Source organism: Mobula birostris, chromosome 10 (genome assembly GCF_030028105.1).
Source record: "Mobula birostris isolate sMobBir1 chromosome 10, sMobBir1.hap1, whole genome shotgun sequence".
Lineage (NCBI taxonomy): Eukaryota > Metazoa > Chordata > Chondrichthyes > Myliobatiformes > Myliobatidae > Mobula > Mobula birostris.
The window spans coordinates 130,965,752-131,109,930 of record NC_092379.1 but is presented as its reverse complement, the minus strand read 5'-3'; the positions used below and the strand labels follow the sequence as shown (position 1 = coordinate 131,109,930).

The following is a 144,179-nucleotide window of genomic DNA, read 5'->3' as shown; positions in this document are numbered from 1 at the left end:
AGTTGTGAAACCCCAAGAGCAGGTCCCATTCCCGCAAAGAACCAAAGTCAGCATGTAACTCCAGGTCAGGGTTTTCAAAAGTACCCTGAAAGAGAAGAACAGAGATATTAAAGATGGAAATCTGCCTGTTTTGTCCATTCTCCTAATCTGTCCAAGTCCTTCTGCAGAATCCCTGCTTCCTCAACACTGCCTAACCCTCCACCATCTCTGTATTGTCTTCAAACGGGGCCACAAAACCATCAATCCCATCATCCAGATCATTGACATACAACAAGAAAAGTAGCAGACCCAACACCAAACCCTGCAGAACACAAGTCAGCAGCAGCCAACCAGAAAACACTCCCTTTATTCCCAGCTTTTCCCTCCTTCTGGTCAGCCAATCTTCTCAAGTCAAGTCAAGTCAAGTCACTTTTTATTGTCACTTCGACCATAACTGCTGGTACAGTACACAGTAAAAACGAGACAATGTTTTTCAAGACCATGGTGCTACATGAAACAATACAAAAACTACACTGAACTACGTAAAAACAACACAAAAACTGCACTAGACTATAGACCTACCCAGGACTGCATAAAGTGCACAAAACAGTGCAGGCTTTACAATAAATAATAAACAAGACAATAGGCGCAGTAGAGGGCAGTAGGCTGGTGTCAGTCCAGGCCCTGGGTATTGAGGAGTCTGATGGCTTGGGGGAAGAAACTGTTACATAGTCTGGTCATGAGAGCCCGAATGCCTCAGTGCCTTTTGCCAGTTGGCAGGAGGGAGAAGAGTTTGTATGAGTGGTGCATGGGGTCCTTCATAATGCTGTTTGCTTTGCGGATGCAGCATGTGGTGTAAATGTCTGTAATGGCGGGGAGACCTCAATGATCTTCTCAGCTGACCTCACTATCCGCTGCAGGGCCTTGCGATCCGAGATGGTGCAATTCCCGAACCAGGCGGTGATGCAGCTGCTCAGGATGCTCTCGATACATCCTCTGTAGAATGTGGTGAGGATGGGGGGTGGGAGATGGACTTTTCTCAGCCTTCGCAGAAAGTACAGATACTGCTGGGCTTTCTTTGCTATGGATCTGGTGTTGAGGCACCAGCTGAGATTCTCTGCCAGGTGAACACCAAGAAATTTGGTGCTCTTAACGATCTCTACGGAAGAGTCATCGACGTTCAGCGGAGAGTGGTCACTCCGTGTCCTCCTGAAGTCAACAACCATCTCTTTTGTTTTGTTCACATTCAGAGACAGGTTGTTGGCTCCGCACCAGTCCGTTAGCTGCAGCACCTCCTCTCTGTATGCTGACTCATCGTTCTTGCTGATGAGGCCCACCACGGCTGTGTCATCGGCGAACTTGGTGATGTGGTTCGAGCTGTGTGTTGCAGCACAGTCATGGGTCAGCAGAGTGAACAGCAGTGGACTGAGCACACAGCCCTGGGGGGCCCCGTGCTCAGTGTGGTGGTGTTGGAGATGCTGCTTCCAATCCGGACTGACTGTAGTCTCCCAGTCAGGAAGTCTAGGATCCAGTTGCAGAGGGAGGTGTTCAGGCCCAGTAGGCTCAGCTTTCCAATCAGGTGCTGAGGAATGATTGTGTTGAATGCTGAACTGAAGTCTATGAACAGCATTCGGACGTACGTGTCTTTTTTGTCCAGGTGGGTTAGGGCCAGGTGGAGGGTGATGGCAATGGCGTCCCCTGTTGAATGGTTGGGACGGTACGCGAACTGTAGGGGGTCCAGTGAGGGGGGCAGCAGGGTCTTGATGTGCCTCATGACGAGCCTCTCGAAACACCTTATGATGATGGATGTGAGTGCAACAGGACGGTAGTCGTTGAGGCAGGACACTGAAGACTTCTGCAGCACAGGGACGATGGTGGTGGCCTTGAAGCACGTAGAAACGACGGCGCTGCTCAGGGAGATGTTGAAGATGTCAGTGAGAATCTCTGCTAGCTGGTCTGCACATCCTCTGAGCACTCTGCCAGGAATATCGTTTGGTCCAGCAGCCTTCCGTGGGTTGACCCTGCACAGGGTTCTCCTCACATCGGCCATGGTAAGGCACAGCACCTGGTCATTTGGAGGAGGGGTGGTCTTCCTCGCCGCCACGTCATTTTCCGCCTCTATTTATCTTCCGTCTATGCTGGTGTTCTGTAATACAATGGAATCTTGTTACCTGCATGCACCCTGTGGATTATACACCCAGAACTACCTTTTAACCACCTTTTAACTCTACTCCTTATGTTTTCTTCTTCAGTCCTGCTGAAGGGTCTCAGCCCAAAATGTTGACTGTTTACTCTTTTCCACAGATGCTGCCTGGCCTGCTGAGTGCCTCCAGCATTTTGTGTGTGTTGCTTGGATTTCCAGCATCTGCAGATTTTTTCTTGTCTGTGCCCAGAACTATGGACTTTCTTTTTACAGCTATGAAGTCTTCATGTTAACATCTTAAACACTTAAGTCAATCCAGTCCTTGATCAAAGGAAGTGAATGAGAATGATGCTCACAAGGAGACCTCACAGATGTGGGAGCCAAGACCCTGAACCGGGAGAAAGCAATGATTGCCAGTTTCAGAGATCTTCAGGTTCAGATTTATTTGTGTACATCGAAACATACAGTGAAATGTGTTGTGTACATTAACAACAAGCACAACATAAGGATTGCTTGGGGCAGCTCGCAAGTGTCACCATACTTCCCGGTGCCAACGTAGCCTGCCCACAATGTACAGCAGAACAACATGGAACACAACAAGCAACAAAACAACAATAGCAAAGTAAGCCCTTTCCCCCTCCCACCCACTGGCCTTCCAACCCCAGAACCGGCAACTAGCGGACGCACGGACAATGGGCCTCCAACTTTTCCAGTGTGCTTCAGACTCGTGGATCCTGGACTTCGACCATCGGGCTTTGACTTCCAGGCTTCCAAATGACCTTCTGGCCTTGATCTTTGGTATCGACTTCAGGACAAGCTGATAACAGGTCCACAAACTCCAGCTGACTTGGGGTAAAGCAAGTTACACTGGAGTAATTGTGTTTATTCGTTCGCAGCATGTGAGGCATTACTCCGAAGGGCACCTTTTGAACTGTGTGGCTTCCCCGGTCACTCCATGGGTCAATGAAGAGTCAGCCATTTTGGCTGTTGGTCTGGAATCACATGTACGTCAGGCATGCAAGATTCTCTTCGGCGAAGGCTTGAACCAAATCAGTTTTTAAAATCAATGTTTAAGAATTGCCATTGCCAATATTATCATTTTATCCCATTTCTATCTAATTAACTAAGTTTAAATTCCTTAGCTGCCTTGATGGGGTTTGAATATCTCTAAACTCTGAATCAATAGTCTGAGCATATAAATACATTCTGATAAAATCATGAAGCTGAAAGCAATCAAAGGGAAAATTGGCTGAGGTACATCACAGACGGCCAATTCGATAAGACGAAAGCTGGAATTAACCAACCAGTTCTGGTTCCAGCTGAACTCAAACTGTGGTGATCTGCTGATGCTCCCAGGAGATGTCCAAGCAGGGTATTCATCAGCAGGACAGGAGGGGAAGACATTCCCACAGACAGCCAACCTAACCCCACCTTCAAAGAGTTGAACTGCACAGTGAATTTTGCATGTTAGGACTAAAAAATATAGGAGCAGAATTAGGCCATTCAGGCCATCGACTCCTCCCCCATTCCACCAAGGCTGATTTCTCTTCCCTCTCAACCCCATTCTCCTGCCTTCTCCCAGTAACCTTTGGTACCCTGATTAATCAAGAACCTCCTTCTGGCAACAGAAATTCTCCCTTAATTCTGTTCTAAAAGGACATCCCTGTATTCTGAGGCTGTGCCCTCTGGTCCTAGACTCTCCGAATATTGGAAACATCCTCTCCACATCCACTCTATCTAGGCCTCTCAATGTTCGATAGGTTTCAATAAGATCCTCTTTCATTCATCTAAACTCCAGTGAGTACAGGCCCAGGGCCTTCAAATTCTCCTCATAAAATGCTTTCATTCCCAGGATAATTCTCGCAAACTCTGCTGGACCCCCTCCAACGCCAGCACCTCCTTTCTCAGATAAGGGGCTCAAAATTGCTCACAATACTCCGAGTGCGATCTGACCAATGCCTTATAAAGCCTCAACATTACATCTTTGATTTTATAGTCTAGTCCCCTTCAAATGAGTGCCACATTATGTTTTCCCTCCTTACTAATAATTCAACCTGCAAGTTAACCTTTGTAGAACCCTGCACCGGAACCCTAAGTACCTTTGCACCTCTAATTTCATTCCTTTATTCCTTCTACAAAATGTACAAATACAAGTTGCCGTAACGATAGCTGGCTATGATCTACTGTACAACACATCAGAAGTCTCGTTGGAGGAATGTCAAATGGATTTCAACTTAGATTAGTGTGATTTTGGACAGTTAAACCTTGGTAGGGTCTATACAGTGAATGGCCGGGTACTGACGATTGTTGTGGAACAGGCAGGAGTACAGGTGAACAGTTCACTGAAGGTGTTTAGCATGCTGTCAGGGCATCGAGTCCAGAGGAGGGACATTATAAGCTGTTGGTGAGATCACTACTTGGAGTATTGTGTACAGTTTTGGTCACCATGTTATAGGGCATTGTTAAGTTGGAGAGGATGTTACCTGAGGGATCGGGAGAGGTTGATTCCTCAGAATGTAGAGGAATGAGAGGGAACTTTGTGGAAGTTTATAAAATCATGGAAGTATGAACTGTCAGAGTCTTTCCCCTAGTGTTGGGGAGTCCAAAACTAGAGTTGTCATTTACAAGATAAGAAGGAAGAGATTGAAAGAGGTATGAGGTGTATCTTCCTTACATAAATGATAGTGAGTACCTGGCATGAGCTGCTAGGGGAAGTGGTTGAGGCAGGTGTAATTGCAACATTTAACAGGCACTTGGATAAGGACTTCGAGGATTATGTGCTGAGCAGTTTATCTCTTCACACCCAAAGGTACAATGTCCATTTCTTGACCTTCACAATGGCAATCAGTAGTTCCACAGGTATAGCTGCCCTTCTGAGTAACTGTCCCTGTTCACTGCTCAACCTAACAAATATTGAAAGGCCTAAATAACCTCTCAGAGTCAGAATCAGGCTTAACATCACTGGCAAATGTCGTGAAATTTGTTTTGTGGCAGCAGTACATTGCAATACATAACTGTTTTAAAAACTATAAATTACAATAAGAAATATATTTAAAATTTTAAATTAAGTAAGTAGTGCGAAAAGAGAGCAAAAAAAATTGTGAGGTGTTGTTCATGGGTTCATTGGCCATTCAGAATTCTGAAGGCAAAGGGGAAGAAGCTGTTCCTGAAACATCCAATGTGTGTCTTCAGGCTCCTGCACCTCCTCCGAGTTGGTACGAATGAGAAGGGGGCATGTCCTGGGTGACGGGGGTCCTTAATGATGGATTACGCCTTCTTGAGGCATTGCTTTATGAAGGTCTTGGGAACTCCACAATGGAATTAGATGAGTTTACAGCTTTCTACAGCTTTCCCCAATTTTGTGTGGTGGTCCCTCCATCCCAGATAGTGATTTGACCGCTAAGAACCTCTTCATGGTACACCGGTAGAAATTTGCAAGAGTCTTTGGTAACCTACCAAGCCTCCTCAAACTCCTAATGAAATACAGCCACTGTGGTGTCTTCTTTGTAATTATATCAATTTGTTGGGCTCAGGATAGATCTTCAGAGATGTTTGCACCCGGGAATTTAAAACTATTCGCCACTTCCACTCCTGATCCCTCAATGAGGACTGGTGTGTGTTCCCTCGACTTCCCCAAATCTACCGAGTATATAGATAACATGCCAAATATTGAAAGGCCTAGCTAGAGTGGGTGCGGTGACGATGTTTCCTATAGTGGGTAAATTAAGGACCAGAGGGCACAGCTGCAGAATACAAGGACGGCCTTTTAGAAGAGACAGGCAGAGGGTGGTGAAAATGTGGAATGCTGCAGATGCTGGAAATCTTGAGCAAAACACACACAAAATACTGGAGGAACTCAGCAGGTCAGGCAGCAACTGTGGAAGGAAACAAACAGTTGGTATTTTGGGCTGAGACCCTGCAAGTGACTAGTCCTATTTTTTCTTTTATTTATTGTCTGTTTTTTAACCATAAGCACCTCAGTAAAGAGGGAGGGCTGTTCAGAAAGGCGGCCACGTCTCTGGAACCACTGACGACCATTGTAAAGGTCAATAAACGAGCATTGTAACTCCTCTGTGTAAAGAGATAAGCTGTTCCTCCAATGTTACATCTGATGTATTGTACAATAGATCATTGTTTACAGCAACTTGTGTTTGTGTATTTGGTAGAAGCAATAAAGGGCAGAGACTAAACAGTGAACAAATTCAGAAATTAGAGATGCAGAGGGATTTGGGAGTCCTCGTGCAGAATTCCCCAAAGTTAACTTGCAGATTGAGTCAGTATTGAGGAAGGCAAATGCAATGATAGCATTTTTTTAGAGGACTAGAATATAAAAGCAAGGATGTAATTATGAGACTTTATAAGGCATTGGTCAGACCACACTTGGAGTATTGTGTGTACGGTTTTAGACCCCTTATCTAAGAAAGGATGTACTGGATTTGGAGAGGGTCCAGCGGTCGTTTATAAGAATGATCTTGCAGGTTAGAAAATGAAAAGCACATATCAAAGTGTAGGTATTGTCTTTTGAGGAACTCTGCTTGGGAATGGGCCAATTAAATTTTATAGTTCCTGATTCCTTCTGCCTGATGGGCAATTTTCTTTTTGTGATAAGTATCAATAACCAGTATTTTGCAACATAGTGTTCAAGCTATTTTCAAGAGAAAGTAAGTCTGTTACTTCTGGGTACAAGGGTGTATTTCAAGGTTGATCCCTGGTGTCAGATGGAAGATCTGCCAAGAACCAGTTTGAAGAAGTGACCCTTGGCGTCCTACCTGAGAGGTCTGACTGAGATTAATGCAGTAGTTAAATGGGAGAGGGAAGCCAGGAAATTTTACATGAGATATTCCAGAAAACTTCAGAAGGGAACTGGAGGTTCACTTCGAAAAGAAAAAATGCATGGTGCTGGGGTAAAAAAACAAGGAATGAAATTCATCGGACAGGGAAAGGTTGAATAGGTTAGGACATATTTCCTGGAGCGCAGGAGAAGTGGGTATTTAATAGAGGTATACAAAATTATGAAGGGGTATAAATAGAGTGAATGAATGTGGGCTTTTTTCCTTTGATACCCTTAGCAATCAAGAACCTACCAACCTCTGCTTTAAATATACCCAATGACCTGACCTCTACAGCCATTCATGGCAATGAATTCCACAGATTCACTACCCTCTAGCAAAATAAATTCCTCCTCATCTCTAAGGAGACATCTTTCAATTCTGAGGCTGTGTCCTCTGGCCCTTGACTCTTCCACTGAGAATGGGAGACATCCTCTGGATGAAAACTCTATTAGGCCTTTCATGGATGAGAGGGACTTGAGAGGATATTATTTATTTATTTGTTTGTTTGTTTGTTTATCTATTTAGAAATACAGTGCGGAGCAGGCCTTCCGGCCCAATGACTCACCTATTTAACCCTAGCCAAATCACAGGACAATTTACAAAGACCAATTACCCTACTAACCGGTTCATCTTTAGCCTGTGGGAAGAAACCTACACGGCCATGGAGAGAACGTACAAAATCCATATGGATGGTGCTGGAAATGAACTTTGAACTCCGGTGCCACGAGCTGTACGAGCATCGCGCTAATTGCCACACTACCTTGGCACCCAGTAGATGAGACTAAACAGAGGATCAGACCAGCTTGAACCAGATGGGCTGAAGGGCCTGTTTCAGAGCTGTGGTGCACTACGACGCTAACTGGACAGATTATACAAAACACAGGGCAAATGGGCTGAATGGCCTCTTTCTGTTGTTCTACCTGAGGTCAGTAACAGTCAGGAGAAGGATCAGGTGCATGAGAAACAGCCAGACCTGAATAGCATACAGAATATACAACAGGGCAGGCTCTGCGGCCCAAAATGCTGTGGCAACCTTTTAACCTACTCTAAAATCAATCTAACCCTCCCTCCATTTTTCTATCACCAAGAGCTTCTTAATTATCCCTGGTGTATCTGCCTCTACCACCACCCCTGGCAGCACATTCCACGCACCCAACACTCTCTGTGTAAAAAAAAACCTACTTCTAACATCGAGCCTATACTTCCCTCTGATCAGCTTGAAATTATACTCCCTTACTATCCACAATAGAAAAGGAGTGCAGAGAGGGACTGAGGTGAGAGAGGCTCCCCCACAATCCTTGGCACAGCAACCGCATTCCCAGAATGATCCTGCATTCGGCTGGATTAAACGAGAGCCTCCGCTTTCCCTGGTGTGGAAGATGGAGTGGACTGCCATCTAGCGCAGGGAATGCTGAATTAGTTTGAAACGTTAAAGGATGACAGATTCCTGACTCAGGAGGAAGGACATTAATAAGGGCAGCTTGCAACAACAGGAGAGAGGCTACAGCGTCCTGTTCCTATCTGGTTCTATATATGAAGCCAAACAACACAGCAAGCTACATGAGATGAATAATCTTTCACCGTTCCTTTTGTCCTATTTTTTATAATGAATATGCCACGCCTGACCTCTACTGTTCCTTCTATTGGCTGAGTACTGGAGCTAGACTACACTTACATTGCGCATAATTCGCCGTGCATGCTTGAGGGCTGCTTTAATGAGAGTGGACTCTATTTGAAGGGGCATTATCTCATACACAAGTGCAAAGTCCACAATAGATAATTAGTGGCACAAGACATTACTGGGTCAGCAAGATGAAAACAGCGCTGTGAAAGTTTACGCCTCAGCACGTTTAGAGACTGCTCCCAAAACGACCTCGCCATGGCAACCACTGTATCACTGGCCTCTGTAGCAGATGACTGCTTCAGGAATGAAGAGTAACAGTAAACTCCCCAATGGTAAAGATGCGGCCCTCGGAATACAGTAACACACAGCATTCTCCGAAGTCTGCTTCACAAACAGGTTCGGTGCCAATCTCTGCTTATTTGGTGGGTCTCTTGGGCTTCCCAGTACTACTGCCAGCTGGAAGCCACTGGTATTGCAGGCTAGATGACCAGAAAGGAAGAGGGAGGAAGGAGGGGGACAAAAGTCCACTGAACCTTGTCCCTACACTTTTCCCGTTACTTTGAACAATGTTTTTGCCTCTTATACATTATTTCATATACTGCTCTAAATGAGTGACACACCATATATATATATATATATATATATATATATATAGACATCCGTTAGTCTCATGAGACCATGGATTTGCACCTTGGAAGGTTTCCAGGGCACAGGCCTGGGCAAAGTTGTATGGAAGACCAGCAGTTGCCCATGCTGCAAGTCTCCGCTCTCCATGGCACCGATGTTGTCTAAGGGAAGGGCATTAGGACCCATACAGCTTGGCACCAGTGTCATCGCAGAGCAATGTGTGGTTTGCTTAAGGACACAACACGCTGCCTCAGCCAAGGCTCGAACTAGCGACCTTCAGATCGCTAGACAAACGCCTTAACCACTTGGCCACGCGCCAACACAACACACCATAAAGAGATTCATAATAATGTAGAGTTTGTAAGATAGAAATGCAGACAGAATGCTGGAGGAACTCAGTAGATCAGGCAGCATTTAGGCAAGGGTATAAAGAGTGGACATTTCATGCCAAGACTCATCGTCAGGTCTGGAAAGGGAGGGTGCAGAAGCTGGAATAAAAAGGTGAAGGAAAAGGAAGGAGTACAAATTGTCAGGTGTTAGGTAAGTCCAGGTGAGGGTGAAAGTGAGGGATGTGTAAAGAGCTGGGAGAAGATAAGTGGAGGAAGTAAAGTGCTGAAGAGGAAGGAATCTAATAGGAGACCATGGAAGAAAGGGATCAGAGGGAGGTGTTGGGAAGAGAATGGGTGAGAGGGGAACCAAAATGGGGAGTGACAAAAGAGAGAAATTGGGAGGAGGGAGAAATTGAGGCATTTGGAGAAATCAATGTTCATGCCATCAGGTTCAAAGTTCAAAGTAAATTTATTATCAAAGTACATACATGTCACCATATACAACCCTGAGATTCTTCTTCTTGGGGGCATACACAGTAAATCCGTAATAGAATAATAACTATATCAGAATCAATTAAAGACCACTTGTGTGGATTTGAAAGTACATTGCTTAAAGGGAAATTACATGCTGCAGATTGCCCTGGGATTTATTCAAAAGAGGTATACTTAGAAGTATTATGCCTAGCCCCCAGGACATCACCGGAAACTACCCAGGTGGAATATGAAGTAGGTGTTGCTCCTCCATCCTGAGTTTGGCCTCATTGTGGCAGTAAAGGAGGCCATGGACAGATGTACTGGAATTGGAACTGGAAGTCAAATTGGAATGGGTGGCCTCCAGAAAATCCTGCCTTTTGCAATGGACAGAGTGATGGTGCTTGCCAAAGCAGTCCCCCAGTCAGCCACAAACCTAGTTTGGTACAGACTAGTCTAGGATGGTGTTAAACGTTCCTTCTAATTCTTTTGCAGCTGCACCAACCAACCATTGCTCTGAGCAAGAAATGTTTACATGACCTGAAAACTGTGCGGCACTTTAATATAACATTGTGTAAAAGAAAATTCCAGCTGTGCAGCAATGAAGGTTATGTGCGCAGGAACATTTTGGTTACTGTGCGGCCGTGCATCTGCACACAGCTTAGAGGGAACAGTGGTGTTTAAGACCCATATGACCCTCCTCCCACCTTGATCTGTGTAAACACCTTAATCTCAGATCTCTTTTCACCTTAAACCTTTGACCTCTAACTCTAGGCTTCCCTGCTCTGGGAAAAAGACTCAGACTCTCTATCCTATTGATATCGCAATGATGACAGCAATCTAGCAAGTCCTTTCCTCTGAGTTTTTTTCTTTTCTCTACTCAATTGCTCTGCTCGAGGTTATTCTGTATATAAGTAAACATAGAACAGTACAGAATAAAAACAGGCCTTTCGGCCCACATATATGTGCCGATTGTGATAGTAAATGAAACTAATCCCATCTACCTGCACGTGGTCCCTATCCCTCCATTCCCTGCACATTCACACCTCTCTCCAAATGCCTCTTAAAGACCACTGTTATATTTGCTAGGACAGCACGGTAATGTAGCGGTTAGCATAATGCTTTACAATGCCAGTTACAGCAATCGGAGTTCAGTTCTCATCACCGTCTGTAAGGAGTTTGTACATTCTCCCTGTGACCGCGTGGGTTTCCTCCGGGTGCTCTGGTTTCCTCTCACATTCCAAGATGTACGAGTTAGGGTTAGCAAGATGTGGCCATGGGGACACTCGCAGGCTACAACCCTGGATGGTATTGATCGTTGACGCAAGTGACAAGTGATGCATTTCACTGGCTGTTTCGATGTATGTGTGACAAATAAAGCTAATCTTTATTGAATCTTTGCTTGCACCACCTCCCCTGGCGGCACATCCCAGACACCTACGCTCTCTGTGTAAAAAAAAATTGCCCTCCACATCTCCCTTAAACTTTCCCTCTTTCACCTTAAAGCTCTGTCCTTTAGCATTTGACTGGGAAAAGTGATTCTGACTGTCTATACCATCTATGAGGGGTGATTGATAAGTTCGTGACCTAAGGTAAAAGGAGTCAATTTTAGAAAAGCTAGCACATTTATTTTTCCTACATTTACACACTTAGTCCAGCAGTCACTGAGCATACGGATCCCTTCTTTGTAGAAATCGGCGTCTTGGACCTCCAGAAAGTGGTCCACAGCAGGGGTGATTGAGAAGTGCGTGGCCTAAGGTAGAAGGAGTTGAGTAATTAACTTCAAACTTTCTGCATAATCACTCAAAGAGTTGAACTGCACATGCATGTAACAAGAGCCGTATAACTCATCTCCTTCTACCTTAAGCCACGAGCTTATCAATCACCCCTGCTGTGGACCACTTCAACAAAGAAAGGATCCGTATGCTCCACGACCGCTGGACTAAGTGTGTACATGTAGGAGGGGACTATGTTGAAAAATAAATGTGCTAGATTTTCTAAAATTGACTCCTCCTACCCTGGGCCACGAACTTATCAATCACCCCTCGTATATTTTATAACTTTCTATCAGGTATCCCCTCAGCCTCCAACACTCCAGTAAAACCAATCCAAGCTTGTCAACCTCTCCTTATAGATTATACTCTCTAATCCAATGTAAGAATCAGCTTTATCATTGACATACCGTATCGTGAAATCGGTTGTTTTGTAACAGCAGTATGGTGCAAGATATAAAAAATTATTACAATATAAATAATTAGTGCAAAAGGAATAAAACAAATAGACCTTGAGGAACTCTTTTCTAGTTTGCTACCTATAGGGAAGATATCAATAAGCGTGCAGAGAAAATTTACACGGACAGTGCCAGGAGTTGAGGACCAAGAGTTATAGGGAAAGGCCGAATAGGTTTGGATTTTATCCCCGAGGGTGTAGGAGAATGAGGGGAGATTTGATAGAAGTGTACAAAATTATGAGAGGTAAATGCAAGCTGTTTTTTTCCACTGAGGTTGGGTGAGACTCAAACTAGAGGTCATGGATTAAGGGTTAAAGGTGAAATATTTAAGGAGAACATGAGGGGGTGCTACTTCACACAGAGGGTGGAGAGAGTGTGGAATGAGCTGCCAGCAGAAATGGTTGATGTGAATTCGAATTCCACATTTAAGGGGAACTCAGATAAGTACATGGATGGGTGGGGTGTGGAGGTCTCTGCCATGGGTGCAGGTCAATGGGACTTGGCAGATCAATAGATCAATATTTCAGCACGGACTAAATGGCCAAAGGGCCTGTGTCTATGTTGTAATGTTCTATGATTCTATCTCAGAGTACTATGCTGTATGATTTTGATTCATCACTATACCATCCATTGCTGTTAAATGAAAGTTTAATGCCTTTGATAAAAGATAGCAGCTTGGCATCTGTTTCTCTTGTCAGCAAAGTTGAAGAGCCTACAGACACCACACTGGTGTTAAATACTGTAAAAAGAGTGATTGCCAGGGTGGGTTTGAACTGGGATTGTTGGGGTGAAGTTCAGTATCTTTGATCGGCGGACTATCAGGAGAGGTTTCGATCAGGTGAACACCCAAATGCAAAGGAGACCAGAGACAAGGATGGAATTGATCAAAGAATCTTCACTTGTGGATTGGTTAGTGGAGGACATGGGCTAGGACTCAAGAAATCATTATATACAGCAAACTCAAGACTAAGCAAACACAATCAAAGCAGGGGGAACTTAAATAGACAAACAAAATAAGGCACAAGTGAATAATTAAAACAAGACATGAGTGAAAATAACTAATAAGCAGGGAAGCGGAGCCTGGAGGACTCTGGCGCCCCCAGGTGATCATATTGAGGCATGACAAATATGGGGTGTTGCAACTTGAGGGACAAAGATGGAGCACTCCAAGTTCAACCATTTGGAAGGGAGAGCACATGGTTTTTTAGCATGGATTCTTAGCAGTGTGGAGGAACAGAAGGATCTTGGGGTCCACATCCATAGATCCCTCAAAGTTGCCACGCAAAGTTGCAAAGTTGATAGGGTTGTTAGGAAGGCTGGCCTTCATTGGTCAGGGGACTGAGTTTGAGCAGCGCATGTATTGCTGCAGCTCTACAAAGCTCATTAGCCCACACTTGGAGTATAGTGTCCAGTTCTGGTCACCTTATTACAGGAAGGATCTGGAAGCTTTCGCGATGGTGCAGAGGAGATTTAACAGGCTGCTGCCTGGATTAGAGAACCTGTCTTGTGAGAAAAGCTTAAGTGAGCTAGAGTTTTTCTCTTTGGAGCGTAGGAGGATGAGAGGTAACTTGACAGAGGTGTATAAGATAAGAGGCATAGACAGCCAGTACTTTTTTTCCCCAGGACAGCAATGGCCAATACCGGAAGACATCCATTTAAGGTGAGTGAAGGAAAGTTTAGGGGAAAAGTCAAGAGAGTGGTAAGTACCTAGAACACTCTGTCAGGCATGTGGTAGAGGCAGATACATTAGGGACATTGGATAGACACTTGGATAAAAGAAAAATGGAGTCTATGTGGGAGGGAAGGATTAGATTGACCTTGGAATAGGTTGAAGGCTAGCAAGGTATCATGGCTGAAGGGCCTTTACTGTACTGTACCAGGTTCTGTAGTGAAATTAGAGATCAAGGCTCCTCAGTGGATCATGATAGGCAGTAGATTTTGGTGATCTCAAGAAATATTAACCACGGCAAGGGCGGATCAGGTGCTCTGCTTGTAGTCAAACCTAACCACATATTTAATGTAGTTAATTCATAAAGTTCAAAGTATATTTATTATCAATGGAAAAATGTTCTATATACAACCCCGAGATTCTTGTCTTGAGGGCCATCACAGTAAATACAAGAAACACAATATAATCACTGAAGGACTGCACCCAACAGGATGGACAAAAATCCAATAAGCAAAAAAAAATGAACTATGCAAATACCAAAGGAAGGAGAAAAAAATGATAATAACACTAATAAATAAATAAACAATAGCTATCAAGAACATGAGATGAAGAGTCCTTGAAAGTGAGTCTATAAGGTGTGGGAACAGTTCAGTGATGGGGCAAGTGAAGTTCAGGAAGTTATCCCCTCTGGTTCGAGCCTGATAGTTGAGGGTAATAACTGTTCCTGAACCTGGTGGTGCAGATCCTGAGGAACCTGTACCTTCTTCCTGATGCCAGCAGTGAGAAGACAGCATGGCCTGGAACGTAGCGGGGAGGGATTGATAACAGATGCTGCTTTCTTGCGACAGCATTCCGTGTAGATGTGCTCAGTTGCTCAGTGGTGGTGAGGACTTTACCCATGATGGACTAGGCTGTATCCACTATGTTCTGTAGACTTTTCCATACAAGGGCACTAGTGTTTCCATACCAGAGCACTCTCCACCACACATCTATAGAAGTTTGTCAAAGTGTTAATGACATGCCAAATCTTTGCAAACTTCTAAGAAAGTAGCGGCACTGTTGTGCTTTCTTTGTAATTCACTTACATGTTGGATTTAGCACAGATCCTCTGAAATGGTAACGCTGAGAAATTTGAAGTTGCCGCCCCTCTCCACCACTGATCTCCCACTGAGGACTGACTCATGGACCTTCAGTTTCCTCCTCCTGAAATCAATAATCAGCTCCTTGGTCTTGCTGACATTGAGTGAGAAGTTGTTGTTATGGTACCACTCAGCCAGATTTTCAATCTCCATCCTGTATGCTGATTTGTCACCTTCTTTGTTCAGCCAATGACAGTGGTGTCATCGGCAAACTTAAATATGACATTGGAACTGTGCTTAGCCTCACAGTCAGAATGTAAAGTGAGTAGAGCAGAGGGCCACACACACAGCCTTGTGGTGCACCTCGGCTGAGGGAGATTGTGGAGAAGATGTTGTTGCCAATCCAAACTGACTGGGGTCTGAATGTGAAGAAATCAAGGATCCAGGTGCACAAGGAGGTATTGAGGCTGAGGACTTGAAGCTTATTGATTAGTTTTGAGGGGACGAGAGTATCATTCCCTCAAAACTATAGCCAATGAAGGGCATCCTGATACTTACATCTTCGCTTTCCAGATGCTCCAGGATTGAGTGAAGGACTAATGAAAGGGCATTATTGTTGGCTGCTGTTGTGACGGAAGGCAAATTGGAGTGGATCCAATCTCTTCTCAGTGGGAGCTGAGATGTTTCATCACCAACCTCTCAAAGCACTTGACCAGTGTGGATGTAAGTGCTACTGAACGATAGTCATTGAGGCAAGTTACCTCATTCTTCATGGGCACTGGTATAATTGAAGCTTGCTTGAAACAGGTGGGTACTCAGACCACTGAAGCGAGAGGTTAAAGATCTCAATGAACACTCCTGCCAGTTGATCAGCGCAGGTCTTTAGTACTCTCAACCAGGTATCCCTCCTGGGCCGGATTCTTTCCGTAAGTTCACCTTCCTGAAAGATGGACTCATGTCAGCCTCAGCGACTGAAATCACAGGGTCACTGGGGGCGGTGGAAGTTCGTGAAGGCACCTCCATGGTTTGATGGTCCAAGTGAGCATAAAAGGCATTGAGCTCATCTGGAAGTGAAGCCTTGCTGTCACCAATGTCTCTTGGTTTCACTTTGCAGGAGGTGGAAGTATTCAAGCCCTGCCATGACTATTAAGTGTCTATCAATGACTGAAGTAGGTTTGGATTTCCTCCTTCACACATGAGATGGCTTTCAGAGGTCGTGCCTGGACCTCGTAGACTTAACTCGGTTGCCAGACCTGAATGCCACTGACCTGGCCCTCAGCAGATTGCGGATCTCGTAGGTCATCCAGGGCTTCATTCCAGAAATTATTTTGTGGGGACACACTCACCTATGACTGTTTTTATAAAGTCTGTGACAACTGTGGTGTATTGGTTCACATCCTCCAATGAGTCCTTGAACACAGCCCAGTCTACCGACTTGAAACAATCCCATAGCTGTTCCTCTGCCTCCTGCAACCACTGCTTATTGTCCATATCTCTGGAGTCTTGCTCTTTAGCCTCTGCCCATATGCAATGACTGTACATCTGCCTGTGTAGGAGGACAGCCAAGCAATCAGATTTCCTGGAATGTGGTCTAGGCACGGAACAGTAGGCATTCCTAATCATAGTGTAACAGTGGCCAAGTGCGTTGGGACCCCTGGTGCTGTAGCTGATATGTTGATGATAAATGGGCAGAGATCTTCAAACAAGCCTGATTGAAATCCCCAACAATGATTTGAAAGGCGTCGGGGTAGGCTGTTTCTTATTTGCTGATCGCAGTACTTAATACATCAAATGTTTGCCTTTGGTGGTATGTAAACTGAGGTCAGGTTCACACAGAACTCTCCTGGTAAGTAGAACAATTGGCACTTAATCGTTAGATGTTCTAGGTTGGCGGAACAAGACCGTGACAAGACTGCCACGTCCGAGCACCACAAAGAGTTTACCATGAAACAGACAGCCCCATCTTTTGCCTTCTCCAAAACAGCAGTCCAGTCCATCCTGTGTTTCAAGAAGCCTTTGGGTCTTACCATCATATCTGGCATGTCTGGAGTGAGTCATGTCTCTGTGAAACACCGAACAAGGCAATTCCTCATTTCCCTTCAATACAGCAATCTTGCCCTTACATCCTCACTCTAGTTCCCCAGCAGCTGTACATTTGCTAACAAGATGCTGGGTAGAGAAAGTTTCATTCCCTGATGTTACAGTCTGGCATAGCATGTAAAATCAAACTCTGTGCATACACACGAAAGATTACTAACAGTGGATCGATCACGTGGTTTGACAGGAACATTTCAAAGGTGTTCACCACTTTTTGTGTTAGGAATATTGCTGATGTAGACCCAGAGTAGAATTCTGTAGGTCAAAAATAAAAGACAGCAAACCCCAGATTGCAAAGGGGTTGCATGCCGAGATAATTGCCCATATCCTGCTTTTCTGTAATGTGAAGCCTTGGCAAAAAAAATTACAAAAAATTTTAGTTTCTTTCACATTTTATTAATTTTTCATCATATATTTTCTACAAGAATGAATTTCCTGTAATGCCTCAGCAAGTAAAGGTTTTCACTGCTCCTGTGTATACAGGTACTTGTTTGTATAACAATAACCCTCTTTGACTTTTTTATTCTGTATTTTTAAATATTTCTGGCAGTTATTTGTAAATTCTGTAAGGGCCAATTTCCACATGCAAAAATGCCATTAAACAGGGTACTCTCTACAACCTTGATATTGTGGTAATTACTCAACTTTGCCAGAGCATGGCTTTAATTACACCTGTGTTACACTCTTGTTTTTAAATTAGACTCTGTGCTGGGACAGCAGATATCTGCAGATGAAGTGGCCTAAATGTGGTCATTCATTGTCTTCCTTGCCACTAGTCCACGAATGCTTCAGTTTCACTTCCCATTCCCAAGTCCCATTCTGACATGGCTCTCCAGGGCCTCCTCTACTGCCATGATGAGGCCAAACTCAGGCTGGAAGAGCTGTACATCATATTCCATCTGGGTAGTCTCCAACCTGATGGCATGAACATTGATTGCTCTAACTTCCAGTAATTTCGTTCCCCTCACTCCTTTTCTTTTGCTCCATTCCCCATTCTGGCTCCCCCCACCCCCTTCCCTTTTCACCTGCCTCTGTTGCCGCTCTTCCTTCCCTTTCCCCTATAGACCACTCTCCTCTCCTATCAGATTCCTTATTCTTCAGCCCTTTACATCTTCCTACTTCATCCTCCCTTCCCTCTCGCCTGCTTTCCCCCCATCACCTGCCAGATTGTATTCCTTCCCCTCCCCCGCCGCCACCCACCTTCTTACTCGTGCTTCTACTCCCTTCTTTTTCAATCTCGGCCCGAAAAGTCGACTGTCCACTCTCCTCCATAGATGCTGCCCGGCCTGCTGTGTTCCACCGGCGTGCTCTGAGCGCTGCCCATTCATCTTTTTGATTGCTTCAGCCTGCCGGGCAATCGATGTTAGCATGGCGGATTAGTTCGGCCTGGCACTTCCTGCTCCAGTTTGGAGGCTGTGGTTGTTTGTGAGGGAGAGTAGATTCTCTGTTGATGTTCCAGGCAAGGCAGGCTGAGGTTCTGCTGGTTTTTGAAATGCAGCCTGTACAGGCACGGTCTTGAAGCACCCAACCCCGAGAAAGGTCAGCTTGGAGTTCCTGTGAAGTTATTTTTTTTCTTGTGACAAATAATCTAAAGAATAAACCTAATTCATTTGTGGATTCATTTGCTTGACCTCAAGCTTCCTGTGTAGTGACTGAGAATTCTACTAAGCTGCAATAATGTTTAACCCTTTTTCATACCGTATTATAAATATCTATTTTCATGTTCATTAGATCTGAGGGGTAATACTGCCTCGTTGTCTTGAAGTGTTTGGACAACTAACACTTTGCCTTTAGGAGACCCTTAACAGTTGATGTGGCGAGGGATCGAGTGGTTCTCGTCCATACCAGGGGATGATAGGGTGGTAAAGATGTCGAGGCATTGAGTTCAAGACTCAGAAATATGTTTTGCAGCTTTACAAAACTCTGGTTAGGCTTCATCTGGGCTACTTCATTCAATTCTGATTGCCCCATTATAGTGATTACACTAGATAACAATGTTTTGGAAGTGTTGCTTCCTCAGAAATTATTTTTTATTTATGTTAGACCGCATGAAACTGAACACAAGTAAATTTCAGACTATTATGTAGGAATTTGGAGAAACAAGAAATTAACTTATTAAATATAATGAGTTTAATTGTATAACAGTTTGGATGCTTTGCAATAGTTAAGTAAGCTTAAAAAATGTTGATGATTTTCATTTGTACGCAGTGTCTGAGGCTTCTTACTTCAGCATCCAACAATAATCAGCCAGCATTGATGGATTCCAGTTGCCCTGATACCCTTTCTCCATGACCATTATGTCCTGGTGAAACCTTTCACCATGCACATCACTGACAGCGCTAAGATTTGCAGGGAAGATGTCTAAATAGGAATACAGAAAATTAATCTTTAGTGACATGCTGCCGTTCGTGGTTTTGTATGCTTGAAGCGTGTTGTCAACCAGCTGCATGCAGTTAGTCCTGACGAAGGGTCTCGGCCTGAAACATCGACTGTACCTCTTCCTAGAGATGCTGCCTGGCCTGCTGTGTTCACCAGCAACTTTGATGTGTGTTGCATGTAGTTTGGTGCTCTGTAGTTGCCCTGAAAACTTTCATCAACATCCTTGAATGCTTTCCATGCAATTTTCTCCAGTCCCACTAGAGGTTCTTCGATGACCTGTTCGATTTTGTGGATGAACAAAAATGCCTTCCTTAATCTTGGCATCAGTTATTCTGGGAAACATTGGTATCAAATGTTGATTTAAATTGACTTTATTTCTTACATCCTTCACATACATGGAGTAAAAATCTTTATTATGTGTGTGTCTAAATGTGCAATGTGAAATTTATAGTAATTTGTAATAAACAGTATGTACAACAGGACAGTCAATATAGCATAGAAATACAATTGTATCAGCGTGAATTAATCAGTGTGATGGCCTGGTGGAAGAAGCTGTCCCGGAGCCTGTTGGTCCTGACTTTTGAAATCCTTCATGGAAATTCATAGCCTTTCTAAAACCCATCCTGCATTCAGCATGTAAGCATGCCCAGACATGCCTGGACAAGATAGAAAACTTTTCAGGCAACATTTTAATTGATTTGAATTATGAATTGAAATAACAAGTATAGGTGAGTTTTTATGATGCGTGACAGGGAAATTTCATGGTGATTTTCATGATCAGCAGCCCAAAATACATAAGATACACCCAAAAGTATTCTGGAAGCAAAATATTTGTTGTCTGATGTTAAGTAGAGGTGTATAAAATCCTGAGGGGTATACTGTAATTGGGGTGAATGTATTCCGTCAATTCTCCAGTGTTGGGGAATCAAGAAATCCAGATTTAACGAGAGGGGAGAGACTTAATAGGAACCTGAGGGGGCAGCTTTTTCAAGCAGAGGATAGTCATTACATGGAATAAGCTGCTGGAGGAAGTGGTTGAGGCTGGTACCCTTTATAACTTTTAAAAGACAGTTGGATAAGTAAATGAGTAGGAAAGGATGAGGGCCAGGTGTGGGCAAATGGGACTAGCTTTGATGTAAATCTTGGCCAATGTGGTCCACCTGAGCCAAAGGGATTCCTTTTGTGCTTGTGTAACTGTATCAGGTGACCATGGTAACTAGAGTAGTTGGCAGGGGTTGGAGAGTCAGCCAGCTCCATCACAGGTACAAACCCCCACCCCATCTTCGAGAACATCTTCCAGGGTTAGTGCCTCAAGAAAGCAGCATCCATCATTAAGGGCCCTCATCATCCAGGGCATGCCCTCTCCTCCATCAGAGAGGAGGTACAGGAGCCTGAAGACACACTCAAGGAAGAGCTTCTTCCCCTCTGCCATCAGATTTCGGAATGATGCATGAGCCCATGATCACTACCTTATGTTGGCTGTTTAATATTTGAGTAATCTTTTGAGCAAATCTATTGTTTGATTAGGCATTCTTTGTGGTTTATATAACTCATTATGATTCTATGTAAAAATACATGAATTGCAAATGTCATGACGCTAGCATGTGAGTGATAAGTGCGTGACTTGCTAAAAGAAACAAAATCAGGCGCACTTTTCAGACTCCCGTGTCTTCCATTGAATTAGTTTCATGCTTTGAAGTTACAAAACATAACACCTTATTATTCCTTTTTTTTTTGCACAATTTATTTTATTTTTGTAACTTATACTATTTTGGTACTGCTGTCACAGAACAACAAACTTGATGTCTCATGTCAATGATGGTAAATATGATTCTTGACAGTACTCCAGGTGAAGCCAGGCCAATGTTTCATAACTTCAGTCCTTGTATATTCTATGTTGTGTCTTCTTATTTGCAGATTGAGGTCTGAAGTTGGTTTGTTCTTGCTGCGCCTTTGTTTTGGAAGCAGTTAACAAAGCCCCCCGATGAGAGTGAGTTGCCTCTCCTTCCGCCAACCATATGCGGGTCTGATATTAAACAATGTAAAGACCGTGGAGACCCGTTGGCGACCTCTGCTGGCGGAGCTACAGGGCTGCACCCTGGCTGTTCATGTGGCATACAAGGATTGGGAAGGCTCGGAATGGGAAGACATCCTTACTCACACAGTGGGAATGAGCCAGCACCAGATACAAAACCTGCTGCAGGACGGAGAGAAGTTTGGCAGAGGGGCGATTGTAGGTAAGTCGAGAGTCATCTATAAAATTTAGCTCAGGTCTATGTGTTGGTTTAGTTCAGGTCTGCAACACAGACTCCCCCCGGCTGCTGTGCTTCGCGTCTGCAAACTTTGCAACGACTTGTCCTGCTAATATGATGAACTGAACACTGAGCCTTTGGCTCTACTCCGAGCTGCTCCAAGGATTTGGATCGAAGGATTCAATTTTGGTTCGGAATGCTGTTGTTGTTGCTGACTTCTATTGTTTGCATGATTTGTTTTTTTTTTCCCTCTTTCTCTGTGGGTATTGGGGGTTGGTCTTATTTTTTTTTTAATGGGTTCTTTCAGGTCCCTTGCTTTGCGACTGTCTGTAAGTAAACAAAGCTCAAGGTTGTATAATTTATACATTCTTTAATAATAAATGCACTTTAATTGATGGTGAACCCACGGGTTATGTAGCAACGTTCAATGGTTTCCATAGCCCACCTAGTTAATCTCCCCCACTCATCCTTCACCTTGAGGTGTGAGGAGAAGGTCACTTTTCCTATCAATTCCCTATGTAGCGCCAATTTCCTGTCGTGGCCGGCATTCCAGGGACCAGCTTATGACCTTATCCACACATTTCTCCCTCTATAGTATAGAGTCTATATCTGTATCCCATCATTAGCTGTAAATGACACTTGAACAAAATGCTAGCCTTCCCATCAACATATGCAGAACGTTTGATGGCTCTGGGCCTGTACTTGCTGGAGTTCAGAAGAATGAGGAGGGATCTTATTGAAATTATTGAATTTTGAAAGGCCAAGATGTAGTGGACATGGAGAAGATGTTTCATATAGTGGGCAGTCTAGGAGCGGGCACAGCCTCAGAGTAGAAGGATGTCCCTTTAGAACAGAGATGAAGAAGACTCTCTTTAGCCAAAGGGTGGAGTTCATTGCCACAGACAATTGTGGAGGCCAATTCAGTGAGTGTATTTAAAATGTAGATTGATGGGTTCTTGATTAGTAAGGGTGTCAAAGGTAATGGGGAGAAGGCAGAGAATGGAGTTGAGAAGGATGAGAAATCAGCCATGGTGAAATGGCGGAGCAGACTCGATTGTCCGAATGGCCTAATTATGTCTTGTGGTCTAAATTGAGAAAGACTAGTACTGATAAATACTATTGTTGTTTTAATACAGTTTAATTATGGCTCTCAGTTTTTCTGCTTCTGTCTTCTGCTTCTCACGTTGTCAACTATTTTTTTACATCATGTACTGCAAAGGAATCCAAATCAGGTTTAATATCACAACATACATTGTGAAGTCTGTTGTTTTGCAGCAGCAGTACTGAGCAATGCATAAAATATACTCTGAATTACAATAAGAAATATACAGTGCATAAAACTAAATAAATGGTGTAAAAAGAGCAAATATATTCAGGTAGTGTTCATGGGTTGGTTCTTTGCCTGTTCAGAAATCTGATGGTGAAGGGGAAGGAGCTGTTCCTAAAACGATGAGTGTGTGTCTTCAGGCTCCTGTACCTCAGGTCACCGGTTTTAGAGGAAGACTTGCATTTACAGTGTATAATGCCATGGGTGCCATTACAGGGAAGGCACGGCAGCACCTCTACTTCTTAGAGGTTTGCGCAGATCCGGCATGTCATCTAAAACTTTGACAGATACCTGTGTCTATAGATGCACAGTGGAGAGTATCCTGTCTGCTGCCACAAGAAAGCAGCACCCACCACCCTGGCCGCGTGCTCTTCTCACTGCCGCCATCGGGAAGGAGGTACGGAAGCCTTAGGTCCCACACCACCAAGTTCAGGAATAGTTATCACCCTTCAGCCATCAGGCTCCTGAACCAGCGTGGACATCTTCACTCACCATTGATCACAGTCCGCCTCTGGACTGTGGGAGGACCCAGAGGACGTACAGAGACTACTTACAGGAAGGCACCCGAATTGAACTCTGAACTCCAAGCAACGCACACAAAATGCTGGAGGAATTCAACAGGCCAGGCAGCATTGATGGAATACAGTAAACGGTTGACATCTCAGGCCAAGACCTTCACAATGCATTCTGTTGAAGGGTCTCGGCCCGACACAGCGACTGTTTACTCGCTTCCCTAGGTGTTGCCTGGCCTGCTGAGTTCCTCCAGACTTTGTATGTATTGCTTGGATTTCCAGCATCTGCAGAATTTCTTGTGTTTGTGGTCTGAACACTGGAAGGGTGTTGTGCTAACCATTATGCTACCAGGTCACTCTAGTTGAGCTGAGCGATTTCATTGGAGAATAGCTAGGATCCAATTCAGAGAATGAACCACACAAACATTTCTGTGGGTTTGAAAAGACTGTTGCAAGTAGCTTTCCTTGAATGTGATGCGTCCTCCCTCATAAAAACGCTAAAAACCATCAGATGTTCTTCACCATTGTTCAGAACATAACTCCTGTGTATGTGCTGCAGGGTTAGTCGACGTTGGAGACACCTGGCAATGCCCGAGTGGTTCAGACCCTGAGAAGATGAAGGAGTTGGAAAAAAGAGCTGTTCTGCACGAGCTGGAGCTGAAATATCTCACCACTTTGTCCAACCCGCGGTGGCTTCATGAGCCAATCCCAGCCAGGGGACACAAAGATGTGTGGATGGTGGATATCCCTGATGAGCTGATCCCATGACTGTCATTGACATCGAGTAAAATTAGACCGAGTTATAAAGGAGGAACATAACAAGTCCAAGCTTATTGTCTTTCATACCGCCAAACAAAACAACGTTTCTCCAGACCAAGGTACATAATACAGTACATATAACTCAGACACACAACACATAAGGTAATATTTCCACAAATAATATTGCAAGGCGGGGCGGAGGTGCATCTTTACCAAAAGAGGGATGAGATGCTCCTTCCCGCCGCTAGCCTGCAGGTCACCCTTGGACAAGGTGTAGCACCTGCTTAGTTCCCCAATCAGGGTCAATGTAAAGCCATGGGAGTAGGTGGTGGATGGTCGTATGAGCGGTTGGTGCAGATCACAAGTCCTGGTTATGTGACCACTGACTCTCCAAAGAGAATTTATAATGGCTGGGGTCACCCGTCTTGTAACGACACTGCTCAGAAGAAGGCAATGGCAAACCACTTCTGTGGAACCATTTGCCAGGAACAGTCGTGATCATGATCACCTACACAATACAACATGGCACATAACAATGACTACAAATAAATACATAAATAATCATTAAATAATAAGATGGATATCAATGTCCAGGACTGGCTTCCCCTGAATATAATGCGTTTATTTGTCTGATTTATGTCATGTTGCTATTTTATGCACTATGTGGAAAGTAATTGCAAAACATAATCATTAAAATCTTACTGTATGAACTACATAAATTATGTAAAAAGTTAGTTTATTGTGCTATTCTACTGTATAATAATCATTTGTGGTTACTGCTAATTTTTTTCTTTCAAAATCAGATTTAATATCACTGGCATATGTTGTGAAATTTGTCGTCTTTGTGGCAGCAGTTCAATGCAATACATAATAATAGAAAAAAACCCATGAATTTCAGTAATTATACATATAAAATAGTTAAATTAAATGAGTGGTGCGTAAGTAAAAATGAGTGAGGTGGTATTCATGGGTTCAATGTCCATTCAGAAGTCAGATGGCAGAGGGGAGAAGCTGTTCCTGAATCACTGAGTTTGTGCTATAGGGTTCCTGTACCTCCTTCCTGACAGTAACAGTGAGAACAGGGCGTGTCCTGACTGACTGAAATAGTAAATTATTAATTTTATAAAAGCAATGGCGTAGCAACACACACAGAACGCTGGCGGAAGCCAGCAGGTCTATGGAAAGGAATCAACAGTTGACGTTTCGGGCTGAGACCCTTTGTCAGTCCAGATTAAAATAGAAACCGGAGGACCTCCTTTGTCACCCAGAGTAGTCAGTAGGTGGAATGAGATGGTTGAGGCAGGCACATTAAGAACACTTAAAATTGTTTGGATAGATGTATGGATAGGAAAGATTTAAGGAGATACAGGCTAAATGCAGCTTGGTTGCCATGGACTAGTTGGGCAAAGGGCCTGTTTTCTTGCTGTATGACTCTATAATGTGCAACAAGGTAAACAGTAAGGTTAGTAAAATGGGCACTATCGTCATGGGCACACCATCATCAGAAGGTGGTGGCTCAAGAAGCAGTACCCATCGTTAAGGGTGCCTACCATCTGGGAAATGCCTTCAACTGCTATCATCAAAGAGAAGCTACAGGAGCCTGAAGACCCGTATTCGATGTTGTGGGAACTTTTTCTTCCCTCTGCCATCAGATTTATGAATGGTCCATGAACTATGACCACTACCTCACTAGTTTGTTCTTTTTTTTTCGCTCTTTGTTTTTAATATTTCTTTTTTGTAACTTATTATATTTTTCATGTACTGCACTGTACTACCATGGCACAACAACAAATTTAACAATGTTCCATGTCTCAGTGAATAATGAACCTGATTCTGATGAGCAAGCACATCAGAGCTAAAATCCAAAGCAGAAAGATGTGAAATATTCTAGTACTTAAGGGTAACAGAGGATAACCTACATAGGGTAAGTGGCACAATTTAAAAGGAGATGCAAAAACAAAGAGACGTGGGTATGTTTATGCACAAGTCTTAGCTAGCTTTGCACTTTCAAAGCAGCCAATATGCGATTCTAACTACATGATGTTTAGATGCAGAGGGAGGAGAGAGGGAGGAAGGAAGGGGGAGAGGGGAAGGAACTCTGTGTCTATTAGAGGGTAAAGTGTGACAGAACTGTCAATAACACCACAACAATTAGGAGCTTCTCTGATCCGAGGTCAGTTTGCAGGCTGATCAGCATCTGTGAACAGTTCGAGCTAGTGTCGGGGGCCAGGGTCAACCGCGCGAAGAGCGAAGCCATGCTCTTCGGCAACTGGCCCGACTGATCCAGTGTCCCCTTCACCATCAGGTCTGACCATGTGAAGGTGTTGGGGATCTGGTTCGGAGGGGCCGAGGCGTGCAACAAGAACTGGCAGGAGGGGACTGCCAAGGTGAAACAGAAACTGGGACTGTGGGGAGGGCGCTCCCTATCGATAACGGGCAAGAACCTGGTCATCAGGTGTGAGGTGCTGTCAGGGCTGCTGTACTTGGCGCAGGTGTGGCCCGTCCCCCGCTCCTACAGCTCGGAAATCACCCGGGCTGTCTTCAGATTTGTCTGGAGATCCAAGATGGAGAGGGTCAGACGGGCCGTCATGCACAAGGCCCTGGAAAATGGGGGCAAGAACATCCCCAGTGTCACCCTCACCCTGATGGCCAGCTTTGTGTGTGGCTGCATCAGGTTGTGTGTAGAACCCAGATATGTGGGCACCAAGTACCACTATGTGCCCAGGTTCAACCTGTCACCCTGGCTACGAAGGATGGGTCTGGCCTCACTCCCGCGCAACGCCCCAGTCAGCTGGTCGTTGCTGCCATACCTGTCCTTCGTAGGAAAGTTCTTCCGGGAGAATGCCTTTGGCCACAGGGCCATCAGGCAGTGATTGGCATATAATGTCCTGCAGACACTGCAGGAGAAGGACGTGATGGACACAGTGGGGTGGTTCCCTGAGCAGACTGTCCAGTTCATCTGGCAAAATGCTTCATCGCCAGACCTCACCAACAGGCACCAGGACCTCGCCTGGCTGGCAGTGAGAGGAGCCCTCCCCATCAGATCCCTCCTGTACGCCTGGAACGTCGTCTCCACACCCCACTGCCCACAGGAGGACTGCAATGAGGAGGAGTCTGTGACCCACCTCTTTGCACACTGTCAGTTTGCAGAGAGGGTGTGGAGGAGGATGGATGGGCTAGTGTCACGTTTCATCCCCAGCAGCTGCGTAACAGAGGACTCTCTGATCTACGGGCTGTTCCCGGGGACGCACACGGAGACCAACATCCGGTGCTGCTGGCAGATCATCAACTCGGTGAAAGGCACGCTTTGGTCGGCCCAAAACTTGATGATCTGCCAGCACATGGAGAAGTCCGTGGGAGAATGCTGCCGACTGGCACATTCTCGGCTGCAGGAGTACGTGCTGAGGGACGCACTGAAACTCGGTGCAGCCACCACAAGGGTCCAGTGGGAAAGGACCACAGATTAGAGTTCTTCTCCTGCGGGAGTGGGAGGGGTCCGGTGACAGGGAGTATACCCCTCAACAATGTTGTGGTAAGGTGAACCAACGGAGTGCCACGTGGGTGGCCAAAAGTATGGATATCTAGAGACCATACGGGAAATGTATGTAAAGGATTGAGAGTCATTGAATGGTTTATTGTATATAATTTTATTTTTAAATAAAGTATATCTTGAAATTTTAAAAAGTGTCAATAACACCACAAGAATTAGGAGCTAAATTAGGTCATTCAGCCCATCAAGTCTCCCTCCCCATTTCATTTTGGCTGAGCATTAACCTTCTCAACCCCATTTTCCTGTCTTCTCCCCATAACCTTTGACGCCCTGATCTAATCAAGAACATATCAACTTTTTCTTTAAATACACCCAATGACTTGTCCTCCACAGCTGTCTGTGGCAATGAATTCCACAGATTCACCACCCTGTGGCTAAAGAAAGTCCTCCTCATCCGTGTTCTAAAGAGACACCCTTATACTCCAAGGTTCTGCCATCCAGTCCTAGATTCTCCCGCTATCGGGAACATCCTCTGCACATCTACTCTATCTAGTCCTTTCAATATTTTACTTGTTAAGTTTCAGTAAGAACCCTCTTCAATGTGGATTCATGTGGATTTAAGCTCAGCACCACAGCTATATGTCCATCTGAAGTTGTGAATTGTGTTCTGTTCCAACACCACTAAAGATTCAAGATTTGAAGTACATTTATGATCAAAGTATGTATGCAGAATAGAACTCTGAGATTTGTCCTCCCACAGGCAGCCATGAAACAAAGAAACACCATGGAACCTATTCAAAAAAATATCAAGCACCAACACGCTAAAAAGGAACAAATTGTGCAAATGGCAAAATGCAAGTGAGCAACACAAAGAATATCAAGCATCTAACGAGTAGTGTTTGGTTCAGTGCCACACTGCCACCCAATGCAGGCTGCAGGGCCGGGCTTTGCCAAAGCGCCCCAGTCTGCATCAATCGCCCCGACCAAACCGCTCAAAATTAGCAAAGATACAAGAGAAACCGGAATCCAAGTAACACATGCAACATGAAGCTGAAAGTCCTCCAAATCGAGTCCACAGCCTCACCAATCAATCCTGATAAGACCTGAAACAATAAGGCTACCCAAATCTGTTTCCAGAGCTGTAGCTTAGCTAGCATCAAACAATTATTAATGCTCTTTGCAATGATATGGCATTGCACAATAAATGAGTTGTTGAGGGAGACAGCATAAAAGCAGGTGATTCAAATCAATACAAGACTGCCCATAATAGAAATAGACAAATTTAAGTGCATTAGCATAAATTATTGAAGAATGAAGGATTTGTTTCCAATACCTCATTAATGAGATCAGTAAGGCAATTTGAAATTCCACTTAGACTAGTGGTATAAGAGCAACATGATTAACTTGGTCTGCTCCACATTGACAAAGTGAAAGGAAGGTATCAATAACACAAGGGATTCTGCAGATACTGGAAACCCAGACCCAACACAAATATACAGTTATTAGCTCTCAACCATCAGACTATTGAACCAAAGGCAATAACTCCACTCAATTTCACTTGCCCCATCATTGAAATCTTCCCGCAACCTATGGACTTACTTTCAAGGATTCTTCATCGCATGTCCACAATATTTATTAGTATTACGTCTTTCTTTTTGTATTTTCAAAAAGAAAATACAAAATTTCCAGTATTTGCACTCTGGTTGAAAGCCCAAGTTGGTGTGGTGTTTCCTTCATTCTGTTATGGTTATTACTCTATTATGTATTTATTGAGTATGCCCACAAGTAAGTGAATCTCAGGGTTGGATATGGTGGTGTATGTGTACTTTGATAATAAGTTTACATTGAACTTTGAAAATGCTGGAGGAACCAGCAGTTCAGGCAGCATCTGTGAAGGATGGGGATTAAAGAGACAATGCTTTGGTCCAAGGCACTTCAACAGGACTGGAAAGGAAGGGGAAGAAGCCAGAATAAGGCATTAATTCTATATTAAACAAGGAGGAAGGAAAATGTAATTAAATGGGAAGTGGGGATCTTGAGGGTAAGTTACGGTTCTGTGCACCTTGTGCTAAAAAGGAGGAGGGGAAAGCCACAGTCAATGTGTTCCGTGGTAGTGAGTGTGGGATAATGTTATTAAAAGCTTTGATCCTGTGACACAGGCTGAGCAAATATAGCAGTATAAAGGATGAGCAGGAAGAATAAAACTGGAAGGAAGCTAATAAGGACCTTATTGCATGTATGAGTAAAGCCAAATGAAATCTGTAGCACCAAAATATGTAGCAATTTAGAGCACCATAAAGTACTATTCCAGTTCATTACCCAGCGTGTAGAAATCACCGAATACCATGATAACTCTTAATGTTCCTACTGCTACCTGACTGGGTTCACTGGTGCAGTCATTCTGATTGCCTCCCTGTTATTCAATACTGCAGTGTGAGCTGAAATCTGCATCTCACATGAAAATGAACAGACAAAAAGAAGAGGAAGCCTGATTGCTGTATTCTTAAAAATGGATTTATTTCCATACGTAGAACATAGACTATTACAGCACAGTGCAGACCCTTTGATTCACAATATTGTGTCAACATTATAACCTACTCTAAGATCAATCTAACGCTCCCCTCTGACATAACTCTCCATTTTCCTATCATCTAAGTTTCTTAAATGCCCCTAATGTCTCTGCCTCTACCACCACCCCTGCCAGTGTTTTCCATGCATTCTGTATTCTCTGTGTAAAGAACTTAACCTCTGACATCCCCCCCTCTACTTTCCAGCAATCACCTTAAAATTGTGCCCCTTTGTACCAGCTGTTTCTGCTCTGGGAAGAATTCTGAATGCTACTCAATCTATGCCTCTTATCTTTGTGTACACGTCTGTCAAGTCACTTCTCATCCTCCTTCACTCCAAAAAGAAAAGCCCTAGTTTGCTCAACCATAAGACGTATCCTCTAGTCTGGGCAGCATCTTAGTAAATCTCCTCTGCACCCTATAGTCAATACTTAGTCAAAGAGATCAGTGAATCCCAGATAAAATATATAGAGTAGCCCCCCACCCCCGGCCACCCTCAGGGTCGCTGGGCTCGCTGTCGTCTAGGGAAACAGCCTGGGCCCCGCCAAACTGGATAATTTGTTTGTGTGGATGCTGTGTGAGGTACCCCACCCCGCCTAAATAACAGACAATACACCAGATGCAATTAAATGATTTACAGTTTATAGATATTACTGGAACTATATAATTAAGAGAGAATAAAATATAAAAGGAAAATAAAAGGCGCCGCACTTATCAAAGTTCAATCTCTTCGTGCACAAACAGTTGGAGCTCAAGGACCTTCTTCTTCACCCTGCGACCCCTCGGACCACCTCGACCGGCCGCCTGGGACCAACCATGGTGGTCGACCAGACGCTCCACACGAGTCCATCTCCATCTCCTCGCCGAACGCGCTCCTTGGGGTCCGACCCCATTAGCGGACATCACAGCACCTGGTCCATCCTCTGTCTCGCTCTGCCGCCTTCTGCCCCAAAACCCCGCGCATACGGTATCCTCAAATACACCAAAACCATAACAACTATCCCAATTGGTTAATAGCACTCTCTTATCACCCTCTAAACCAAAGTAAGCTGCTAGCGCAAACTCTCTCAATGTTTAATACAACAAAGCCGCATTCCCCACATTAACATAACAAAGACGCCATTTTAATTAGCCTCCGCAGTAACATAAAAGTGGAAGCCCCCTTACATAGCATTTAAAACAACGTCCCAAAGAGGTTTTCAATCATGTTTATAGATTAGTCAAGGTAACATTGGAAACACAATAGGCAATGTGCCTGCCATGATCCCAGAACTGCAATATGATTAATCCTTTTCAATGCCACCATGCCCTTAGCCCTTGCTAGAGCTTGGAATCTCCTCCGGGCCTCTAAAATATCTGCACTCTTCTCACCCTGGCGTCCTGAGCAGCATTGATTGCTAAACCTTAAACTCTGAAATTTCTAACAAAATCTTACCACAACTAACAAGCCATCAGGAAGAAGGTACAGGTGCATCAGCACTCTCACCACCGGGTTCAGGAACAGTTATTATTCCTCAAACATCAGGCTCTTGAACCAACTTCACTTGCCCCGTCATTGAAATGTTCCCACAACCAATGGACTCACTTTCAAGGAGTCTTCATCTTATGTCCCCAATATTTATTGCTTGGTTATTTATTGTCATTTCTTTCTTTTTGTGTTTGCACAGCTTGCTGTCTTTTGCACAATGTTTGAAAGCCCAAGTTGGTGCGGTCTTTCTTTAATTCTATTATGGTTATAGAACATAGAAAAGTACATATTCTACTATGGATTTATTGAGTATCTGAGGCCTCGGCTGGCCAGGGTCGACCATGGATGTTGCATTCTAGCTGTAGATAGGCAAGCCAGGGCAGTACGATCTGGAGAATAAGCTGTTGCCCGGTGTAGCAAGCTCCCCCTCTCCACGCATCTGATGAATCCAAATGATTGGTAGAGACCAATACAATTATTGAGTATGCCCACAAGAAAATGAAACTCTAAGAGTTGTATATGATGACATATATGTATTTTGATAATAAATTTATTTTGAACTTTGAAGAACATAAGTAGTAGAAACCCTTGTACCTGCATTTCCATTCAATAAGGTAATAGTCATATTTATTTCTGTGACACTTTCCTGCAGTAACTCAATATCCTGTTAATCTTCATATTTCTGAGTAAGAAATTCCTGTGGCTATGTTATCCCAACATCCCATATGAAGCTGCTGAAACAAAGACTCAGTTAGACATTGCTCCTTGGACTTTCCCCGTTGACGGGAACATTTGGTGGTGTCAATTTTTTGAATATTGAACAGTAAAGGCTGATTTATACTTATGTGTCAAATGTATACCGTAAGTACAGCGTAGCAGCGTACCCTACACTATACTCTACGCCGAACCCTACACCGTAGCCTAATGCACACCTCTCCCAAAATGTAACTACGCATCGCGGCGACGCAGACCGCAACAACTGTGATTGGTCCGCTTGGTAGCATTGAATTTCCTCCTACACTGCAGTAGCTTCCCATTGGGCGACTGAAGGGCAGGAAAGGAACTCTGGCTGCAATGCTTTCCATAAAGCTTTACAGACCTCTGAGATTACGGGGGACCCTGTGCTTGACGCCAGTTTGTAGCTAGCTGCTACAGCCTGTTGACTTCCACCTGAAGCTAAATCTTGAATGGTGATTGCCAGTCTCTGAGTATACTGTGCGCACACTGATGCGAAATAAACGGTTGGAGACGATGAACCAAATCGTCAAATCTACCTGCGGGCATCCGAAAATATTTGAAATGCATTTCCTCATCCATGTCTTTCAGTGGCCGGACAAGCACAGAAAATTCACCCTCCTTCAGTTTCAACATGAAGAAGCTCAATGCAGTGGCATAGAAACCCCACCGCCTACTAGCGTTTTGGCAGTGAATTGCAGAGCGACGCAGACACACCAACGCACAAGTATCAATGCTCACAACGGCGTAGCCCACTTGTGTAGACTGCAGTGTAAGCTAGTACGCACAAGTATAAATCAGCCTTAAGGGCTGCACAGTAGCATGGCAGCTAGTGTAACGTTTTACAGTACCAGCAACCTGGGTTCAATTTACGCCATAGTCTGTATGGAGTTTGTTCATTCTCCCCGTCACCATGTGGGTTTCTTCCAGCCGCTCCGGATTTCCCCCCACATTCCAAAGGTCAGGGTTAGCAAGCTGTGGGCCTGCTATGTTGAGGCTGGAAGCATGGCGACACTTGCGGGCTGCCCCCAGCATGTCCTCGGACTATGTTGGCTGTTGATGCAAATGATGCATTTCACTGTATGTTTCGATATACACATGACAAATAAAGCTAATTTCTACACCTTTAAGTACAGTACGGGTCCTTCAGCCCACAATGTTGCGCTGACTACATAAACCTACTCCACTATGAATCTAACCCTTCCCTCCTACAAAGTCCATAACCCTTCATTTTTCTTACATACGTGCACCTATATAAGATCTCTTAAATGTCCCTGTTACATCAACCTCTGACCACCACCCCAGGCACCTACCACTCTTTGTGTATAAAAATCACTTCTGACATCTCCCCTAAATTTACCTCCACTCACCTTAAGTTGATGTCTTCTAGTATTGGCTGTTGCTACCCTGGCTATGCACTCTATCTGTTGCTCTCATAATCTTGTACATCTCTATCAAGTCATTCTTGAGTGCTAACTTCTTGAGATTCATGAGCTCTCTGCAAAGACCTGACCCTGTGGTGTGCGTGAGTGCCTGCTGGGGGTTGGGGAGGGATCTTACCTGGAGAACGAAAAGTAAATCTCAGTGAATAATGGGCAGGTTTTCTCAGTCAATAAACAAGACATTAAAGGAAGTAAAAACAGAAAATAATGACATGGAGACAATGGAAAGTCATTGAACTAAAATATTACACCATAAAACATAGGAGCAGAATTAAGCCATTCAGCCCATCAAGCCTGTTCTGCCATTCCATCATGGCTAATTTATCTTTCCCCTCAACCTCATTCTCCTGCCTTCTCCCCGTAACCTTTGAACCCCTTACTGAACAAGAACATATCAACCTCTGCTTTAGGTATACCCAATGACTTGGCCTCCACAGCTAGCTGTGGTAATGGATTCCACAGAGTCAGCACCCTCTGGATAAGAAAATCCTTCTTGTCTTGGTTCTAAAGGGATGTCTTTGTATTCTGAGGCAGTGCCCTCTGGTCCTAGACTCCCCCAATATAGAAAACATCCTCTCCACGTCCACTCTATCTAGGCCCTTCAATATTCAATAGGTTTCAATGAGATCCCCCCCCCCTCATTTTTCCAAACTCCAGTGGGTACAGGCACAGAGCCATCAAACGTTCATCATACATTAACCCTTTCGTTCCTGACATCTTTCTCATGAACCTCCTTTAGATCCTTCCCAATGCAAGCGCATCTTTTCTTTAATAAGGGGCCCAAAACTGTTCACCATACTCTAAAAGTGTGGGTGTGACCAATGCCTTGTAAAGCCTCAGCATTACATCCTTGCTTTAATATTCTATCCCTTCGAGATGAAGGCTAACATTGCATTTGGCCTTATGTAGCTGTAGTAACGAATACACTGCTGATTGTGAAACTTGGATGGATGAACTATTCAGAAGCACATGAGAGATCTGTTACATAGCTGTATGTAGCAGTGTAAAAGGAATACCAATGTAGCAATTTATCCTTGACACATTCAGTTTTGGTAGACAGAAGTGTTGCCTTTACTTCCTTCCTTGGCAAACTTCATTTGACTGATGACCACCCATATTTACATAGGACAGAGAACATGCAACGGTTCGTTGGGTATATTTAAAGGGGAGGTTGTTGGGTTCTTGATTAATAAGGGTGTCAAAGGATACAGGGAAAAGGCTGTGATAGAGTGAATGTGGACAGGATGTTTCCTATATTGATGGAGTCTAGGACCAGAGGGCACAGCCCCAGAATAGAGGGACATCCATTTTGAACAGATGAGGAAGAATTTCTTTAGCCAGGGAGTAGCGAATCTATAGAATTTATTGCCAGACGGCTGTGGAGGCCAAGTCATTGGGTAAATTTAAAGCGCAGGTTGATAGGTTCTGAATTAGTAAGGGTGTCAAAGGTTATAGGTAGAAGATAGAATAGGATTGAAAGGGATAAGACCATTATACAGAGGAGCAGAATTAGGCTACTTGTACCATTGGGTCTGCTCTGCTGTTCTGTAATGGCTGATTTATTATCTCTCTGAACCCAATTCTCCAGCCATGATGGAATAGCAGAGCAGACTCAATGGGCCACATGACCAAAAATAAACCCTCACGGCACAACCTGTGGCACGGAACGAGCTTGCTCACTAGTGTGGACTCAATCCATGGTGCAGGGTAGGAGCATATCATCTGTTCTGCATTCCCTGGATTTCCATTAGCAGAGCATGAAGGTAACACACAAACAGGAAAGGGTAATCCCTAACAGGAGCAATGACCCAGGAATCAGCTGTATAGGTCACCATCATTGTCCTGGAACGGGGGGCATGTAAGAAAACTGAACATATCTCATTTGGACTGAAACTAAAGCTAAAACTGTCCGTACTGAGTCATTCCTTCTCCCCTCTCACTGACACATTTATATTAAGACACAACACACTGAAACACAGCGACTGAGATTCTGCAGATGCTGGAATCCAGAACAAGGCACACAAAAATGCTAGAGGAACTCAGCAGGTCAGGCGGCATCTATGGAGAGGAATAAACAGTCAACGTTTTGGGCGAAGAACTGTACTCACTGGAGTATGGAAGAATGAAAGTGACCTCATTGAAGCCTGTCAGATATTGAATGGCCTCGATCAGGGGTTCCCAACCTGGAGTTCGCGCACTCCTTATTTAATGGTCAGGCTACATGACATGAAAAGGTTGGGATTCCCTAGTCTAGACAGAGTGGATGTGGTAATAATGCTTCATATAGTGGGGGGGGATCTAAGATCAGAGCACACAGCCTCAGAATACAAGGACATCTTTTTAGAACAGAGATGAGAATCAGAATCAGGTTTATTATCACCGGCACGTGACGTGAAATTTGTTAACTTAGCAGCAGCGGTTCAATGCAATACATAATCTAGCAGAGAGAGAAAATAAATAAAATAAAACATAATAATAAATAAACAGGTAAATCAATTATGTATATTGAATAGATTATTTAAAAAGTGCAAAAACAGAAATACTGCATATTAAAAAAAAGTGAGGTAGTGTCTGAAACTTCAAAGTCCATTCAGGAGTCAGATGGCAGAGGGGAAGAAGCTATTCCTGAATCGCTGAGTGTGTGCCTTCAGGTTTCTGTATCTCCTGCCTGATGGTAACAGTGAGAAAGGGGCATGCCCTGATGAGGAAAAATTTCTTCAGCCCGAGGGTGATGAATCTGTGGAATTAATTGCCGCAGACAGCTGTGGAAGCCAAGTCACTGAGTGTATTTAAAGCAGAGGTTGACAGGTTCTCAATTAGTAAAGGTGCCAAAGATTATGGGGAGAAGGCAGGAGAATGGAGTTGAGAGGGATAATAAATCAGCCATAATGGAATGGCGGAGCAGACTCAATGGGCCGAATGGCCTAATTCTGCTCCTATGTCTAATGGTCTTTATTCCTGTTCATGGATGCTGTCTGACCTGCTGATTTCCTCCAGCACTGTGTGTGACAGCAACTACAACTTCCGTCTGAAGTATGTGTTTCCCTTGAGTGCCTTGATTTTGACATTATTTTCAAGGAGGGAGTATGTTGTGTTGTGAGTACTCCTTTGTACACCGACCTGGTCCTTTTTGAAGTGAAATTCACAGTTTGTGGGCACTCTCACACATCTCCTGCAGCCCAGCCGAGCTGATTGCCTTTAGAGCAGATTGCTGTTCTATCTTCTCAGCAGTAGTTTATGAGCAACTGTCAGTAGCACAGCCAGGAGGAATAAACAACAGAATAAAATCATTTACCAGAAGAAGGAAATCATTATATCATATTTCTGATCCCATTTACAGATTTTACTTAAGACTAGAGAGCAACAACTTCTTGATCGGTTCTTGATTAATAAGGACATCAAAGGTTACAGGGGAAGGCAGGAGATTAGGCTTGAGGGACAATAAATCAGCCATGATGGAATGGCAGAGCAGACTTAATGGGCTGAATGGCCTATTTCTGCTCCTACAGTGTAATGGTCAGTGATATTTTTCTTTTAGAATGTTCAAAGTTCAAAGTAAATTTATTATCGAAGTATATATGTCACTATATACAACCCCGAGATTCAATTTCTTGCACACATTCACAGTAGATACAAAGAAACAATAGAATCAATGAAAATCCACACACAAGACGGACAAACAACCCATGTAAAAATACAAAAGGAAAATTTGATAATAAGTAAATAAACAATAAATATCATGAATATGAGATGAAGAGTTCTTGAAAGTGAGTCCATAATTTGTGGGAAGTTCAGTTTTGAGGTGAGTGAAGTTATCCCCTCTGGTCCAAGAGCTTGATGGTTGAGGAATAGTAACTGTTCCTGAACCTAGTTGTGTGTGCTTGCTTGCTGATGGAAGAGAGCATGGCTGGATAGTGGGGAGCAGTGGCTTGATAAACATAAATCTTCTTTTGAGAAGTTTGGAATGCTTGAGGAACTCAATGTCAGGCAGCATCTATGGAGGGGAATAAACACTTAATTGATGAGGGATCTCAGCCTGAAACATTGACTGTTTGTTTGTTTGTTTGTTTATTTATTGAGATGCAGCGTGGAATAGGCCCAGCAATCCCTCGATTTAATCCTAGCCTAATCGCAGGACAATTTACAATGACCAACTAACCTACTAACCAGTATGTCTTTGGACTGTGGGAGGAAACCGGAGCACCCGGAGAAAACCCACGCAGTCACGGGGAGAATGTCCAAACTCCTTACAGGCACCAGCGGAAATTAAACCCGGGTCACCCATACTGTAAAGGCTTGTGCTAACCACTACACTACCATGCCACCCTGCCATAGGTATGCCTGACTTGCTGAGTTCCTGCAGTCTTGCTGTGTTTGCTACTCAGGATTTCTAGCATCTGCAGAGTCTCTTGTGTTTGTGATGAATGAAAATGTGCATTGATAGTTTGGGAGCTAATCAGAACTTACAGATTCACTGACAAACACAACCAAAGAGGACACGTGAATATTAATTTAGACAGAGCATGTTAAATGACCTGAAACTAACTCCCTGGAAGGGCGATGGAAGCTGATTTAATAATAGCATCCATAATTGCGTATATAACTAAAAATGAAACATTGGTAGAGCTTGTGGAGAGATGTCTGCATATTTACTGCTCTGGTGGGTGACTCAGTGTCTTTGTTCCCAGTATGACACACTTAACACATCATCCTATTCTCAGCGCTGAAGGGTATTTTGAAGTTGACATCACTCTGGCTGACTAGTACACAACAGCTATGATATACACTTAGTGGCTTCTTTATTCAGTACCTCCTCAACCTGATAAAGTGGGGATTTAAACTCAGCGCCTCAGCTAAATTTGTGAATTGTGCTGCATTCCAGCTCCACTAAAATAGAATTAAAACAATAAATTCACCCATATCTCTTGAACTTGGGTTCCGGAGCAGAAACTTTTGTAGGCTCAGAGGCCACTTTATGTTCATGGTCTTCTGCTGCTCTAGCCCATCCACCTCAAGGTTCAACATGCTGTACATTGAGATGGTCTTCTGCCCGCCACTGTAGTAACACGTGGTTATTTGCGTTACTTTCGCCTTCCTGTCAGCTTGAACCAACCTGGCCATTCTCCTCTGACTTCTTTCATTAACAAGGCATTTTTCCACACAGAACTGGCACTCACTGGATGCTTTATTTTTTTTTCTGGATTTTCAGCATCTGCAAAATTGCCTTTGTTTATGTTTTCCATTTTGAATATCTATTTCGTTATGAATAAAGTTTATTTTGAAATAAAAATATTCTTAAAGATTCTGCATATAACAAGAAGTCTGGCACAATTGTATTATGTTTAATGTCCTACTTTTTGTTCAATGGAAAATGCTCACGTGACCCCAACACAAAACTGGGTTCAGTACTGAGAACAGTACAGCAGGCCTGAGAATAGTCTGTTAACAATAATTTACCAATTGGTTTCCTTTAATGTAAACATAAGAGATTCTGCAGATGCTGGAAATCCAGAACGACACACACAAAATGCTGGAGGAACTCAGCAGGTCAGGCAGCATCTATGAAGAGGAATAAACAGTAGATGTTTTGGACTGAAACCCTTCATCTAGGCTGGAAAGGAAGGGAGAAGCAGCCAGAATATTTTAACTTCCTACTTCTTCCCCCTTCCTTCCCAGTCCCAATGGAGGGACTCGGCCTGAAACATCCAATGTTTATTCCCCTCCATAGATGCTACCCGCCTGATCTGCTGAATTCCTCCAGCATTTTGTGTGTGTTAACCTGGCTGTTGTTTATTGGATGCTTTAATTTATTTTAAAAATATGTGCATTGCTGGCCCTAATTAATTCTTGGACTGATTGTATGAGGAGTGCAGTGGAACAGAGGGATCTGGGAATACAGATACAAAATTCCCTGAAAGTGGCATCACAGGTAGATAGGGTCGTAAAGAGAGCTTTAGGTACATTGGCCTTTATTAATCAAAGTATTGAGTATAAGAGCTGGAATGTTATGATGAGGTTGTATAAGGCATTGGTGAGGCCAAATCTGGAGTATTGTGTTCAGTCTTGGTCACCAAATTACAGGAAGGATATAAATAAGGTTGAAAGAGTGCAGAGAAGGTTTACAAGGATGTTGCCGGGACTTGAGAAACTCAGTTACAGAGAAAGGTTGAATAGGTTAGGACTTTATTCCCTGGAGCGTAGAAGAATGAGGGGAGATTTGATAGAGGTATATAAAATTATGATGGGTATAGATAGAGTGAATGCAAGCAGGCTTTTTCTACTGAGGCAAGGGGAGAAAAAAAACAGAGGACATGGGTTAAGGGTGAGGGGGGAAAAGTTTAAAGGGAACATTAGGGGGGGCTTCTTCACACAGGGAGTGGTGGGAGTATGGAATGAGCTGCCAGATGAGGTGGTAAATGCGGGTTCTTTTTTTAACATTTAAGAATAAATTGGACAGATACATGGATGGGAGGTGTATGGAGGGATATGGTCCGTGTGCAGGTCAGTGGGACTAGGCAGAAAATAGTTTGGCACAGCCAAGAAGGGCCAAAAGGCCTGTTTCTGTGCTGTAGTTTCTATGGTTTATAGTTTCTATGGTATGCTTGATAGCTACAGAGAGCAGTTCAGCGTCATCGGCAACAGTAAGTATGGAATTCACATGCAAGTCAGACAGAGTAAAGAGACCAGATTGGCCTTTTCTGAAAGAGGTCAGACAGCCAGATGGATTTTCATGGTCACCATTTAATTAATTGCTCAAATTTGCCTGCTGCCGTGGTGGGATTTGAACTCACATCTGCGGATCGACATTCCAGCTCTCTGGACAATAGTCCAGCAGGTTAACCATAATGTTACCTTAACACTTGTCTGTGCTACATCGTGGTGAAAGATTTATGAACGATACCAATTTCAAAGCAAGAAAAAGTGTTTATCTTCTGAATATCGTGTGACAGATTTATCCTCCTCACTGACACAGAACATGGTGCACATCGAGGATGTGTGCGTAGATTACTGCTTCTCTCTCTCGACACTGACTGTGTGGCTAGGCACAGTTCAAACCCCATCTATAAACATGCCGACAACGCAGCTGTTGTTGGCAGAATTTCAGATGGTGATGAGGAGGCGTGCGGGAGGACAATAAATCAGCTGGCTGAGTGGTGTCGCAGCAACAACCTTGCACTGAGCGTCAGTAAGACCAAGGAATTGATTGTGGTCTTCAGCACGTCAAGAGAACACACACCAGTCATCATCACGGGATCAGCAGTGGAAAGGGTGAGCAGTTTCAAGTTCCTTGGTGTCAACATCTCCAAAGGTCTATCCTGGGCACAACATACTGGTGCATTACAAGGAAGGCATGACATCGGCTACTGCACATTTCATTAGGGGATTGAGGAGACTTGGTTTGTCACTCATGACACTCACAAAGTTCTACAGGTGTACCTGTAGTTGCATCACAATCTGGTATGGAGGGGGCACTGCAAAGGATCAGAAAAAAGCTGCAGAGGATTGTAAACTCAGCCAACTCCATCATGGGCACCAGCCTCCCCAACATCCAGGACATCTTCAAAAGGCAATGCCTCAAAAAGGTGGCATCCATCTTTAAGGATCCCCATCACCCAGGACATGTCCTTTTCTCATTGATATCATCAAGGAGGAGGTACAGGAGCCTGAAGACACACACTTAGTGTTTCAGGAACAGCATTTTCCCCTCCGCCATCAGATTTCTGAATAGATGATGAACCCATGAACACCACCTCATTATTTTTACCTCTCTTTCTGCACAACTTATTTAACTTTTTATATCTTTCCTACCAAATGCAATAAGCATATACAACAGTTCATCTCTGTACGACAGGAGAACACACATCATGGTACAACAGTCTCTGTTTTATTATTTGCTACATTATTATTGCATATTGGTAAATTATTGTGTATATTATTATTCTGTACTTTATCAGTTAAGTCTGCACACTGCCAAGTGTGTTTTTAAAGTTGCTGCAGTAACAAAAGAATTTCCCACTTGAGATCAATAAAGTACTTATTATTAGTATTATATATACACTATAACTTATCTTTTTTATTATTATCTATTGCAATATAATGCTAATTCAGAACAATTTATTTCATAACATATGCCAGTGATAGTAAACCTCATTCAGATTGTCATCCTCCAAACCAACTTCTGATAGCTTTGTCACATGTACATCAGAAGATACAGTGAAATGCATCATTTGCGTCAAGTCAAATTTGCGAGGATTGTGCCCGCAAGTGTGCCACGCCTCCAGTGCCAACATAGCATGCCCCAACTCTCTGAATCTAACCTGTACATCTTTGGAAACAGGGAGTATGTACAACCACCTTTGAGACAGCAGCTGGAATTGAACCCTGATTGTACAGCTGGCTCCTCCAAAGCTTTACACTATCCGCCTTGTTGCTGCCACATTGCAACAAATGAAATATAAGTGAACACTGTACAAACAGAACATTGTAATATATACTGAGGTTTATTTTAAAAGGAATTTATTTATGGGTGATTTTAAGCCAATTCAATGAGTTGTGGTTAAAGTCAAACTAATCTGCCAACATTCAATTTCTAAACTCGCATGAAGTGTGACTATTGACCAGGAGCTGCACTCAAAAAAATGTTAATAATTCCAGAAGAAAGCAATGGGGTAAAGGGGGAGGTGGAGTAAAATGGCCATTTGTTTAACCATTTGGTTAAGTTATGATCAAAGTGTAAGTGTATAAATTGTTAGCTTAAAGAGTCCAGAATTCCCCTAACATCTCAGCAGACAAGGAATTAAAAACCAAAGGGCGTTGAAGTGTCACAATAGAACCTGCATTATACCAGGGAAATTACTGTGATGTAAACAATTAGCTATTACACATACTTGAATAACATGCAGCATTCATTGTATAAAATGTGACCATATAGACATGAAATCTCAGTATAATATTTCTGATTAAATTAAATTCTTACCAAAGTTGTAAAGAGACAAATGTAAAATAGACCGTTACCTAAGAGGTAACCTGATTTATAGGATCCAATGTGAGAAAGTGAACACATAAAGAATGAGGTTACTGTGAATTCAGTGCCTTTGTGAAGGATGAATAGAAGATAGATTCAGACTAATAGGATGGCAGTCTCCTTCCCTCTGCTGTTTGCATTGGTCAAAGGTGATTAATCTAGGATTTTACGTTCTAGCTCCACGTTCAGAATGGAAATCAGAATTTGGCTGTCTCGACAAGAATAAATGTATGAATAGCAAATAAAGGAAGTTCTAATTCCTCTCTCAGCAATAGTAAACTGAAGCATTCTACCAGTTCTTCGGATTCAGATTCTTACTTATTTATCACGTACAAATTAAATGTGTCATTTGCATTGAGAAGCAACAATCCTCAGGATGTGCTGTGGGCAGCCCACACATGTCTCCACACACATATCAGCAACAACTGGGTGGCATCATAGCATAGTGGCTAGCATAACGCTTTGCAGTGCAGGTGGCTTGGGTTCAATTCCCGCTGCTGCCTGTAAGGAGCTTCTACGTTCTCCCCGTGACTGCGTGGGTTTCCTCCCACAGTCCAAAGACATACTGTTTGGCAGGTTAATTGGTCATTGTAAATCATCCCATGGTTAGGCAGGGGTTAAATCGGGGGATTGCTGAGCGGCACAGCTCGAAGGGCTGGAAAGGCCTATTCCACGCTGTATCTCAATAATTAAATAATAAGCAACTAAACAAACATAGCATGCCCACAATGTTCAGCAGAACAACAGTAACAATAAAAAAACAAGATAGCCACAGCAAGGTAGTCCCTTTCCCACCCTCCCATACACATACACACACACACACACACACACACACACACACCTGCCACCAACCCCAGGTCAGAGCACCTCCAGGCCTCGAGTCCTTGGCCACGGACTCTGACATCAGGCCTCCAGCTGCTGATGCTTCATGCCACTGGAGCCAAGTTTCAAGCTGAAAAAGCACTCACTGTATGAACTACCTTTAAACAATGATTTACAAGCATAGAACACCACAATAAAGAGTAACTGTGAACCTCAAAGGATGCACTGTTCATTACTTGTAACATTTATTGTAATTCAGCATTTCAGTTGAAAAGGTATTCATTTCCTTTAAAAGAAGCAACATGCAAGTTTTTGTTTTAAATCAAATAAAGCAAATATGCTCCCTTAAATGTCTAACAGTGAAGAATTATAAATAAAAATAGGAAAAACAATGAATTTTAAACTTTTTTTACATCTTACATACATACACATAATCTCTGATGCATAATTACAGACAAAACCAGGAGACACAATTTCAATTAATGTGTGAAGGTCTGAAGTGGCAGTGACTGCTTATCGTGAAGGTGTTTTAATATCTGCCTCATTTTGTGAAACAGTAAAAAACACAGTTAACAATTTAAAAAAGGACAATAACAACTCCTTTGAATTTGGGTCACATGACTTGGTTAAAAAAGTGGTGATTGGGAAGGATGCTCAGGCAGTAGAGTATTCCAATTCTCTTCACCGCTGCTCAAGGAGACTCTTGCTGATGTTGGATAAATTCACCAGCCGGCCTTTGAGAAGGGCTGTTCCAAACATCATAAACTCAAGCCAAAAAAATAAAATGATTATTCCAGGATGGACGACTTTAAAATTACATTGTACAGCTTCTTTTGAAAGGCATGAGGAAGCAACTTTGGAAAACGAAGTTGTAACTGTGACATAATAAAAAAACAAATCTACAATTGAACATTTCCAGTATTATAATGCTACTAAGATTAATCATAATCTATATGTGCAATATAATAGCATAGAACACTGTACCATACAGCATCCAGTAAGAATTAAAACAGCAAATCAACATTCATATTTAAAAAGTGTTATGCTATTTTCAATAATGTCCTTTAGAATTTTAATGTCAATCAAATGCCAAACATTTACAAAGAGGAAACCAAATAATTAATTTTATTTTCATATATTTTAACATACAGTACATTATCTCTCATTTTAACATCAGAAATGCAGAAACTTGATAAGACTATTAGCATATAGAGTACTGTGCAAAAGTCTTAGGCACATGTAAAAAAAGTTCTGTAAAGTGAAGATGCTTTCAAAAATAATGAAGTGAAAGGTTTCTAAATATCAAAAAAAATCTAAAAAGAACAGTAAACAGTCAAATACGAATCAAATCAATATTTGGTACGACCAGCCTTTGCCTTTAAAACTGCATCAATTCTCTTAGGGACACCGTGCAGTTTTATAAGAAAATCGGCTGGTAGGTTGTTCCAAGCATCTTGGAGAACTTGCCGCAGTTCTTCTGCAGACTTTGGCTGTCTCATTTGCGTCTGTCTCTCTAGGCAATCCCAGACAGCCTCGATGACGTTGAGATTAGGGCTGTGTGGAGGCCATATCATCTGAAACCATATAAAAAATCTGGGGTGCCCAAGCTTTCTGCACAGTAATGAACATTTTTTAGATATGCCAGTGACAGCACACTAGAAAAGAGGATGATAACCAAGAACTGCTTGGGCTTAAGGTTAAAATCCTACCCGTGCCCAAGGACTTATAACTATACCCTACCCAACTATAGATGAAATCAACTGGGTTCAGGTTGGGTAGGCAGATTCAGTGACAAACTGAAGCAAGGATTAGGAAGTCACAGGTGGAAAAACACGGCATAAGCAACATGGAAAATTTAAAATACAGTATTTTGAATAAAAGCATTCGGAGAGAGCTTAAGTGAGTTGGGGAGATGAAGAAAATTGGTGTACATGTGCACAGGTAATTCAAGATCATAATTCAGATAGACACAGCCACTAACACCATTAGTGGCTTCAAATACAAAAGCATAGAAATAACATTGAACTTCAACAAGATCACTTATAGTTTCAAATCATCTATAGGAACCCATGTGAAAAATACTTGAAAACTGCGTGAAGGTTTCTTTTGCACCAAGTAGATTAAGGATGAGATCATCAGGGTGAGAAAGAGTAATGCAGAGAAACATTTATTTCCCGTGTTGTGAAACAATTGAAGGAAAACCATACATTCAGATACAATTGCCAGAAAACCACATGTTAAGATAATCGCACAAAAAAATTAATTGGGGAGGGCTGAAGAAATTAAATCTTCACACAAAAAGTTGTTAGAATGTGAATTCCCGGCCACAGTTGAGGTAGAGCCCAGAGAGCTTTGGAAAGCTAAGAGGGAAGATATAAGGAGAAGGCACCAGCGAGAGTAATAATCACACGACTCTTGGAGAAAAATGCAAAACCAGACTGGCTGGGCTGAATGGGCAATGATCTAACATTCAAAGAGATCAGCACCCATCAGACACATAAACTAGAAGCAAATGCAGTTTACAAGTTGCCCGTTAAAGTGGTAATTTTTATACATATGGGTGTTAATGTAAATTTCTACACTTGCATCAATTATTGCACCTCAAACACTAATTCCTTCATTATCGGTGTAATTTAAGGAAAGATCATTTGGAGAGGACAACAAAAGAATTTTACACCTGTGCCCTGCACTTCTAACTTTGTGCCATTTAATAAGACAAGCAAATTCTTTAGAATTGCAAAGTCATCCTAAATCCAGGAAAGTTGCCCTCTTCTGCTAAGATTTGGAATAAATCTATATTTCAAAGTAATATGAGCTTGTTTGGGTTTTTTTTTTTTTGGTTCCAGGTTCCAATGCACCGAAATCAAAACTTGGCTGTACTTTTTCCCATCCAAGCCAGACAAGCATTCAATGCAGAAAAACTCTCAAAAGTAGTGAACTGCCTCTTCAAAACCACCCCAAGAAGAATAACTTAACACTGACCACTATTGATCGATCTAACCAAGCATCCAATGACTGGATAACCTCCCTACTGGAGTGCATATCAAAGATGTCCACAAATGGACAATTTGTAATAAGCAAGAAGATGGATTTTTGAGATCAAGTTATATGCCTAATGACTAACACATCTAGAAAGCTCCACTGAATGAACTTAGGACCAAAAGCTTCTGGAGTTCTTACTCCACTGACCCTGCACAGGGGTTCTAGAAATTGGACATGGTTTTAATGAAACAACAATTGCAGAAGCCATGAATCTATTTTCTGTCTGTCTGTCTGTATTGTATTTCGTGTTGCACGTTTATCATGGGTAGGTTCTCACATTGGTTGGGGTGTGGTAGAAGTGAATGAGTACAGTTACATAGTCATACTTTGCCTTGGGTCAGTTTGGTCTGGTTAGAGCCAGGGAGTGAGTCGGGGCAAAGGTGATTATTTTTTATTGACCTTTAATTTCTCTATTACACTAACTTCACTAATTCTGATTATGCTAATTTCGTTCAACCACTTAGTTACACTAATTGGAACACTAATTTCGTTATATCGCTAGTTTTAGTTTTGTTAGTTTTTTATCACTATAAGATCATTCATCTTTGTGGGTTCGTAATAAAGGACCAAATGTACCTTTTTCGACTTTGAACTTTGGAAATTCATTATTTTAGAAGCGTGTTATACAGTATCAATGCCCGTGGTCAGTCACTGAGGAGTTTTGCTTTGTTTTCAGGTAACCACTATGACAGCCTCCCCTCTTAGCATTTAGGGTCATATAGAAATTGGGAAGAACTAAAGTCTTTGGATGGGAACTAATAGGCCAAAGTTCAAAAAGACTTTTGTCTTACCAGGGACTGGAACGGTGAACGAGTTTATTTGATGAGTTTAAATATAGAGGCAACTGTCAAATTGCTACAGCTTTTCTTAATATTTTATTTTTCTTTATTCTTACAGCTTGCAGACCCTTCCAGAGGGGCAACAGGTTGCAACAGATATACAAATCAGGAATACAGTTTTTTTTAAACAACATTTTAATATCCATAAAAAAAAACCAAAATTGAAGGTTTAGTGTAAGCTCAGCCTAGCACTGTATCACCATGAACAACTAAATAATATTTCTTCTTTACAGTTACCATATATCCATTTCACGACACACCTAGCTTGCTAGGAAATAGAATTAATGATTTTTATGGCAAGCACCAAAAATCAAAGTCGGGTAAGGAGACTAAAAAAGAGAAGGGCAGCAAAGGAAGAGAACAGAGAGGGGAAACAAATCACAAGCAAATACACCAATGCTGATAAGAACATTTGTTTAGGAGTTTATTTTAACATGTTCTTTAGTTATTATTTCTGTTTAGTTATTATTTAGTTAAGTGTCTTCATCACTTATTTAATTTTATCTGTGTGGTCCTGTCATGTATTCACTGTTTCTAGGACCACCTCTGGTGGACGACGCACTGCCTCCTTGACAGTTGCAGTTAGGACAGTGGTGATGGTGTGGCGGAGGTCGGTGATGGTGGACCGAAGACCCTGACGACATGGAGATAGCAGAGGCAGCTGCCATCATGGGCATGGAGAACCACGGATTGCAAAATGGCAGCAGGCTGGCCAGGTGGGCTTGGGCAGCGGCCGCTGTGAGGTCCGGGTACATGCCCTGGAAGCCTGGCATCCCCATCATAGCTCCAAAGTTCGCCGCCATGGGGGGCATGAGATGGTACACAGAGGTAGCTGAGGTGGTGCTGCTGGTCTCCATGGCGTGATTGCCAGCCCGGACTAGGCTGCTGTGTTGCGACGGGTGGAACTGAGCCATGTGGTTTACCTTGGCACTCTGCTCCGTTGCTGCGTGGTCGGCAGACCTCACCGCCAAGGCAGAGGAAGCCACATTGCCGGAACCGCTCGTGTTTCCGGTACTGGCAACCCGATGGCTGCTGACATTAGTCTCAAATGCAAATTTCTGCTCGTTTTCCCTCATCGGCGAGACCAAGCTGTTCTGCTTAACAGCTAGTGTCTGTATGAGCTGCCTCGTGCCACCTGTTGCTCCCCCACTGGCAGGGGTCTCACGGCCAGGATCACCTTCTGTGCAGTTAAGATTAGGAACTGCACTTTTAATCCCAACTCTTCGCTTCATTCTTGGCAGCAGATGAGGGTAATCTCTTCTGAAATTCAGGTTATGGTAAAACTGAAACTGAAATAAGAATACCATCATTTTATTAATCTCTGCATGGACATCATTGTTTTAACCTTTCCAACCCTGAATACCTTTGGACCACTGTAATGGGGGCAGTTCTGCATTTTTGCCTCAAGGGAATAGAACTGTGGCCAACACTACTGATCACTTCATTAGGGTAACTAGAACATAAAACATTACAGGCCCTTTGGACCACAATGTTGTGCTAGTCTTTTAAACTACTCTAAGATCAATCCAACCCTTCCCTCCCACCCAGCTCTCCATTTTACTATCATTCATGTGTCTCTCTAAGAATCTCTTAAATGCCCCTAAAGTATCTGCCTCTACTCCTGACGGCGCATTCCACACACTCACTACTCTCTGTGTAAATAATTTACCTCTGACAAGCCCCCTACACTTTCTTCCAATTACCTTAAGATTTTGCCCTCTCATATTAGACATTTCTGGCCTGGGAGAAAAAAATCTCTGGTTATTTGCTCGATCTATGTCTCTTGTCATCTTGTACACCTCTACCAGGTTACCTCTCATCCTCCTACGTTCTAAGGAGAAAAGCCCTAGCTTGCTCAACCTTTTCTCACAAGACATGCTCTCTAATCCAGGCAGCATCCTGGTAAATCTCTTCTGCATTTTTGCTAAAGCTCACCCATTCTTCCTGTCATGAGCTAACCAGAACTGAACATAATACTCCAAGACTGGTCTAACCAGGGTTTTATAGAGCCTCATGGCTCTTTAACTCAATCCCATGACTAATGAAGGCCAACGCACCATACGCCTTCTTGACAACCCTATCAACCTATGCAGTAACCTTGAGGGATTTACAGATATTGATCCTCTGTTCCTCCACACTACTAAGAAACCTGTCATTAACCTTGTACTCCACCTTCAAGTTCAACCTTCCAAAGTGAATCACTTCACACTTTTCCAGGTTGAACTCCATCTGCCACTTCTCAGCCCAGCTCTGCATCCTGTCAATGTCCTGTTGTAACCAATGACAATCTTCTACACAATTCACAACTCCACCAATCTCTGTGACATCTGCAAACATACTAGCCCACTCTTTAACCTCCTTGTCAAAGAAATCGTATTGATTTTCATCACTTCATTAATGTATCTGTAATGTATATGATTGCCCGGATCTAATTGGTGAGATTCCTTTCTCCAGCAGACCCAAAATGTCACTGACTTGTCTATCCTTGGCCTCCTCCATTTCTAGGGTGCAGCTAAATGCAAGCCAGAAGGACAGAACCTCAGATTACACCTGGGGTAGTCTACAGCCTGAATAGCATGAACATTGAATTCTCCAATTTTAGATAACCTGCACCCCATCTGTCCCTTTTGCCTATTCTCCTGATCAGTTCCTCCTACACTCACCCTAGGCCACTAATCTCCCAGATTTTCCTCTTCCTCCTCCGACCCTAACTTGCCACCCCATCCCCCTTATTTGGTTCCAAGCTCCACCTTTCTGTCATATCAAATTCCACCACCTACAGCCGTTTGTCCCCTCCACAAAATACTCTGCAGATGCTGGGGTCAAAGCAAGACTCACAACACGCTGGAGGAACTCAGCAGGTCGGGAAGCATCCGTGGAAACGATCAGTCAGTGTTTCCACGGATGCTGCCTGACCTGCTGAGTTCTTTTGTCCCCTCCGCCTTTCACCTCCCAGGCTCTGTCACAATCCCCAACCTTTCCTCCGCCATCTACCTATTACCCCTCCTCACCTGGATCCACCCATCACCTGCCAAACACTCCCCTTCAGCTCTTTATGCAAACTAACTTTTCCCTACTCTTTCAGTCCAGATGAAGGGTCTCAACCCAAAATGTTGACAGCCCATTTCCCTCCACAAATGCTGCCTGACCCTCTGGCCATCTGGTTTGTCAAGCCGTTCATCAGTTTAACCAAGAATTCTGGGATTCTGTGGGAATTTAAGGTGGTCACTACATCTGATCAAAGGTGAAATGTTTAAGAGGAACACAAGGCAGAACTTCTTCACTCACAGGGTGCTGAGAGTGTGGAACCAGCTGCCAGTGGGAGTGCTAGACGCAGGTTGGATTTCAACGTTTAAGAGCTTTTTTATGTAAAAGGATGAGAGGGGTAGGGAGGGCTGTGGTTCGGGTGCAGATTGATGGGACTAGGCAGTGTAATAGTCCGACATGGATTAAATAGGCTGAAGGACTTGTTTCTGAGCTGCAGTGCTCTAGACCTCCATGACCCGATGTCTGTGCATCTCTGGATCAAGTCCCCTTCGTAGACCTGCATCTACACCAGTTCAGACCAGTGATATAACAGGCCTCTGGCTCAGTACACTGGATATGATCCCAACACAGCATTAACTGCTCAACAAAGCAACTCTCACAGCACACTTCCTTTGACCATAAAACTATAAGCACAATTAGGACCATCAAATCTGCTCCGTCATTCGGGACTTTACTCTTTTCCATAGCTGCTGCCTAGGCTGCTAAGCTACCCCAACGTGTCGTGTGTATTACTCTGACTTCCAGCATCTGCAGATTTTCTCCTGTTTGTGATTCCATCATGGCTGATTTATTATCCCTCTCAACCCCTTCTCCTCTCTTTGCAGACCAAAGATGCAAAAAGCTCACTCTGTCAATATCCCACCTTCTCTCATATCTGCTATTTTAGGAAGTTAATGGACAAATGTGTCCAAAAATTAACTCTGAACATGTAGATCTTCCTACTTGACACTGCAAGGTACTCCAAGTAGGCCACTCACCCCAGTAATAAGCAAGGCCTTTGGAAGTGGCCTCAGTATGTGTCTAAATTACCTCTTGCCATAATGGGTTATAATTTATGCAAGCAGATCACCTAAGCATTCCATTGAAACAAAATTCCTAATAGTTGTATTTAAATTTTCAATAAACAAAGTTAATGTACATTCAGTGGCCATTTTATTAAGTACATCTGTACATCTGCTCGTTAATGTAATTATCTAATCAGCCAATCCTGTGGCAACAACTCAATGCATAAATGGTCAAAAGGTTTACTTGTTCAAACATCAGAATAGGGAAGAAATCTGATCTAAGTGACTTAGACTATGACATTGGTGCCAGATGGGATGGTTTGCATATCTCAGTAACGGCTGATCCCCTGGGATTTTCACACATATCAATCTCTGGAGTACACAGAGAATGGTGCAATAAACAAAAAACATCTCGTGAGCTACAGTTCTGTGGGTGAAAAGGCCTCATTAATGACAGAGGTCAGAGGAAAATAGCCAGACTGGATCAAGCTGACAGGAAGGTGACAGTAACTCAGATAACCTCGCGTTACAACAGCGGTGTGCAGAAGAACATCTCTGAATGCACAACATGTCAAACATTGAAGTGGATGGGCTACAGCAGCAGAAGACCATAAATGTACACACAGTGGCCACTTATTGGGTATAGAAGGTACAAGTGCCCCTATACCTTCTCCCTCACCACCATTCAGGGCTCCAAACAGTCCTTCCAGATGAGGCAATACTTCACCTGCAAGTCAATTGGGGTCATCTACTGTATATGGTGCTCCCTGTGTGACCACCTTCATATCGATGAGAACCAACATAGAAGGGGGAACCAACTGGTCAAGCACCTTCGCTTTATCTGCCACAAAAGGTGGGATTTCCCGGTGACCACCCATTTTAATTCAACTTCCCATTCCCATTCCAACATGTTGGTCCATGGTGTCCTCTATGGTCACAATAAGGCCAGCCTCAGCCTGAAGGAGCAACACCTCAAATGCCATCTGGGTAGCCTCCAACCTGGTGGCGTGAATATTGATTACTCTAAGTTCTGGTCATTTCTTTCCCGCCCTCCCCTTTTTCCATTCACCATTCTGGTTCCCCTGTCATCCATACTCTTCTCCTCACCTACCCATGCACCTCCTCCTTCTCATCTTACCATGGTCTACTGTCCCCTCCTATCAGATTCCTTCTTCATCAGCTCTTTACCCCTTCCATCTATCCCCTCCTAACTTCTTACTTTATGCCCCATCCCATTCCCCCACCCTCCTTCACCCTCACTTGACCTCACCTATCACTTGCCAACTTGTACTCCTTGCCCCTCCCCTCACTTTCTAATTCTGGCTTCTTCCTCCTCTTCCAGTCCTGATGAAGGGCCTTGGCCCAGAATGTTGACTGTTTATTCCCCTCCATAGAATCTGCCTGACCTGCTGTTCCTCCAGCATTTTGTGTGTGTTGCTCTAAATCTCCAGCATCTGAAGAATCTCTTGTGTTCACAATACCAATAGCAATATTTCTATTTCCTGCTTCACTCCCCCCCACTTTGTTTTCTCCTTCTGCTGACAGAGGTGATTTGCAACAAAATTCAATTACCTCCACAACCCCAAACACGTGGGCATTCCTAATTCATGTGTGAACACGAGCTTTAGACTATTACACCATAAGGCATAAGAGCAGAATTAGGCCATTCAGTCCATCAAGTCTGCTCTGTCATTAGTCATGGCTGACTTATTATCCCTCCCAATATCATTCTCCTGCCTTCTCCCCATAACCTTTGACTCCTTGACAGAGTTTATCAACCTCCACTTTAAATATGTCCAATGACTTGGCCTCCACAGCTGTCTGCGGCAACAAATTCCACAGATTCGCTATCCTTTGATTAAAGATATTCCTTCTCATCTCCATTCTAAATGGATACCCCTCTGTTCGGAGGATTTGCCCTTTGCTCCTGGACTCACCTACTGTAGGAAACATCCACTCTATCTAGGCCTTTTAATATTCAATAGGTTTCAATGAGATCCCGCCGCCCCCCCCATTCTTCTTAACTCCAACGAAAATGGAGGCCTATGTCCGAGGGAGGAGTTCAATTGATCTTAGATTCGGTTAAAAGGTCGTCACAATATTATGGGCCAAAGGGCCTGTATTGTACTGTAATGTTCTAAAATATTTGCTTTATTTGGTCAGACTGGATTAATTGAATAGCCAAGGAATCCCCAACACATATTCTCTCCATAAGAAGTGTGTTGGTCAGGGAGGTCAAGTCTTCAATTCATTTTGACATCACGATAATATAATCAGCATAGCAACAGGGAATGACCTTTATGACATCATCACCTTAGCAACCATATCATTAGGGTCAACCTGGTACAAATGAGCAGGGGACAGAGGTCAACAGTTTCATGTTGCAATGCATTTATTCCATGAGTGATTTCCAGTCTGGTCACAATCTACCAGCATTGTGATGATCAATGCCACGTTACATAAAAAAGCATGGATTATCAGCTCTTGGTATTTTATTTCAATTATATACACTGAAGCACTTTAATTTCGATTAGTTTAACCATTTTGCGATTAAACGTGGTGGATCTTGAGAGAAGTTGGTCACAAAGGGGAGAACATTGACGTTTCTCCTGCAGGGAACCAATTCTTTCACTGTTGCAGTGACTTGATTGGTCAGTTTACATTTTATTTCCCATTAGATGCAATGGAACACTTTAATCTCGATTAGTTTAAGCATTTTACAAGGAAGTTTGTGGATCTTGAGGGGAAAACACTGACATTTTTCTCGTAGAGAACCAATTCTTTCAGAGTGTTGCAGTGACCTGGTTTGTCAGTTTACATTTTTACAGGTCATTTTAAATAATTATAGAAAAAAGATAATTTTATCACAGACTTCCAAACACACACTGTGGTTTCCTTTGCCGCTGGCTTAAATAACGCATGTACAAGGATCAACACTTACACAGGTGCGTTTATAAATACTTTGCCACGTGTCCATGCCAATTAGTTGAGCTATTTATATTTTGGTTGGAAGCTTTATAAATATTATTACCTATTTTCCGATCCAGTAGTGTTATACCTTTTCAAAAACTAGAACGTGGCAATCGTTCGCCTCACGAATTGGCGCAGTCTTTCTACATTCCTGGAAAAACTGTTTTGAGAACAGGTGGTTTAAGGGGGAGGGTTGGAAAGGTTCCGTAAAACATTAGCGACAATAATCGTTTGTTACTCTATATTTGTGGGTTTTTTTTCTACCTTGGTCATTGAAACTGCTCCTTTTTCTTCAGCAATGAATTCAGAAAGAGAGGCAGATCGCTGGAAATCCTGGCGGATTTTGCTGAAACCATATAGATTCAGCTGCCGAATGAAACTTTTCATGCAGTCAGTTTCAAAAATCCTGGCGGGGCCGCGCCGCTCCAGCACCTCCTTCTTAAAGGACTCCTCATCTATAACTACACAGTTTCCACCATCGTCCCACTGGATAGACGCAAATTGATCGCTCTCAACGATCTTCCAGAGTTTTTTCGGGAAGGTGAGTGACATAAGGTCAGTGTCACCTACCTCTTCATAGTAGACAAGCCTGGGTCTTTTTAAAACCGACTCCCCGGTCAGGGCTTGGAGAGCATTTTCTTCCAGCATTGTCCGGAGTTCCGAGTCGCCCGCCGCGGTGTGGTCACAAGCCAAGCCGGCGGATGATCTATCATGAGGCTTCTCAGTGGACGGGCCGGCGCCCTTTTGCTCGGGCTGGTTGGGCTGCGGTGGCGTGGAGCGTGTGTCACCTTTGGTCTCGCCTTCCTTTCCCACTGGGATGGCTTTCTGGTGCGCTGACATAGTCTCGGGCAGGTGTGTGTTGGGTCCGCCGTGCGTTCCAGCGGAGTCTGACCAGGTTTGATCTTTTATTTTGATCTGCACAGAGGCTAGCAGCGGACAGAATAAGTTGAGTGATGTGTCGTGAGATATGGTGCGGAGTTCCGTTCGTCACAAAACCAAACCGCCAACGCGCTCAGGGCCGTCACAATGGAGTTTGCCACAATCCAGAGGCCGTCACAATATGGAAAACTTCATCCTGCCCCCAGGAGAAATGACCCACAGCGGCCCAAAGCCTGCCTCTAACCCTCCAGCCTGCTGCTGGGGCTGGACACGGTCTCTGAGTGGTGGTTAGATTTTGTGAGCTGGAAGCAGTTCAGGCTCTTTGCAGTCACCAGCTCTGCTGTTTTGGGCCAAAGAAAACCGCCTCAGGGTGCCCAGCAGGAATGGTAGGTGGCTGGAGGATTGCACTTTGGAGGCTTCAAGTACTTTGAGTGAAAGTTTAGTAGTCATTGTATGCCTTCTTCAGCAGACCAATCTTTGCACATTCCTTCAATGGACTCTCCCCATCATTGGAGATCTCCACAGGGGGCTGGGAGTTAATCCAATCATTTCATAAAATGTATATCCCAAAACCAAAAATTGATCTATAAACACAAAAGAATCTGCAGATGCTCAAAATCCAGAACAACACACACACACAATGCTGGAGGAACTCAGCAGGGCAGACTGATCTATGGAAATGAATAAATAGTCAGCTTTCTGAGCCAAGAACCTTCATCAGGACTGGAAAGGAAAGAGGAAGGGGCCAAAATTAAAAAGTGATTTGCACCCTCCATTAGCTGTTGGAAATTCACGAATGATTGCTTCTCTTTAGAACTGTGCACTAATTGCCCCAAAGCTTGAGTCACATGACCACATTCTGCTGTGACATCACACAGGCCTTCTGGCCTTGAGTGAATGCAGCCTAGGTCTTGTCAGATCTGTATTAATGTCAGAGCTAGTTACACACTAAAATGTTTACTGTTTGGAAGATGTATCTTGGGTTGAGAGAACAGATACGGCTAATGATGTCTTCCTCTACTGATTTAGCTTGAGTCTGTGCTCTGCGTCAGTTCTTCAGGGGCTGCTGGGAGATTCTGCCAATGATTTGACAATCATTCATTCATCAAGCCTCAATGATCAAACAGTTGCTGTATGTTACTGAAACTTTTATGGCTGCTAAGACTACTGTCTATGTTAAGTATCAAGATGCTTTATATGACGAAATGAACGTTATTAGCTGAACCAATAAGTTCTTAGTTGTGTTTGTGTAGAACCAAGCAGGTAGCTTGGGGATAAAAAATGAAGTGAACTATGTAACAGAATCAGGATTGCGTTTATTATCACTGGCATATGTCATGAACGTTGTTGTTTTGTGGCATTAATACAGTCCATTTGTTACGTGCCATGTCATATGACATGGGTAATCATGGTCTTTCCAATTTTCTTCCACAAGAGTGGTTTGCCATTGCCTTCTTCTGGGCAGTGTCTTTACAAGACGGGTGACCCCAACCATTATCAATACTCTTCAGAGATTGTCTGCCTGGTGTCAGTGATCACATAACCAGGACATGTGATATGCACCAGCTGCTCATACGACCATTCACCACCTGCTCCCATGACTTCACGTGACTCTGATATGGGTGCTAAGCAGGTGCTACACCTTGCCCAAGGGTGACCTTCAGGCTGGTGGAGGGAAAGAGCATCTTGCACCTCCTTTGAAAGATTATTATCTCCATCCTGCCACCCCATCAGTACAGTATGGGATATAAAAATTACCTAAGTTACAAAAATAAATAGTTGTGTTCATGTAGAGCAAAATGCATTTGTGGATTCGTGAACAGTTCAGGAATCTTAAATTCAAGAGATCCTGCAGCTGTTCGAAATCTTCAGGAACTCAACAGGTCGGTGTGTAAGATGTGGAAGTTCACGGAGACCTCTTGTCTCCCAGATAGCCACACCTGCACCAGGTGCACTGAGCTGCAGCTCCTGGGAGAATGTATTAAGGCACTGAAGCTGCAGTTCAATGACCATCGACTTCTACGGGAGAATGAGGAGGTGATAGATAGGAGCTACAGGCAGGTAGTCACCCCTGGGTTGCAGGAGGCAGGTAACTAGGTAACTGTCAGGTGCAGGAAGGGAAATGCACATCCAATGCAGAGGACCCCTGTGGCCATTCCCCTCAATAATAAATATACCATTTTCAATATTGTAGAGGGGAGCAGTGGTTGGGACTCTGGCACTGAGTATAGTGCTGTGGCTCAGAAGGGAAGAGAGGTGAAGAGGACTGCAGTGGTGATAGGAGATTCCATAGTCTGAGGAACAGAGACGAGGTTATGTGGGCACAATTAAGACACCCAGATGGTATGTTGCCTCCCAGGTGCCAGGGTCAGGGATGTCTCAGATCGGGTCTGTGGCATTCTAAATGGGGAGGGTGAGCAGCCAGAAGTCTTGGTACATATTGGCACCAATGACAGGTAGAAATCTCTCTTCAGGACCTCCTCACCTTTCTTAACTGTCATTGGTGCCAATATGTACCAAGACTTCTGGCTGCTCACCCTCCCCATTTAGAATGCCACAGACCCAGTCTGAGGCACCCCTGACCCTGGCACCTGGGAGGCAACATACCATCCAGATATCTAGATCACATCCACAGAATCTCATCTCTGTTCCTCAGACTATGGAATCTCCTATCACCACTGCAGTCCTCTTCACCTCTCTTCTCTTCTGAGTCACAGCACTATACTCAGTGCCAGAGACCCAGTCACTGTTCCCCTCTACAATATTGAAAATGGTATATTTATTATTGAGGGGAATGGCCACAGGGGTCCTCTGCATTGGCTGTGCATTTCCCTTCCTGCGCCTGACAGTCACCCAGTTACCTGCCTCCTGCAGCCCAGGGGTGACTACCTCCCTGTAGCTCCTATCTATCACCTCCTCATTCTCCCGTAAAATAGATTTCCTTAAGGGAAAACTTGGGGAAGACTGATCACCTAGCTGTACTTCTACTCCCTGAGTATAGGCGGAGACTAGAGACTGCAGCACCAACAATGAGGACCAAGAAGGTTTGGACAAGGGAAGCACAGGAGCGCCTACAGGACTGCTTTGAATCGGTGGACTGGACTGTAGTCAGGGATTCATCTTCAAACCTGAATGAGTATGCTGTAGTTGTTACCGACTTCATTAAAACCTGTGTGGGTGAGTGTGTGCCTACAAAGACTTACTCTACATTCCCAAACCAAAAGCCATGGATGAACCAGGAGGTACGTTGTCTGCTGAAGGCCAGATCTGTGGCATTCAAGTCTGGCAACCCAGGCCTGTATCAGAAAACCAGGCATGATTTGAGGAAGCTATTTCAAGGGTGAAGAGACAATTTCTAATGAGGTTAGAGGCGTCACCAGAAGCATGGCAACTCTGGCAGGGTCTGCAAGATATTACTTCCTACAAAGCGAAACCCAATAGCATGAATGGCAGCGATGCTTCACTACCAGATAACCTCAATGCCTCCTATGCCCGCTTTGAAAGGAAGAATACAACTACAGCTGTGAAGATCCCTGCTGCACCTGATGACACTGTGATCTCTGCCTCAGAGGCCAATGTTAGACTGTCTTTAAAGAAGGTGAACCCTCGCAAGGCGGAAGGTCCCGATGGGGTACCTAGTAAGGCTCTGAAAACCTGTGCCAACCAACTAGTGGGAGTATTCAAGGACATTTTCAACCTCTCACTGCTACAGGCAGAAATTCCCACTTGTTTCAAAAAAGCAACAATTATACCAGTGCCCAAGAAGGGTATTGTGAGCTGCCTTAATGACTATCGCCCAGTAACACTCACATCGACAGTGATGAAATGCTTTGAGAGGTTGGTCATGACTAGACTGAACTCCTGCCTCAGCAAGGAACAGGACCCATTGCAATTTGCCTATTGCCACAATAGGTCAACAGCAGACGCAAACTCAATGGCTCTCCACACGGTTTTAGACCACCTGGACAACACAAGCACCTACGTCAAGATGCTGTTCATCGACTATAGCTCAGCATTTAATATCATCATTCCCACAATCCTGATTGAGAAGTTGCAGTACCTGGGCCTCTGTACCTCCCTCTGCAATTGGATCCTCGACTTCCTAACTGGAAGACCATAATCTGCGGGGATTGGTGATAACATAACATCCTCACTGACAATCAACACTGGCACACCTCAGGGGTGTGTGCTTAGCCCACTGCTCTACTCTCTATATACACATGACTGTGTGGCTAGACATAGCTCAAATACCGTCTATAAATTTGCTGATGATATAAACATTGTTGGTAGAATCTCCGGTGGTGACGAGAGGGCATACAGAAGTGAGATATGCCAACTAGTGGAATGGTGCCACAGCAACAACCTGGCACTCAACGTCAGTAAGACAAAAGAGCTGATTGTGGACTTCAGGAAGGGTAAGACGAAGGAACACATTCCAATCCTCATAGAGGGATCAGAAGTGGAGAGAGTGAGCAGCTTCAATTTTCTGGGTGTCAAGATCTCTGAGGATCTAACCTGGTCCCAACATATCAATGTAGTCATAAAGAAGTCAAGACAGCGGCTATACTTTATTAGGAGTTTGAAGAGATTTGACATGTCAAAAAATACACTCAAAAACTTCTATAGTTGTACCGTGGAGAGCATTCTGACAGGCTGCATCACTGTCTGGTATGGAGGGGCTACTGCACAGGACTGAAAGAAGCTGCAGAAAGTTGTTAATCTAGTCAGCTCCATCTTGGGCACTAGCCTACAAAGTACCCAGGATATCTTTAGGGAGCGCTGTCTCAGAAAGGCAGCGTCCATTACTAAGGACCTCCAGCACCCAGGGCATGCCCTTTTCTCTCAGGTAGGAGGTACAGAAGCCTGAAGGCACACACTCAGTGATTCAGGAGCAACTTCCCTTCTGCCATCCAATTCCTAAATGGACATTGAATCCTTGGACAACCTCACTTTTTTAAAAAATATACAGTATTTCTGTCTTTGCATGTTTTTTAAAAAATCGATTCAATATACATAATTTACTTATTATTATGTTTTACTTTTTTTTCTCTCCTAGATTATGTATTGTAATGAAATGTTGCTGCTATGTTAACAAACTTTTATGTCACATGCTGGTGATAATAAGATTCTGATTGTGATTCTGAAAATCTTCCCTGAAAAATCTGTTGGAATTCTTTGAAGAAATAACAAGCAGGATAGACAAAGGTGAATCAGTGGATGTTGTATGCTAGGATTTTCAGAAGGCCTTCGACAAAGTGCCATGCATGGGGCCGCTTAACAGTTAAAAACCCATGGTATTACAGGAAAGATACTAGCATAGATAAAGCAGTGGATGATTGGTAGGTGGCAAAGGGTGGGAATAAAGGGAGCCATTTCTAGTTAGTTGCCGGTGACTAGTGGTGTTCCACAAGGGTCTACGTAAGGACTGCTTCTTCTTACATTATATGTCAATAACTTCAATGATGGAATTAATGGCTTTGTGACCAAGTGCTTTGAGAGACTGGTTCTATCACATCTGAAATCCTGTCTGCCCACTACTCTGGACCCCCATCAATTTGCCTATTGCACCAACAGGTCAACAGAGGACGCCATCTCCACGGCACTTCACTCTGCCCTGACCCACCTGGACAGCCCCAACTCTTATGTCAGAATGCTGTTCATTGACTTTAGTTCGGCATTCAATACTGTGATCCCCTCCAAGCTGATCGCCAAACTTCACCAGCTTGGTATCAGCTCATCCCTCTGCATTGGACCTTGGACTTTCTGACTAACAGACCCTAATCAGTTCAGTTAGACAACCTCTCCGCCTCCACTCTCACCCTGAACACTGGCGTGCCTCAAGGCTGTGTGCTGAGCCCTCTTCTGTACTCCCTTTTCACCTATGATTGCGTTCCTGTACACGGTTCTAACTCCATAATCAAGCTTGCAGATGACACCACGGTGGTTGGCCTGATCAGAGGGGATGACGAGATGGCCTACAGGGACGAGGTCCAGCACCTGGCCGCGTGGTGTGCCGACAACAACCTGGCCCTTAACACCCAGAAGACCAAGGAGATCATTGTGGACTTCAGGCATGCAAGGAGCCACACTCATGTCCCCATCTACATCAACGGAACTGTAGTGGAGCATGTATCAAGCTTCAAGTTCCTTGGTGTCCACATTTCTGAGGATCTCACCTGGTCCTTGAACTCCTCCATCCTGATCAAAAAGGTGCAACAGCGCCATTATTTCCTGCAGAGCATCATCTCTGTCCAAGGATACTGACGGACTTTTACTGCTGTACCATTAATAAAGTATATCTATCTATCTATTGAGAGCATACTCACCAACTGCATCTCAGTGTGGTATGGTGATTGTCCCATATCGGCCGCAAAGCACTCCAGCGTGTGGTGAAAACTGCCCAGTGGATTATCGGCATCCAATTGTCCACCATTGAGAACATCTACCATAAACACTGCCTGGGCATTATCAAGGATGCATCTCACCCTAACCATGGACTTTTTACTCTCCTCCCATCTGGTAGGTGCTACAGGAGCCTCTGCTCCTGCACCAACAGGCACAGGAAGAGTTTCTTCCCTGAGGCTGTGACCCTGCTGAACCTCTCATCACAGCGCTAAGCAGTATTGCACCCATATTGTACTGTCTCAGTACTTTTATATTTGTATGCTGTAGCACTTATTTTTTTTATTCGCAGTTATTTTGTAAATAATACTATTCTTTGCATTTCTGGTTAGATGCTAACTGCATTTCATTGGCTTTGTATCTGTACTCGGCACAATGACAATAAAGTTGAATCTAATCTAATCTAAGTTTGCAGAGGTTACAAAGATAGGTGATGGGGCAGATGGTTTTGAGGAAGTAAAGTGGCTACGGAAGGAATTAGATTAGGAGGATCGGCAAAGAAGTGGCACGAAGTGCATGGTTATGCACTTTGGTAGAAGAAATGAAAGCATAGACTATTTTCTAAATGGAAAGAAAATTCAAAAATCTGAGAATCAAAATGACTTCGGAGTCTTCGTGTAGGATTCCCTAAAGGCTAATTTGTAGGTTGAGTTGGTGGTGAGGAAGGCAAATGCAATGTTAGCATTCATTTTGAGAGGACTAGAATATAAAAGCAAGGATGTAATATTGAGGTTTATAAAGCACTGGCAAGGCCTCACTTGGAGTATTGTGAGCAGTTTGGGGCCCCTTATCTAAGAAAGGATGTGCTGACATTGGAGAGGGTTCAAAGAAGGTTCACAAAAATGATTCTGAGATTGAAAGGCTTGTCTTATGAAGAGCGTCTGATGGCTCTGTCCCTGTACTCACTGGAATTCGGAAGAACGTGGGGTGACCTCATTGAAACCTATCAGATGTTGAAAGGCCTTCAACACAGTAGATGTGGAGAGGTCGTTTCCTATGTTGGGGGAGTCTGGCCAGAGGACACAGGCTCAGAATAGAGGGTTGTACTTTAAGAATGGAGATGAAGAGGAATTTCTTTACCCAGAGCATGGTAAATCTGTGGAACTCGTTGCCACAGGTGGCTGTGGAGGCTAAGTCATTGGGTACATTTAAGGCAGACGTTGATAGATTCTTGATTAGTCAGGGTATGAAGGGTTGCAGGGAGAAGGCACGAGATTGGGGCTGAGAGGGAAAATGGATCAGCCATAATGAAATGGCAGAGTAGACTCAATGGGTCAGATGGCCTCATTCTGCTCCTGTATCTTCTGGTCTTATGATCTATGGAGGGGATAAACAGTCGACATTTCAAGCCAAGATGCTGATGAAGGGGATGAAGGATCTTGGTCAGAAATGTCGGCTGTTAATTCATCTTCATAGATGCCTCCTGACCTGCTGAGTTCCTCCAGCATCTTGTGTGTACTGTTCAAACATCTGATAGGGCAGGTAGTATTAGAGTGGGGAGTTCTTGAGTTCCCAGTAGGAGTATACTAAGTCTGGCTACAAGAAAGACAATGATAGATTTAGAAGGCATTTGTGTAAATGCCCAAAGTGAAATAAGTTAGGACAGTGAGCAGCAGAGACAAATATCTTTTCACTGTTGCATTGTGCTGTTGTGTTGATACTGAAACATGGACCAAGTGGGATGAGGTACTTATGGTTCTTGTTGCAAAAGAAAAGGGAAGTACTAAAAGACTGAGGGACAGTAATGTACTAGAGGGACAGAGGACAAGGAGAGAATGTGTTACCATGTACAGGGTGTATTCTGTATCCCGTCAAAATGTGAGCGGAAGAGAAGACAGGCAGGGAACCATTACATTCAGGAACAGTTATTAGCTACAACCATCAGACTCCTGAACTGGTATGGATAACTTCAATCACTGCTACAGTACTCTGACCTGATTCTACAATCTATAAAACTCACTTTCAAGGACTCTTTTCAACTCATGTTCTCAGTATTATCCTTATTTACACATATTGTTGTCTTTTGCACATTGGTTGTTTGTCAGTCTTAGACCATAAGACCTAGAAGCAGAGATTGGAGTCTTTGTTTATGTACATTTTTCATAAAATTTTGTTGTGTTAACTTCATCCTGCAAGAAAATGAATCGCTAGATAATATATGGTAACATCTGCATACGTACTTTGATAATAAATCTACATTGAACTTTTGAAATTATAGGGAAATGCAAGGATTGTAGAGCAGTGAGATGGGAAATTCAGTAACACCAACACTGGAATTAGTTGGAATAAAGTGAAAAGCTGGGAATTTCCAAAACAATGCAGAGAATTTCCTTGCTCCGTATATTTTCAGACTAATACAGAAGGCAGATTTAGTTCTGGGGAATGTGGGCAACATGGCCCCAGTGAGTGTGGATAACATTTGGGGAGCTCTTGGATGGCATGTTGTGACCCAGCTCCAACCTGGATTCAAACCTGACCTCTGGTGTTGTCCTTGTGGACAATTGCATGCCTTCCCTGTGACAGCGTGGGATCCCCTGGGAATATTGCAGTTTCCTCTCAAATCCCAAAGATATGCAGCGAATTGGCCTCTGAATATTGTCTCTTGGGTGTAGCTGAGGGGTAGAACCTGGGATGGTGTAACAGAATGCATGGGAGAGTATTTTACAGGGGGAGTGGGATTGTCTGCATAGACTCAATAGGCTGAAATAGCTTCCTTCTATGCTATAAAAAATATGGGACAGTGTTCATTCTGTCGTACAAAATAACTCCAGCAAATGCTGAAAATACTCAACAGGTCAGGCAGCATCTGTGGAAAGAGGATCGGTATTAACATTCCAGGTTAATAAACTTCACTTAGACCTAAAGTAAAGAAGGCAAATGCAATGTTGACATTCATTTCAAGAGGACTTGAATACAAAAGCAAGGATGTAATACTGAGACTTTGTAAGGGATTGGTCAGACTGCATCGTGTGTAGTTTTGGGCCCATATCTAAGAAAGGATGTGCGGGCATCGGAGAGGTTCCAGAGGAGATTCATGAGATGATTCCAGGAAGAAAAGATTAATGCATGAGGAACATTTGATGGCTCTGGGCCTGTACACACTGGAGATTAGAAGAATGGTTGGGGGTGGGGGTAATCTCATTAAAACCTATCGATCATTGAAAGGCCTAGATAAAGTGAAGACCGGAGAATATTTCTTATAGTGGCACAGTCTAGGACCAGGGGGCATAGCATCAGAATACAAGGATGTCTTTAGAACAGATGAAGAGAAATTTCTTTAGCCAGAGGGTGGTGAATCTATGGAATTCTTTACCATAGACGGCTGTGGAGGCCAAATCATTGGGTATATTTAAATTGGAGGTTGGTAGGTTCTGGATTAGTAAGGGTATCAGAGGTATGGGGAGAAGGCAGGAGAATAGGGTTGAGAGAGAAAATAAATCAGCCATGATCGATATGCCGAATGGCCTGTTTCTGCTCCTATGTCTTATGGTCTAAATGACAAAGAACTATTGAATTTTAAAAAGAGAATGGAATGATCTATCATGAGCAAATGAGGTGAATCAATTAAGGTGAGCAAGTACATGTAGATAAGTACTTGAAGTAGATTTGGCACCACTGTTAGAAGAGACTGTGACAATAGGATTAGTTTTAATTTTCTCTTAATAGATAAATAACACGTTTGTGTTGTAACACCAATTCTATTGTAATATTGCAATTCAAAGAGAAAACAGGATACTGTAATGAACTGTAGATATCTCTTTGTTGTTGCCCCTCTTCGTGCATCAGATGGCAATCTTCCCATTTCTTTAGCAGTGGTCTGTTTTATGAGCTCTACCCAGCACAGATGGAAACTGTGATAGGAGCTGGCCGGATTCGAACTCGGGACCACTCACATTGAAGTCTGGTGCGGATACCACTACACCACCAGTTGGCTTGATATCTTTCTGACTTTTTTAATAGTTTATTCCTCCTCCCACCTTCCTGGTTCATTTGCCTGATTTCACATCATAATATAATGCCTTTCCTAATCCAGAAACCCATTGGAATGATGTACTTTGGAAATCAAGAAACTATGACTGCTCATGAATGATTTCTAACCATTTTATTTCAGGTTCCAACAGAGATCTCCATCAGTTTAGTGTTTGTTAGAACCTCCTGTCCTCTGTGTAGCTGTTATTACCCACTATCTTTGTAGAATTCATTGAGACTTCAGTTAATATAGGTACATTCAGCTGCAGCTTCTGTCTGCAAGGTCAGGGATAATAATTCCATTTATCGGATGCCCAGGGAATATTATTTTCACATTAGGAGTTGTGGAAAGTGTTTTATGGAGACAGTGAATGCATTGAGAAATGGACAAATCTAGTCGTTGTAAAAGGTTCTTCTGCTGTTGCTATTTGTCAGTCCATTTGTGCTCAGTCTTTCTGAAGGTACTCGTCCATGGAAATGTTACTTCTACCCAAGTAACTAGTCACGTTTCCTGATCCCAGACACTGAACATAGGAGATCACTCATTCACTAACACTGTAATATTCCATCTCATCTTGCCTTTGGAACATAGAACAGCTCAGCACAGAAACAGGCCTTTCAGCCCACAAGGTTGTACTGAACCAATTAATTAGTCATCTAAAGGCCAACTAAATTAATCCCTTCTGCCTACACAATGCCCATATCCTTCTATTTTCTTCACATTCATGTGTCAGTCTAAATGTCTCATAAAATAATTACTACTACCCCGGGCAGCACATTCCTGGCATCCATCTTTCTGTGGGGAAAAAAACACTTGCCCCTCACATCTCCTTTGAAATTACTCCCTTGCACCTTAAATATATGCCCTCTGGTATTAGACATTTCAACCCTGGAAAGATGCTGTCTGTCTACTCCATCTATGCCTCTCAATCTTATAAAGCTCTAACAGATCTCTGCCGCCTCCACCACTGCAACCTCTCATAATAACAGATACCCTCTAATCCAGGTAATCCTCTTCTGCACCCTCTCCAAAACCTCAACATCCTTCCTATAACAGAGCAACCAGAACTGTACACAACACTCCAGATGCAGTTTATAAAGCTGCAATACAACTTCCTGACCTTTGAACTCAGTGCCTCAACTAAAAAAGGCAAGAAGCCATATGCCATTTTGCCAAATGTGTACTTTAGAAAAGTCATTGAACAGTGAATGAACCATCAGCTGTGTGTTTTCCTCAGAAATGGATCAAGAATCAATTTTATTCACCATATACATTTACATATACTGTACTAAGAATTTGCTGTGGTGTGTTGCCACAACGTACAACATTCAACAAGAAATAAAGGATGTACGACATTAAGAAGAAATAAAGAATTATAAAAAATAAAGTTAGAGGTTAAAGTATAGATACAGAATAAAATGTGCATAAACACTACCATGTATTTACAATTTAAACTATTATAAAAAGTGGTTTGTACAGTACAGTGGGGGTAATGGATGGAGGGGTGTGAACTAGAATGGTTGATCAGATTAACTGCCTGGGGGAAGAAACTTTTAAAATGGTGCACACACACAATACTCTGCAGATGCTGGGGTTGCTTTTAAAATGGTGTGAAGCTTGTTTTAATAGCCCTATAGAGCTTTCAAGGAGGAATCTTTTGGAAAAGGCAGATTGTCGGGTGGGTTGTGTCTGCAATGATTCTTCCTGCCTGATTCTTTGTCCTAGACACGTACAAGTCCTGCAGTAATGGTAAACTGCAGCCTTTTCTGCTGACCTAATAGTTTGCTGTAGTTTTCCTGTTTTGACACTGCACTAAACCAGACAGTAATGATGGATGTGAGGATCCTCTATAAGATGGCAGTGTAGAATTGAACCGGTATGTTCTGGGGAAGATAGCATTTTAACAACTGCGGCAAGAATTGCATTCTCTGGTTAATGAAGGAGATATGGTTCTCCCACACGAGGTCCTGCAAAATAATGATGCCCAGGAACTTAAATGTTGAAATGGTGCTAGGCATAGAGCTGTTGCTGATCAACACTCAATTCATTCAGCAGAGTGGAGGCTAAACTGACACAAATTAAAGTTAATGAATCAAGAAAACAGGAGCATTCACATTTTGGCCATGGGAGATTTTCTGACACTTGATACTATCTTAAGACTCATTGAGTAAACCACTGGCCACCAGTGAGAACCTAGAACAAGAGAAAGTCTGCGGATGCTAGAAATCCAAGCAACACACACAAATGCTGGAGAAACTCAGCAAGCCAGGCAGCATCTATGGGGACAAAATACAGTCAACGTTTCGGGCCGAAAACCTTCAGTAGGACTGGAGCAAAAACAGCTGAACAGATTTGAAAGGTGGGTGGGGGGGTGGAAGAGAGAAACGCCAGGCGATAGGTGAAACTTGGAGGGGCGTGATGAAACAAAGCGCTAGGAAGTTGACTGGTGAAAGAGACAGAAGAGAATATATCACTCTGTAGATGGAGGTTGAGGTAAGATGGTGAGCGTCGTTTGCTGCTGTAATTTGGCTTTGTTTCTCTTGGCTTGTATTTCCATTTCACTTTTACCAAATCCTCCTCCACTTCATTGTAGTAAGCCCTTTCCCAATGGAAAAATTATTGGTTAAAGTCTTTGGTTTTACCACTACTAGGCAAAACCTTATGATAAAACTGGAGAAAAATATTGTGGACATTGAAAATTTCAAATAAAACCAGAAAATACTGTAGGTGTTCAGTAGGACCTCAGCTGTGGAGAGAGATAGTTAATGTTTTAAATCTCATTAAAGTCTATTAACCTGGAATGTTAATGCTGATTCTCTTTCCACAGATGCTGCCTGACCTGCTGAATACTTCCATCATTTTTCATAGTCCTTCTTTTATGGTCCACTGTCCTCTCCTATCAGATCCCTTCTTCTCCAGCCCTGGATCTTTCACACCCACCTGGCTTCACCTATCACCTCTCACAACACGCTGGAGGAACTCAGCAGGTCGGGCAGCATCCATGGAAAAGATCAGTTGATGTTTTGGGCCGGAACCCTTTGTCACTTCGAGGTATGCTTCCCCTATCACCTTCCAGCTAGCCTCCTTCCCCTCCTCCCACCTTTTTATTCTGGCATCTTTCTCCTTCCTCCTCAGTCCTGAAGAAGGGTCTCAGCCCCAAAGCACCAACTGTTTATTCATTTCCATACATGCTGCCTGACCAGCTGAGTTCCTCCAAAATTTTGTGTGTGTTGCTTTGGATCTCCAGAGTCTGCAGACTTTCTCACATTTAAGAGGCCTTCTTCAGCCCTTTACCTCTGCTGCCTAACACTGCCCAGCTTCTTTCTTTATTCCCTCCCCTTGCCTGCCAGCTTGTACTTCACCCATCCCCCAGCTTTCTTATTCCAGCTTCTGTTGTCTTTCTTTCCAGTTCTGATGAAGGGGCTCAGTGCGAAACATCGATTGTTTATTCCCCTCCATAGATGATGCCTGTCCTGCTGAATTCCTCCAGTATCTTGGGTGTGTGTGTGTGTGTGTGTGTGTGTGTTGCTCTGGATTTCCAGCATCTGCAGAATCTTGTGCTTATACTCAGTGTCTTTCATTTAATGCTCTTTACCTGTTCACTCCTCTTTAAGGTAGTCAAGTAGCTGCCCAAACCCATTTCCACCTTTTGTCGACATCCTGTCACTGCACTGGAGTAGAGAGATGTCCATTGAGAATTGAATTGACTTATTTCTTACATCCTTCACATATGAGTAAAAATCTTTACTTTACATCTCCATCTGTGTGCAATCATAGGAATTTATAATAAATAGAACAGTCAATGTAACATAGAAATACACTCAAATCAGTGTGAGTTCATCAGTCTGATGGCCTGGTGGAAGAAGCTGTCTCAAAGCCTGCTGGTCCTGGCTTTTATGCTGCGGTACCGCTTCCTAGATGGTAGCAGCTGGAATAGATTGTGGTTGGGGTGACTCGGGTCGCCAATGATCCTTCGGGCCCTTTTTACACGTCTTTGTAAATGTCCTGAATCATGGGAAGTTCACAACTACAGATGTGCTGGGCTGTTCGCACCACTCTCTGCAGAATCCTGAGATTAAGGGAGGTCCAGTTCCCATACCAGGCAGTGATGCAGGAGTCAAGATGCTCTCAATTTTGCCCCTATAGACAGTTCTTAGGATTTGGAGACCCATACCAAACTTCCTCAACCATCTGAGGTGAAAGAGGCGCTGTTGTGCCTTTTTCACCACACAGCTGGTATGTACAGACCACATGGGGTCCTCGGTGATGTGGATGCCGAGGAACTTAAAGCTGTTTACCCTCTCAACCCCAGATCCAGTGATGTCAATAGAGATTAGCCTGTCTCCATTCCTCCTGTAATCTACAACCAGCTCCTTTGTTTTTGTGACATTGTGGGAGAGATTGTTTTCTTGACACCACTGTGTCAGAGAGTTGACTTCTTCCCTGTAGGCCACCTCGATATTGCTTAAGATTAGGCCAATCAATGTAGTGTCAGCAAATTTAATTAACAGATCAGAGCTGTTGGTGATGACACAGTCATGGGTATACAGGGAGTAAAGGAGGGGACTTAGGACACAGCCCTGAGGGGCTCCTGTGTCGAGAGTCAGAGGGGTGGAGGTGAGAGAGCCCACTCTTGCCACCTGCCGGTGATCTGACAGGAAGTCCAGGATTCAACTCCTCAAGGCGGGTCCTGTCAAGCTTGAATGGAATTATGACCTTGAATGCTGAACTGTAGTCCACGATCAGCATTCTCACATAAGCATTCTTCTTCTCCAGGAAAGATAAAGAAGGGTCAACAGTCATCACAAGTTCTGATGGCACCTTCCACCAAATGTACACTAAAGATCAGTATATGGATCAAGATTTAAGTAGAGAAATAGAATTCAGAAACATTTGTTTATTAAATTTACTGAATAAAAAGCAGCATGTACTCATTACACATTAATACACATTTCAGATATTACAGAAACATTTCACAATGAACAACAATGTTGGTTTGGTCCAGCAAGAGTTTTCTACAACAACAACAATTGCACTTCATTCTCTCAGTCCAGCTGAGTTCCCCACCTTGTGCACGCTCTCTCTCTCCCCGGTCAAGACAACATCTGCACTGCTAAGAGCTGAGAAATCTTTGGGTTTGAAATACATATCACCTCATACCCGTTTATGTAGCCACTCTGCGTAGCATAATAGCCCCACCCCCCCCCCTTTCACCAGTTTAAGGTGTGGTAGAAATTATATAATATTCATAAAATTAACACTATCACAATTTAAGTAAATCATCAGTTGTATAGGATCTTTGCACACTTCATTTTATGGTTCGCCATAACAGTTAATCTAGAAATAGCTTGTCAAATGGGCCAATAATTTAATGTGGAAAGATAGATTTTACAGAAGTGGTGATCTCTCACCATGTAATAGCAGTAATTTCCCAGCTTGAAACACTGCCTGCAAAATTAAAAAGTTAAGACAGAGACCAAAATGAGAGAAAAGTTAATGTCAACATTGCTATTCTAGCACAAGATTTTTGTTGCACCTTCACAGAATGGCAAATAACAATTCAAACCTTTCAGAACTGGTTGACAATTACTGCTCAAATACACAAGGGCAATGGTCTGGCGGCCACGTCAGAACCCTCTGATTGTGTTGTTCAGTTGAAACCAACCTACTGAAGGCAGGACCATTCTACAATTGGACAATCTCGACCATCTTGTTACAGCGCAGGTGGTGGAAGCTAGATATGGCCTCTTCAATATTTCTATGCTGTGTTAATAACAGTGACAGCCTACACCTGTGTATCAATGCACCAGCAGAGAAAACATGAAGGGAGAAACTAAAATAGCTTTTAGCATTGAACCATAGTTGGGGAAAGCATACCAAAAGGACTACCAAATATGGTCCAAAGCAAACTTTGAAACCAAAACACATTTCTCCCATTACACAATAGTAATCCAATCGTGATATTACATTTCCCCTGATCACTGAATGCAAAATAATTTCATAAATTCAATTAACAGATCTCATAGTTTGTGTCTTACAGGTAGAAGATTCAGTCAGCCTGTTATATAGTTATAAACATTTCAATATTCAGCCAGATTCTCTCAATACAAATTAGTTTTCCTTAAATCCACCACACAGCTATAAAAACACCAAGACAGGATCTCTAGCTTTAGAGATTGCAACTTCAATGTTAATGCTTCAGAGTTTACCCCTTTAAAGGGACTTAAGTAAATTATAAATAATTTAATTACAATTTTTAAAGAGAATCAGAACATGTTTAAGACAAGTATTTTGTAATGCTATCTTTCATTTTAGGCTGAGTCACTTAAGGTTGCGGTAATTAATTAAAACCTAAGTAAATATCAGTAATTCAATTAAATAATCAGTACAGACATTTCAATGAATGTTGGTTGTGTGGCACAAAATAAAAGCAAACATAGCAAACAGATTTTATACAGTCAAGGTTAGAAGTACAATGTTTTAAACTGATCATACACCTTTGATGCATTGGTAAAGAGAATATCTGAGGCATCGATAATACTGCATAATTATGTTGCTGAAACTAAAAACATTCTTACATATTCAAATCAAGAGCAACAATCTCAAACCTCATCTTCGCTGATATTTCATAACATCCATGAGCCTATTATATTCTGCTTGCAAATGCAGGCAAGCAGATAACATGATTCCCATTTACTGAATAGGTACCAGTAGAATTAGGGGAGCTTTGTAGGTATTGATATATTACAGTGTTTTCCATTGCATCCAGCACTTAACTAGGGATATTATCTTAATAAGAGTAGGTGTTAATTTAACATATTTAGGTTACTCAAAAAGCACAGCCAGCTTTTCACTGGATAAAAACTGGCTAAACAGCCAACTATATTACAAAATGCATTTTAATAATCCACACAACAAAAAAAAATTGTTGAAATTTCTGTCCGTGCATTTAAAAAAACTTTTTAAAAACACACTCATTATTATTGCACGCCATGTTTTTGTTAGCAATAAGACCGAGCACAACGCAATGCATCGGGCACAAGGAACAGCTGCATACTTCTCTGAGGATAAGTAAGAACCTGTCTCACTGCTTTCCAAGCAGAGTTTTGTTAATTTTCTATTCAAGGAGACTATTACATTATAAGTAGCTACAAACACGCCGACATCCAAGCAATATCAAAGTCTCTCTTTAACAAAATGGATCCAGACGCACAATGTCTGAACTGTTTTCTTTCAAGTAGAGACTCACTTAATGTTTTAAGAGTTGTCAGGTTGTGATAAATAGGCCCAAACATGTGTTGAACACAGCAAGATGCACAGAATCACGCTGAACTAATGCCTCTGCGTTCACATTGAATCACTATTCTCCAGGTTTACCTAATTGTGTACAGAACTTCTATTAAAGCACTGTGTGCAGTGTTAAGTGCTACATGGATTTACCGAAGGCAAGCACGAAACAGAGCACTGCCTTTCGTAGTCTATTTATATAAACATTTATGCCCTGATGGAAAGGTGGTTGATTTATTTCTATTTGTTCAATTCTGTTGCTGTCAATCACCACAGCAATGAAATATTGACATAACCCAACCCATTTATGGTGATATTTTATCCACTTTCCTGCAATATTTAAATAACCCTAATCCTGGTAAATTCAAACCATCTCAGTTCTAATTATCAGCTCATTAAGATTTCCTTTACCAGTTAAACATCTTGCAATATGATCTGTAATTCAAACTTCTTTTTTAAGTGCAAGAAAGCTTGGAATTATCAGGTTAAACTATAGTAAAATGTGGATTCGACACTGTTTGAACAGCAGATACGCTGTCACTGTGGGAATACAATAGCAGAATCTGAAATTACTGCTGCTAATGACACTGTGGCACAGGTGTTCTATTCAGTTTTAAATAGAAAGGTGTTCTATAGCAAATAGAATATGACTTCATGGATTATATTTTTTTTACATATTTGGCAGCACAGTGTTGTATGCCAAAGAGAGTCCCATTTGTACAACACCTAGCATTGGTGTACCATATCCAGCACTATTTCATTCAAGTCCAATATCCTCTCGTACATTTCTTAATCAGGCATATCGATGTTCAGCTTTTGAGGGGGGACAAAATACTTCCCAGGACTCTGGGTAATCACAGCACCAGTCTTTTTATAAAACATGGGGGGGATCTTAGCAGGTTCTGGTATAGGTATTTCTTCGGATTCTTCACTGTCATCATACTGAAGTTCGTATGAAATATTTCCATATTCCCTCAAGAAAGGAAAGATTTCCAGAAGAAATTGACAGAAGTCTTTGCGGATTCCAAACCACCCTACAAAAATGATGTGAACAGCAACCGTTAGAAAAAGTATATCCTTTCTACCTCAAAAAGCCTTTCACACATCTGGAAAACCAACCAGCCTCAGAGAGGGTAAAGTCCAACGCATTAATATATGTCTGATTGTCCTACTTCAGCATGAGCTTAGAGTTTAAAAATAAGAAGTTGGGACCCAAAAGTCAAACTCATGATCAGCAATTCCTGGGATGAAGTGTGAAGCTGAAGTCTCGATGTCTGCAAGACTGAGAATCTGGAGATAAGGAGTGAAGGCCCAGAGTTGGTCTATCGTGGGGTTCAGGGTTGGAGGCTGGAGTTAGGGAGTGTATGTATCCTTTGTGTGGCTTGTTTTTCTGTTGTCTTGCTTTGTCCATGCTTGTGCTGTTCTGCGGAACACTGTGCATGCTATGGTGGTGCCAGAATGTGTGGCAACACTTGCAGGCCACCTCCAGCACATTGCGTATGCTGGTTGTTAATGCAAAGGAAGCATTTCTCTGTGTTTCAATGTACATGAGATAAATAGATCTGAATCTTTAAATGTTAACAAGACCTCAGCATCAATGTGCAACAGGGGGAATGGACAGACATTCAATTTCTTTTAAAAATTGAGGATTGAAGCCCTTTTGTTACCCAAGTGCCAGCATCATGGATAGATCCATGGCAGTAAGTCAGTGAGGTGCCCTGATCCCAAGTATTCTTCAGAGGAAAGGAGTCACTTCTAACTTGTAGACATAGGAGATTCTACAGATGCTGGAAATCCAGAGCAACACAAAATACCGGAGGAACTCAGACAGTGTCTATGGAAAGGAATAAACATTTGACATTTCCGGTTGAGACCAATGTTTTGGTGCTGATGAAGGGTCTCGGCTCAAAACATACGTAGATGCTGTCTAACCTGCTGAGTTCCTCCAGCAGTTTATGTGAACTTTTTACTCGTGCAAGTGAACTACTTCCCTTGTGATACAGCTTTTCAGCTCACCCAGGTAGCAGACTCAGAATACAAGAACATCCCTTTAGAACAGAGATGAGGAGGAATTTCTTTAGCCAGAGGGTGGTGAATCTGTGGAATTTATTGCCACAGATGGCTGTGGAGGCCAAGTCATTGGATATATTTAAACAGAGGTTGATGGGTCCTTGATTAGTGGGGGCATTGAAGGTTACAGGGAGAAGGTAAGGGAATGGGGTTGAGAGGGATAAAAAAAAATCAGCCATAATGGAATGGCGGAGCAGACTCAAAGGGCCAAACGGCAAAATTCTGCTAGGCCTTATGGTAATCTCAAAGCTGGAAGCTATTAATGGGAGGGTTGAGTTCAATTGACACATGCTGATCCTGGAACACTGGTAATGTCCCGAAACTACCAGTTACAATATCAACCCTGAAAAACAGCATTAAAGCTGTTGTTTCATTGCTTGTGTTGTGCTGAATATTGTAGGCATGCTATGTTCGTGCCAGAAAGTATGGTAATACTTGCAGGCTGCTCCCAGCAATCCTCAGATTGTGTTTGTTCTTAACATCAACGATGCGTTTCACTGCATGTTCTGATGTACGTGTGATAAATAAATGAATCTAAACCTGAAGTACAACTACAAGGATAGGCAAAACAATCTTAACTGAAAATAAACCACTCTTACATCTTCCTTTCTCTGAAAAGGAAACGGCTAATGTATTTGAAATAACTTTAGCAAGGCCCTTGACAAGATCCCGCATGGTCAAGGAGGTTCACTGACTTGGCATTTAGGATGAGGTCGAAACTTGATTTTGAGGTAGAAATTGATAACGTTGGCTTCGCAGAAGCCACAGTGTAGTAGTAAATAGTTGCCTATCTAACTGGGAGAGTGCCACAGAGACTGGTGCTGGACCCGTGGTTGTTTGTCATCTATATCAATGATCTGGATGATAATGTGGTAAACTGCATCATCAAATTTGCAGATGACACCAAGATTGGAGACGTAGTGGACAGAGAGGAGGGCTATCAAAGCTTGCAGTGGAAGCTGGACCAGTGGGAAAAACGGGGCGATAAATGGCAGGTGCAGTTTAAAGCAGACAAGTGTGAAGTGTTGCGCTTTGGGAGGACAAGGTTGGATTTACATGCTGAGGTGTAGGGCACCGAGGAGTGCGGTAGAACACAGAGATATGGAAATGCAGATCTAAAATTGCTTGAAGGTAGTATCACAGGTAGATAGGGTCATTGCCTTAATAAATCAAACTTCTGAGTACAGGATGTTATAAGACGTTGGTGATGCCTAATTTGGAGCATTGTGTTCTGGTCACTTACTACAGGAAACATATCAATAGGTTGAAAGAGTGCAGAGAAAATTTACAAGGATGTTGCTGAGATTTGAGGACCTGAACTACAGGAAAAAGTTGAATAGGCTAGGACCTTATTCCCTAGAGCATAGGAGAATGAGGGGTGATTTGATACAGGTATACAAAATTATGAGGGGTTTAGATAGGATAACTATAAGCAGGCTTTTTCCACTGAGGTTGGGTGGGAATAGAACTAGAGGTCAGGGATTAAGGGGAACTTCTTCACTCAGGATGGTGAGAATGTGGAACAAGCTGCCAGTGGAAGTGGTGGGTGTGGGTTCGATTTAAACATTTGAGAGATTTGGATAGGTACTTGATAGGAGGGGTATGGAGGGCTATGGTCTGGGTACAGGTCAATAGGATACAGACAGATTAATAGTTTGACAGGCTACATGGGTCGAAGATCTGTTTCTATGCTGTAACAGAAAACACTGGAGCTCTTTGGTAGATCAGGCAGAATGTAGTAATACTTCATTTCTATGACCTTTCCTCAAACTACTTCTTCAGCATCTTGTTCTTAAATACACCAAACAACTCTTCTGATATGATTAAACTGGTTTGGAAGAATACAATTAGAAGTTTCTTTAAGAAAACCTCTTCCAAAATTCTTTAAATTTCAACCTAATCAGCCTTCTGAAAATCAATTTTAATTACACTATTGGTTCAATACAAAACTAGAGTTCCAACTGATGCTTTAAGATGAAGATGTTCCTGTCAGTACAACCATTAATGAAAAGCAACTTGGTCAAGCAGGGCAAGTGCTACACCTCCTCCCTCACCACCATTCAGAGCCCCAAACGGTCCTTCCAGGTGAGGTGATACTTCACCTGTGATTTTGTCGGGATCACCTACTGTATCGGGTGGTCCCAGTGCAGCCTTCTCTACATCGGTGAGACCTGACGTAAATTGGGGGACTACATCATTGAGCACATCACTCTACCACAAAAGGCAGGATTTCCCAGTGGCTCCTTTTTTAAAATTCTACTTCCTATTCCCATTCCAACTTGTCAGTCCATGGCTTCCTTGACTGCCATGATGAAGCAACAGTCAGGATGGAGGAGTAACACATCATATTTCAACATACAAGAGAAATTTGGATAGGTAAATCAGGGTAGCCTCCCAACTGATGGCATGAACATCGACCTCTCTAATTTCCAGTCATTTCTCCCCCTTCCCCGTCTCTCTTTTCTATTCCAAATTGTGATTCCCTTCTTGCCCTTTCTCTTCTCCTCACCTATCACCTCCCTCTGGTGCCCATTCTTCTTCCCTCGGTCCATGGTCCTTTCCTGTCAGATTCCTTCTTCTTCACCCCTTTACCTCTTCCACCTATCATCTCCCAGCTTCTTACTTCATCCACCCGTCCCCACTCACCTTCTCCTTCACCTGTTCTCTATCACCTGCCAGCCTGTACTCCTTCACCTCCCCCTATCTTCTTCTTCTGGCTTTTGTTGCTTTCCTTTCCAGTCCCGATGTAGGGTCTTTGTCTGTACACTGACTCTTTCTTCCCCTCCACAGGTGCTGCACAACTTGCTTGAGTTCCTCCAGCATCTTGTGTGCATTGTTCAGCAGCCACGTGGTGGACTGAATCATATTTACCTCCAATAGACTCAAAGCAGAATTAGGCAGAGCCTTGAAAAGATAATCTTGTGCAAGCCTAAATCAGTAGGAGTTAAGTATATGAATGGGAGGAGAGAAAGGATCAATATCCCAATGAAAACTGAATCCAATTCTTTCAACTGAATTATAACAATTTGTCCACAAGCTAAGTTACACTGTGCACATATACATTTTATTTACTATAGGGAAAATATTATGAGCAGTAATAATAAGGAAAAAAATAGTGAAACATCTGGATAGAGGTGGCTTCATCAGGCAGACACAGCACTGGATCATGAAGGGCAGGTCCTGTTGGACAAAATTACTGGAGTCTTTGAGGATTTAATGTGCACAGTGGATACAGGGGAACAGGTGGATGTTCTATACTTGGATTTCCAGAAGGCATTCGATAAGGTGCCGAATAAAAGACTTAGCATAAGGGTACATGGAATTGGGGGTGATGTATTAACATGGATAGAGGATTAGTTAACTAAAAGCAAGCAGAGAGTTGGGATAAATGGTGCATCTCAGGTTCACGGTCAGTGGTTAGCAGGGTGCCACAGGGGTCAATGCTGGACCTGCAACTGCTCACAATATACATGAACGATTTGGAAGAGGGGATGGAGTGTAGCATATCCAAGTTTGCTATAATACTAATTTGACTGGAAAAGCAAATCGTGCAGAGCATGCGGAGGGTGTGCAGAGAGATACGGATAGGTTAAGGGAATGGGCAAGGGACTGGCAGATGGAGCACAACACTGGTAAATGCACTTAAGAAAAAAATAGATCAGGTTGTTCAAACTACATTTATTATCAAAGAATGTATAAATTATACAACCTTAAGATCTGTTTGCTCAAAGATAGCCACAAAGCAAAAAACCCACAAGAATTTGGTTTTTAAAAATGACCAATACCTGATGAGCAAGAGAAAGAAAAAAAAAAGCACAAATCATGCAAACAACTGAAGCGCATAACATTACGAACAAAATTGTTATTTAAATGGTGAAAGATTCCTGCACACTGTTGTGCAGTCGAACTCTGGAGTGCTCGTGAAAGCAATGGAATGTTGGCCTTTATTGCTGGGAGGATTTAATTTGAGAGCAGGGAGGTCATGCTGCAACTGTACAGGGTACTGGTGAGGGCACACCTGGAGTACTTTGTGAAGTTCTGGTCTCCTTACTTAAGGAAAGATATACTGGTTTTGGAGGCAGTGCAGAGGAGGTTCACCAGGTTGATTCCGGAGATGAAAAGGGTTAGCCTACAGAGAGACCGAATCGTCTGCGACTGTATTTCTTGGAATTCAGAAGAATAAAAGGGGATCTTATAGAAATATATAAAATTACAAAAGGGATAGATAAGGCAGAGACAGGAAAGTTGTTTCCACCGGTAGGTGAGACTAAAACTAGGGAATACAGCCTCAAGGAAATAGATTTAGAACAGAGATCAGAGACGAAGCTGTCGAGGCTAGCTCATTAAAATATTTAAGACACAGTTAGATAGATTTTTTCAGGATTGTGGGAATAACACAGGCAGGTAGAGCTGAGTCCACGGCCAGATCAGCCATGACCTTATTGAATGATGGAGCAAGCTCAGTGGGCCAGATGACTGACTCCTGCTTCCACTTCTTATGTTCTAATGAACATCACTAGCTCAGAACGAGAATTAACGCAGAGGATACCATAAAACTCCAACATAGATACTTACAGTGATTACCCCCTTTCTGTCCGAAGGTTGTTGCCATTAATGTCATGAGAGAAAGCCAAAGAGGGATGAAAATTGGAATATAGGAGAAATTATTATGACCATCCAGCTTGTGAACCAAAAGAATCTGGAAAGAGAAAGAAAAACCTTGAGTCTCCCTATGACGCCTTGCCAGCAATAGGAAGTTCTGCATCTCAGTAGTTTGATAGGGAGAGGCTCATACTGTTTTCCCTATGCTTGTAAATGATGCTTCCATTTCTTATAAATTTCTCAGAATTCAGGAAGGAGAGCTTTGTACTTTTACAGACAATGGCATAGCGATGTGAGGAATGCGCCATGGATATCAATTTAGGCTAGTTTTCTGAATCACTTTACCAAACACACAAGCAGTAACCCACCCTTCCACTTTATCATTCCTGTCAGAGTTATGTTATGCACAGACACTCCTGTGCCTAACATCACTTTATGGACATACAATTAATCTATGTATTAGAACTATCTTATGTATTTATATTTATTGTGAATATCTTCTTGGGTTTCTTTTGTGCTACATCAGATCCAGAGCAACAATTATTTCGCTCTCCCTTACACTTGTGTACTGGAAATTGTATAAAACAACCTTGAATCTTTTAAGGCCTCGTGTTTTGTGACTGGTCTTCAGACTAATAGTGCCATTTAACGTTCATCATTACTTGTAAGTGTATATACAGTACCGTGCAAAAGTCTCAGGCACATATAAAGATGCCTAAGACTTTTGCACAGAATTGTACACGCCAACATTAGAGAGGAGAGCAAGTGTGCACATCCGACGGAAGCAAATGATGTTGGGAATGGCAAGAATGGAATGCAGCTGGAGGGGTGTGGGACAGGTGGCAGAGGAGGTGTGTCAGGGTGTGGGTGCAGACACACCTAGTCTTGAGACACCAGGCAAAGTGGAGGAGGAGAAGATGGCGGCACGACGCAGCGCGCAGTGCCCGCTCCGGTGAATGATATCTGTTATCTGTCATGTAGGGTGCCGTGCACAATCCTGATTTGATGGAGACAGACGTGAAAGATCAGAGGAACATCTGGAGAAACTTCTGAAATGCCTTTTTCGCTGCCGTTGCTACTGTGTGATCCAGAATCTCCGGAGGAGAAGGCCCTGAGTCCTCAGCTTTGTTTGTTGCTTGGCGGCCGGGGCGGGGTCGAAGCACTTGGCAGAGATTGGTGCTCGGGAGGCTGTATCAGAGGGGCTGGTTGGAGGCTCGAAGTTTTCGGATAGACTCACGAGTCTGCTGTGGTCAAGTGCTTCCAATGCATCGGCAGTTGTCGGTGCCTGGAGGTTTATGGCAGGGAGAGTTTCTCCCTTTTGCTGCCTGCTATTGGGAATATCAGGAGTCAATCGGAACTTTGAGACTTTTTTTTACCGTGCCCATGGTCTGCTCTTTATCAAATTATGGTATTGATTTGCACTGCTGTAACTATATGTTATAATTATGTGGTTTTGTCAGTGTTAGTCTTTGGTTTGTCCTTTTTTTTTTGTGATATCAGTCTGGAAGAAGATTGTATCATTTCTTAATGCATGCATTTCTAAATGACAATAAACGAGGACTGAGTGTCCTCATAATCTAAAAAAAAGTCAGTCCTCAATAGAGACCCATATCAGAATCAGGTCTATCATCACTCACATACGTCATTATTCTTTTTTGCAGCAAAATCATACAATACATAAAATTTCTACAGGACTGTGCAAAAGTCAAAGGCATCTAGCTATGTGACTAAGACTTCTGTACAGTACTGTGCACGCCAAATGTTATAATGCTGGATTAATTAAGCAAAGAGGCAAAGAAACACTTAATTCTGGTATTCTTAAATAAAGAAATCAGCCACTAAGCATTCAACACATCTTCGGCAATAAAAATAAGCTGGTTGAACATTTTAAACTGCAATGATGATTTAGCATCTGGAGGACCCACTGACTCCATTATCAAAGGAGAGTTGCGTACCTCAAAGGTCAGGAGAGGAACAACAATGGTCATCCAGCTGATAGCCATTGTAACATGGGTCCGCCTTTGTTCAGCTATCACGTCCATAGACCGCAAGAAAAGTACTGACCACACAATGTAGTAGAGCACCACCAGGCAGAGAAATGACATCAGAATCCACAAAGGGACACATACCACCTACAAAGAAACAGCAGAAAGATTGGTTAAAGAAGTTTTACTGGCTACAAAATGCTTTTCTGCATACTTTGTTTAGTCCAGGCCAGTTGGATTGTCAGTCTGCTGCACACTTTATCCAAAGGTTACAATAATAGCCTTTATGCATTCAATAGGAGAAACAGGTCATGTTGTTTCACAGAGCCTGTAGGCTGCCTGGAATAACTTCCTCACAAGTAGTCTACACTTGCTGTTGAAAAAAACTTGTAAAGTTCAAAGTAAATTTATTCTCAAAGTATGTCCATGTCACCATATACAACCCTGGGAGTTTTCTTGCAAGCATTCACAGTAGATACAAAGAAATACAATAGAATCAACGAAAAACTACACACAAAGATGGAAAAAGCAACCAATGTACAAAAGACGACAAACTGTGCAAACACAAAAATAAATAAAATTGAAACACAAGTTGCAGAGTCCTTGAAAGCTTGTGGAATCAGTTCAGAGTTAAGGCGAGTAAAGTTACGCACGCCAATTCAGAAGCCTGATGGTTGAGGGGTAATAAATGTTCCTGAATCTGGTGGTGTGGGATCTAAGACTCCTATACCTCCTCCCCCTCCTTCTAGCAAACAATGAGATATTAGCCTCATGACTGAGCTATGAGCTTTTTCTGAAGGAAAATCTGTTTGTTGAAAAGCACCTGATTCCAATAAACAGCATGTGCTTAGTCTGAGGACAGCCAAAGGCCCCTGGAAGTGCATTTCTAACAACAGGCCAATCAGTAACTCTCCAATACAGTAAACAAGTACCAGGGATAAGAAGTTTGAATTAGACAATATTATTAAAAGCAGAAAATATAACTAAAGTATCCCATTCAGTCCCAGTTCTGCTCCATGAATCACATCTGACCTGTACATTAACTTCACTGACCCAGTTTAACTACCATTGCCAAACAAACCCAACTCTCAGTCTTGAAGTTCTTTACCACCACATCCACTACCTCTTGTCAGGGAATAAAATTCTAAATTTCTACAATCCTTGTGAAAAATTAAATGTTCAGCAAGCTCTAATTAAGTTCATTATCACAGTACAAATGTCACCATATACAACCCTGAGATTCATTTTCATGCTGGCATTTACAAGGAAATAAAGAAATACTAGAATTTATTTTTTAAAAAACTATATATAAACAAAGACTGACAAACAACCAATGTGCAAAAAAAAGACAAATTGTGCAAATAATAAAAAATGTAAATAAATAATACAGACAACATGAGTTGTACAGTACTTGAAATTGGGTTTATAGTCAATTCAGTATGAAGTTACCTACACTAGTTCAGGAGCCTAATGGTTGAGGAGTAATAACTGCTCCTGAACCTGATGGTGTGCAATCCAAGGCTGCTGTACCTTTTCCTGATGGTAAAAGCGAGAAGAGGCCTAGACGGTAGGGGTTCTTGATGATGGATGCTTTCTGGTGGCAGCACTCCTTATAAATGTGCTCAACAGTGGGGAGGGCTTTGCCTGTGATAGACTAGGCTGTATCCACCACTTCTTGTCAACTTTTTTAAAAAACCCTATTTAATTCTAAGCCCCAATTATCTCCTCGTCTCAGATTTTCTCACCACAAGAATCACAAAGCAATAAAAGACAAGCCACAAATAAAGAGCAACCTACCAGCCAAGGCCACTTTATGATCTCATCCAGTCTCAGTGCAATGAATATGAACTGCAGAATGTTCACAGAACACAGGATTTCCAGCTGGTCAGCACAAAGAAAAGAAAGGGGAAAAAGTGACAAAACCAGAAAGAATGTGTTTCCAGATTTATTCATAAAAACTTTAGTGTGCTCAAAAGGGTGAATATATGAACATATATGATTTGCATTAACCCAAGAGGACAAAGCCTTAAATGTTAATGATTTAATTCATAACAGCAGCTACAGTTTAATTTTTGATAGAATTGTTAGACCCCCATCAGCCCTATGAAACCTGTCTATGCAAATTTCAATGAATCCAGGCAAATGCAAGACATTCACTTTGGAAACTCAAATTCGAGTAGGACGTACAGAGGAACATCACGAATGCTGATGTATAGAAACATAAAGGAATGCAAGTCCGTAGCTCACTGGAGGGGAGGACACAGATGGATAAAGGTAGTGAAAAGGGCTTTTGAAATGCTTGCCTTGATGGCCAAGGCAATTGGTATAAGTGATGGGAGACCATGTTGCAGCTGTGTAAAACACTGGTTAAAGCGCTTTTGGGGCCATTATGTAGAGTTCATGGAGGAATGATGTGGTAGCAATAGAGGAAGTTCAGAAGGCATTCACCAAAACCTCCAGAACGGAATGCTGTAGTTTTATAGATAAATCCGATAAGCTGGAGTTATTCTTCTCAAACTCGGGAGGCTAAAGGGTGATCTTATGGAGATTTACAAAATTCTTAAGTCAGAATATTTTTCCCAGAACAACACATCTACAACTAGAGGGCATAGCTTTAAGATGAGAAGGGAGGAGAGAGGAGGGGTGGTGATGGAGGCAGATACAATTACAACATTTAAAAGATAATTCGAATGGGAAGGCGCAGAGGAATATAATTTAGGCAAATAGGATTAGATTAAACGGGCGGAGATGGCATGGGCAAGATGGGCTAAAGGGGTCCGTTTCTGTGCTATACAATTCCATCGATAATTAATGTTAGATGAATAATAACTTTCATTAATCTGGTTTGAGGTTGAAAGAAATTCAGAATGTTTCTTATTCTAACATTTTGCAGAGCAGGATATGGCACACTAATGCATGTATTAATAACAATAAGGCGGCACTGTAGCATCATGGTTATTGCAATGCTTTTACAGCACCAGCAACCAGGGTTCAGTTTTCAGCATTGTCTGTAAGGAGTTTATACATTCTTCCCGTGACCATGTGGGTTTCCTCCAAATGCTTTGGTTGCCTCACACATTCCAAAGATGTACGGGTTAGTAGGTTAATTTGTAACATGGGTGCAATTGGATGCCGCCAGCTCACTGGGCTAGAAGGGGCTGTTACTGTGCTGTATCTCTAAATAAAATAAACTTCTGCTTGGTGCCCAACTGTAAAATTCTCCTAGTGATTCAAGAGTAACCATTTACTGTATTTGGCATTGTACCACACCAAAACAAGAAGGCATGATGAAGAAAACCCTGATAAATCCTAATAGACCAGTTCAGAATTAGCTTGGCCAAGCCTCCCATGGCAGTATAACCTACCTCCAAAGATCGATCGTGTCGAAAACCCCACACACAGGCAGCCACTGACACTGGAGACACAAAGAACAGCGGCATGAAGACAAGCAGCCAGTAGTGGCTTCCTCGCTCAATCCGGTCACACACCAGAACCTCAAACATCAACAGCAACAGATGGATTCCAACTGCTATCAGCATTGCTTTAAATTCCACACAAGTTTCTCCTTCAGCCCTGCAGCAAAATACAATAAGGAGTAAATTAGGGAGCATTTCACCTTTCACACGAGTGGGTTGTCAGAAAATTTCGTCATACTTATTAGTGTAAACAAATGAACAATAGAGAAAAATACTATTTGTTACTTTGGTGGTAGGACACATGTGGAACATTAGCCCACAATGTTGTGTCGATCTTTTCAAAGTTCACTTATTATGAAGTATATGTCATCATACCCAACCTTAAGATTTATTTTCTCACAGGCATTTATGGTAGGTCAAAGAAATACAATAGAGTCAATGAAAAACTGCACACAAACATTAACAAGCAAACAAAGTGCAGAAGACAAACTGTGTCACTATAATAAAGTAATACTGAAAACGAGTTGTAGAGCCCCTGAAAGTGAAAGCATAGGTTCTAGAATCAGAAATGAGAAATTATGCAGATGCTGAAAAATCAAAGCTGGACAAACTCAGCAGGCCAGGCAGCATGATATGGAAAACAGCTCAGTCGACTCGGTCCTAATGAAGTGTCTCGGCCCAAAATGTCGACTATACTCTTTTCCATAGATGCTGCCTGGCCTGCTGCGTTCCCCTAACATTTTGTGTGCGTTGGTTGTGGAATTGTGGAGTTGAGGTTAACCTCTCAGCCCTCCTAACGTGATTAATTGAAACAGCCTTTTAAAAGAGACAGCACAGATATTTCTATCTATGTCATATGATTCTCTGGTTAACAACCATATTATAATGCTTCTTTTAATGTAGGAAAATGTATCAAGGCACTGCACAAAACCAACCATAAATATTTTTTTAAATAACTACTTATTTTCCTTTGCATAAGCACACATTTTAAATTAAGATGCTAACTGAATATAAAAGTATTTATTGTATTGCAGAGTGAATTGTATATTGATACATGCTACATACCTCACCCACACATTCGTTTATTATGTGCTGTGTTGTATGACATGGGGGAATCATGGTCTCCATAACCATGATTGTTCTTGGCAATTTATTTCTACAGAAGTGGTTTGCCATTGCCTTCTTCTAGACAGTGTCTTTACAAGAAGGGTGACCCCAGCCATCATCAATACCCTTCAGAGATTGTCTGGCATCAGTGATCACGTAACTACGACGGCAGATACGCACCAGCTGCTCCCATGGCTTCATGTGACCCTGATCAGGAGGGCTAAACAGATGCTACACCTTCCCCAAGGGTGACCTGCAGGCTAGTGGAGGGAAGTAGTGCCTTACACCTTCTTTGGTAGAGACATATCTCCACACACATCAACTACAGAAAAATTATGTCATTTCCAAATAAATTCCCTCTCACCTCAACTTGTACTTTCGCCACACTCCAGAACCTCATTCTCTAGTTTACTTACATACTCTTTTGGACCAGAAACGTACATACTAATGAAGTAAGTTCTCTGAATCCATATCAAACGATTCTCCCATTCTTATCCTCTTTGTTATTAATACACTAATTTATAGTTTGTTAGTTGCATATTACTAATTTTCTCTGGCTGGCCCATCTTTATAATTTCCTGTAAGGTTGCTCCTTCCCACAAGTTGGCGGTACGTAATTTGGCCCAATGGTGTAATCACGTCTGGGACATGGATATTGTCCTTGTTTGTACCAGGACGTGTTCCCTCTAGTATTTAATCAAAAAACTGTGATCTCTTCTGTTACTTTTTCCTGTCTTTTCTCAACCATTCAAAACAAGAGAACATGGGTATAGAGTTCTGAAGGAGATGCAAGGAGTAATTTTCCCTCTCCCTCACACCCAGAGAGGCTGATTTCGGGAATGCACTGGGTACGGAAGCAGCACTGCGGTGGACAGAAGGGGTCCACAATGGCTGGTTAACCAATGCATCGCTGGCACCAACCTACCCACCATCAAGGGCATATATACAGAAACAAGCTGGGAAAAGGCCATGAAGGACCTCACTGACCCTGCTCTTGGATTGTTTGTCCTACTCTGATCAGGAAGAGGCTACAGAGTACGCATGCCAGGACCACCAAAATCAGAAACAGTTACTTCTCCCAAACTGTCAGGCTGATCAACACCTCCACCTGTTAACCCACCCCACTACTACATATACATCAGCCACTCCTCCCTACAGCCCCTTAACACACTTCACCAACACACCCACCCCACCCCCCCATGCACTGCCACTTTATAGTTACTTGTACAATACATTTTAGAGGATTGCTTTTATATTTATTGAGTTTTTTTTATGCTGCATCGGAACCGGAGCAACAATCATTTTGTTCTGCTTTACACTTGTGTACTGAAGAATCACAATAAACAATCTTGAATCAGAGGTGGTGGTGGAATCAGATACAATTAATACATCTAAGAAACATTTAGACAGACCCTTGTACAGGAAATTGAAGGACCTGACCCTCATACAGGTAAATGGGATTACTGTACATCTGGCTTCCCAACGTTCTTTATGCCATGGACCAATACAATTAAGCAAGGGGTCAGCAAACCCCAGGGTGGGAATCCCTATTTTGATATGCTGGGCTGAAAGCCCAACTTCTCTGCAGAACAGATCAACGGCTCAGGAATTAAGGTCCCACAGGGAACTAATGAAAGTTAGAGGCCAAAGCATGGATTTGGAATAAAATGGGTATAAACACAAACATGTATTTATAATGTAAACAACATTATAAAAGGTAGTGTAAAGTGTCTATTGTGCAGAGGGTAATGGATAGAGAGGGTGGGGGAGGAGGCTAACTAGAATGGTTGATCAGATTAGCCTCCTGGGGGAAGAAACATTTAAAATGATGTTTTAATAGCCCTATAACACTTTTGAGAGAAGAGCTTTTGGATGATAGCAGGCCTCCTTCTATGCGATGTTAGTTAATAACAGCAGAAGGAAAAAGTAAAGCTATGGACCACAGATGTTCCCACTTAATCATTTTTCTAATATACACCTTCAACCTACTTTGTTAAACACTGAGCAATACTTTCAACCTTGCAGCAGTAATTTCTCACCTGTATTGCGGATTACGTGCCCACACCCCGGTTCCCACCGAGGCTCCTATGATCACCATGAGTTTCCATAGCCAGACAGGAGTAAAGACTGCCCAAAAGCTCCATAGGATGATCCCATCCAGGCGCAGTGAGAGTAAAATGGAGAACAGTAGCAGGCAGGCATAGATCAGGAATTTGCTGCAAGAGAACACAACAAATCTTGGTCAGTATGACATAGGAGCAAAATTAGACATTCCGCCCATCAAGCCTTCTCCTGTCAAGCAGTAACAATACTTGTTAGGCAGAATAATAAATGTACAAGAGCAGAAATTAAAGAAAGTTAAACCGAATGAACTTTGGAGGCCATGAACAACATAGAAAAGTTACAATAATCACCCGGGAAAATTGACTTTCTACTCCACACACACTAGATTCAATAAACATAAACACAAGGGATTCTGCAGATGCAAGAAATCTAAAGCAACACACACAAACACTTGAGGAACTCAGCAGGTCAGTGTGTGTCTCTCTTCCCCTCGGTCCCCCTCAATGAAAAACCACACACTAAGACGATCAACCAATGTGCAAAAGACAACAAATCTGTGCAAATACAAAAATCAATAAGTAGTAGTAAATAAATAATGCTGAGAGCACGAGTTGTAGAGTCCCTGCAAGTGGGTCCATAGGTTGTGGAATCAGTTGGGTGAGTGAAGTTAGCCGCACTGGTTCAAGAGCCTGATGGTTGTAGGGTAATAACTGTTCCTAAACCTGGTGGGTGTGGGATCCAAGGCTCCTGTACCTACCTGGTGGTAGTGGTGAGAGGAGAGCATGGCCTCAGGGTCCTTGATGGTGGATGCTACTTTCTTGCGGCTGCACACCTTACAGATGCCCTCAATGGTGGGGAGGGGCTACTCCTGTAATGGACTGACTGTATCCACCACTTTTTGTAGGTTTTTCCATTCCTGGGCAACTGGTGTTTCCATACCAGGCTGTGATGCAACCAGTCTGGATGCTCCCCACTGCACATCTATAGAAGTTGGTCAAAGTTTTAGACGATATGCCAAATCAGTGTAAACTTCTAACAACGTAGAGGCACTGTTGTGCCTTCTTTGTAATGGCACGTGGACAAATCCTCTGATTTTTGGTCCCAGAACAAATCCTCTGATTTTTGGATAAAGGCCATGATAGTGTGCCCAGTATTGTTTAATCTCATATCCAGGGCACTTGGGCCAGACGGATCCAGATCACCTCTATTTGTAAACCATCTCATCTGCCTACTACTTTTCACAGATAAATGTGAAATGAAACAATGTCTCAGCAATTAAACAAAGAGGTGCCTATATCTATTTGTATATACATAAACAGATCTCACCATGTAAGGTTCCATGACACTTCATCGAGGGTTACAAGAACCTACGATGTACCGTCAACAGAATTACTCTATTCATGTAAAAAAAATCAGAGTCTAAGGCACTGAAGGAGAATGTTTGGCCTATCATGTCCATGCTAGCCAAGCACTCTCCTGAGTAATCTGGTTGCCAGCACATCACATACTTCTTCAAGTCTAAAATGAAAAGATTCTGTGCGTCAAGCAGCATTCCAGATAATGTGGAGAGTGGAATTAATCAGTATAAATGGGTGTTTGATGGTGGGTGCAGACTCACCATCTGTTTGCTGAACAGTGCTGAAGGGCTTGTTTCCATGCTCTATTTCCCTGTACCTAAGACAATGACCATGAGAACCCAACCACTCTTAAGATAAAGCAAAATTGCCCTTTAAGTCTTTCTCCTATCAGCCAGCAATGTCATGAAGGATCCCACCCACTATGCTTATGATCTGCAGATTCCCACTCCCATCAGGGAGGAGGCTATGCAGCATCCACACCAGGACCATTAGACTGATAAAGTTACTTCCCCTAAGCCATCCAAGATGATCACCACCACACATTAATCCACGTCACCACTACTACATCCAGATCAGCCACTCTCTCCACGGCCTCTCAGTATCCTTCACCCCCCCATACACTCGCTTTACAGTTACACTCCACACCACACACCTAAATGGACAGTCACTGTCCTACTGCTTCTATATGCTCTATTGCTACTTAGATTTGAAAACTCAAAGTAAATTTATTATCAAAGCACATATATATCACCATATACAGCACTGAGATTTGTTTTCTGGCAAGCATACTCAATAAATCCAATGACCATACAGAATCAATGAAAGACTGCACCAACTGGGCATTCAACCAGCATACAAAAGAGAACAAACTGTGCAAACACAAAAAGAAATTATAATAATAAATAAATAAGCAATAAATATCAAGAAAATGAGATGAATGGTCCTTGAAGGGGAGCCCATTGGTTGTGGGAACATTTCAATGACAGGACGAGTGAAGTTATCCCCTCTGGTTCAAGAGTCTGATGGCTAAGGAATAAGAACTGTTCCTGAACCCGGTGGTGCGAGTCCTGAGGCTCCTGTACCTTCTTCCTGATGGCAGCAGTGAGAAGACAGCACAACCTAGGTGATGGGGGTCCCTGATGATGGATATTGCTTTCCTGTGACAATGCTCTATGTCGGTGTGCATAATGGTGGGAGGGGACTGTGCTGTATCCACTACTTTTTGTAGGAATTTCCATTCAAGTGTGTTGGTGTTTCCATACAAAATGTCCTCTTTCCAAGAGTTACTTTGTCGCTGTATCATTTCCAGTCAAGAGTCACCTATATATAGATACCTCTGCACCTAGCACCCACTTGATGTAAATAAATCAGTCTACCTATATAAGCTAATCTAATATACATGCAGCCACACTCAAACAGTTATTTGGTCCTGATGAAGGGTCTCGGCCCAAAGCGTCAACTGTTTACTCTTTTCCATAAATGCTGTCTGGCCTGGGTTCATAGAAATATAGAAAACCTACACACAATACAGGCCCTTCAGCCCACAAAGCTGGGCCGAACATGTCTTTACCTTAGAAATTACCTAGGGTTACCCATAGCCCTCTATTTTTCTGAGCTCCATGTACCTGTCCAGGAATCTCTTAAAAGACCCTACTGTAAGACCCTATTGTATCCGCCTCCATCACTGTTGCCAGCAGCCCATTCCACGCACTCACCACTCTCTACGTAAAAAACTTACGCCGATATCTCCTCTGTACCTACTTCCAAACACCTTAAAACTGTGCCCTCTTGTGCTAGCCATTTCAGCCCTGGGAAAAGGCCTCTGACTATCCACACGATCGATGCCTCTCATCATCTTATACACCTTTAGGTCACCTATCATCCTCCGTTGTTCCAAGGAAAAAAGGCCAAGTTCACTCAATCTATTCTCATAAGGCATGCTCCCCAATCCAGGCAACATTCTTGTAAATCTCCTCTGCACCCTTTCTATGGTTTCCACATCCTTCCTGTAGTAAGGTGACCAGAACTGAGCACAGTACACCAAGTAGGGTCTGACCAGGGTCCTATATAGCTGCAACATTACCTCTTGGCTCTTAAACTCAATCCCACGATTGATGAAGGCCAATGCACCGTATGCTTTCTTAACCACAGAGTCAACCTGCACAGCAGCTTTGAGTGTCCTATGGACTCAGACCCCAAGATCTCTCTGATCCTCCACACTGCCAAGAGTCTTACCATTAATACTATATTCTGCCTCATATTTGACCTACCAAAATGAACCACCTCACAATTATTTGGGTTGTACTTCATTTGCCACTTCTCAGCCCAGTTTTACATCCTATCAACGTCCCACTGTAACTTCTGACAGCCCTCCACACTATCCACAACACACCCAACCTTTGTGTCATCAGCAAATTTACTAACCCATCCCTCCACTTCTTTATCCAGGTCATTTATAAATATCACAAAGAGTAGGGGTCAAAGAACAGATCCCTGAGGCACACCACTGGTGACTGACCTCCATGCAGAATATGACTCGTCTACAACCACTCTTTGCCTTCTGTGACCAAGCCAGTTCTGCACCTACAAAGCAATATCCCCTTGGATTCCATGCCTCCTTGCTTTCTCAATAAGCCTTGCATTTTGTGTGTTCCTCCAGCATTTTGTGTGTGTGCTACTTGTATGTTGTGTTTTAGAGAATTGTTTTTATATTTCTATTGATAGTGGTTTTATAGTTATTGTTTTTTTATGCTGTATCAGATCCAGAGTGACCATCATTTCGTTCTCCTTTACACTAGTGTACCGAAGAATGACTAATCATTCTTGAATCTTATTATTTTAAATCTATGTTTGCTAGTTATTGACTTGTCTACCAAGGCAAATGGCTCTTTCATGTTCACCCTATGGAGACGTCACAATTTCATTTCATACACCCTTCTCTGTTCTAAAAACTACTCTTCACTGTCGCTGTTTCTGTACCTTTCAAAAGAATCCGCTTAAGTTTTCTCTGAAACTTGTCTAGTGATATTACACGTTTCCTGTAATGTGGAATCAGAACTTCAAGCAACACATTAGCAGCATATGCCCACTAAATCAAGACTTGAAAAGTGATAATGCTGAGATGTTCCAATATACAGTATTTACAATACCGCCATAGAACACAGTACAGCAAGTACAGCCGTTTGAACTACAATGTTGTACCGATCAATATAAAAGTACTCCACAATCATTCTAACCTATACAGCCTATAAGCCACCATTTTTCTTACAATCCATTTGCCTAAGTCTCTTAAATGTTCTTATTGTATCAACCGCTACCACCACTCCTCGTGGCTGTTGAACTGAATACCCTGACTAGTGAAGGTTAATACACCATACACCTTCTTAACCACCCTATTCTCTCATCTATTGAATTGGACTTCTTCCTCCATCAAAGCAAATAAAATGGAAATTGCTCAATATTTTTCTCCCCCACAGGAAAACAAGTACAATTCAGCTAATTACTACCCAATCAATATGCTCTCAAATAACAGAGTCCTGGAAAGTTTCATCAACAATTTTTTAAAAAAATCAACAACCTGTTCACTGATAGAATTCACCATTGGACTACTGGGTTCCACATCTCATTCTAGCCAACGAGCCACTGTCCAGATGCAAGCTTCAAGTCACTACCCTTGACACTAAGGAAACAGTTGACTTACTCTGGCATAAAGGATCCTGGTGTGATTGGATGGGTGTCAGCGTGGAGATAAGTCTCTACCAAAGGAGATGTAAGGTACTCCTTTCCTCCACTAGCCTGCAGGTCACCCTTGGGCAAAGTGTAGCATCTGCTTAGCCCCTCCCCACCCCAAATCCAGGTCATGTGAAGGCATGGGAGCAGATAGTGGATGGTTATATGAGCAACTGATGTATATCACAAATCCTGGTTATGTGACCACTGCAGACAATTTCTGAAGAGTATTGATAATGGCTAGGGTCACCCAACTTGTAAAAACACTGCCCAGAAAGCAATGGCAAACCACTTCTGCAGAGAAAGTTGCCAAGAACAATCATGGTCATGAGACTGCGATCGCCTACATCATATGACACGGCACAAAATGATGATGGTGGTGATGATGCAACCGGTGAATGAGAATCAAATGGAAAACACTTCACTGTTGGGGCCATATGGTGCACACAAAAATGCCTTATAAAACCTCAGCAATACATCCTTGCTTTTAAATTCTAGTCCTCTCAAAGTGAATGCTAACATTACATTTACCTTCCTCACCACAGACTCAACCTGTAAGTTAATCCTGCATGAAGATTCCCAAGTCCCTTTGCACCTTGGATTTTTGAATTTTCTCCCCATTTGGAAAAAAAGGTCTATACTTCAATTCTTTCTACCAAAGTGCAGGACCATGCACCCCCTGACACTGTATTTGATGAGAGCCACCTCTTTGTCTATTCTCCTAATCTCAGTCCCACTGCAGCCTCCCTGCTTCCTCAAAGCTACCTGCCCCTCCACCCATCTTCGTATCATTTGTAAGCCTGGCCAGAAAGCCATCACATCTAGTCATAGTCATACTTTATTGATCCCAGGGGAAAATTGGTTTTTGTTACAGTTGCACCATAAATAATAAATACTAATAGAACCACAAATAGTTAAATAGTAATATGTAAATTATGCCAGTAAATTATGAAATAAGTTCAGGACCAGCCTCTTGGCTCAGGGTGTCTGACCCTCCAAGGGAGGAGTTGTAAAGTTTGATGGCCACAGGCAGGAATGACTTCCTATGACGCTCTGTGGAGCAAAGAGTCTCTGGCTGAATGTACTCCTGTGCCCACCCAGTACATTATGTAGTGGATGGGAGACATTGACCAAGATGGCATGCAACTTGGTCAGCATCCTCTTTTCAGACACCACCGTCAGAGAGTCCAGTTCCATCCCCACAACATCACTGGCCTTTCGAATAAGTTTGTTGATTCTGTTGGTGTCTGCCACCCTCAGCCTGCTGCCCCAGCACACAACAGCAAACACGATAGCACTGGCCACCACAGACTCGTAGAACATCCTCAGCATTGTCTGGCAGATGTTAAAGGACCTCAGTCTCCTCAGGAAATAGAGATGGCTCTGACCCTTCTTGTAGACAGCCTCACTGTTCTTTGACCAGTCCAGTTTATTGTCAATACGTATCCCCGGGTATCTGTAGTCCTCCACCATGTCCACACTAACCCCCTGGATGGAAACAGGGGTCACCGGTACCTTAGCTCTCCTCAGGTCTACCACCAGCTCCTTAGTCTTTTTCACATTAAGCTGTAGATAATTCTGCTCACACCATGTGACAAAGTTTCCTACAGTAGCCCTGTACTCGACCTCATCTCCCTTGCTGATACATCCAACTATGGCAGAGTCATCCGAAAACTTTTGAAGATGATAAGACTCTGTGCAGTAGTTGAAGTCTGATGTGTAAATGGTGAAGAGAAATGGAGACAAGACAGTCCCCTGTGGAGCCCCAGTGCTGCTGATCACTCTGTCGGACACACAGTGTTGCAAGCACACGTACTGTGGTCTGCCAGTCAGGTAATCAAGAACCCATGTCACAAGGAAAGCATCCACCTGCATCACTGTCAGCTTCTGCCCCAGCAGAGCAGGGCGGATGGTGTTGAACGCACTGGAGAAGTCAAAAAACATGACCCTCACAGTGCTCGCTGGCTTGTCCAGGTGGGCGTAAACACGGTTCAGCAGGTAGACGATGGCATTCTCAACTCCTAGTTGGGGCTGGTAGGCGAACTGGAGGGGATGTAAATCTAAATTCTGTGATCCAAATCATTGACATTAAACAAAAAAAAAAGCAGTCCCAACACTGAACCCTGTGGAACACCACTAGTTACCGGCAGCCATCCAGAAAAGGCTACCTTTATTCCCATTCTTTGCCTCCTGCTCTATCGATGCTAGTATCCTTCCTGTAATACCACAGGCTCTGATCTTGCCAAGCAGCCTCATATGCAGTACCTTGTCAAAGGCCTTCTAAAAGTCCAAGTAAACTACATCTACCAATTCTCCTTTGTCTATCCTGCTTGTTATTTCCTCAAAGAAATCCAACAGATTTGTCAAACAGAATTTTCCTTTAAGGAAACCATGCTGACTTTGCCCTATTTTATCAAAATGCCTCCAAATACCCTGAAACCTCATTCTTAACAATCAACTCTAACATCTTCCCAAACACTGAAATCAGGCTAACTGGCATATAATTTCCTTTCTTCTGCCTCTCTCCCTTCTTGAAGAGTGAAGTAACATTTGCAATTTTCCAATCTTCCAGAACCATGCCAGAATCCATTGATTCTTGAAAGATCATTACTGATGCCTCCACAATCTTTTCAGAACCCTGTGGTGTAGTCCATCTGGTCCAGATGACCTATTCAACTTCACACCTTTCAGCTTCCCAAGCACCTTCTCCTTAATAATAGCAGCTGCACTCACTTCTGCCCTGACACTCTCAAACTTCCAGAATACTGGTAGCATATTCCACAGTGAAGACTGATGCAAAATACTTCATTCAGTTCATCCATCAATTCCTTGCCCCCACATTACTACCCCTCCAGCATTATTTTCCAGCAGTCCAATATTGACTCTCACCTCTCTTTTACTCTTTATATATCTGAAAAAACTTTTGGTATCCTCTTTGATATTATTGACTAGCTTATGTCCATATTAAATTAATGGCTTTTTTAATTGCCTTCTGTTGGTTTTTAAAAGCTTTAATCCTCTTCACTTCCAACTAATTTTTGCTCTATAATATGCCCTCTCTTTTGCTTTTACGTTGGCTTTGACTTCCCTTGTCAGCCACAGCTGTGTCCTCCTGCCTTTAGAATACTTCCTTGAGATGTACCTGTCCTGTGCCTTCCTATTGCTCCCAGAAACTCCAGCCATTGTTGTTCTGCCATTATCCCTGCTTTTGTCATCTTCCAATCAACTTTCTGCTGCTCCCCTCTCATGCTCATGTAATCCCCTTTACTCCACTATAATACTGTGAAGACAGACTCCGGTGGATTGAGTGGACGAGACCAATGGAAGGTCCAACGGTCAGGAAGGCGGTCTCTACAAACGTTGTGGAACGTGTAGAGCAGGACAAGACACAGAAGACGTCCTGGTCATCCACTGCACCTAGTCCCATCTCCAGCCGTCTAGACTGTCTTGCCACTGGATCCAGATGGGAATTGGGAAGAGAGAGTGAGGCTGACGCTGAGCAACTCTCCCTCACTTAAATCTAAATCACGTGCTAGTCTCGACACCATCATGATGGTGTCGAGGTCCTCATCGACGTCAATGATGGACGAACAACTGTAATACTAATATATCCAACTTTAGCTTCTCCCTCTCACATTGCAAGGTGAATTCTATCATATTACAATTACTGTCTCCTGAGGGGTCCTTTACCTTAAGCTCTCTAATCAAATCTGGTTCATTACACAACACCCAATCCAGAATTGCTGTTCCCCAAGTGGGCTCAACCAGAAGTTGTTCTAAAACGCCATCTTGTAGGCATTCTACAAATTCACTCTCTTGAAATCCAACACCAACCTGATTTTCCCAGTATATCTGCATATTGAAATACCCAATAACTAACATAACATTGCTCTTTTGACATGCCTTTTCTATCTCCAGTTGTAATTTCTAGCCCACATTCTGGCTACTATTCAGAGGCCTGTATATAACTCACATCAGCATCTTTTTACCCTTGCAGTTTCTTAACTCTACCCACAATGAGTCAGCCATGCATTCAGCTGCCAAATCATCTTATTCTTATCCTCACTGGCACAAGGCACAGGCAGCAACCCAGAGATTACTACCCTGGATGCCCTGCTTTTCAGCTTCCTACCTAGCCCCATTAACTCTCTCTTCAGGAGCTCCTTTTTCCTACCTATATCATTGGTAACAATATGCACCATGATTCCTCCCTTCTCGCCCTCCCCCTTTGCAATGTTCTGGACCCAATCCGAGATGTCCCTGACCCTGGCATCTGGGAGGCAACATACCACCTTGATGTCCTTATGCATCTACAGAATCTCATGTCTACTGCTCTAACGGGAGGAGGGAGGAGAAGATGGCAGCGCGCCTGCGTGTGCGCAGCCCTCTGGTGAAAAATGATATCGTATCTGTTAAATAGGGGCCGTGGACAATTCTGATTTGATGGAGAATGGACGTGAAAGCACAGAGGAACATCTGGAGAAATTTCTGAAACATCCATTCGCTGCTGTCGTTACCGTGTGGTCGGGAATCTTTTGGAGGGTAGGCCTCAAAATCCCCAGCCTTGCCTGCTTTTGGCAACCGAGAAGGAGGTCGAATCGTTCGGACAGAGATGGCGCTCAGTACTCGGTGTCGGAGAGCTGATCAGAGCTCAAAGTTTTCAGATGACTCAGAGTCGGATTGTGGTCGGCATGGCAGGGAAAGTTTTTCTTCCTTCTCCCGTCTGCGTGCGATGTGGGACATTTGAGAAACTTTGAACCTTACTGTGCTCATGGACTTCTTCATCAAGTTATGGTATTGTTACACTGTTTGTAACTATAAGTTATAATTATGTGGTTTTGTCAGGTTTTTCAGTCTTGGTTTGTCCTGTGTTTTGTGATATCACACCGAAGGAAATAATATATCAGTTCTTAATGCATGCATTACTAAATGACAATAAAAGGACTACGTGTCTTCATAATCATAATTATGAATCCCCTATCACAACTGCAGCCGCCTTCTCCGCACCCCCCCCCACCCCACTCCCTTTCTAAGCCACAGCAGCGGTGCCAGAGACCCGGTCACTGTGGCTTCCCCTAGTAAAGGCTGATTTATACTTGTGCGTACGGGCTACACCGTAGCCTATGCCATAGATCTGATTTATACTTTTACGTAGCCCTACGCCGTAGCGAGCATGCGTAGTGTCTGCGTCGCTCAGTAATTCACCGCCAAAATGCTAGTTGGCGGTGGGGTTTCTATGCCACTGTGTTGAGTATCTTCCTGAGAGACCTGGACGAGGAAATGCATTTCAAATATTTTCGGATGTCAGCAGGTAGATTTGACGATTTGGTTCATCGTCTCCAAACATTTACTTCGCATCAGTGTACAGACATGGCGGAGGAAAGCAACCGGAAATGCGATGCTACCAAGCAGACCAATCACAGTTGTTGTGGTCAGCGTCGTCGTGAAGCAAGTTACATTTTTGGGGAGATGCATGTCACCCTACGGCGTAGGGTACGCAGTACCTACAGCGTACATTTGATGCACAAGTATAACTCAGCCTTAAGTCATCACCCTCGGTATCCAAAGCAGTATACTTATTATTGAGGGGAAGGGCCACAGGGGGTACTCTGTACTGGCTGCCCACTTCCTATCCCTCTCTTTACAGTCACCAAGGTGCCTACCTCCCGCAACTTCAGGATGACTACCTCCCCTGTACCTCCTAGCTACCATTTCCTCAGTTTCCCGTATGAGTCAAAGGTCATCGAGGTGCAGCTCAGTGCAACTGGTGTAGATGTCATTATCCAGGAGGCTGGATGTCTCCCAGAATTCCCACATCTCATACAAAGGACACAACACAGCCCCAGGGGCAATTCTCACTGCTCTATGTACTACCAGAGAAAGAATGAAGAAGAAACGTATCAGATATTTACCTTGCCCAAGCCTGTTGAGTCAAAGCCTCCCCACTCTAACACTGGTCCAGCCCAACAACTGCCGTTCCACTTGTCCCTGCCTTATTTTTTATTTGCCCTCGCTAATGAATCGCAATTTGATTGGGCTGTCAAAAAACTGCCGAAAGCCACAAACTCTCCTTTTTAAATTTCTCTCCTTGACCTGTGGGTCACCTCTTCTCTCATTCCTAAGTTGATTGGGCAGCTGGAAAAATGACAGCTAAATCACTAAGATAGAGAATAATATTGTGTTCTTTATCTCAGAGTCTTTTATATATGCTGCATTGGATCTGGATTAACAATCATTTTGTTCTCCTTTATATTTGTGTAACCCTAGATTACATCTGGTCCTTGGTAGGGAAAGCCTGCACATACCTGGTGTAGTAATTCGTGATGACTAAGATATTCACCGTGTTGCTGGTATCGGGTTCTATTGACAGGAAATCCATACACACCAGGTCCAGGGACCCCGCACTCTGCAGGTGGGACAAGGGAGCTGCCCACGTAAGCAGTATCTTCTGTCGTATGCAGTGAATGCACGACTTGCAGTATTCTTCGACCTCCGACTTCCAGTCTCTGAGCAATTCACAGGTCTTTTCAACGCCCAAATGTCCAGAATCATCATGAAGTGACTTCAACACTATCCTCCGATACTTCTCCGATAGAGCCAGCTGGGAGTGCTGAGGTCAGTCCGGAGGTGACATGATCCTGTATAGGATCTGGTTCCGCAACTCCAACCGGGGCCATTCTCTCAGTAATGGGGGCACCACGGTGTGTTTCGTCTTCTCCACCTGAGCCACGTCTCCCTTCTGGACTGCTGACCAAATAGTACCGATGCCCAGGTCATCTTGCTGAGCAGCTGCCACTTCTCCAGAACTCAATTCTGGCAACTGATTTGTCCTCAGAGCAGTCAGGTTATAGTAAACTTGTAGAATGGCGTCATCAGAAGCTCCCAATTGATGTACCGCTCCATCCTGCCCCTGCCTTCCGTCAGCCTTCACCATGATGGCAAACTGGCACATGGCTTTTACTCCCAGAGCACGCAAGCTTTCTCACTCTTCATTCCTGTCCAGCCCCTCATGTGCCCGTTGGGACAAAGCATCCTCATCAGTGTTCCTGCTTCCCAGCTGGTACTTCAGGCTGAAATCATATGCAGACAATGCCCCGCTGGCCTGTGGCATCCAATTTCGTCGAGGTTAGGATATATATTAGGGGATTGTTGTCTGTCCTCACCTCAAACTTGACACCATGGAGGTGATCGCTCAGCTTATCCACCACAGCCCATCTCAACGGCAGAAACTCCAATTTGTATAAGGGATAGTTTTTCCTCAGAGGGCGACAGACTCTGGCTGACAAACGCAACGGGTCTCAACCTGGTGCCCTGATCCTATTACAGGACGTCCCCTACGCCCCGTGGCTGGCATCCGTATGCAGTACATACGGCAAGTGGGGGTCCGCAAAAGCCAGCACCAGCATCCGGGTCAGCAGCTCCTTCAACGACTAAAAGGCCTCTTCACATTTTGCATCCCACCTCAGCTGAAAAGGCTCCGACAGGCTAAGATACTCTTTATCCTCCTCTCCTTCCCCCCCACCGTTCTTCCCCAAGGGAGGGTAATAACACAGAAGCTGATTCAATGGGTGACTCACTTTCACATAGCCCTTCACGAACCTCCAATAGTAACCACAAAGCGCTCACAATCTGGGGTCTTGGCCAAGTGGTAACCACCTCTACTTTAGCTGGATTTGTAGCTACTCCATCCCGTGACACTATGTGCCCAACATAGCTAACAGACATCTTGCAGAACTGGCATTTGTCCAGAGAAAGTTTTAACCCTCCAGCTTTCAGGCAGCCCAGCACCTTCACTAGCCTCACTTTGTTCTTTCAAGGTGGACCAAAACACTATGAGGTCATCCAGATACATCAATACCTCAAGCAAGTTCATATCCCCCACCCTCTTCTCCATGAACTGCTAGAAGGTTGCAGGTGCTCCCAATATGCCCTGGGGCATCGTTTCAAATTCGAAGAATCCCAGGGGACGTATGGATGCCGTCTTCTCTTTGTCAGCCTCCCTCATGGGGATCTGGTAACATCCACTCCTCAGGTCCAGCACACTGAACCACTACGCACCACTCAGACAGGCCAGCACATCCTCAATCCTCAGAACTGTATACTGGTCAGGGATGGTGCGCCTGTTCAGAGTTCTATAGTCCACAATATATCTGTACTTTTTCATTCTTCTATCTGGCCACTACTATTGGAGACGCATAGGGGTTTCGGGACTCGGTGATGATCCCAGCTTCCTTCAACTTACACAAATGCTGCCGAACGTCTTCCACCTCTGCAGGAGCCAGTCACCGCAACCTCTCTCTGAGCGGGGTGTCCTTGGTCACCTGGGTAGCGTGACGAGTGCTCTTGGAACAACCCACATCAAACTCGTCAGCAGAAAAGACACCTCCCACCTTCAACATCTTTTCTACCAACCTCCTCTCTGCCAACTTCCTCTTCCAACCCACAGGAACCGGGGAGTCCCCAAAGTTGAATGACTCTGCAGTCAACTGTCCTCCCTTTTCCAATAGTTTCTCCCCGGCTTGTCTCACAGGGACACCAGACATTACTGTCACCGGGAACAGATACAACAGGGGCATCCCCCGCCTGAAGGTGACCTCCCTCTTCATAGTGTTCCTGACAATCACTGCCATCCTGCTCACCTGTACAACTCAGGGCTTCTGCAGTTCGGCCTCACCAGTACCCCTGCAGGAAATCCTGACGCCCCCTCGTGGTCTTGCAGAGCGCCCACTAAGAGGGCCTCGCCCTCAGGTACTCCAAGAAATTTGGTGGTCCCCATCACCCTTGCTACTTCCCCGGACCGTAACACTATTGGCTTCGACTGGGTAAACCACACAGTGCCTCGTCTAAAGTCGCCCAATGCAGCCACGCACTTCCTCAAAAGCAGCTCGAAACACCGGGTGCACGGACAATGTTCCCAGAAAGCTCTCCCCAGCCTTCTCCTGACATGTTCCGAAACCACACCATGGGCTCCATTGGGCTTCCTGTTGGGCCAAAGGATTTTCCAGTGTTTTCATGTAATCGACAGCTGTAGCTACCGGATACTGTAACCTGATGGTTCTCACGAAGTCAGCAGCCCGCCCACTCAAACTCTCAACCAATCTCTGTCGCTTTATGTCATCAGAGCACTGCCACTCATCCAACAACTGAGAGGTCCGCTCCGCCCAAGTCTCATACTCCTCTTCTCCTTTAGGGGTGGGTGTTGTTCTAGAGAATAGGTGGAGCCTACCACAGCTGGGACTTTGAACCTCGGCATTTTTCCATTTATTCGCCAGAGTAAGGGCGGATACTAACTCAGAATTCTCACTCTTCACCAGGGACGTGGACTAATTAGACATTCCAAATCCGACCACTCCTTCCCTTCACTCCTCAGAAACAATAGAACCCTGTCTTTCAAATCTCCGCCCCCAGCTACAGGAAACTCAACTTGTGATTCGGCCTGCCCCACTGCGTCAGCACTGGTCTGCATTAAAATGACAACTGAGCCTGCCATTTTATCAAACCTCTGCCCACAATCGCAGCTTTAATAGTACTTACAGGTGAATTAACAATTCATTCGGTGTACAAATATCTACCCCGCTGGTACAATGCTCAGGGTAATCACACAGCACCAACGAAATCAATCCCAGATGAGCCCCCGCATTTGTAACCCTAGATTCAGCTAGCGGCTTAATCTAGGGGAAGACAGCCTCCGGCTCGGCCAAACTTAAGAAGTCTTGTTTGGGTGAATGCTGCGCGATGTGTCCCCTGTTACCAATCAGTACCACCAAATAACAAACAGTACACTATATGTGATTAAACGATTGAGCTTTATAGTTCTTAATTTGACTATAGGGTTAATAAAGAAAACAAAAAAGAAAAAAGGTCCATTCTCATGAAACAGTCTAATGAGCAACATTGGAGTTCACTGCTTTCCCATCTGTTCATTCTCCATCAATTTTCTCCCCGGGCGTCAACTACAGACCCCAATCCAAGCCCACTCCATCTTACAGTCTATAACTTCCCCGTTCTGGCATCTTCTCTCTCCATCTACCGCCGAACAAAAGACCGCAAAACCTTCTCTCAGGCCCACAAGAAAAAAAACATCTCCCCTCATTGGCCAGCACACATTCCAAAGCCCCCGTTATCTCTAGTCATAACCCAAACACTGCACTACAGAGAAACCATTTCATCTGCAGGGAAACCTTTCCCAGGTTGTTACACTTGTGTACTGTAAATGACATTAAACAATCTTGAACCTTATGCCTGCACATGGCAAGACCTGGAAAACATTCATAGGCTGAGAAATCACACTGACATCACACATCCCAGTCAGCAGCCATTCCCAAGACAAAGAAGTCTACCCCCTTCCCACTGGCCATCAATGGCATTACCCATCAATATCCTGGGAGTCACCAACAACCAGAAACTTAACTAGATCAACCACACAAATAACATGACTACACAAATTGGACAGAGGCTAGGTATCCTGAAGTGAATGACCTATCTTCTGACTCTCCAAGCCTTTTCACCAACTACAAGATTTACCTCACATTCATGATTTGCTCTCCATGTTTTTAGATTTTTCAACATACAGCTTGGCAACAGACTGTTCAAGGCCAATGAGTGTGTGCTGCCAATTAAATTTATGTGACCAATTAACCTACTAACCTGTCCACCTTTGGCAAGTGGGAGGAAACCAATGATCCTGCAAGAACCCCACTTAGTCACAGGGAGAAGGTACAAACTCTTTAACAGACAGTGGCAGAGTTGAACCCTGCTTACTGGTTCTGTAACAGCATTACGCCACCATGCTGCCTTGCTGGATGTGTCACTGCAACAACACTCGAGCTCAAAACCAACATAAACAAAAGAGATCCAGAGACACACACACACACCATGCTGGAGGAGTGCACAGGTCAGCAAAACATCTCTGGAGAGGAACAGTCAACATTTCAGGCTGAGACCGTTCATCAGGACTTCCTTAACTGGTTCCTCTTTCCTCTCCATAGATCAAGTTCAAGTTTAATTATTTAACTATATATGAACACCCATGAATACAGCCAAATGAAAAAGCCTTCCTTTGGGGACAGAATGCAAAACACAGTACCAACAGTCATACACAGCACAAGGCACATATAGCACACATAATTATTATAGCAGTAAAACACTTGAGTCACAATAAGATAATAATATAGCCCAAGACCCTGAGTGTCATGTCCTGTAGATTGAAGGTGCATGGGATGTTGTCAGCGGCAGTCTGATAATCACATGCTAGCGCAGCCACAGAACACAATCCAGCTTGTCTTCCACCAAGCCAACACCGGAGAGCAGCACCAATGGGAAAGGCCAGCCCCCAACCCAGTATGGATGAGCGTTTCACTGCCTCCAGCGTCTCCTCCCATGGGTAGCTGCAAAAGGTGACCCCACAGCATGAGGGTCTGGTCCATAATACAGCTCCTGCGCCGTCAGTCTTACCAATGAACTAGTGAACCGGACTACCAGTGTCCAACAGGATCTTGCAGTTATTCTGTTCATAACTTTGGAAAATTAATAAAAAGATTTAAAAAGAAAAAGGATCTTGCAATCACAAGAAAAATATCCAAGACAGTCACTTGCACCGTTTGTTAAACTGCGCACAGCCTCCAATGCCTTCCTGTAGCAGACGGCAACACGGTCCACAGCAAGACCAGCTCCTCCACTATCGAGCAGTTTGCTGATAGGGTAGACCTGCAGTAGTTGATGTTCATAATATGCAGCAGTGTCTCATGATCGTAAAAAAAATATGTAAAGGATGAACAATTGCACCTTTGGTAGGAGCTGGAGAGGCTGCTGCGATCATGCATGCCACCATCTTACCAGAAGATACTGCCTGACTTACTGAGTACCTCCACCATTTTGTGTGTGTGTGTGTGTGTGTGTGTGTGTGTGTGTGTGTGTGTTAGTTACTCACGTCAGCCACCATTCTAAGCACTGAGCTCCTCCACCACTGGTGCAGTGGCTGCCATATAAGATCATAAGACACAGGAGCAGAATTAGACCATTCCTGCATCAAGTCTGCTCTGCCACTGCATCATGGTTGACTATCCCTCTAAACCCCATTCTCCTGCCTTCTCCCCATAACCTTTGACACCCTCATTAATCAAGAACCTATTAATCTCCAATTTAAATATACCCAATGTCTTGGCCTCCACAGCCGTCTGTGGCAATTAATTCCACAGATTCTTCCGCATCTCTTTTCTAAAGGACAATTCTGATTTGGTGAATACAGAGTGAAAGCACAGAGGAACATCTGGAGAAATTTCTGAAACGCAAGTTCACTGCTGTTGTTACTGCACGATCGAGAGTCTTCCAGAGGGAAGGCCTCAAAATCCCCAGCTTTGCCTGCTGTTGGCGACCAAGATTGAGGTTGAATCGTTCGCATAGAGATGGTGCTCAGTACTCGGTGTTGGAGAGCTGATAGGAGGCTCGAAGTTTTCAGACGACTCAGTCGGACTGTGGTCAGGCATGGCAGGCAGAGTTTTTCTTCCTTCTCCCATCTGCGTCAGATGTGGGACATTTGAGAGACTTTGAATTTTTTATTGTGCTCATGGACTGTTCTTCATCAAGTTATGGTATTGTTGCACTGTTGTAACTATATGTTATAATTATGCGCCTTTGTTAGTTTTTCAGTCTTGGTCTGTCCTGTGTTTTGTGATATCACACTGGAGGAAATATTGTATCATTTCTTAATGCATGCATTACTAAATGACAATAAAAGAGGACTGCGTGTCTTCATAATCTAAAGGGACATCCTTCTATTCTGAGGCTGTGCCCTCTGGTCTTAAACTCCCTCACTATAGCAAATATCCTCTCCAAGTCCACTTTGTAAAATACATTGCTGTTCCTTACGCAGGCTATTCCGACTGCATTGCTGAATCTCAGAGCTAGGGCGGCCACCATGATGTAACGCCATCACCAACAAGTTCTCATCCAAATAAACATACCATTCTGATTCCGAAATATTTCACAGCCCCTCCGTTGTCACCAAATCCTGGAATTCCCCGATTCCCTGCACAATTACCATGTGGCAGCAGTTTATTAATTGAGATACAGTGTGGAACAGGCCCTTCCAGCCCAATAAGCTACACCACTCAGCGACCGTACCCTAATCACGAGGCAATTTACAATGACCAATTAACCTACTAATTGGTATGTCTTTGGAGTATGGGAGGAAATCAGCGCACCCGGAGGAAACCCAATGCGGTCCTGGGGCAAACGTACAAACTCCTTACAGAGGACGCCAGGATTGAACGCCAAATTCCAGTGCCCTGAGCTATAATAGCGACGTGCTAACCATTACACTACAACTCACTAGCCCCTCCTCAGCAATTATGAATTGGCAATACAGATTGGCTTATTAATGAATAAAGAAATTAGCTAAACACATAAATACCATACACAAATAAAAGCAAAATCCTGAATCAAAAACAGAGAAAAGTATTAGGAATATGCCCCCAGATTTAACGTTCATTCAAGTGTACTGGCAGAGAACAAAAATGCAAGAGCCAGCACTCACATGTATCATTTATTACTGGTTTGTAAAGGCCCTTGGCTCAATGGGTAGTACTCTGTCCTCAGTTAACAGATCATTGGTATAAGCCCCACGAGCTCATTATTAGTCAGTGCAGTATCTGGGAAGTCACAGAGCACAGAAACCGGCTCTAATGCCCGCGTGTCCGTGCCGACCATTGAAAACCCACCCACACTAATCTCATTTTTGCTTGGCTATTTGAGAGAGCAGTTAAAACTGAACCACATCACTACACGACTGCCATCTGATATAACAAGGTCAGGTCCCCCGTCCCCCCCAACAACCCCAAACCTAGAACATTATTGAATCAAATGGCTTCTCACAAGACAATCTGGCAGTTTTCCAATCATTTGTTGCAGATTTATTTATATAATCAAATTAAAATACCCAGCTACTCTGGTTAGATTTCAACTAGGTCTATGAATTATATTGACTAAATAATATAGAACATATACTACATGGACCATATGAATTATATGCCACATCTCAGTACTCTGTGGCCTTGTCTGTGTGCAGTTTTGATTCTATTGTATTTTTGTTCTACTGTGAATGCCTGCAGGAAAATGAATATCAGGGTAGTATATGATGACATATACGCACCTTGATTATAAATTTACTTTGACTCTGCATTCGTTACCCTGGTCGCAATCCGGAAATCATACCCGCTTTGTCTACTGGAAAACGTAAATCTTTGAGGAATTCTGGAAAACTTAAATTCGCCAATTATGTCCTAATAAACTCAATGCGACATTTAAAAAGACATGTAAAACTTCATCTGCGTTACAAATCGCGTGATTGCATTCTGGACCGCACTGAATCTCTGTTGCAGGATTTGGCTGAAATGCAAAATGTACAACCCTGCAATGTATTTCTCATTTTACTCCTGTTTTCTGTTGGACAGTTGAACGTTTGCAACCAATTATTCCTTTCCTGATTGCATTAATCCAATGAAGTGCAGGAAAACCCGCAGGCATTAGGCAGCACAGCCCGGGCTGCCGCAGTAATTGGCTCCGAGGCTTCAGTCGCATAGTTGAGGCCTTCTTTCCGCACACACCCCCCACCCTCCCCAGCCAGCACCGGCCACGGTGTTTCCTCCCTCCCTCCCCTCGAAGACAATCCCCGTATCTCAGAAGAAACTGGACTTTACCTAGGATTAAAGTCCTGGAAAAGCCCACGAAGATTCATTGCTGCACGAGAACCCAAAGCATCGACCTACTACCGGCTCTTCCTCCTCTCCTTCCCCGGCTGCGGCTTTGGGTAGGCGGGGTTACCCACAGCCTCGCCCCCTGCTGCGGGAGATGCCAATCAAACCTCCCCCTCTCCATCCTTATGATGATGACCTGGTGCTAATGGAGGCAGGAAGAAAACATCAAACAATGTCCCGGTCCAGCTCCGGAAGAGCTTATTTCCGACGTAAGAAATACAAGCAGCCCTCGCCTGCTCTGCTGTTCAATAGTCGACGTTTCGGTCCGACACCCTTCAGCAGGAATAGAAGAGTCTCGGCCCCAAACCGTCGACTGTGCTCCTTTCAGTAGATGCTACCTGGCCTGCTGAGTTCCCCCTGCATTTTGTGTGTGTTGTTTGGATTTTCTTTTGTCTGCTGTTCAATAAGTTAGAATCGGGCCATTCACGCCATCGAATCTGCTCCACTATCTAATCATGAATATTTACTTACAACACACTGGAGGAACTCAGCAGGTCGGGCAGCATCCGTGGAAACGATCAGTCAACGTTTCGGGCCGGAACCCTTCGTCAGGACTTGATTTACTTACTTGTTTCTGCTCTCCACCCCGCTCTTCTCCCTTCTCTCCATAACCTTTGTTGCCCTTACATTCGATTGTACTTGGAAAGTTGCCTCCCTTTTAACACACATATGGCTTACCTCACAGGGTGGTTGATGAATTGTAATATGAGTGTATTTTGGATCATCTGACATGTTGTGGATGTGTGTGGGCCTTCATCTTGAAGTAGTGTGGGGGTATGACTGTGAAATGTCCGTACTTGTATTTGTGAATTGTTGTATTGTAAATACATTAGCTGCCATGGTATGTTCGGAGAGGGCGGGTGTGGTAAACCATATACATATATGTTGTAACTGGGTTACCTGTCTGGACACGCCCCTCTGCTGACTGCCCCTGTGGCTCCTCCCACAGACCCCTGAATAAAGGCGATTGTGCCACTGCTCCTCCTCTCAGTCCAGGGCAGAGACTCAGCATGGACGAGGACCCATTTTACTGTTAATAAAAGCAGTTGTGCGGAAAGAAGGCCTCAACTATGCGACTGAAGTCTCGGAGCCAATTACTGCGGCAGCCCGGGCTGTGCTGCCTAATGCCTGCGGGTTTTCCTGCACTTCATTGGATTAATGCAATCAGGAAAGGAATAATTGGCTGCAAACGTTCAACTGTCCAACAGAAAACAGAAGTAAAATGAGAAATACATTGAAGGTTTGTACATTTTGCATTTCAGCCAATTCCTGCAACAGAGATTCAGTGCGATCAGTATTTACTCTACTTCCAGTCTTTTTGGAGTAATTGATAGTGCATCAGCGGGTGAGGGAAGGTTTGTTTAGGGGTAAGAGATAAAAGCAAAATGGAGGAAAATGTAATCCATTCTGTATTGTGTCATTCTTTCAATAAAAATATATATTAAAATAATCTATCAAGCTCTGCTTTCAATGTATCCTTTGACTTGGCCTCCACAGCCATCTGTGGCAATGAATTCCACAGATTCATCACCCTCTAGCTAAAGAAATTCCTCCTGTTTTAAAGGGATGTACTTCCATGCTGTGCCTTCTGATCCTAGACACGAGTTCTAACGCATTACTCAGCAGGTCAGGCAGCATCTATGGAGTGAAATTGTAGTCCAGTCCCTTCATCTGGATACTTCATTTGTCCAGCTGAAGGATCAACAGTCCATTTCCTTCCATAGATGCTGCCTGACCCACTGAGTTTCTCTCAACTTTGTTTGTGTTGCTCCAGTTTCCAACATTGCAGTCCTTTGTGTTTTCAGTAAATTCTGATGATCAACTTCCACATTTCTACTCTGCGGCCACAATCCTCAATGCGTAAATCCTCTCCACTCCTCAGTACACAGCATCTGCAGCTGTCTAGATAAAGAGTTACAAAGATGCACAACTCCCTCATTCCTCCATATCCCAGTCTTGCGTCAAAAGGCAGCTCAGTGGCATAGCTCGTAGAACGTAGTGACAGAGGCTGGGTACTTGACCTTGGGTACTGTGAAGAATTTGCATGTTCTCCACGTGAGCGTGTGAGCTTCCTCCAACATCCCAAAAACATGGATTTTGGTAGGTTAACAAAATTCCTGTAGGTTGTGGAATCAGTTCAGAGATTAGGTGAGTGACATTACCCAAGCTGGTTCAGGAGCCTGATGGCTGTGGGGTAATAACTTGCTGAGATTGGTGCTGTGTGACCTTAGGCTTCCTGTCTAATCTAGTAGTGAGAAGCTGGCATGGCCTGGATAGTGGATGTTTTTGGTGATGGGTGCTGCTTTCTAGTGACAGTGCTCCATATAATTTGTACCCAATGGTGGAGAGAGTTTTGCCTACATCCATCACTTTTCTGTAGCCATTTCCATTCCTGGGCATAATAACAGAGAATACTGTATACACACGTGTTCAATGCAGAGCTGTTTTGCAAGGCCTATGGCCTACTTAGAATTCCTGTATTCAGCTTGTTGCTATGATAGCCTCTTACTGTAAGCATCAATTTCCTGAAAATGAGCCACACCTACAGCAAGACATGCATATCTTCCCTTAAATAAAGGGTCTAAAACTGGCATTCTACTATAAATGTTCAACATTATAAAAACCTCCTATTTCATCCAGAAATTAATTTTTTGCAAAGAAAAAAAATTATTACTCTCTTTCTAATATTTCCACAAACTGCCTGCATGAATCAATCAGCAAGTCCAATAAGAAGTTAAACTAGTTTTCCAATAGGTTGGATATTAAGAAAGTTCTTAATATCCAATATATTAAGAAAGTTCTTAATTAATTGTAAACAAAGAAATAGAAATCCAGAAGCTGTTTATTAAAGGCATTGAAAAAGCACAAGAAGTTCAAAGTACAAAAGTAAATATTATCAGAGTACATACGTGTCACCATATACAACTCTAAGATTCATTTTCCTGCAGGCATACTCAGCAAATCGATAGAATAGTAATTATAACAGGATCAATGGAAGATCAACAGAACCATGAAAGAAGACAACAAACTGTGCAAATGCAAATATAAACAAGTAGCAATAAATAACGAGAACACGAAATAACAAGATAAAGACTCCTTAAAGTGAAATCATTGGTTGTGGGGTCTTCTCAACGGATGGACAAGTGAGTGTAGTTATTCCCTTTTGTTCAAGAGCCTGATGGTTGAGGGGTAGTAACTGTTCTTGAACCTGGTGGTGCGAGTCCTGAGGCACTTGTACCTTTTACCTGATGGCGGCAGTGAGAAAAGAGCATGGCCTGGGTGGTGAGGATCTCAGACGATGAATGCTGCTTTCCTACAACAGCATTTCATGTAGATGTGCTCAGTGGCTGGGAGATTTTTACCTGTGATGTACTGGGCCAAATCCGCTACCTTTTGTCGGATTTCCCATTCAATGGCATTGGTGATGCAGCCAGTCAATACATCTACAGAAGTTTGTCAAAGTTTTAGTTGTCATGCTGAATCTCCACAGACTCCTAAGGAAGTAGAAATGCTGCCGTGCTGTCTTAGTGAGAAGTGTAAGGTTCATAAGAAGACTGCTTTCTTTCTGCAGAAAATCTATTGTTAACTGCACAATACTTTATATATCCGCTAACTAAAATGTAAGCCAAGCTCACTTCCACTGGCATGCCACCTTCAATCCCTCCAATGTGTCACCTGATCTCCTCTATTCTTGAAGTTATCTGAAATAACACTGAAAAATGCTGGGAAGGCTGAGCAGGGTGTAGTGTAAATCAGGAAAATTAATTTGCATGTAACAGGAATAACATACCAATGGGCAAATCAAAGCATTTAGAGGGAAAATGAAAATCTGGCTGAGTGGTGTCAAAACAACAACTTCTCACACAATGTCAGCAAGACCAAGGAGCTGACTATTGATCTCAAAAGGAGAAAACTGGAGTCCTATAAGCTAGTCCAGAGGTGGAGAGGGTCAACAACTTTAAATTCCTCAATGTTATTGTTTCAGAGGATCCGTCCTGGGTCCAATACATAAGTACAATTACAAGGAAAGCATGGCGGCACCTCTACTTCCTTGGAAGTTTGCAAAGATTCCGCATGATATCTGAAACTTTGACAAACCCCTATAGATGTGTGGTGACTGGATGCAACACAGCCTGGTGTGGAAACACTGATGCCCTCAGTTGGAAAATCCTACAAAAAGCAGTAGACATATCCGAGTCCATCACAAGTGAGATTGCCGAACCTTTTCCACAGCCCACCTGCAAGGCTGCACAAACCCCGAGGTTGAGATGTATATACTTTGATAATAAGTTTACTTTGAACTTTAATACAAACATGTTGTTTTTGACTTTTCGCGGGGCTAGTTCATCGTTCACCATATAACTTTAAATTTATTGTTATACTGTGTACACGGAAGTCTATGGAGCTATCTTTTCTGTCAAGAGATGGAAGTAACAAGATCTTAACAAATAGCTCTTCACCATCTGGTTGTTTTCGGTTCCCCACAAATTTAGTTTCATTTCTATTCTGGCCCTCATTGTGTGCTCATCAAATATTCTCTTATTTGATTTACCAGTCCTTTCTCAATTCCGTTCACATCTTTGCAAAGTCCAACGTCAGGTCTCACTTCCTCATTGCAGTTAACAAAGATTAGTATTTTCAACTATATCCATTACTTACACCTTTGAATAGTTACTTCACTTAATAAAGTAAGAGCAAGGGATAGATTGTGAAGAGCTAAAGACATTAAAAAAAGAGCAAAATAAAAAATTGAGAACTGCAACAGGGAAAAACAAATGTGTATATTGCCTTTCTTATCTCATGCACCCCTGCAAGTTTATGGCCTAGTCAGCAAATTCTCAGACAACAAAAAGAAAGCATCTAATTACCAACCGAACCATGGATGACTGTGTTAAATGTACTATTTACTAGCAAGGGTTGCAGGGCGTCAGGGAGGGGTAGCACATCTGGTGTGAAGACCTGTCGTACCTTCCGAGGTAGGTCCTCACCTGGCACTCAGCTCTCACCTGTGGCTCTAAGTAAGCTGTTTGCTTGCGACAGCGGCCACAGCTTCGGCAGACTGGCCAAACCAGGTGAGAGTAGCCATAGGGGTTTTTTTCTGAACCCTCGGTGATTTCGGGCTTGTCTACTCAAAGCATGTGGAGACTGGATTCCGCGGAGGAAAACACCAGTTGGTTCAGCGGGCAGGACGGCGTTTCCCAGCACGCGTTGTGGAGCGCAAAGAGCACGGCAAAAAACGTAGATTGCCCTGGCCATCCACTGCACCCTGACCTACCTCCAGTCGCCTTGACTCCCCTTGCCACTGGATCCATCCAGATAGACTAGGACGAGAGAATGAGACTCTCCCTCACTTTCATTAAACTCACACGCCAGTCCTAGTGGATGTCATGATGGTAATGGTCCTCGTTGCTCGAGATGGACGCGCGCCCACACGCACGTTAACGAGCAGGAGCATCTCAGAAATTCAGTTCTACTGACCGATAGTGGTACTTTTTATTCCGCACATGGGTGTTTTAAGTTTTCTTTAATGGGTTTTATTTGGTTTCTTTGTGGCTGCCTGTAAGCAGAGGAATCACAAGGTTGTATTTAGCATGCATACTTTCATAATAAATGTACTTTGAACTTGGAAAATTGAAGATAAGGCAGAAGGCTGACATCCTTAACAATAAATGACAGTAGAGTTAGAACCAATGAGTCAGATATTTAGAGAAAATAGCCATACAATATTTTCTTAATAATTAAAGCTTTATTAATTTAGACTATGGATAAAATGACAAATTACGCACTCCTTTGGAGTCAAATTAGATAATTTATAAATTATAAAATTTATAAACTATATGAAACTGTGCATTTTTTGTTTGTTGATTGTGTAATGTATGTTATATGATTTGATATAATATCCTATATTTGGCTCACAAGGTTGTTGCTGACACATTGAATTGTTTAAAATGGCTTTCTAGAATGGTTTTATTGTTTAAAGTCTTTACTAAACAGTTTACAAGACAAAAACAGAGTAGGACTAGTTCAGTTGCCCAGATGCCTGTCTTTATTTGAATTCACTGATTGCAATGGTAAGCCTGAGTCAACATCTGTTTCTCTCTGTGAGTGGGGTTCTTTGGATTAGAACTGTCCTCAACTGTTATCTCAACACTTAAACATAACTGACATCAGCTTGATTGAGGCCATGAGAGGTAAAAGGATTTTCAGAATTGTTCTTGACAAGAGTTATTTATTGAAAACAGACAGTTAGGAGATATTTTGCTTCATACAGTGCAGCATATCGGCATGTGGCCAAGTAGTTATAAGGCATTGTACTAGCAACCTGAAGGTCGTGAGTTCGAGCCCCAGCCGAGGCAACGTTATGTCCTTGAGCAAGGAACTTAACCACACAGTGCTCTGCAACACTGGTTCAAGCTGTATGGGTCCTAATGCCCTTCCCTTGGACAACATTGGTGTCATGGGAGAGGGGAGACTTGCAGCATGGGCAACTTCCATACAACTCTGCCCAGGCCTGCGCCCTGGAGAGTGAAGACTTGGTCTCGCAAGACTAACGGAATTGCAATGGCCTTACGATTTCTCCATACAGTACAGAATTTGTCCAAATTGTTCTGCTAGAGTTATTTTGGGTGGAAGCCAAGACACTTAAGCTACTGAAGTGCATATTTCAATGTAAGTAAAGAAGTGACTACATTATTGCTGTTACTTGTTTTAAGTCAGCACAAGGGCCACTGCCAGAATGAAGTTCAAATACCATCTGGTTTGGATCGAAATTGAAGTACTGATCAAATATTGACTTATCCAATTAATTTTGCAGAGCAGACTCAATGGGCTGAGTGGCCTAATTCTAATTCAGTGACTTGTGGTCTTATAACTATGCAGTGAAAACAGGTTTAAAAAAAACATTATTTCCTGAGTTTCCTTGGCAGACTTCTATAGATGTGTGGAGGAAAGTATGCTGACCGGCTGCATTTGGGCCTGGTATGGGAACACAATGTGGAAAATCCTACAAAAGGTAGTGGATTCGGCCCAGTACATCACGGCACATCCAACCATTGAGCACATCTACATGAAACATTGCCGTAGGAAAGCAGCATCCATTATCAAAGATCCCCACCACCAAGGCCATTCACTTTTCTCACTCCTGCCATCAGGTAGAAGGTACAAGTGCCTCAGGCCTCACGCCACCAATTTCAAGAACAGGTTCTACCCCTCAATCATCAGGCTCTTGAACAAAAGGGGTAATTACAATAATTTAAGGACTCTTATCTTATTTTATGATCATTATTTATTGCTATTTATATCTGCATTTATAGCTTGTTCCTGTTTACATTATTGTTCTGTAGATTTGCCAAGTATGCCCACAGAAAAAGAATCCCAGGGTTGTATGTGGTGACATGCAAGTACTCTGATAATAAATGTTTACCTTGAGTAAACACAAGAGATTCTGCAGATGCTGAAACTTCAGAACACACACAAAAAGCTGGAGGAACTCAGTAGGCCAGGCAGCATCTACAGAGGTAAATAAATAGTCAATGTTTTAGACTGAGACCCTTCATTGGGACTGGAAAGGAAATGTTCGGAAAAAGCCAGAATAAGAAGGTGGGAAAGGGGAGTAAGTACAAGCTGTAGTGATAGGTGGGTGGGGGAGGGGGTGAAGTGAGAAGCTGGGAGATCATAGGTGAAAAAGGTAAAGGACAGGAGAAGGAATCTGACAGGAGACAAGAGTGGACTATGGGAGAAAGGGAAGGAGGAGGAGCACTGGGGGAAGTGAGAAGAGGTGAGAAGAGGCAAGAGGTGGGGTAGACTGGGGAACTGAAGAGGAAAGGGGAGGGGGAAAATTACGTTAGAGAAATCAATGTTCACGCCATCATGTTGAGACTACTTAGACAGAATATGAGGTGTTGCTCCTCCAACTTCAGATTGGCCACGTTGTGGCAGTAGAGGAACCAAGAACCAACTTGCTGGAATGGGAATGTGGATTGAAATTAAAATGGTTGGCCAAAAGGAAATCCTTTTTATGGATGGAGTGAAGGTGTTCAACAAAGCAATCCCAAATCTACATTGGGTCTCACCAATGTACAGGAGGTCACATCCAGATAGAGGATATGATCCCAACAGATTTCCAAGTGTTGCCTCACCTGGAAGGACAGTTAGGGACCATGGATGGAGGTGAGTGGACGGATATAGCAGAAAACTTGTAGGGATAAATGCCAAGAAGGAAATAGGTGGGGAGGGATGAATGAACAAGGGAATGATGGATCCCTGCAGAAAGTGGAAGGGAGTGGGTAAAGATATGTTTGGTGGTAGGATCCCATTGCAGATGGAGGAGGCTGCAGTTGATGAAGTGCTGGATGCAGAGACACATGGGATGGTAGGTGAGGACAAGAGGATCTCTATCCCTGGTAAGGCAGTGGGAAGATGGAGTGATGTCCAAGAAATGGAGAAGATGCGGATGAGGGCAGCATCAATGGTGAAGGAAGGAAAATCTCGTTCTTTGAAGGAGGACTTTGCTGACATTCTGAAAAGGAAAGCCTAATCTTTAGAACAGAGAGGAAGGAACTGAGAAAAGGAAATGGCATTTTTACAGGAGTTAGTAGGTTTATACAAAATATCAGTAGACAGTTTGTCGCCAGAAATCTTGAAAGGGGGGAGGGAGGTGTCAGAAATGGACCAAGTGAGCTTAAGGGCAGGGTGGAAGCTGGAGGCAAAGTTAATGAAATTGACAAATTCAGCATGGATACATGAAACAGCACTAATGTAGTCAATGTAGTGCATAAATTGTAAATTTTAATTCCTTTCAGTCACTGAACCTGTCATAGATTTCAATCAAGAGCACTGAATGCTATATGTTGAAATAGAGCTTTGGCTTTAACCAAAGGGGTTAAAGAGTTACGTGATGGGAACAGAAGTGGTGAGATGTTGCAGCTCCATGGGAAGATGCTGTAAGAAAGGAAGGATTGCTGGGATGTGATCAAGGCATGAATCAGGCTGCTCTAATAGGAACAATGTCTTCAGTACATCAGGCAGCAGTGATCCCAGTTCTTATGTGCTTCTGAGAACTGAAATACCTACAGCAGACATATCAATGCTATTATTTCTTTCTATATCATTCCATGATATTTTAATAACTCTCAAGTTTCAATCGATCTCCACAGGTCCTAGTTTTTTCTCATTTAGAAAGTACATACAGTAGTTCCATCTTTTTTTAGGGTCAAGTTGAATGATCTCATAGTTGCTTACACTGTAATCCATTCCACTATGTCTAATCTAAAGACATTTGTAACTAATGTGTCCACCTACACTACTTACAGTACAAGCTCTGTCATCAAAAAACTTTCATGAAATGTTTTGGTTTATCTATCTGCAGCAGGCCTAGAAAGCATGACAAGATGTGAAGAGGTTATAGAGCATAGTAATATTGCACCTGCAGGCTGCCTTCAGGTAATAATTATAGTCAGCAAATCTCTGCAGCAGGTTACTGAGACATAGAATTCTCACACAGCTTATAAATGTATATATTTATTTACTATTTTAATTTGCTATTTCACAAACATGGATGCTGCATAGTTTACTTACTGCTTCAAGTAAATTACAACACATTGTTCAGGTACTTAAATTTATTGCAGTACATCAAGTAACAGTTTTCATTAATACAATTAAAATTTACAATACTACAGTTAAAAGTGCACATTTTTTGCTCTATCCTTAGGCTTAGTCAACCCAATACTGAAGATGGCTACTCTGGCAAAACAAGATATATTGCTACATCAGGTATTTCATTCTATGGACTAAATACTTTAAAATAGCTCAGTGATTATTAAAGTGAGCATTCTATTGGGCCCATGATTCCATAACTATGTTAATCTTTAAGCATGAAGCCACCATTGCTAAGTTTTTCAGTCTGTACATGTTTCACTATAATTCCTTAAGAGAAAACCTAGGAAACAAAAATGTTTTAACAGAAATTTTCACCTCTATTATATAAACAAGTTCAAAAGGTGAAAAAACGTATTTTGAAATTTGAGCAAATCAGTTCGAAGTACTGCCTTCAGACTACATTTTACATCAACTCTAACGGATAAAGACTTTATAAGCTTCATTAGTGACGCAATTTTCAAAAACGGTGTTTGTTTTAAAAGCTGGAAAAAGTGAAAACAACTAGATTTATAACTGATGCCAAGACTAAGTGCTGACGTTTGGTAGTAAAATGTTTTAGTAACTGGAATGGCAGTATCAGATGCTGGCCAGTCTGCTGGCATTCTGACATGCTACCTCAGACAGCACGAATATCAAAATTGATTACGCTGGACGCCGTTTATATTTTAATGTACCAGTTCAGGCTGGTTTTCCACAAAGGGCAGAACACCACTGACGTAGTAGGCAATGCCAAGAGACAGCAGTGCAATGACAATAATGAGTAGTAGAACCCGCCAGAAGCCCAAATCATCGACAAACTCCTGCCAGGTGGATCGGAAGCTGGAAAGAACGCCTTCTGTATTCTGCAGATTTGGATTCAGCAGTGAGTGGCTCTCCATTGCACTTAAAAAATAGAAGTTTGCATACAATATATCAAAATATGGTTAATTACTAGTTAAATTTAAACCATCAGTTGAGCTGTCATGAAGCAAATGCAGGTGATCTCTGCATTACAGGGGGTAAAACCTGTAATATGATTTTCCGTAGCGCAAAGCCACATCATCTGCACATTGACTAGAAAATATGAGAAAAATTGATTTGGGTATTTACCTACTTTTGTCTTCCTCACACAATACTGTACGAGGGAATTTAATTCTCAAATTTTGAATCTCTGGCAAATTTCCATTACCCTAATGGCTGAAATGCAGAGTCACTTGTACATGTAGAAATCAAGAGATTAATTTTTAAATCAACTGAGTAATACAAGAGCTTTTATTTTGTACATACGTTCAAATTATTTTTTTGGCAAACCACACACCAACTTTACCTGAGGGGCTGATGTTCTGTTTCCCAACCTCTGAGGATGATGTTCTGAGTCTCCTGCTCACTAGAAGAGGCAAGAGAGTAATTAGGGAACAGCTCCCCCCTACTGCTGGGGAAGCATCAATCCTTAACTCAGTATATTCCTACAATGTACAACTGAGATCAGGGTCATCTTAGTATGGAGGATAGAGAATCTGCATACCAGATGTTGTGATGTCAAGCATTGGCATATAAAGGCAATCTAACGGGGTTGGGGGAAGCTGAGTGGGGTATTTTAAAGGATGTGTGCTTTATTCGTGAGCACTGATCAGGGGAATAATGTTAGATCATTACCAGTATTAATCCATTGCTTTTACTCTATACAACTACCAGAACAACTAATAGTCCTACAGGAGAAAGAACCTCCAAATTAACCACCTACTTAACCATAATTAAGCTCAATTTCCTTAAATGATTCATTCAATTCATAAAGATAACTTTATGTGTATGTTAGTGACAGAATGTGTGGTGACTCTTAAGGGCTGTCCCGAGCACATTCTTAGGTTGTTTTGGCTGTTAACATTTCACTGTATGTTTTGATGTAGATATGATAAATAAATGAACCTGAATGATTTCAGAAACCTAGTTAATGAAATCTCCTTGCCCATAAAGGAAGAATAAGTCGAAGTCAAAACTGCATATGCTAGTGGCATATCTCTCATCATCCTTGGCTGGAAAAGATAAACACATTTACCACATTTTGCTAAACTTTTCCCCCATATGAACTGGCTCCAATTCAAAGATTAGTCCCTTGTTCTTACCAGCAGTTAGTATTCCTTCTCTATTGATCCTCTCAACTTCCTAAATCACACACAAAAAAATTCGTCCTTGAACTTCCTTTATTCTCTTTTACATTCCTTTAACCCACTACACAATGTATTATACATCTGCTTAATCGAAACAATACACTTGGGCTTTTCCAATTAGGCATCCCTAAGAGCAAACCACCCTTTTAATCAACTAAACCAGCCACTGAGGATTAATTTACAAATGTTAACTGAAAAACGGCAGTCTCTCCTGCATTTTTAATGATATACATGTTATTTTCTGTTTTTTTATTATTTGTTTTGTATTTGCATAGTTTGTCTTTTGCACATTGGCTGTTTGTCATTGATTTTCGCTGATTTTGTTGTATTTCTTTGTTCTACAGTGAATGCCTCAAGAAAATAAATCTCATGGTAGTATATGGGGACTTATACGTACTATATGTTCTGGACCTGAGAGCAAGGAGAGATCCAAGGTTTGATCGATTTAAATGCCGGGCCAAATTGGAAAGGTTGGATACAGGCCGAACTGAAGTAGCGGGGCACAGGCCTGAGAGCATTATCGAAATGCCAGGGCCCAGGTCTGAAAGCGACGAACAACCTGAGGTTTGGATAATTTAAGTGCCCGGCCTGATTGAAAAGGTCATGGTGTCAGGGCTAGAGGCAAGGTATAAGCCAGCTCAGCTCTTAAGAACTTAAGAAATAGGAGCAGGAGTAGGCTATCTGGCCCGTCCAGCCTGCTCCACCATTCAATAAGATCATGGTTGATCTGGCCATGGATTCATCTCCACCTACCTGCCTTTCCCCATAACCCTTAATTCCCCTACTATGCAAAAATCTATCCAACCTTGTCTTAGGTATATTTACTGAGATAACTTCTACTGCTTCATTGGGCAGAGAATTCCACAGATTCACCACTCTGGAAAAGCAGTTCTTCCTCATCTCCATCCTAAATCTACTCCTCCAAATCTTGAGGCTAAGTCCCCTAGTTCTAGTCTTACCTACTAGTGGAAACAATTTTCCTGCCTCTATCTTATCTGTCCCTTTCAAAATTTTGTATGTTTCTATAAGATCCCCTCTCATTCTTCTGAATTCCAGAGATTATAGTCCCAGGCGACTCAATCTCTCCTCATAAGTTAACCCCTTCATCTCTGGAATCAACCTGGTGAACCTCCTCTGCACTGCCTCTAAAGCCAGTATGCAGACCTTCCTCAAGTATGGAGACCAGAACTGCACACAGTACCCCAGGTGCGGCTTCACCAGTACCCTGTATAGTTGCATCATGACCTCCCTGCTCTTGAATTCAATCCCTCTAGCAATGAAGGCCAACATTCTGTTTGCCTTCTTGATAGCTTGCTGCACCTGCAAACCAATCTTTTTGCACAAGCACCCCCAAGTTCCTTTGCACAGCAGCATGCTGCAATTTTTTACCATTTAGATAATAATCTGCTCTTTCATTTTTCCATCCAAAGTGAATGATCTCACATTTACCAACATTGTAGTCCATCTGCCAGACCCTTGCCCACTCACTTAGCTCGCTGCTCTGTAGCATTCACTAGTTCCTGCGCCAAACTGAGGCTGTGGCCTGCAACTACTGGTTCCTGGATGGGACGCAGTGATGACTGACTTCACAGCAGTGCACTCCCTTTTGTGAACTTCAGTTCTGAATGTTATTTGCTTACCTTTATCTTTTGCACAATTTGTTATTTTTTCTGCACATTGGGTGTTTGACAATCTTCCTTTCACTAGATTTACTGAGTTTCTTTGTTTTGTAAGGAGACGAATCTCAAGTTGAATATAGTATACATAGTTTGATAATAAATGTACATTGAACTTCAATAATAAATTTTCTTTCAACCTTGAACCTTTGATTTTCAAATCATAATATGGATAAAAGAAACAGGGTATTGAAGCGTACCTTTACAAAATGACATAACCAATGCATGTACCACAAAACAGATACATGATCTCAGCTGAGCCAGAGTCAAGGAGGTGCCTTACTTGATGGAGAAGCAGCAATTAGGGACTGGAATATAAGGGAGGAGCAGGGTGAACGTGATGCCTTTTGCTAGTACCAACTAAAAAGCTGCTTTGGCCAAAACTTGTAGGAAGGCCAAGAATCGCTTATACTAGAACTAAAAACCTAAAATTCAGTGGTGGTGTTTGCAACCTAAATCTAAACATTTGCACACCATTTAATTAAAGCTAGTGAAACAATTAACAGAAAAGCGTCCTTAAAACAATATTGGCAAAGGTTAATTTTGCAGAAGTCTGTATTCTCAATATTAATGCAAAGATATTTAATACACACCATAAAATTATCCATGCAACCCAGGTTTTTCTGACAATTCCATCTTTACCTCTCATTTTCTGCAGTCTGCATGATCTCTAGTTTAGAGTGAGTTCCACGATTGAATCCTTTCACCTCCTGCTCTTCCAGTGACTCCAGTAACTTGATTGCATCTTTGTTTACTCCTCTACGTTTTGCCAATACAAGTGGTGTGGCACCATGATGGTTGCTGAGTTACCACAAAATGAAAAAAATGATTTGTATTCATGCAAAACAGCAATCTAGATTGTTTCCAGTAACTGCTCCCATCACTTGTTACTTATACATTTTTAATCAAGACACATAAAAATATTGGCTTAATCTTAGGCATCAAATATGACAACGAAACAGACTTACAATGAACAAAAGGGCCAATTAAATTTTAGTTCCCCTCCATTAGAATATTAGAACCTCAAGTACACAGGCAAAATCTCTCAGTTCAAAAATAATCTGAAGTTGCTGCTATTCAGCCAGAGGTATAAAATTTTAACAAAAAGCAAAGATAGGGTTTTCAGTCCTAAATCAAAAGGCAGATATTAAAAGTTTTCCTGGGAGTATCCATTAAAGAAAGATTGCATTGACATTTTACCTCTCACGACCTCAGAACAAACCAAATATGGACAAATAAATACTTAGAGTATTATTTTAAAGGAGGTTACCATCAATTCATATTTCTTATGAAGAAACACATTCCTAAGTCATACTAGTAAAAAAATAGTTTAAGTCACCAAATGATTACAAAATGTGCTTCACTTCATTATAAAATAATTAAGAGGAAATGAAGAACTTCGGGTTATATTATACTAAAACATAACCATAAGTATCTTTTGATATTATCTATTAATGCTATTAATATTGAGTTAACATTATTTTATTTTATGTGTTGTACATATTTTACACACACACACACACACACACACACACACACACACACACAGTGTTTTGCACCCTGGTCCCAGAGGAATATTGTTTCACTTACATGTGTAACAATAAACTTTTGAATTTGATCTTCAATTATGGAACTGACAGTGCTACTGAGAACAGGAACAGTATTCAAGACAAGATACCAATTGAAATATGGGCCTCTCTTTATTGTTCGTTCTATGTTCTCATCATTATAGTGTTCTTCACATCAAAATAAAGATGCTTTATTTTAAAAAATTGAGTATGCATACCTGCAGCCATATCTACAATACAAACGATAGAATCACGTAAACTAACACACTCAGCAGAATACTGTCAGCTCTGTCAATCCCCATGATGAATCAAGTGGTAGGAGGTTTAGATTCCTTGCCAAGGATTGGAGCACAAAAACTAAGGCAGACATTCCCACGCAGTAACAGGGGACAGAGTACCAAGGGAGTGGTGCCGTGGCATAGCCTCATGGCTCCAGCGACCCAAGTTCAATCCCGACTGTAGGTGCTGTATTTTCGAAGTTTCCATGTTCTCCCTGTAACCACAGGGGCTTCCTCTGGATTTTGCCCCTGGGACATAAAGGCTGTTTGGCCGCCATTGTAGGTGACTGGTAAAACTGGGAAAGGAAAGTAGAATAGATTGCAGGGACAATTGGTGGGAGGATGGATAGCTCTGTGAGCCAGCACAGCCTCAATCTCCTTCCATGATGTGGTAAGGCAACATAGAAAGGTACAGCATAGTACAGGCTCTTCAGCCCACAATGTTGTGCCAACCTTTTAACTTATTCCAAGATCAATCGAACCCTTCCCTTTCACATAACCCTCCACTTTTCTTTCAACCTTGTGCCTGAAAAGGTTAAAAGATGTTGCAACAAGGAATTGTTTACCCACCCCGATGCACAGATCCCATAGCACTGTTCTGAACAATGATATCATGGTCAATATTTCTCTCTTCAATCAACTAAAGCAAACTCAGTCATTACCTCTTTGGAGTTTGTGAAAGCTTGCTCACACAAATTGGCTGCTGTATTTTCAAAAATGGCAACTGTATTTTGAAAGTTTGTCATTTGGTCGTGCAACACTTTGGGGTGGCCTACAGGTCTTTTTCTAACCACAGACCAGTAACAGAAGAGAAATAAAAGATATATTAAAAAAATGAGGAGCACTTACCCAAAAGAACAGAGGCACTAAATAAATTCAAGAACCGAAACTAACAACTAGGAACCAAATTCAATCTAAAACTGATAATAATACATTGCAGTTCCACAAGCCAAGTATGGAAAGACAGCTGTTCCAATCAAAACACAGCACGCCACAAAATGTCAGCTTTTCCACTGCACCCAGCTACCAACTGCCATTAGGGAAAAGTTACTGAATCAATGTGTGAAGGTAAAGAACAATAGTCGGTCAAGGAGGGCAGAAATATTGTTTCTGAGGTTTGAATTTAACTTGTTTGAATTAATGTGTTGCAAACAGAAGAGTGAGGCAGGAAACAGTTAAAGCAAGGGGACTCAAATCAAATTCTATTGCGCAAACACGAGGAAATCTGCAGATGCTGGAAATTCAAGCAACACACACAAAATGCTGGTGAACGCAGCAGGCCAGGCAGCATCTATAGGAAAAAGTACAGTCGACGTTTCCGGCCGAGACCCTTCGTCAGGACTAACCAGCATTTTGTGTGTGCTGCTCGAATTGTATTGCCTTATTTTTCTTAAAAAATGTTTTTTTCACAATTTCTCTCATTAAAATAAGAAATGCACTAACAGTTGTTAACCTATACCAAGGGTGGGTTCTCAACATTTTTTATGTCAAGCACCTTTACCATTAACCAAGGGTGTTTCATAAAAATTACGGTATGATACAAACCAATTTGGAATTATTTTATTGCCACTGGATTTTTAAACTGGGGATTTGAATAAAAAACAAATTCCATTTGCCTACCTAGAAAATGAACATACACTTGATGCTGACTGAGTCTGTGCATTTCCAACCATTTTTGGTGTAAAATTTACAGATGTTGAGTTAACTTACCCTGAACTGAGAGGCTGGATTCTTGGTCTTGTCACTCACTCTAATATTAAAAACTGTTCCTCGACAACAAAATAACAACTAAGTTCAGAACCATATAGTGCTGTCAGATCAGAGGTGCCATGTTACATTCTCTAAGGAAATCAAAATAATAAGAAGCTGCAGCACAGTTTGCTAATATGCATTTTTAACTGAAGTGTTAAAGTTAGAGTAGCAGAACGTATGAGAATTTTAACTGCACAGATCATTTCTTTCCCTGTGAATCAAACTACAGAAATGATACTGGGGTTGAGTAAGAGAATGGGATATCATGGTAAATTCAGACACGCAAATGGAATCCAGGCTATTGGACATAAAATATGAGAGAAAACAAATAGGGACCCAAGAAACTGCAGACGCAAGAATCTGAAGGAAAAAAACTAAAGCAAAAAAAAAACAAATTAGTCTCAACGAGTCTGTTTTCATAAAATACATTCAAAAGTCAAAACCAATAATTAAAGAGTAATTTACTAACCTTTAATTCACACCAAGAATTTACCTGAATTTCCACAAGGAAGATTAGCAACCATAAGTCAAAAGAATCTTGAAAGTCTTCATATCAGAGAAGTTTATGCATTTTATAGACAAAATCTGTTCCTTCTTCAAGTTCAATTAGAGGAGATACAGTCTGCAAGATTATTTTTATCCTAGGTTAATAGATTATTTTCAATTCAATTGATGGGCTTGTGTGCTTAAATACAACCATATAACGTATCAATTCTTAAACATTACACCAATCCTGCAGTGTCAACTGGATTGTGAAGAGACTTTGACCAGAAATATTAACTCTTTCCCATTCCACAGTTGTTGCCTTGCCTGCTGAATGTTTCCAGCATTTTGCTTTTAAAATAGATATCCAGAATCTGCAGGTTTTTTAAAATTTTCATAAAACATAGGAGCAGAATTAGACCTTTTGGTCCATCAAGTCTGCTTCACTGTTCCATCATGACTGATTTATTATCCCCCCCAACCCCTTTCTCTTGCTTTTCCCCCGTAACCTATGACACCCTAACTAACCAAGAACCTATCAACCTCTGCTTTAGATATAGCCTCCACAGCTGTCTGGCAATATATTCCACAAATTCACCACTCTCTGGCTGCAGAAATGCTTCTTTACTGTTCTATTCTGAAGCTGTGCCCTCTGGCCCTAGACTCTCCTCACTACAGGAAACATCTTCTCCATGTCCACGCCATCAAGGCCTTTCAATATTCGATAGGTTTCAATGAGATTCCCCAGTCATTCTTCTAAACTCCAGCGAATACAGGCCCAGAGCCATCAAATGCTCCTCATATGTTAACCCTTTCAGTCACAGGATCATTTATAAATCAGATTCATTGTCAGTTTTAATCCCAACAGGCCTACCGGCAACTGTAAAAAGTAACAAACTTGAAAAAAAAACAATGAGTTCAGCATCCAAGTTCTTTTCTACCTTGTTTTAAGGCAGTCATGGAGTCATACAGGCCTGATATTTTTCCAGTACAAATGTTAAAAAAGACTCCCACTTGGAAAACACAAATAAAAAAAATAAAGAGACTGAAATCAGAATGCACTTTCACACTTGCCAACTCTGTATCGCTTGTCATTAATTTGGAATTTGGAACTCACAACCCTCTGCACATAAAAGTACCAGATTTACACCCTTCACAATGAAATGTTAAATACTGTACAAAGTTTAATTCTACAACATTCATTTTGAAGTGAACTGCTCAGAGTACCCTAGCATGTTATCTGCATCACACAAGATATTGGAGGAAATCAGCAAGTCAGGTCGCGTCTACAGTGGAAAGTGAAGAGTCAACGTTTAGGTTGAGAACCTTCATCAGGACTATAAGCCAGTGTTTAATTTACATTTATGTTTAAAATAAAATTAATGTGCTGAAAACATTCATCAGGTCAGGAAGTATTTATGGAAGGAGAACATTAACTATTTCCCTTTCCCCTCTTGGCAAATGAAAACTGGAGTGGTGCCTGAACTGTGGCCCGAATATCTAGCACAGCCACAAAAGCTGCTGCACTAAAAGGTATGCACCTAAAAAAATCTAATAGCTGTGCTATACTAACCAGGCCAACATTTTCAGTTGAAGCCATAAAGAGCAACATGCAAGAAATGCTGGAAGAACTCAGCAAGTCAGGTAGCATCTATGAAGGGGAATAAACAGTCGGGCCGAGACCATTCATCAAGAAGGGTCTTGGTCTGAATTGTCAATGGGTTATTCTTCTCCACAGATGTTGCTTGACTTGTAGGATTCCTCCAGCATCTTGTGTGTGTTGCTCTGGATTTCCAGCATCTGCAAAATCTCTTGTGTTTATGAGGCTACGCAGAGCCATGTACATCACTGCAAGTCACTAAAATTATAGCATAATGCACTCCTTGTATTTGGTTATGGATAGTTTATGGTCAAATAATTTCAAATGATATTTTGTCAGTACATCAACAACTTAATCAACAAAACTGAGGGTATTAGCCACTTGTCCACATCTCCACTGATAGATCTTTAATGATGGTCAGTAACCACCATCTCAGTCCTTGAGAAAAAATAACCAACCTGCTCCTTCTCACACATTTCTGAATGACAAATTTGTAAACAAACTGTGTGGGGAAGGCATTGCTACAAACTAGCAAGCACATCAATATAAACTAACCTGTATATTCAAGTATATAAAAAAAACACACTATACTGAAAGGCAAATTCATAGCTGCTGTCAATTTGTACTGGTACAACACTGGCTTATAGCTTTTTCTTCTATTCTCCACTCTGGTCTTTTACCTCTTCTCACCTGCCTATCATGTCCCCCGGGTCCCCTCTTCCTTCCCTTTTTCTTCTGGTCCACTCCTCTCCTATCAGATTCCTTCCTCTCCAGACCTTTATCTTTCCTACCACCTGGCTTCACCAATCACCTTCCAGCTCGCCTCTTTCCCTTCCCTTACCTTTTTATTCTGTCATCTTCCCCCTTCCTTTCCAGTCCTGAGGGTCTTGGTCCAAAATGCAACTGTTTAATTCATTTCCATGGATGCTGCCTGACCTGCTGAATTTCTCCAGCATTTTGTGTGTGTTGCTCTGGTTTATTGCAGTCTGCTGGGATATTTGCAACAGTTCACTTTAAAAAGGTTGCATTAGAATGAAATCTTATACAATACTTAATACATAGTTTTACTGATAAATTTGAAAACCTTTGTCACATTCTACTTAGATGCCAAGTTCCAGGATACATTCAAGACATGAGACTTAGACCACAAGATATAGGAGCAGAATTTAGCCACTGGGCCCATCGAGTCTGCTCTGCCATTTCATCATTTCACTCTCAGCCCCAATGTCCTGCCTTCTCACCATATCCCTTCGTGACCTGACAAATCAAGATTCTATCAACCTCCACCTTAAATACACCCAATGACCGGCCTACACGTCCACCTGTGGCAACGAATTCTACAGATTCACCAACCCCTGGCTAAAATGTGTGTATTATATAAACTATCATAAGCACTCAGCAATATTGGACAAAAAAGTGGGCATACGGCACTGGATTGGCCAAATTCTTATTGGAAATTAAGACGGGACCAGTAGCAATACAATCAACCTGAAATGTTATTCTTTTTCCGCTCAGAAAATCAGGCAGTATTTGTAGAATATTTCTAGCATTTTCTGTGATTAATTTCAAATCAATAGAGAAACCTGAAAGAATTACGTGCAGGAAGCATTAAGAATTTTGACATTTGGAGTGAAGGAGAGTCGAGGGAACTAGAGTCAGTACAGCAGAGTAACAGTGAGCTAAAGGTGATAAAAGATCAGTTGACAACATGAATAAGGGGCTAAACCTACCCTATTTCTATTTCTTAATTTTTGTACATAGTGAAATTCTCATTCGCAAAAAGCTGTTTAGGCTGAAGGTCAATTGTATTAATGCAACATCAGTTACATTTTACATCCTTTCAGAATGGTCCAAAGCACTTTGCACCAGTAATGCAGTCTTAATTATATATCAGGAAACCAAGCAGCCAATTTCAGCACAGCAAGCCTCCACAAAGAGTAACACAACAGAGGGAAGTGAGGTGTCGGGTAGGGTGATGGCGGTGGTCAGTGGAGGCACAGAAGGGTGGGAAGGGGATGAGTGGCCTCACAGTGAGCTGCCCAGATGCCGGGCCAGCCCACAGGCACCCACCAGATATCGATCTTGAGGCCGTTGGACACCAGGAACTGGATGGAGTCGACGTGGCCACACAAGTGCAGGGCCGTGTTGCCCTGGTAGTCGGTGGCGAGCAGATCGGCGCCGAACTTGTGCAGCAGGCGGCAGATGTCGACGTTGCCCCGGGCGGCGGCCACATGCAAGCCGCTGCGACCTCGGGCGTCGCGAATGTTGGGGTCGAAGCCACTCTCCAGCAGTCGCTTGGCGTAGGCGACATCGCCGTCGATGCAGGCCTGAAGCAGCGGCACTCCGGTCTGGCTCGAATCGTTGATGAAAACGTACGACATTATCGCCTTCCGTTCCCCGCTATCCGCAGCGCGCAAGCTCAGTACGCCGCCCACAATGCGCAGGCTCAGTACATCACCCGTGGCAACCAACTAAGGCGAGAGCAAGAAACCAAAACTCGTGAACTACCTAGTAGGTGACTATTGTTGGAAATTAATGAAACATCTGTCTGAAATTGTGGTTTTCTCTCACACAAACACTGCCTGACCTTTTAAGAGTTTCTAGCAATTTATTATTTCATAATAATTGGTGGGCTGCTCCTTCTTGTTTTCTTCCTGTCCAAAGTATACTCAAAACACACAAAAATAGTATTTGCTTTGTTTTTTTTTCATCCTCTGATGCCTTGTCTATCGAAGTACTTGTTTAAATATCTCTTAACAGTGATTGTATCTTACTCCACCACCTGATCTGGCATCAAGATCTTGGTATCATCTAATCTCTGCACATAAAAAGCATAACCTTTAGCTCCCCTCTAAAAATCCTTCACACCTTGACCCTACACCTCTTGTTTTTTGACAGCCCTATCCCAGGTAAAATTATTCTGGCTACCTATCCTATCTATGTTTTACAATTTTATATAGTTCTATCAAAGTTCAATGTACATTTATTATCAAAGTATGTATGTATACATTAGAATATTGAGATTTGTTTCCTTACAGACAGCCACAAAACGAAGGGACACCAAAAGAACCCATTAAAAAAGCTGGTCAAACACCTAATGCACAGAGAGAGAAAAAAAAGAGATAGTGCAATCAACAAAAGTAAGCAAATAGCATTCAGAACTGAAGTCTTATGAAAGGCACAAAGCCATCATTACTATCAGGTCACTTCAACCTCCTTTCCTCCAGGGATACCCCAGCTTATCTAATTTCTCTGCACAACTGAAGTCCTCCAATCCAGGCACTATCTTGAATCTCGTCTACACTCTCTTCAGTGCAAATACAACCTTACTATAATATAGCAACCAAAACTACACACAATACTCCAAGTGAATAGCCGGTTTTGTAAAGTTTCAATATAATTTACCAGCTATTATATTCTATGTCCTGGCCTCTGAATGCATTTCTTCACTATTACATATATCTTTGTTGCCACTCTTGGGGATCTATAGACTTGAAACCCAAGATCCCTCTGTTCGCCAACATTTCTTAGAGCCTTTCAATTTACTATGTATTCTCCTACCCATATTTGACTTCCCAAAATGCATCATGCCAGGATTAAGGTCAATCTAAGAGATTTAAACAGGTGCATTTTACAGTGTGAAGAGGTGAAAAGGGGAGGCAAGGTGATAGATGTAACTAAGTGAGGAGGGAGATGGGGGAAATGGGTGAAGATGAGAAAAGAGCACAGGAGGTATGGGCTGCCTGAAGTAGAAAACTTCAGTGTTCATACCAATCGGTTGTAGCCCACCCAGGCAAAAGTGTTTGCTCATCTTCACCCACCCACACCTTCCCATCTCCTGGCACTCTCTCCTGAAACCCTAGAAGATGCAATGCTTGTCCCTGTACTTCCTCCCTCTCCACCTTCTATGGACCCAAACAGCCAATGCAGGTCAGACAAAAAGTCACATGTACCTTCTCCAACCTCATCTTCTGAACTAGGTGCTCTCAAATGGCCTCCTCTACGTCAGCAAGACCAAACATGCACTGGGCAACCATTTTACACTCTATCCACATGACTGTCCTGACTTTCCTGTTGCATGACATTTCAGTTCCCCTTCCCATTCCTGACCAACCTGTTCTTCCTTGCCCTTCTCCCCTGGCAAGATGAGGTCAAGTGTAAACTGGAAAAATAGATTCTGCCTGGGTAGCCTATAATCTAATGAAATGAACATTGAAATTTTCCAACTTCACGTAAACCGCCCCCCGAACAACAGTTATTCCTCATTCCCTGACTTCCCCCAGCAGTTGTTTTTTTTTTGTTCCAGATTCCAGCGTCTGTAGTTTTTTGTATCTCCATGCATAGGCACTCACAACACAGAAATAAGCCATTCAACCAATAGTTTCTGCAGCTTCTCCTTGACAGAGTGCTCCAGTTAGTTTGTGTCAAGGGTTTTGCCTCATTGCCTTGTAATTTTTGTTTCACTGTGTATATTTCTATTTTGAAAGTTATTTTTGAATCTCCTTTCAGCATCGTTCTTGTGCATTGTAAATCAAAACAATTCACTAAATGAAAATGTTTTCATTCCCTTCCTTTAGTTCTTTTGTAAATAAATTATTGGAGAAGGTGCTTAGGGTTAGGATCAGCTTGCATCTGGAAAAACATAGACTCATGAGGGATAATCAGCATGACTTTGTGTGGGTAAGGTCGTGTCTTCAATGTTCAAAGTAAGTTTATGATCAAAGTATATATGTGTCATCATATACAAACCGGAGATTCAGTTTCTTGCGGGCTTCACAGTAGAACTAAGAAATACAGAAGAATCAATGAAAAACCACATATAAACAAAGGCTGATAAACAACCAATGTGGAAAGAAAGTCAATCTGTGCAAATGTAAATAAATAAATAATATTGAGAACATGAGTGGTAGAGTCTTTGAAAGTGAGTCCATAGGTCGTGGAGTCAGTCCAGTGTTGAGATGAGTGAGGTTATCCGTGCTGATTCAGGAGCCTGATGGTTGAAGGGTAATAACTGTACCTGAACCTGGTGGTGTGGGATCTAAGGCTCCTGTAAGAAGAGGGCATGGGCTGGATGGTCGAGGTCCTTGATGCTGGATACTGTTTCTTGTGGCACTGCTCATTGTTGTTGGGACAGATTTTGCTGTGATGAACTAAGCTGTATCCAGCACTTTTTGTGGGCCGTTAAAGTTTTGGGCATTGGTGTTTCCATACAGAGTGATCCAATTGGGCTTGTCTTGTCGTCCTGTTTCTTTTTGTTTAATTAAGTGTATTTCATTTCTGAATCTCATTTCACCAGCAGCTTATGCATTCTAGATCTAAGCAATTCATTGCATAAACACATTTTCCTTCCCATCCTCCTATTCCATTACCAATAAGTTATTGGAGGTTTTGCAGGGTAGGACTTATTTGTATCTGGAAAAACATAGACTTTTGAGGATAGTCAGTATTATTTTGTTTGGGTAAGGTCATGTCTTACCATAGACTGGGCTTTTCAAGAAAGTGGCAAAGATGAATGATGAGGGTGGGGTGGTCAATGTTGTATACATGGTCTTTGGTAAAGCATTTGACAAGGTAGCTCATTGACAAGCCTGATCCAGAAGAATAAGGCACAAGGGATCTATGGAGACTTGGTAGGTTGGATTCAAAATTGGCTTGGCTCCAGAAGACAGCAGTAGTGAAAGGGTGTTACTTTGACCAATGGTCAAAGAATCAGAGAATCAGAGTTATTGTTTCTGATATTAAGATATATACATGTGTGTGTGTGTGTGTGTGTGTGTGTGTATGACTTTAACAAAAATTTTGGTGGGTCAGGGGGGAGAAAGAGAGCTTAGTAACGTGGGGTCATGGCAACAACCATTCCTTCGATGTCAGCAAAACAAAAGAGCTGGTCATTGATTTCGGGGGGGGGGGGGGAGTGCACATGCTCCTGTCTTCGTCAATGGTGTTGAGGTTGAGAGTGTTGAGAGTTTCCAGTTACCAGAAGTAAACATTATCAGTAACTTCTCCTTGTGTAACCACGTAGACACCACACACGGCCAAGAAAGCTCACCAATGCCTCTGCTTCTTCAGGAGGCTAAAGAAATTTGGCATGTCCCCGTCGACTCCTACCAACTTTTATCAAAGCAGCTATCTGCATGCATAACAGCTTGGTATGGCAGCTGCTCTGTCCGTGATCACAAGCAACTGTAGGGAGTTGTGGGCATAACTCAGCACATTATGGGAACATTATGGAAGCCTCTCCTCCATGGATTCTAACTATACTTCTCGCTGCCTCGGCAAAGCAGCCAGCATAAAGGCCCCACCTATCCTGGACGTTCTCTCTTCTCCCCTCTCCCATTTGGCAGAAGGTACAAAAACCTAGCTGTATATACCACTAGGCCCAAAGACAGTTTTTACTCCGCTGTTGAATTGAATTGAATTGACTTTATTACTTACATCCTTCATATACACGAGGAGCAAAAATCTTTATGTTACGTCTCTGTCTAAATGTGCAATATACAATTTATAGTAATTTATAATAAATAGTATGTACAACAGGATAGTCAATATAACATAGAAATACAGTTGCATCAGCATGAATTAATCAGTCTGATGGCCTGGAGGAAGAAGCTGTCCCGGAGCCTGTTGGTCCTGGTTCTTATGATGCGGTATTGTTTCCCGGATGGTGGCAGCTGGAACAGTTTGTGATTGGGGTAACTCGGGTCCCCAATGATCCTTTGGGCCCTTTTTACACACCTGTCTTTGTAAATGTCCTGAATAGTGGGAAGTTCACATCTACAGATGCACTGGGCTGTCCACAACACTCTCGGTAGTGTCCTGCAATTGAGGGAAGTACAGTTCCCATACCAGGCAGTGATGCAGCCAGTCAGGATGCTCTTAGTTGTGTTCCTGTAGAAAGTTCTTAGGATTTGGGGGCCATACCAAACTTCTTCAACCGTCTGAGGTGAAAGAGGCGCTGTTGTGCTTATTTCACCACACAGCCGGTATGTACAGACTACGTGAGATCCTCGGTGATGTGGATGCCAAGAAACTTAAAGCCGTTCATCCTCTCAATCCCAGATCCATTGATGTCAATAAGGTTTAGCCTGTCTCCATTCCTCCTGTAGTCCACAACCAGCTCCTTTGTTTTTGTGACGTTGAGGGAAAGGTTGTTTTCTTGACACCACTGTCAGGGTGATGATTTCCTCTCTGCAGGCTACCTCGTTATTATTTGAGATTAGGCCAATCCGTGTAGTGTCATCAGCAAATTTAATTAGCAGATTGGAGCTGTGGGTGGCAACACAGTCATGGGTATACAGAGAGTAAAGGAGGGGGCTTAAGACACAGCCCTGAAGGGCACCTGTGCTGCGGGTCAGAGGGGCAGAGGTGAGGGAGCCCACTCTTACCACCTGCCAGCAATCTGAAAGGAAGTCCAGGATCCAGCTACACAAGGCAGGGTGAAGGCTGAGGTCTCTGAGCTTCTTGTTGAGCATTCTCACATAAGCATCCTTCTCTAGAGCTATGGCTATTGCTTCATCTCTCGATCAGTTATGTTGGTAGGGGGTCTAGTGGGGGTGGTATCATGCTGCAGATGTAGTCCTTGACCAGCCTCTCAAAGCATTTGCTTGTTATTGAGGTGAGTGCAATAGGACACTAGTCATTCAGACATGTTGCCTTGGTCTTTTTGGGTACAGGAACAATCTTGGATGTTTTGAAGCAGGAGGGTACTCTACACTGGGAGAGGGAATGAGGGAGAGAGATGTAACAATAACAAACCAATCTCAATTCCAATAGTAAGTTAGTAGATGACATAAAAACTGGAAGAGTTGTAGTGAAGTAGTTTGACAAAAGATCCAGCAGGATATAGATCAGTTCCCTTCCTCCCCTCCTCTGCCAGACCCCCACCCCTCACTCCCTGTCCCCATGGGACTCATCTGCTCACTCCCCTTTCCCTTATTTTCTCCTCTCCCTCCCTCTCCCCTCTCCCTTCCCCTTACTTCCCTCACCCTCAATCACCTCTTCCACTGCACCTTTCACTTCCTCCACCCATCTCCCTCTTCCCTCCTAACCCCTTCTCATTATCCCCCCCCAAGCCTTCCCTCCCATTCCCATTATCACTCTCCCCTCCCCTTCCCTCTCTATCCTCCACTCTATCTCATTCTCCCATTTCCCCTCTCAATCTCTCTCCCCAGTCCCTCTTTCCTCACCCTCTACCCCAACACACACATGTTTCTCTTCACACTCTCTGAACCCTTATTCTCTCCACATTCTCATGCCCCCTACTCCCCCTCCTCTCACTCTTTATTCTCAGAGCCCTTGATGCAGTTACCCTACCCCTCTCTCTCTCTCACTGAGCCTCCAACCCAACCCCCCTCCCCACCCAGTCTCTACAGACTGCACTTTTATCCTCCTCTATTGACCTGGTAATAGACCCATCCATAAGGGCAAGTAGATCTTCTTCTCCATGGTGGACAGAGGTTGAGGGGTGACCTGAGAGAATTATATTAAATTGTGAGAGGCGTTGATAGCATATCACCTTCCAGCTAGCTTTCTTCCCCACCCCACCTTTTCATTCTGGCATCTTCCCCCTTCCTTCTCAATCATGAAGACGGGTCTCAGCCTGAAACGTTGACTGTTTATTCATTTCCATAGATGCTACCTGACTCGCTGAGTTTCTCCAGCAGTTCGTGTCTGTTGGTAGGATAGATAGTCTTTTCCCAGAGTGGAGATGTCAAACACTAGAGGCCATAGCTTGACAGTGAGAGGAAATAAGTTAGAGTGAGTGGTGGATGCCCAGAACCTAGTGGTACAAGCAGATACGACAGTAATGTTTAACAGGCATTTAGACAGGCAGAAAAATAAAGAGAAACTTGGACCATGTGGAGATGGATGAGATTAATACAGATTAGCATTGTAATTGGCACAGACATACTATGCCACACTATGCTACGTTGCATGTTCTAATAATCACCAAGTTTTGTCTTCTGGTGATTGATGCTCCTAGCAAAGTCAAAGAAAAATTTATTATCAAAGTTACATATACTGTATGTTACCATATACTGCCTTGAAATTCATTTTCTTGGATTTACAGGAAAATGAAGAAAAACTGTACATAAACAAAGGTTGACAAATAATCAATGTGTAAAAGAAGATAAATTGTGCAAATAAAAACAATAACAACTGTCCAGCTCTTGGCTCCATCCCTCCCCCTCCTGTCTTCCATCATTTCAGATCTCCCCCTCCCCCTCCCACTTTCAAATCTCTTACTAGCTCTTCTTTCAGTTAGTCCTGATGAAGGATCTCGGCCCGAAACGTCGACTGTACCTCTTCCTAGAGATGCTGCCTGGCCTGCTGCGTTCACCAGCAACTTTTATGTGTGTTGCTTGAAATTCTAGCATCTGCAGATTTCCTCGTGTTTGCAGTAATAATACTGACCATATAAATTATAAAGAATCATTGAAAGTGAGTCTGTAGTTTGGTAGAATCAGTTCAGAGATGTGGCGATTGTGGTTATCCACACCAGTTAAAATAGCAACAGAAATTGTGGTGTATTTTGTTAACATCAGCTGAACTAGCAAACAAAAAATTATTTATCCAAAGGATAATACTTTCAGCTGTGATTTTCTGCAATTTACTGTATTTTATTTATTTTATAAAATATAATGGCACAGAATGATAGAAAACCACTTTTGCCAGTTATTTTACTTCTGTCAGCACTACATGAATTACCAAGGTGATATTATTCTTCTAGCAGCCAGCAAGTCATGCTGAACAGGACTGCAAAACTACAGGTGTTTAAAAACTGGGTTTAAACATATAAACTTCTGTTTTAGAGGTAAGAATAGTGTTAACACAGTTAGCTGATAAGGATACATGACACCTAAAGTATTAATTCTAGTATGTTATGTTTATTTTAATGAAACAGTCATTTTTTTCTGAGTGTAATAACTACGCTGATGTGCACATGCATGCACATGATACAATACTCATCATTCCCTTGTAATCTCCGTTACAAAGGATGTAATCATTAAGTTAGAACGAGTCAATTAGACCAACTGAAATTAGTTGCATCCCTGTTGTTTTCTCCTTGTGTTTAAGCCAGACATCTGCTGCAAATCAAAACTGATGTGAGTTAATTCGAAATTAATTTCAAATCAAATCACAAGAGTTTAAAATGATTCAAAGCTGGCAAGGTGTATGTACTTTAATTTCATATAGAGAGAATATGAGTTATTCTAGCTTTTTCAAGTAGAAAATTGCAGTGGATTTATGTCTCCAAATGTTCGATTGCTATGATACATCATCGTCGTCATTATATGCCATGTTGTATGACATAGGCAATAATGGTCTTTGACCATGATTGCTCTTGCCTAATTTTTCACAGAATTGGTTTTCCATTGACTTCTTCTGGGCAGTGTCTTTACAAGACGGGTGACCCCAGCCTACTCTTCAGAGATTGCCTGTTGTCAGTGGTTGCATAGCCAGGACTTATGATATGCACCAGCTGTTCATACGACCATCCACCACCTGCTCCCATGGCTTCATGTGACCCTGACTGGGGGGGCTAAGCAGGTGCTACACCTTGCCCAAGGGTGACCTGCAGGCTAACGGAGAGAAGGAGCACCTTACGCCTCCTTTGGTAAAGACAAATCTCCACCCTGTCACCCAGTAACTATAATTAGATTTTCTATATATGTAGTTAGATGGAATACAAGTGTAATACCCTTGAAAATTATCTCTTTTGTTGAAAATTATTTAAAATCCTGGTATGTAATGCAAACACTCAAGTTGATTATGATGTTCTCCTTTATTCCCTTAAAGGAGAATGCCTGTGTGTGACTTTGTTTAACGTGAGGAGGATGATGCACGGGCAGCCACTACACGACCCGGGAGCATGGAATGCAAGACAATTAGGGGCCCTTCACTGCTGCAACTTTCCTCCGCCTTCACTGCTGTTATGGTGTGCTCCAATTTTGAGGTCTTGGTTGAATCTCTCTTTGACTGGAACCTTCCCACCATGAGTGACCCTGCTGGGAGCTACGGTCCAGACGGCATTGCACTTGAGACCCCAGGAACTCTCAAGCCTCTCCACCACAACAAGGTGACCATCCTCGGGGATGAAGGTATGTAGTGAATTTCAGACCAGATAAACTTTGTACTCCGTCTGTGCTTTGACCCACAATGTTATGCCAAACTAATTAAACGAGTAATCAAATGGCTAACTAAACTAATCCCTTCTGTGTACACAAAGTCCATATCCATCCATTCTCTGCACATTTATGTGCCTATCCAAGAGACTTTTGAACTTGTCTATTGTATTTGCCTCCACGATCAGCCCTGGCAGGACATTCTATGTGCCCACCACTCTCTGTGTTAAAAATCTTGCCCACTCATCTCCTTTGAACTTACCCCCCTCTCTCCTTAAATGTATGCCCTCTCATATTAGATATTTCACCTGTGGGGATAAGATATTGCCTGTCCATCTGTGCCTCTCACAATCGGATCTCCCTCAGCTTCCTCCGCTCCAGAGAAAACAACGTAATTTTTTCCAACCTCTCTAATCCAATATGCCATCTAATCCAGGCAACATCCTATTAAATCTCTTCTACACCCTCTCCAAAACATCCACGTCCTTCCTACAATGGGGCAACTACAACTGAATGCAGTATTACAAATGCAGCTCTCTCCAGAGATAAGGAAACCTGAGGGCTCCAGTCAGCGGCCAGGAGGATGGGAGAATGCAGGGGTAGTGGGTGAGTGGGGGGTGAGCAACTGGGTTGGCTGGTGACTTCACACAACTACCTACCACTTGCGTGCTTGTTCAGGATCACACCTCAGTGTCCTGCCAGTAGCTGGGATATGGTCGGTCCTCGCTCTCCAGCTCCTTGTCACTTGGGTTCTGCATCCCATGCCATGTACTCACTTTCGTGTCTCCTGTCACAAAAGGCCACTTTTGTGAGACTGTTCCTTTTCACCCATCCTACAGATCCTCTGTGTGAACCTCGGGTACATGTGCTGTGATGTGACCCACAGTTAAAATGGTTCAATGGCTCAATTTTGTATCAGAGAACGTATACAGTATACAACCTGAAATTCTTACTCTTCGCAGACATCCATAAAACAGAAGACCCCAAAGAATGAATAACGGAAACATCAGAACCCCAAAGCCCCACTCCCCATCCCACGTAGAAGCAACAGCGAAAGCATCAACCGTCCCCACACTTGACCAGCAATAGCACCAATTCCCCTGCTAATACCACCCCCCCACCCACCATACAAGCAATGGCAAAAGCCCCCAAGGAGACCTTGGCCTAGAGTCCATCAAAAACTACAGTCCATAGCCCAGCACTTTGGTATTTCAGATAGGCTCTTTCTCACCAGTGAGGGGGAGAGGGGCCACTCCTGCAACAACGAGGGCAGAGACCAGCAACTCACTGTTCCGATGTTACAGTCTTCTGCCTGTTTCTCTCAGACCCTGCTCCCTGACCCGAGAACTGGCAGGCTCTCACTAACCATCAGAGGAGAGAGAATACAGGGTACAGGGGCCTTCTTCCGACAGCAGCGCACACCGCCCGCTGTCTCAATGTTTCAGTCTCCCACGACGCTTCTGTCAGTGGAATCGGTGAGGGAATCGGGTCATCCACTGGGTCACACCGTGAAGGAACACGTCTTCCAGGCCGCTCCAGGAAACATCGAAACGTCAGGCCACAAGGCCAGTGCAAAAACCCATTGCTCGCAGATAACCATAGTTTGAGCTGCATCTGTAGATCATGGACTCAATAGGACCCCAGCCACCTTGAAAAGAAAGGAAAGATGCGAGAAAGAAGAATAAGCTGTTTCGTGGATGAACTGGAAGAAGTCGCCCAGGTCCACAAAAACCTCTGGTGCCATCTTTTCAAGTGCTGCATTTCTCATCTCAGTTATGTCATCTGAGTAGCCATTCTGCAGACTTGGTGAAGAACGAACGGAACTGAGCAGTGACTGACCTCTAAGCTAAGCAAGGTCTTTGGCCCAGGAAGGATGCAGTGAGCACACTGTGTAACCAGGGTCACAAGATAGCTATTATTTTGGCAGCGTTGAGTGAATTTCCTTTTGCATTCTTGATACAATAATTTAGAGGGCTTTCTGCCACTTGTAATAACATGTTTAAGCATTAAAGATAGAGCGTACACATGGTGGATAAATTTAGCATTCAATTTTAAAAGCCAAGCAAATTAAACTGATATTAATCAGAATTCACAAATTTACCAGAGTATGTCCATTTAAGGTGAGCGAAGTAAAGTTTAGGTTTAGGGAAGATGCCAGAAGCGTTTTTTTCACTCAGAGTGCCTGGAATACACTACTACAGGTAGCAATGGAGGTCGATACAATAGGGACTTTTCAGAGATTGTTGGATAGGCAGATGGACATAAGAACATTGCAGGGTTGTGGGCTGTGTAGGAAGGGAGGGTTAGATTGATTGATCGTGGAGTATGCTTACAGAGGTCAGCACAACGTTGAGGGCTGAAGAGCCCATACTGTGCTTTACTGTTCTATGTTTTAAAAACTGAAAAGGAAGGTTCTTTTTCTACCTACTTGGAACTATCTTTGGATACCAAAACTCCTGTTTTACCCACTTAATTTTGCTGCTTGGATTCAGTCTGGGTCTTATCATTCCCGAAGTCATTTTTTTAAAAAAGCCAATGCCTTTATTTTATAATGCTTGATTTGTAGATTGTGACTTACAATAGAATATTTCGAAATACATGTTTAATTGTTCAAGATCCACTCAGGAGCAAAACTGTTTTGGATTTTGAACAATGAAAAAGTAGAGTTTGAGAAAATTGTTTTTTTTTTCGCTTTTACCAAATATGCTTCCCTTCAATCACTTCCAACGTGACGACAACACCACTGGGAACAAAATCGGTATACCAGCATAAACAAAGTAGCAAAGCAAGTCTGGAAGAGAGGACTGTAGTTATAAGGAGAGACTGGATGGGCTGGGTTTACTCTCACTGCTACCCAGGGGGCCCAGGGTAGACCATTAAAGAGACCTATAAAACTATGAGGGATATCAACAAGATATCCCTTATATCAGATTAGAGGGGGATTAGTGTAAATATGAGTTTGATAGTCATATGGACTTGGTCTGAAGAACTTCTTTTCATTCTATATTGAATTAACACCCATAAATTCTGAATTTATCAGCATTTGGAAAGGCTGATGAACAGATTTCACAAGGCTGTAAAGAGCTTTGGAGAATGAATTCAGATTTCATGACATCACAGTTACTGCCTTCTGTTAATTTGTTATTCTTAGACCATAAGACAAAGAAGGAATAGAATTGGACCATTCAGCCCATCGAGTCTGCTCCACCATTCCGTCATGGTTGACTTATTATCCCTCTCGACCCCCTTCTCCAGCTTTCTCCCCATAACTCTTGACATCTTCACTAATTAAGAAGCTATCATCCACCACTTTAAATATACCCAACTACTTGGCCCCCACAGCCATTGGTGGCAATGAATTCCACAGATTTACCACCCTCTGGCTGAAGAATCCATGTGTTCTTTTACACACTGGGGTCCAGAGAAGGAAAGAGAAAGTTAAATCCCAATGAACTAGTGACAGCATTCAAGATTCAAGTTTATTTGGCACGTGCATATCGAAACATGCAGTGAAATGCATCGTTTGCATTTAAGAACATTCTGTGATTCAACCTTTAGACTCATTCCCTTGAGTCAGGGTGAAGTGCTTCCTGTTTTTGTTTACATGAATAACCCCCTTCCCATTGCCTATGGCTCACAGCCGGTTTTCAAAAGTTATTTAAGAATGCCATGCTGCCTCTCAGCATCCTGGGCTATACAGCTTAGTCATTTTTTTGTTTGAAAGCCACTAAACTGCCTTTACAATATGACATCTTATGTTGATTTTTTTCTAATTACATGCATCCTTGCTGAAGTTCTGGCTACGGCCTCGTCATCGTGGCTATCCCTCAAGGTCGAGGATGATGGTCTTCGTTCTGTTGATCTACTTATGGGCTCTCAAGTCGCTTATGAGTCCAATCTTGGCTTTGAAAGTTCTTCCGCATTCAGGACAGGTAGTTCCAGATGGCAGATCGGGCTTTTGTTGTTGCTGCCTCTCTTTCCATTTTCTTCTCTTTTCTTCTAATTCTGCACATCGGTTGTCTTCGAAAGTTGCTGTTCCTTCTTGGATGATGGCTTGCCAGAGTTTCCTGTCCTTGCCATTGGTTTCCCAATTGTCGATGTTGATGTTACATTTCTTCATGTTGGCTTTTAAGACATCTTTGAATCTCTTCTGTTGTCTGCCTCTTTTACGTTTGCCACCTTTAAGCTGGGAGTAGAAGATTTGTTTCGGCAGATGTTTGTCTTTCATCTGAACAACATGACCGCTCCATCTTAGTTGGTTCCTGATGACGTAGGCTTCAATGCTTGTTGTTTTTGCTTCATTTAGCACACTGACGTTGGTTCTTCTAACTTCCCAGCTGATATTTAAGATGTTTCGAAGACAGCGTTGATGGAACTTTTCAAGTGCCTTCAGATGTCGTCGGTATGTTGTCCAGGTTTCTGATGCATACAGGAGCGTTGGGATTACCACTGCTTTGTACACTAAGTAAATGCTATATTGTCAATACTGCAGTTTTTAGGATATTTAAACTGAAGTCCTGTTTAATTCATAGAAGCTGATTTAAACCAGGCGTTCCCAATGTTGTTATGTCATGGAGCCCTGCCATTAACTGAGAGGTCTGTGGACCCCGGGTTGGAGACCCTGATTTAGAAGATCCCTTGATGCTACTTTAAAGACATGAAAAAATTGACCCCGTGTTTTGGCTGTTATTTGTTCTCAATCAACATCTCTGAGAAAAGTGAGACTGCAGATGCTGGAAACCTACAGCAACATACAAGATGCTGGACGAAGTCAGCAGATCAGGCAGCATCTATGCAGCTGATATTAATTAATTAATTTAGCGAGACAGTGCGTGGAACAGGCCCTTCCGGCCCAACAACCCACCCATTTAACATTAGCGTAGTCACTGGACAATTTACAATCTCAATTAACCTGCTGACAAGTATGTCTGCGGACTGTGCGAGGAAACTGAAGCACACACAGGAACCCCACGCGCACGCAGTACAGGAAGAATGTACAAACTTTCTTGTAGAGGAGATCGGAATTGAACTCTGAACTCTGATGCCCTGAGCTATAACAGCATAATCACACGAACATTGAATTCTCCAACTTCCGGTAATTCCCTCCCCCTCCCTTCCCCCATCCCAGTTTCACTCTGCCCCTTCCCCCAGCTGCCTATCACCTCCCTCATGGTTCCGCCTCCTTCTACTACCCATTGTGCTTTCCCCTATTCCTTCTTCACCTTTCCTGCCTATCCCCTCCCTGCTTCCCCTCCCCCACCCCTTTATCTTTCCCCTTACTGGTTTTTCACCTGGCACCTACCAGCCTTCTCCTTCCCACCCTCCCCCACCTTCTTTATAGGGTCCCTGCCTCCTCCCTCTTCAGTGTTGATGAAGGGTCTCGGCCCGAAATGTTGACTGTTTGTTTCCACAGATGCTGTCCGACCTGCTGAGTTCCTCCAGCGTGTTGTGAGTGTTGCTTTGACCCCAGCATCTGCAGAGTATTTTGTGTTTACGAACAGCATTATCC

At 42.9% G+C, this 144,179-nt stretch overlaps 4 protein-coding genes and 1 long non-coding RNA gene across 6 annotated transcripts; 2 read left to right on the top strand and 3 right to left on the bottom strand.

The window, feature by feature from the left end:
* The first annotated feature begins 18,490 nt into the window (after window positions 1–18,490).
* On the top strand, window positions 18,491–26,367 carry LOC140204347 (protein EOLA1). The gene is made up of 3 exons (XM_072270998.1): window positions 18,491–18,619; window positions 21,377–21,696; window positions 24,110–26,367. The coding sequence occupies exons 2-3, from the start codon at window positions 21,444–21,446 to the stop codon at window positions 24,316–24,318; spliced, it is 462 nt and encodes a 153-aa protein (XP_072127099.1). The 5' UTR covers window positions 18,491–18,619; window positions 21,377–21,443; the 3' UTR covers window positions 24,319–26,367.
* Window positions 26,368–48,239: 21,872 nt separating this feature from the next.
* Window positions 48,240–55,601, bottom strand: LOC140203740 (heat shock transcription factor, Y-linked-like). Its single transcript, XM_072269774.1, has 2 exons — window positions 55,026–55,601; window positions 48,240–49,028 (listed from the first exon to the last, which is right to left on the bottom strand). Exons 1-2 carry the CDS (start codon window positions 55,599–55,601, stop codon window positions 48,240–48,242), a joined length of 1,365 nt encoding a protein of 454 aa, XP_072125875.1.
* Window positions 55,602–70,901: 15,300 nt separating this feature from the next.
* On the bottom strand, window positions 70,902–108,431 carry tmem185 (transmembrane protein 185). Its single transcript, XM_072270996.1, has 7 exons — window positions 108,327–108,431; window positions 88,519–88,695; window positions 85,322–85,529; window positions 83,754–83,837; window positions 81,927–82,103; window positions 79,945–80,068; window positions 70,902–74,333 (listed from the first exon to the last, which is right to left on the bottom strand). Exons 1-7 carry the CDS (start codon window positions 108,362–108,364, stop codon window positions 74,089–74,091), a joined length of 1,053 nt encoding a protein of 350 aa, XP_072127097.1. The 5' UTR covers window positions 108,365–108,431; the 3' UTR covers window positions 70,902–74,088.
* Window positions 108,432–117,907: 9,476 nt separating this feature from the next.
* LOC140204345 (ankyrin repeat domain-containing protein 46) lies at window positions 117,908–129,969 on the bottom strand. 2 transcript variants are annotated; one of them, XM_072270994.1, is made up of 4 exons: window positions 129,615–129,969; window positions 122,506–122,664; window positions 119,347–119,406; window positions 117,908–118,922 (listed from the first exon to the last, which is right to left on the bottom strand). In XM_072270994.1, the coding sequence occupies exons 1-4, from the start codon at window positions 129,923–129,925 to the stop codon at window positions 118,706–118,708; spliced, it is 747 nt and encodes a 248-aa protein (XP_072127095.1). In that variant the 5' UTR covers window positions 129,926–129,969; the 3' UTR covers window positions 117,908–118,705. The 2 variants fall into 2 exon arrangements, with proteins under 2 accessions (XP_072127095.1, XP_072127096.1); XM_072270995.1 differs by lacking the exon at window positions 119,347–119,406.
* A 38-nt stretch (window positions 129,970–130,007) lies between these two features.
* Window positions 130,008–138,640, top strand: LOC140204597 (uncharacterized). The gene is made up of 3 exons (XR_011887680.1): window positions 130,008–130,055; window positions 137,275–137,358; window positions 138,345–138,640. It is a non-coding gene; the product is annotated as an uncharacterized lncRNA (long non-coding RNA).
* The last annotated feature ends 5,539 nt before the right edge of the window (window positions 138,641–144,179 follow it).

Excerpts from the sequence above, each read along its gene's own strand:
- LOC140204347 (XM_072270998.1), top strand. The coding sequence starts at position 21,444 with ATGAGAGTGAGTTGCCTCTCCTTCCGCCAACCATATGCGGGTCTGATA. Across the intron at positions 21,697-24,109 it reads TGGCAGAGGGGCGATTGTAG|GGTTAGTCGACGTTGGAGAC; the intron begins GTAAGTCGAGAG and ends TATGTGCTGCAG.
- LOC140203740 (XM_072269774.1), bottom strand. The coding sequence starts at position 55,601 with ATGTCAGCGCACCAGAAAGCCATCCCAGTGGGAAAGGAAGGCGAGACC. Across the intron at positions 49,029-55,025 it reads GAGCAGTTTCAATGACCAAG|TTTCAGTTTTACCATAACCT; the intron begins GTAGAAAAAAAA and ends TTCTTATTTCAG.
- tmem185 (XM_072270996.1), bottom strand. The coding sequence starts at position 108,364 with ATGAATCTTCGTGGGCTTTTCCAGGACTTTAATCCTAG. Across the intron at positions 83,838-85,321 it reads GACACGATCGATCTTTGGAG|CTGGAAATCCTGTGTTCTGT; the intron begins GTAGGTTATACT and ends TGTGCTGACCAG. Across the intron at positions 82,104-83,753 it reads TCATAAAGTGGCCTTGGCTG|GTGGTATGTGTCCCTTTGTG; the intron begins GTAGGTTGCTCT and ends GTTTCTTTGTAG.
- LOC140204345 (XM_072270994.1), bottom strand. The coding sequence starts at position 129,925 with ATGTCGTACGTTTTCATCAACGATTCGAGCCAGACCGGAGTGCCGCTG. Across the intron at positions 119,407-122,505 it reads CAGACTGCAGAAAATGAGAG|TGAGCAGGAGACTCAGAACA; the intron begins GTAAAGATGGAA and ends TGCCTCTTCTAG. Across the intron at positions 118,923-119,346 it reads ACAGAACATCAGCCCCTCAG|TGCAATGGAGAGCCACTCAC; the intron begins GTAAAGTTGGTG and ends CTATTTTTTAAG.